This window comes from Nelumbo nucifera, chromosome 4 (genome assembly GCF_055504915.1).
Source record: "Nelumbo nucifera cultivar China Antique chromosome 4, China Antique-T2T, whole genome shotgun sequence".
NCBI lineage: Eukaryota > Viridiplantae > Streptophyta > Magnoliopsida > Proteales > Nelumbonaceae > Nelumbo > Nelumbo nucifera.
This window is the reverse complement of record NC_142652.1, coordinates 57594265-57738443: the sequence shown is the minus strand read 5'-3', so window position 1 is coordinate 57738443 and position 144179 is coordinate 57594265. Positions and strand designations below refer to the sequence as shown.

The 144179-nt window shown below is 40.5% G+C and overlaps 2 protein-coding genes across 44 annotated transcripts; both read right to left on the bottom strand.

The window, feature by feature from the left end:
• Positions 1-36111: 36111 nt before the first annotated feature.
• Positions 36112-86568, bottom strand: RHL1 (root hair initiation protein root hairless 1 (RHL1)). Of its 5 annotated transcripts, none has more exons than XM_088903619.1 (12): positions 86136-86568; positions 85926-86036; positions 60804-60896; positions 60492-60712; positions 44994-45112; positions 44683-44867; positions 39840-39879; positions 39702-39757; positions 39473-39515; positions 37762-37818; positions 37613-37654; positions 36112-36379 (listed from the first exon to the last, which is right to left on the bottom strand). In XM_088903619.1, the coding sequence occupies exons 1-11, from the start codon at positions 86451-86453 to the stop codon at positions 37650-37652; spliced, it is 1248 nt and encodes a 415-aa protein (XP_088759745.1). In that variant the 5' UTR covers positions 86454-86568; the 3' UTR covers positions 36112-36379; positions 37613-37649. The 5 variants fall into 5 exon arrangements, with proteins under 5 accessions (XP_088759745.1, XP_088759742.1, XP_088759743.1 ...); XM_088903616.1 differs by having other exon boundaries at positions 37784-37818; positions 39473-39521; positions 85926-86030; positions 86136-86564; XM_088903617.1 differs by having other exon boundaries at positions 37784-37818; positions 86136-86562.
• Positions 86569-92908: 6340 nt separating this feature from the next.
• Positions 92909-139014, bottom strand: LST8-1 (Transducin/WD40 repeat-like superfamily protein). 39 transcript variants are annotated; one of them, XR_016085296.1, is made up of 15 exons: positions 138727-139014; positions 138272-138438; positions 138072-138134; positions 137774-137901; positions 135413-135514; positions 135208-135320; positions 134858-134927; positions 125822-125899; positions 101610-101726; positions 101428-101522; positions 100939-101018; positions 100757-100816; positions 95357-95488; positions 93900-93965; positions 93657-93728 (listed from the first exon to the last, which is right to left on the bottom strand). XR_016085296.1 is itself a non-coding variant. In XM_010249231.3 (15 exons), the coding sequence occupies exons 4-14, from the start codon at positions 137879-137881 to the stop codon at positions 93928-93930; spliced, it is 966 nt and encodes a 321-aa protein (XP_010247533.1). In that variant the 5' UTR covers positions 137882-137901; positions 138072-138134; positions 138272-138441; positions 138727-138990; the 3' UTR covers positions 93657-93728; positions 93900-93927. The 39 variants fall into 39 exon arrangements, 37 of the variants coding, with proteins under 37 accessions (XP_088758935.1, XP_088758925.1, XP_088758930.1 ...); XR_016085295.1 differs by having other exon boundaries at positions 138272-138441; positions 138727-138990; XM_010249231.3 differs by having other exon boundaries at positions 95384-95488; positions 138272-138441; positions 138727-138990.
• Between the last annotated feature and the right edge of the window lie 5165 nt (positions 139015-144179).

Here is a 144179-nt window from a genome sequence, read left to right as displayed (position 1 = left end):
CAGGGAAGAACTCTGTAGATTGCTATGTTGTGTTATTGAGGAATTCACCCCCTTTATTTATAGCCATCTTAGGATCAGCCTCCTAACCTAATCAAGAGAGAGTTCCTTAATCCAAATCTAATATTTGGATCTGGACTCTTGAATGGGTAAGACTTATCTTATCCTTTAGGTAATCCTAATCAGATTAAAAATCCTATCTTGCCTCCTTTTAATTAACTAACTCAAGCCCAATTCGAATTGGGCTTTACGTCCATTAAGTTTATGTGCTCACTTAACCTCTTAACTTGCGGCCCAGTTGGATCTCTTTGTATGGCGTGGGACACAAACATTGATCTACACATCAACCACATGGGTTCAGCCCAGCCTTTGTTACAAGGCCTGGTCGAATTCATTGTAGGAGGCAGTGAACCCCTGAGTCCATCACTACGGGCTCTTAATGGGCCCAACATTTACACTAAATGGTTTTTGGTTCTAGCCACCTTATGAAAACCCAAGGACCCTTAGTGGTCTTACACTTAACCTCTCAGCCCATAATGATCAAACACTGCCCAATAAGAGATGACCTCTCCCTTGGCAGTAAGGAACAGTGCTGCACTCTCTACTCACATTAAGTTTATGTGCTCACTTAACCTCTTAACCTGCGGCCCAGTTGGATCTCTTTGTATGGCGTGGGACACAAACATTGATCTACACATCAACCACATGGGTTCAGCCCAGCCTTTGTTACAAGGCCTGGTCGAATTCATTGTAGGAGGCAGTGAATCCCTGAGTCCATCACTACGGGCTCTTAATGGGCCCAACATTTACACTAAATGGTTCTTGGTTCTAGCCACCTTATGAAAACCCAAGGACCCTCAGTGGTCTTACACTTAACCTCTCAGCCCATAATGATCAAACACTGCCCAATAAGAGATGACCTCTCCCTTGGCTGTAAGGAACAGTGCTGCACTCTCTACTCACATGGATCTCGGGAGTTAAAAACCTTTTACAAATGTTTTGAAACCATAATATATATATATATATATATATATATATATATATATGTATATATCTATATAAATATATTTTGCAAAACAAATTTCAACGGTTGAAATCAACTGCCGGCAGTTTAGGTTTCCATTAGAGAGAGTGCATCCCCGATCATTCACTTTGTCCCACAAAGGGGCTGATCCTGTCACTATGATCACCCACTCAGATGAATTCTCGGAGTGTCCCAACATACCCAGGTTTTGACCCCCTCTAAGGATCTCACTAATTAGCACATCAAAGACAGCCCAATCCAACACCTAGTGTAGTATCATAATCGAGTCTAGGGGTTAGGTGTAACATTCTAGTTTTTCCCATCTATCTCCAAGGTCCAAGGCAATACTAAAATTTTGGTTCGATTCAGTGTCAGCCTTGACAGGATAAATCTCCCCAGATCTATCCAATGGCTATGAAGATTCCAAACTAACACGAGTCTCATAAGTGTCCAGTTTAAGGGTATTACACAGAAATGCACCAAAATGAGATGAATCAGTTATGTACTTTATTGATTTACAATAAATGTCAAAAGATACATCAATCTGATTAGAGCTAAAGACATAACTGTCTAACAGCTCCCACTTGCACTTAGGTCCAATCGGGTACAAGCCGGAGTCTCATACTTTCCACGTGTTTCTTAAACACTTTCTGTGTTAGTGGCTTAGTCAATAGGTCTACCACATTCTCTACTGATGCTACCTTTTAACATCAATTTCCCGTAGATCTAGTGTTGTCACACAACAGTGGAGTGGGTGATGTGCTGAATTCCAAATTCTAGAATGAACACCTTCTTTCATCAGGTAGCCTCACTTACGGTAATGCAATCGGCTTGGGTTATGGACTATTTAGTACTACTCAGGACCCTCATCTCAAAGATGTAACCAGATATATTCTTTCTATCATTTGGATCTTACTGGAAGTCAGTATCAGTATACCTGATGATCTGTAGTGAACTACCATCGGATATCAGACAAAACCCCTTTTGTCCACCGAAGGCATTTCAGTGTGTTTTTCACAGCTGTCTAGTGTTCCTATCCTGGGTTAGATTGGTATCTATTTACCACACTCACTACCTGAGCATTGTCCGGATGAGTGCACAGCATGGCATACAACTGAGGCATAGGGAATCTCTTTCATGCCCTCAATCTCTTCGGGAGTCTTGGGAGACATAGCCTTGAAGAGAGTGAGTTGAAAGGGACATTTCCTTTCTTAGAGTTCTCCATACAGTATCTTTTGACAATCTTGTCAATGTAAGCAGACTGGGATAATCATATTATCCTCTTCGATCTATCTCTATAGAGTTGAAGACCCAATATGTAGGAGGCTTCTCCAAGATCTTTCATGGAGTATTGACGTGAAAGCCACACTTTCACCGTAGTTAACATTCCTACATCATTCTCAATGAGTAGAATGTCATCTACATACAGAACCAAGAACGTAACATTATCTTGCATTGTCTTCTTGTAAACATAGGGCTCATCCAGATTTTGCTCAAAATCAAACTATTTGACGGTAGAGTCAAACCGGATGTTCTAACTCCTGCAAGTTTGCTTAAGTCCATATATGGATCAGTTGAGTTTACATACCATGTGTTTCTGACCTGCAGCTATGAAACCTTGCGGTTGTTGCATATAGATATCTTCAGTAAGATCTCCATTTAGGAACGCGGTTTTGACATCCATTTGCTAAATCTCGTAGTCATGGTACGCTGCTATAGCTAGCAGGATACTAATGGATTTAAGCATGGCAATGGGCGAAAAGGTTTCCTCATAATCTATTCCCTCTTTTTGAGTGTAACCTTTCGCCACAAGACGAGCCTTGTAGGTCTCAACGTTACCATCGGGGCCCTTCTTCCTCTTATAAATCCATTTGCAACCAATTGCTTTTACCCCAAGGGGTGAATCTACCAGAGTCCAGACACCATTGGTCTCCATTGAGTCCATCTCAACTCTCATGGCATCTACCCACTTCAAGGAATCTATCTCCAACATAGCTTCTGAATAAGTCATGGGATCCTCCTCACTGGTTGTGGCTTTCACCAAGTAACTTTCTTGGTCATAGCCATAACCAATTGGAGGCCTGGAAACCCGGGTAGACCTTCTAGGTTGGTTATTTTCTAGAGCTGGTGGGACATAGACTACCCCTAGGCTCTCCTCATCAAGAACAACTTCCTGATGATGATTATCCAAGATGTAATCTTCCTCTAGGAAGTGGGCATTTCGACTGCAAAACACATTTTGCTCTTTTGGATCATAGAACAAGTAACCTATAAAGCCTTTGGGGTAACCTACAAATAAGCAACGGCTGCTCTTGGATTCCAATTTGTTAGTACTAGTTCTTTTAACATGTGCTGGACAACCCCAAATCTTCAAGTGTCTCACACTTGGTTTCTTAGCAGTCCATAGCAAATATGGAGTCTTAGGAATAGATTTGGTTGGAACTCGGCTCAACACGTAAATCGTAGTCTCTAATGTGAAACCCCAAAATGATGTAGGTAACTCTGAGTAGACGAGAAGTGATCGGACCATATCTAATAAAGTCCGGTTTCTCCTCTCTGACACACCGTTTAATTGTGGTGCAGTAGAAGGAGCTAGTTGTGATACAATTCCATTTTCTTTTATGTAGTCCCTGAATTCGTCAGAGGATACTTGTTGCCTCGATCTGATCGAAGGGTCTTAACTTCTCTCCCTAATTGTTTCTCGACTTCTTGTCCGAACTCTTTGAACTTTTCAAAGGATTCACTAGGTACATGTAACCATACCGAGAATAGTCATCAGTAAAGGTTATGAAATAATTCGTCAGAGAGATACTTGTTGCCTCGATCTGATCGAAGGGTCTTAACTTCTCTCCCTAATTGTTTCTCGACTTCTTGTCCGAACTCTTTAAACTTTTCAAAGGATTCACTAGGTACATGTAACCATACCGAGAATAGTCATCAGTAAAGGTTATGAAATAAACGTGCTGGTTACGTGTCCTAACAATCAGGGAACCACATACATCAATATGTATTAGGTCAAGTGTGCCTGTAGATCTTTCAGGATTTCTCGTAAATGGCCGCTTCGTCATCTAACCCTGAAGGCAAGATTCACAAGTTGGAAGATCTTCTACAGTTAGAAAATTCAAAGGACCATCCTTTACCAATACGATCTATGTTGATGTGGCCAAGTCGGTAATGCCACAGGCACGTGAGATTAACTATATCACGAGTTCTCTTCTTGAGGATTATTTCCGACATAGTTTCGGTAATGTTTGTTTCCAGAAAAGGATGGAGAACATAGAGACCGTTCTCAAGTTCTCCGTACGCGAGGAATTTGTTATTCCGTTTAATAGTAATCACATTACTAAATAAGATAGAATAACCATCCATGCACAATTTTGAGACAGAAATCAAATTTCTTTTTAAATTAGGTATGAAAAGATAATCTTTAAGTACAATTGTTCCTTCTCTGAAAACTAGTTCTATAGTTCCTACAGCTGTAGTTGTAGGAAGGTAGGGAAAATTTTCAAAAATTTCTCTCTCTCCCATATGGGAATCGCATTCCCTATTTTAGAAAACTACATTTTCAATGATCAATCTTGAACCAAAACCGGACCAGGTCTGAAACCAAAAGGGAGGAGAGGAATATACATGATACGAAGTAGTAGTAACTCCCAATGAAGGTGTTCATGCTCAAGGAGAAAACCAAAACCCACTTCCACCGAAGATGACACAATGTGTAGTGAAGCAGGATCAGCAGGACGGTTCTTCAGCAAGAACCGAATTCTTTAGCAAGAATGGAGTAGAGGGCTGATGAGCACGACTTCAGGTTGCTTCTTCTACCAAAAAGCAATATCAAGAACAACTCTTGATCACTCCCACAAGTGGAGATTGAACTGGGTAGGGCGGCAAGAACAGGGAATAACTCTGCAGATTATTGTGTTGTGTTGTTGAGGAATTTGCCCCCTTTATTTATGGTCGTCTCAGGATCAGCCTCCTAATCTAATTATGAGAGACTTTCTTAATCCAAATCTAATATTTGGATATGGACTCTTGAATGGATAAGACTTATCTTATCCTTCAGCTAATCCTAATCAGATTATAAATCACATCTTGCCTCCTTTTAATTAACTAACTTAAGCCCAGTTCGAATTGGGCTTTAGGCCCATTAAGTTTATGTGCTCACTTAACCTCTTAACCTGCTGCCCAGTTGGCTCTCTTTGTATGGCATGTGACCCAAACATTGATCTACACATCAGCCACATGAGTTCAGCCCAGCCTTTGTTACAAGGCCTGGTTGAATTCACTGTAGGAGATGTTAGACAGTTATGCCCTTAGCTCCAATCAAATTGATGTATCTTTTGACATTTATTGTAAATGAATAAAGTACATAATTGATTGAAGTCATTGAGGTGTGTTTCTGTGTAATACCCTTAAACTGGACACTTATGAGACTCGTGTTAGTTTAGAATTTTCACAGCCGTTGGATAGATCTGGGGAGATTTATCCTGCCAAGGCTGACACTGATGTACCACTAAGTTGGTTAGGGTGGCTTGTCTCAACTGCCAGGGTAAGACCTGAGGTACATTTAGTGTGGGTTTTCTTGAAATCCAGAGCCGGACCAAAATTCTAGTATTGCCCTAGACCATGGAGATAGATGGGCAAAACTGGAATGTTACACCTGACCCCTAGACTCAGTTATGGTACTGCACTAAGTGTCGGATCGGGCTGTATTTGATATGCCAATCATTGAGATCCTTAGAGGGGGTCAAAACTTGGGTATGTTGGGACAGTCCGAGAATTCATCTGAGTGGGTGATCATAGTGACAGGATCAACCCCTTTGTCGGACAAAGTGAATGATCGGGGATGCACTCTCTCTGATGAAAACTTAAATTGCTAGCAATTGATTTGAACCGTTGAAATTTGTTTTTGCAAAATATATTTATATAGAGATATATGAAGGAATGGAAGATCCAACATATGGATGACCGAATCTTACAGGAAGGTTGGGCGAAATTTCAGAAATTTCTTTACTCTCATCCGGGAATCCTATTCCAAATTTAGAAAACTGCATTTTCAAGCTTCGTTCTTGAAACCAAACCGGACCAAATCTGAAACCAAAATGAGGGACAGATATACCTGATATGGAATCCACGCAAGAATGCTCCTCCCAACATAGGTGTTCACGTCCAAAGAGTAACAAATCCTCCCTCCATTGAAGATGACAGAGCTTAAGGTGAGGTAGGATCAGCAGGTACTTCGTCACCAAGTGATTCTTCGGCAAGAATCGAATAGGATAGTGAGAACAGCTTCTAGATTGTTTCTTCTGGCAAGAAACAATATCAAGATCCAAACTTGATCCAATCTAAGAACTAGAGATCAAACAGTAGCAGCTAGATTGTTTCTTTCAGCTCCTAGAAGCTTGCTTAAGTCCATATATGGATCGATTAAGTTTACATACCATGTGTTCCTGACCTGCAACTATAAAACCTTGTGGTTGCTGCATTTAGATATCTTTAGTAAGATGTCCATTCAAGAACGTGGTTTTGACATCCATTTGCCAAATCTCGTAGTCATGGTATGCTACTACAGCTAGCAGGATCCTAATGGATTTAAGTATGGCCATGGGCGAAAAGGTTTCCTCATAATCGATTCCCTCTTTCTGAGTGTATCCTTTTGCCACAAGACGAGCCTTGTAGGTCTCAACCTTACCATCAGGGCCCTTCTTCCTCTTATAGATCCATTTGCAACCAATTGCTTTTACCCCAGGGGGCGGATCTACCAGAGTCCAGACACCATTGGTCTCCATTGAGTCCATCTCAGCTCTCATGGCATCTACCCACTTCAAGGAATCCATGTCCAACATAGCTTTCGTATAAGTCACGAGATCCTCCTTAGTGGTCGTGGCTTCCACTAAGTAACTTTATTGGTCATAGCCATAAGAAACTGGAGGCCTGGATGCTCGGGTAGATCTCCTAGGTTGGTTATTAACTGGAGCTTGTGGGACATCTCCCACTACTCTTGAGCTCTCCTCATCAAGAACAACTTCTTGACGATGATTGTTCAGGATGTAATCTTCCTCCAAGAAATGGGCATTTCGACCACAGAACACCTTTTGTTCTCTTGGGTCATAGAATAAATACCCTACAGAGCCTTTTGGGTAACCCACAAATAGGCAATGGCTGGTCTTAGATTCCCATTTGTCAGCACTTGTTCTTTTAACATGTGTCGAACAACCCCAAATCTTCAAGTGCCTTACACTTGGTTTCTTACTGGTCCAAATCTCATAGGGAGTCTTCGGAACGGACTTGGTTGGAACCCGGTTCAACATGCATATCTCAGCCTCTAATGCATAACCCCAAAAGGATATGGGTAATTCCGAGTGTACGGGAAGTGATCGAACCATATCCAATAAAGTCTGGTTCCTCCTTTTAGACACACCGTTTAATTGTGGTGTAGCAAGAGGAGCTAGTTGTGATACTATCCCATTTTCCTTTAAGTAGTCCCTGAATTCATCAGAGAGATATTCGTCTCTTCGATCTGATCGAAGGGCATTAATGTGTCTCCCCAATTGTTTCTCGACCTCTTGCTTGAACTCTTTGAACTTTTCGAAGGATTCAGACTTGTGTCTCATTAGGTACACGTAACCATACTGAGAGTGATCATTGGTAAATGTTATGAAATAAACATGTTGGTTACGTGTCTTAACAGTCATGGGACCACATACATCAGTTTGTATAAGGTCAAGTGTGCCTGTTGATCTTTTAGGCTTATCGTTAAATAGCCGTTTTGTCATCTTACCCTGAAGGCAAGGTTCACAAGTTGGAAGATCTTCTAGAGTTAGAAAATCCAAAGGACCATCATTTACCAACCTTGTGATACGATCTATGTTAATGTGGCCAAGTCAGTAATGCCACAGGCACGTGGGATTAATTGTATCATAGGTTCTTTTCTTGGGGTTATTATCCAACGTAGTTTTGATTATATTTGTTTCTAGAGATGGATGGAGAACATAGAGACCATTCTTAAGTTCTCCATATGCGATGAATTTGTTATTTCTTTTGATAGTAATCATATTACTAAAGAGAACAAAATATCCATCCACACACAGTTTTGAAACAAAAATCAAATTTCTTCTCAAACTGGGTACATAAAGACAATGTTTTAATGTAATTGTTCCTTCTCTGAAATACAATTCTATAGTTCCTATGGTTGTAGCTGCAACGCTTGTAGAAGTTTACAAGTAAAGAATCACTTCACTGTCACTCAGTCTTCTACTTGTCCTAAACCCCTGCAATGTGTTACATGCATGAGTAGAAGCCCTAGAGTCAATACACCAGGAAGCAGAAGTCACCAACATATTGGTTTCTATGAAAAATGATTCGAAATTACCTTGTTTCTTGGTCTCCAGGTACTAAGGATAGTTCCTCTTCCAATGGCCAGCCTATTTGCAGAAGTGACAAGCATCTGATGCCTTGTCCTTCATTTGCTTTTTAGGCTTGCTAGTTTTGTTCTTTGCCTTCCTCTTCTTCTTGTTTGATTTGCCACTTTCAACAAGCATGGCAATCAGCTCATCCTTCTTTATCAGTTCCTCGGCCCTCTGCAACATATTGCTGAGTTCTTGGAGGCTAACATTTAGCTTGTTCATATTGTAATTCATGATGAACTGATTGAAAGAATGAGGCAAAGAGTTCAGGATGGCATCAACTTTGGTGACATGATCTAGCCTAGATCCAAGAGCCTCCAGTTCATTGATGTATAATGGTCATGAACTAGCTGGTTCTTGGACATTTGTGCGGACATAAACTATTTTAGGACCTTCTGACGAGTAGAACGATTCTGCTCCTCATACATTGTCCTTAGACTATCCAAGATATTTCTCGACACTTCGATCTGATCGAACTATCGTTGTATCTGATTGTCTTAGGAGGTTATGATATAGCACTGGGCAAGAGAGTTTTTCTCCTCCCATTCTTGATATTCCCTCCTACGGGCCTCAGAAGCCCTATCACTCAAATGATCCAGAGTAGGGTTTTTAGCAACCTTGTCCAATTTCTCAGATGTCAAGACCAGCATAAGGTCATGATACCAGCCAGCATAATTTGGGCCCTTAAGCATATTGTCGTCCAACAGTTTGGCGAATTGTCCATTTGCCATTTCTGATAAAAGAAAAGCAAATATTAATCCACAACCTGATTTGATTCATGTTATCTACATAGATATGGTTTTTAATCTATGTTCCATTTCCATTTATTCATCTCTGAGTTTTCCCTCCTATCTCAGTGACGGAGACTGCAAACTATGTCTCCGAAAATGAGGGAAACCACATAGGGTGCATGGAGACAACTGTTTCAGCTGCATAATCCCACCACCTTTCTATGAAGGATCATATCCACTCATCTTATGAGTTTTTTCCTCTGGCCTCTATTAGACAAGGTTCATTGCCATTTTAGGTTAAACATTTCTGTCTAGTGAGTGCTTACCCATCATATTCATGAACGCCAAGGTACCACCGTGAGAGAGTCTTCCATTTTAGGATAGGCTCCTCCCACATCGATCTATGACGCATCTATCATCTTATGAAACAATCCAACAGATCCAAAAGCAGATGGATAGCCCCTTTTTTTATGGTGCATCTCCTCATTACTGAAGGACACATCTTCAAGCTAATGATGGAAGGCCTTTAAAGAGTTCATCATATGAATCTCCCTATCACATGCACTTATATTTCAGTGGAGGGAACGAAATATTACACTCTAGTTTTATTTAGGTCAAACCAAAGTGGCTCCCACTGACTTTCTCAATGCCAGATTTATATGGGCCTTCAACGGCTAGGGTTCCGCACGGTTCCCCTTGGGGAGGAAGCTGATGTGGGGCCCATCAAATAGGGAGATAATCCAATGATCTTATGGACACCATGGCAATGATGTCCATTTAGCCATGGTGTGCGAATGAGCCACTATCGAATTAATCATGCACCAAGTACTTATGGCCCATGTACGTAGCATATCACATGCATGAAACAAATTGATCCAATCAGTATCAGCCCAATAGAGCCCATAATGTTATCATATAACATTATCTAGGTACATGGGTTGTACTGCAAAAAGTAGTTCGGCCCATGTAGCTAAATCAGGGCTGATTCAGTTTTATCATATTAAAACTAGGTTTTTACAAAGGTGGGCCGAATTAAAACTTGAAGTGGGCCATCAACCCTCTGGCCTAAATCGAATTAAGGTTAGAAAAAACCAACCCCATTGAACCAACAATTTGGTCCAACCAGTTTGGACCAAATCTGGTATAAATCGGCCCAAGTTTTGGTGTCCAGTTCAAGATTTAATTCAAGAATAATGATCTGAAAATAAATTAATTCAAGATAATCAAATTATCAAGAAAAAGAAATCAGAGGGTTGCACTGTGATTTTCTTGGACATCCTGCAAACCTACAAAGAACAATTAATCACAGATTGCAGAATTGATATTTGCAAAATCGCAGATCGCAAAACTTCTTTCTGCGAAATCTTCTTCTCTTCTGTTGCGCACTCCAGGAATCTCCAGAAAAAAATAAAAAAGAAAAACCTAATTTTTTCCATTATTACATCACATCGAATTCCTATACAATTTGTCAAAAAAAAATTATTTACACACCAAATTGAATAGAAAAGAAATAGCAGGGTGCGCCAATCTTGGCACCAAAAAGTTTCGATCTCCATCACATGCGCAGCCCAAAAATTCAAGAAACATTCACAAAACAATTCTATAAATATGACAGAATAATAAAAATTTATTTTCCAAATCATCCGCCCCATAATCTGGGAACCAACTCCTAGAAAAAATGCTAATTGCGCAAATCAGGTAGAACGCCTTCTGCCCATTTGCGCAAATTCAGACCTGATCTAATTTGGTTCAAGACTTGAACCTGGCTCTAATACCACTGAAGGGATGGGAGATCCATCATATGAATGGCCGAACCCTACAGGAAGGTTGGGTAAATTTTCAAAAATTTCTTTACTCCCATCTGGGAATCTTATTCCTAATTTAAAAAACTGCATTTTCAAGGTTCGTTCTTGTAACCAAACCGGACCAAATCTAAAACCAAAATTAGGGAGGGATATACCTAATACGGAATCCACGCAAAAAGCTCCTCCCAACGTAGGTGTTCACGCCCAAAGAGTGTATCAAATCCTCCTACCACTGAATATGACACAGCTTAGGATGAGGCAAAATCAACAGGTAGTTCTTCACCAAGAACTTGTGATTCTTCAACAAGAATCGAATGGGGTAGTGAACACGGCTTTAAAATTGTTTCTTCTAGCAAGAAAAATATCAATATCAAATCTTGATCAAATCCAAGAATTGGAGATTGAACAAGGTAGGGAGGCAAGAGCAGGAAGAAAAAGAACTGAAGGCAAGATCAGTCTAACTGAGTTGCCTTTTCTCTGAATTATGTGCCTTTTTCAGGTCCGCCCTGCTCTCTATTTATAGCCTTAAAGAGACAACCTCCTAATCAAATTAGGAGTTTCCTGCTCCAAATCTTTATTTGGATCTAAACTCTTTAAGTGAATATGAGTTATCCGCTTATCCTTATCTATTGATCCAAACTCAGATTCGCCCCTATTTAATTATTCCAATTAACCTTGTTCGAAATGGGCTTTTAGGCCCATTAAGCTTTCAGGCTCACTTCCTTTTAATGGTGGTTAGCTTGGCACTCTTTGTATGGCGTGGGACCCTAACATTGATCTACACATCAATCACATGGGTTCAGCCTAGCCTCTGTTACAAAGCCTGGCCGAATTCACAGCTGAATACATTGAACCCCTGAGTCCATCACTATGGGCTCTTAATGGGCCCAACATTTACACTAAATGGTCATTGCGTCTAGCCATCTTATGAAGGGCCAAGGACTGTAGGAAAATGCAAGATTAGCCCATCAAGTATAACCCTCAATGATCTTACACATAATCTCTCACCCTACCAGCTGAGACGAGCCACCCCAACCAACTTGGCAGTACACCAGTGTCAGCCTTGGCAAGATAAATCTCCCCAGATCTATCCAACGACTGTGAAGATTCTAAACTAACACGAGTCTCATATGTGTCCAGTTTAAAGTTATTACACAGAAACACACTACAATAACATGAATCAAATATGTATTTTATTCATTTACAATAAATGTCATAATGTACATCATGCTGATTGGAGCTAAGGGCATACACTATCTAATAGGAGACTGCGATGTATGTCTATGGAAATGTGGAAAATCACATATAGTGCATGGAGCCAACTATTTCAGCTGTATAACCCCACCACCTTCTATGAAGGATCATTTCCACTCATCTTATGAGCTTTCCCTTTGAACTCAGTCAGGCAACGTTCATTGCCGTTTTAGGTTAAACCTTTCTGTCCAGTAAGTGCTAACCCATCATATTCGTGAAGGCCAAGGTACTGTGAGAGAGTCTTCCATTTTAAGATAAGCCCCTCCCACATCGGTCTATGACGCCCCTATCATCTTATGAAACAATCAGACAAACCCAACAACAAATTGATAGCCTAATTTTGTGGCACATCTCCTCATTACTAATGGACCCATCTTCATGCTAAAGATGAAAGGCCTTTAGAGAGTTCATCATATGAATCTCCCTATCACATGCACTTATATTTTGCTGGGGGTTACAAATTGTTACGCACTTGTTCTGATTTAGGTCAAACCAAAGTGGCTTCCACTGACTTTCTCAAAGTCAAATTCAAATGGTTCCTCTTGGGGAGGAAGCTAATGTGGGACCCATCAAGAAGGGAGATCATCCAATGATCTTATGAGTACCATGGCAATGATGGGCATTCAGCCATGGTGTGCGAAAGAGCCACTATCGAATTAACATGGGCCAAGTGCTTACGGCCCATGTGCGTAGCACATCATACATCTATACATCACATGCATGAAACAAATTGATCCAATCAATTAAAACATCTGTAGAACCCTAAATTAATTAGGTTAAATCAGTATCAGCCCATTAAAACCCATAACATTATCATATAACATTATCTAGGAATACGGGCTGAATTGCAATTCAGCCCATATACCATTTATGCTGAATTAGGGCTGATGCAATTTTAACCAATCAAAACTGGATTTTACAGGGTGGGCCGAATTGTATCTTATAATGGACCATCAAATCCTTGGACCAAATCAGAATTTGGGGCAAAGAATAGACCCCTGTTGAACCACAAGTTTGGACCAATCTTGGGTCAAACCGGCCTAGGGTTTGGTGTCCATTGCAAGACCCAATTCAAGATTATGATATGAAATTAATTATAGCCGAAAAAGACAATCAAGATCAGAAAGAAAATAAGCCAGAGGGTTGTAGTGTGATGTTCTTGGACAATCTGCAAACCTGCAAAAGAAAGATTAATCACAGGTTGCAAATTTAATTTCTGCAAATCATAGATTGCAGATCTTGTATCTACGGTATGTCTTCTTCTCCTCCATGCGAACCAACACTTCTTCCAATGTAAAAAAATAGAAAACCCTAATTTTCTATTAATTACATCAGATCAAATCCTATAAATTTTGATTAAATATATATATATATATTTATATTTATAGACCAAAATAATAGAATAGAAAACTGTTGGGTGCGCAATTCTTGGCACCATTAAAGATTTCGATCTCCATCACACATACATGTTAGGCAGTTTTTGTATGCCCTTAGCTTCAATCAGAATGATGTACATTATGAGTTTATTGTAAATGAATAAAAGTACATGTTTGATTCATGTTCCTTTAGTATGTTTCTGTGTAATACCCTTAAACTGGACACTTAGTGAGACCCGTGCTAGTTTAGATTGTTCACAGCCAGTGGGTCGGTCTGGGGAGACCTATCCTAATAAGGCTGACATTGATGTGCCACCAAGTCAGTTGGGGTGGCTTGTCTCAACCGCCAGGGTGAGACCCAAGGCACATGTAGTGTAGGATTAATTGAATCTTTGAACCGGACCAGATACCTAGTATTGCCCTGGACCTTGGAGATTAATGGGCAAAACTGGAAAGTTACACCCGACCCCTAGACTCGATTATGATACTGCACTAGGTGTCGGATTGGGCTGTCTTTGAGGTACCAATCAGTGAGATCCTTAGCGGGGGTCAAAACCTGGGTATGTTGGGACAGTCTGAGAATTCATCTGAGTGGGTGATCATAGTGACAGGATCAGCCCCTTTGTCGGACAAAGGTAATGATCGGGGATGCACTCTCTCTGATGGAAACCAAGACTACTGGCAGCCGATTTCAATCGTTGAGATTTGTTTTGCAAAACATATTTTATACAAGATATAAAAGTATATAAATATTATGGTTTCTAAAATGTTTGCAAAGGTTTTAATTCCCGAGATCCATATAAGCAGAGAATGCAACACTGTTCCTTGCAGCCGAGGGAGAGGTCCTCTCTCGTCGGGCAGTGTTTTGATCATTATGGGCTGAGAGGTTAAGTGTAAGACCATTGAGGATAATACCTGATGGGCTAATCTTGCATCTGCCCACAGTCCCTGGGTGTTACAAGGTGGCTTGGCCCAAGGACCACTTAGGGTAAGTGTTGGGCCCATAAAACCCATGTGATGGGTTTTAGGGGGTGCAATGTCCATAACAGTGTATTCGGCCAGGCCATGTAACAAAGGTTGGGCTGAATCCATGTGGTTGATGTGTAGATCAATGCTTGGGTCCCACGCCATACAAGGAAGCCCAACTGGGCAGTAGTTAGGAAGGCTAAGTGAGCACATAACCTTAAATGGGCCTGAAGCCCATTTCGAACTGTGCTAATTTAATTAGTTAAATATGGGGCAAATTCTGGAATAGATTAGCAGATAGGATAGGGTCTTAACCCTATCCACTCAGAGAGTCCAGATCTGAATGTGAATGTGATTCAGATCTGGAAACCTCCTAATAAGATTAGGAGAAGGCTGATCTAATCTGCTGATAAGATAAGGGTTTATCCTTATCACCTAAAGGGATGTCTGATCCAAATATGATTTGGATCAGCAACTCCTAATGGGATTGGGAGCTGATCCTTTAAGGTTACAAAAGAAGGAAGGGGCGGCAGTCTTTAGAAGATATACATTCACATCCTCTCTAAAGCTGAAATCACAGAAGGAAGAATTAAGCAACCCTGCGAAATTCTTTATTGCCGCCTCCTTCCTGTTGCCGCCTACCCTGCCAGTTCGTTCTCCAGTTCACTGGGAGAAATCAAGATTCGATCTTAACATCAGTTCCTTGTGAAGGGACTGATAGGAAGCTGCGCTCACGTGCCATCTTGCTATTTCTTGCAAAGGACTAGGTTCTTGGAGATAACACTACTGATTCTGCTCCATCCTACACTGTGCCATCTTCAGTGGGAGCAGTCTTTGGATCCTTTCTTGGGTGTGAACACCTTCATTGGGAGATATTATTTCTCCGTATCAGGTATAATCCTCTCCTACTGCTTTTGTTCAGATCTGGTTCAGTTTATGGTTCAAGATTGATCCTTGAAAATATGATTTTCTAAATAGGGAATGCGATTCCCAGTTGAAGGGAGAGAAATTTTTTTTGAAATTTGCCCACCTTATTCTGCAAGATTTGGGCGTCCATACGATGGATCTCTCATCCCTTCAGTGGTATCAGAGCACAGGTTCAAATCATGAACCAATTTATTTCAGATCTGAACCTGCGCAAATGGGTAGAAGGCGTTCTACCCGATTTGCGCAGATAAGGGTTTTGGGAAATTGTTCTCAAAATTATGGGCAAATAATCTGAAATTATTTTTTTATATAAATCTGATTATTATTTAGAATTGTTCTTTATGATTTTCTTGATTTATGGGTTGTTCGTACAAAAGGAGATCGAAATCTTGATTTGCGTAGGGAACCTGCGATTTTGCAGTTTCATGATTATTCTATTACATTTGGTCTGTAAAATAATTTTTTTTTATTTTTTAGACTGAATGTATAGGCATTCGATCTGATGTAATAATTAATAGAAATTAGGTTTTCTATTTATTTTATTATTTTGGATCGAAGATGGCGGCGCAGAGAAGGAGATTTCGCAAATGGGAGAATCGCTATTTGCGATTTGCTGTTTGTGAAACTGCAACCTGTGATCTAACCTCTGTTTTGCAGGATGGACTGTGCGAACAACCCTGTTTGACTGATTCTTGTTTTTCTTTTATCAGTATTTAATTTCAGATTATTTTCTTGAATTAAAGATTTAATTAAAGATCAAACCCTACACCCATTCGAACCAAGATTGGTTCAAATTGTTTGGACCGAATCTAGGGTTCGATCAAGGCTGAATGTCAGCCCTAATTTTTTCCCAAAATGGGCTTGAGGATTGATAATTAATTGAATACTTAATTCGGCCCAACCTGTAAAGGCCCAGTTTTAAATTGTTAAAACTGCTAAAAGCCCACTTCGTAGATAAAGCTATATGGGCCGAACTGATCAACCCTAATTCAACCCATATACCTAGATAATATTAATGGTTAAAATTATGGATTAAAAATGGGCTTCAAATGGGCTTTACAGATATTTAATTGATTGGATCAATTTATCCTTGCATGTGATGTATGGATGTGTGATGTGCTACGTACATGGGCCATAAGTACTTGGCCTATGCTGAATCGACAGTGGCTCTTGCGCACACCATGGTTGAATGCACATCATTACCATGGTGTCCCTTTTGGTCATTGGATGACCTCCCTCAGTGGTGGGCCCCACCCCTCATGGAGAGGTTACGTGCGGAACCCTAGCTGATTTGGGCCCACCGAAATCTGGCTTTATGAAAGCTAGTGGGAGCCACTTTTGTTTAACCTAGATCAATCTAGGGCGTAATTATTGTTCCCTCCAACTAATATGAGTGCATGTGATAGGGAGATTCATATGATGAACTCTCTAAAGGCCTTCCATCATTAGCATGAGGATGGGTCCTTCAGTAATAAGGAAACGCACCAGAAAATGGGCTATCCATTTGCTGTTGGGCTTGTTTGAGTGTTTCATAAGATGATAGGGGCGTCATAGACCGATGTTGGAGGGCTTCACCAGAAAATGGGTAAGAACTCACTGGACAGAGCTAAAAGATTGTTTCTTCAACCAATAAACAATATCAAGATCAAATCTTGATCACTCCAAGATGTGGGGATCGAACAAGGTAGGGCGGCAAGAGCAAAGGGAGAGAACTGGAGCAGATTGCAGATGAATTGTGTAACATTTTAATAGTTCACCCTCCTCTTTATATATAATCTTTAAAGAGTTAATTCCCTAATCTGATTAGGAGTTTATTCAACTAAATCTTTATTTGGATCTGAACTCATTAAGTGATAAGAATAATCCCTTATCTTATTTGTAGATCAAGATCAGCTACTCCTAATCTAATTAGAAGTTTCCTTATCTAAATCTCTATTTGGATCTGGACTCTTTTAGTGGATAAGAGTTAATCTCCTATCCTATTATGCTGATCCATACCCAGATTCGTCCCCTTTTACTTAATCATATTAAGCCTAGTTCGAATTGGGATTTAGGCCCATTAAGCATTCAGGCTCATTTCCCTTTAAGTGCTAGCCAGTTTGGTTCTCTTTGTATGGCTTGTATGGCGTGGGGCCCTATCATTGATCTCCACATCAACCACATGGGTTCAGCCTAGCCTCTGTTACAAGGCCTAGCTGAATTCACTGCTGAATACAGTGAACCCCTGAGTCCATCAGTATGCGCTCTTAATGGGCCCAACATTTACACTAAATAATCCTTGGGTCCGGCAATCTTATGAAGGCCCAAAGACTTTGGGCAGATGTGAGATTAGCCCATCAGGTTTATTATCCCTAAATGGTTTTACGCTTAACCTCTCAGCCCATAATGATCAAACACTGTCCGACAAGAGAGGACCTCTCCCTCGGCTGCAAGAAACAGTTCTACACTCTCTACTCACATGGATCCCGAGAATTAAAGGCTTTTGCAAACGTTTTGTGAAACCATTATATATACGTATATCTCTATATAAATATATTTTGCAAAACAAATTTCAATAAGTTTCAAATCAACTACCGGCAGTTTAGGTTTCCATCAGAGAGAGTGCATTCCCCAATCATTCACTTTGTCCGACAAAGGGGTTGATCCTGTCACTATGATCACCCACTCAAGTGAATTCTTGGACTGTCCCAACATACCCAGGTTTTGACCCCGCTAAGGATCTCACTGATTGGCATATCAAAGATAGCCCAATCCGACACCTAATGCAATACCATAATCGAATCTAGGGGTCAGGTGTAACATTCTAGTTTTGCCCATCTGTCTCCAAGGTCCAGGGTAATATTGGAATTTGGTCTGGTTCGGGGTTTCAAGAAAACCCACACTGCATTTGCCTCAGGTCTCACCCTGGTAGCTGAGATAAGCCACCCCAACCCACTTGGCAGAACATCAGTGTCAGCCTTGGCAATATAAACATCCCCAAGTCTATCCAATGGCTATGAAGATTCTAAACTAACACAAGTCTCATTAGTGTTCAGTTTATGGGTATTACACAGAAACATACCACAATAACATGAATCAATTATAAACCTTTATTCATTTACAATAAATGTCAATAAGTACATCAATCTAATTGGAGCTAATGGCATACACTATCTAACAAGCACGAACTCTGGAGTACTCCGAGGCCGGACCGCGCGCCTCCCGTCTAGCAGGGGAGAGGCGCGGCGTCGGTCCTCGACCCTTGAGTGGGTGCTACGACTGTTGAAGTGCCCGTCTTCGTCCCTGGGGTTTTCCCTTCTACGGTAGTGGTGCTGTTCAAAGGGTTGGCGGCTATCTTCGGATCGCGTTAGCTCTTCCTCCCTTTTGCTGGGAGGCTTTGCACTCCTCCGAGGCAGGCTGGCGGAGTGACTGTTTCCGAATTCTGAGGGCTTGGCCCGCCGAGGGTCAGTAGGGCTGAGGGCTTGTGGTTCTGTGGACTTGCGTTGGCTCTGAAGTCCCAACCCCTCTGCGGGGCAGTCCCCTCGAGGTTGGCCTCCTGCCTGGGGGCAGACTTACTCAACGCGTTGAGTGAGGTAGTCCAGACGATCGAGGACCGCTTGGAACTGCTCTTTGGTGACCAGGTTTGGAGCGTTCCTGGCTCTTCGTACCATGTAGATCGGCACTTAGGAGTGTTTCAAGATTTAAGTTGAATGGGAGAGTGTCTTAGTGACGTTTCCCACAGACGGCACCAATTGTTGTCGCTCAGATTGGCCAAGGGCAACACAGTAATTTCACTCCTAAAATCTGGTACACGGTCAAAGGCTTCAAGGCTCCGAGGTGCTTCCAGAGGGAGCCAAAGCTAAAGGCTGGTTGAAGATTGCAGGGGTGTGTCTAGGCTGAGGACTGGATGCCGAGGCAAAGTACCTCCTCGAGGACTAAAGAGACCGAGGACTAGTGGCCGAGGTGGATGATCTCGGAAGAGTTGGTGTAGAAGTTGGGATGCTCGCCTGGACGAAAGAGGGGTCCGAAGGGGCCCGAAGAGTTCACTCTGCAAGGAAGGAAGTATTAGAGGCCTCAGGTGAAGACCCGAGGTGCAGACTCAGACGATCAAGTTAGTATCCGCACAAGGCAAGTAGAAGGTTCGGTGTAGAGGCACCCAGACGATGTCACTAGTAAGCACGAAGTCCTCGGTAGAAAGAATACCAAGAGTCTCAAAGGTTCTAGAGAGATTTATCTTGTGGGAGGTGCCTTGTATTTATAGCCAGAGCTGCCCGGGAGTAGTTAGGCTCGAATAGCCCAGATGCGAGCCGTACGAGGGCTACGCACAAGGATCTGGCGGAGCCACGTGGCACCCTATGACTGGGCCTGCCTGGTGTTAGACAGTTTTGTATACCCTTAGCTTCAATCAGAATGATGTTCTTTATGAGTTTATTGTAAATGAATAAAGATACATATTTGATTCATGTCCCCTTGGTATGTTTCTGTGTTATACCCTTAAACTGGACACTTAATGAGACTTGTGTTAGTTTAGAATGTTCACAGCCAGTGGGTCGGTCTGGGGAGACCTATCCCGACAAGGCTGACATTGTAGTGCCACCAAGTCGGTTGGGGTGGCCTGTCTTAGCTGCCAGGGTGAGACCCTAGGCACATACAGTGTAGGATTAATTGAATCTTTGAACTAGACCAGATTTCCAGTATTGCCTTGGACCTTGGAGATTGATGGGCAAAACTGGAAAGTTACACCCGACCCCTAGACTTGATTATGATACTGCACTAGGTGTCGGATTGGGCTATCTTTGATGTACCAATCAGTGAGATCCTTAGCGGGGGTCAAAACCTGGGTATGTTGGGACAGTCCGAGAATTCATCTGAGTGGGTGATCATAGTGACAGGATCAGCCCCTTTGTCGGACAAAGGTAATGATCGGGGATGCACTCTCACTGATGGAAACCAAGACTGCCGGCAGCCGATTTCAACCGTTGAGATTTGTTTTGCAAAATATATTTTATATAAGATATAAAAGTATATATATGGTTTCTAAAATGTTTGCAAGAAGGTTTTAATTCCCGGGATCCATATGAGTGGAGAGTGCAACACTGTTCCTTGCAGCCGAGGGAGAGGTCCTCTCTTGTCGGGCAGTGTATGATCATTATGGGCTGAGAGGTTAAGTGTAAGACCATTGAGGATAATACCTGATGGGCTAATCTTGCATCTGCCCACAGTCCCTGGGTGTTACAAGGTGGTTTGGCCCAGGGACCTCTTAGGGTAAGTGTTGTGCCCGTAGAGCCCATTTGATGGGTTTCAGGGGGTGCACTGTCTTTAACAGTGTATTCGGCCAGGCCTTGTAAAAAAGGCTGGGCCGAACCCATGTGGCTGATGTGTAGATCAATGCTTGGGTCCCACGCAATACAAGGAAGCCCAACTGGGCAACAATTAAGAGGGTTAAGTGAGCACATGAGCTTAATGGGCCTAAAGCCCATTTCGAACTGGGCTGTTTATTTAGTTAATAAAGGGGCGAAATCTGAAGTGGATCAGCTAATAGGATTGGGCTTAGATCCTATCTACTTAGAGAGTCCAAGATCTAAATAAGATTTAGATCTAGAAACCTCCTAATCAGATTAGGAGATGGCTGATCTGATCTCCAGATAAGATAAGGATTATCCCTTATCACTTAAAGGGACTCCTAACCCAAATGTGATTTGGATTAGCAACTCCTAATCTGATTAGGAGCTGATCCATTTAAGATTATAAAAGAAGAAGGGGGCGGCAGCCTTTAGACACACAACACACAGATCATCAGGTTTTCTTTAATGCTGAAATCAAGAAGAGAGAATTATGCTCCCTGCAAATACTCTCTTGCCGCCTCCCTGTTCTTGCCGCCCTGTTTGCCAGTTCGATCTCCACTTGTGGGAGAAGTCAAGATTGGATCTTGACATCAGTCATTTGAGAAAGGATTGAAAGGAAGCTGTGCTCACGTACCATCTTGCTGATTCTTGCGAAGGACAGAGTTCTTGGAGAAGAACACTGCTAATTCTGCTCCACCTGCACTGCGCCATCTTCAGTGGGAGCAGTCTTTGGATCCTTCCTTGGGCGTGAATACCTTCGTTGGGAGATATTACTTCTCCGTATCAGGTATAATCCTTCCCACTCCTTTTTGGTTCAGATCTGGTTCAGTTTATGGTTCAGAATTGATCCTTGAAAATATGATTTTCTAAATGGGGAATACGATTCCCAGTTGAAGGGAGAGAAAAATTTTTGAAATTCGCCCCTTATTCCATAATCTTTTGGGCGTCCATAGGATGGATCTCTCATCCCTTCAGTGGTATCAGAGCCATGGTTCAAATCTTGAACTAGTTTGTTTCAGATCTGAACCTACGAAAATGGGCAGAAGGTGTTCTACCCAATTTGCGCAGATATGGGTTTTGGGAAATTTTGTTCCCAAAATTAATGGGTGAATAATCTGAAATTAATTTTATATAAATCTGATTATTATTTAGAATTGTTCTTTATGATTTTCTTGATTTATGGGCTGTTCGTACAAGAGGAGATCAAAATCTTGGTTTGCGCAGGGAACCTGCAAGATTTGCAGTTTCTTGATTTATTTATTACATTTGGTCTGTAAATAATTTTTTTATTTTCTAGACTCAATGTATAGGTATTCGATTTGATGTAATTATTAATAGAAATAGGATTTCTATTTATTTTAATTATGGATCGAAGATGGCGGCGCAGAAAGGGAGATTTCGCAGAGAAGAAGATTTCGCAGATGGGAGAATCGCCATCTGCGATTTGCAGTTTGTGAAACTGCATTCTGTGATCTAACCTCTGTTTTGCATGATGGATTGTGCGAACAGCCCTGATTTATTGATTGTTGTTTTTCTTTTATCAGTAATTAATTTCAGATTATTTTTTTGAATTAAAGATTTAATTAAAGATCAAACCCTAGACCCATTCGAACCAAGATTGGTTCAAACTGTTTGGACCGAATCTAGGGTTTAATCAAGGCTGAAAGTCAGCCCTAATTTCCCACTAATGGGCCTAAGGATTGATATTTAATTAAATGGTTAATTCGGCCCAACCTGTAAAGGCCCAGTTTTAAACAGTTAAAACTGCTAAAAGCCCACCTAACCCTTACAAGCTATATGGGTTGAACCATTCGGCCCATATACCTAGATAATATTAATGGTTAATATTATGGATTTAAAATGGGCTTCAAATGGGCTTTACAGATAATTAATTGATTGGATCAATTTATCCCTGCATTTGATGTATGGATGTGTGATGTGCTACGTACAAGGGCCATAAGTACTTGGCCCATGCTCAATCGACAGTGGCTCTTTCGCACACCATGGCTGAATGCACATCATTGCCATGGTGTCCCTTTTGGTCATTGGATGACCTCCCTCAGTGGTGGGCCCCACACCTCATCATGAGGTCTCGTGAGGAACCCTAGCCGATTTAGGCCCACCAAAATCTGGCTTTATGAAAGTCAGTGGGAGCCACTTTGGTTTGACCTAAAGATAGAACTAGGGCGTAATTATCTGTTCCCTCCAGATAATATGAGTGCATGTGATAGGGAGATTCATATGATGAACTCTCTAAAGGCCTTCCGTCATTAGCACGAGGATGGGTCCTTCAGTAATGAGGAAACGCACCAGAAAATGGGCTATCCATTTGCTGTTGGGCTTGTCTAAGTGTTTCATAAGATGATAGGGGCGTCATAGACCGATGTGGGAGGGGCTTCACCAGAAAATGGGAACTCTCTCACGGTACCTTGGCGTTCACGATTATGATGGGTAAACACTCACTGGACAGAAAGGTTTACCTGAAAACAGCTCTGAACCTTGTCTGACAGAGGCCAAAGGGAAAACTCATATGATGAGTGGATATGATCCTTCACAGAAAGGTGGTGGGGTTATGCAGCTGAAACAGTTGGCTTCATGCACCCTATGTGATTTCCCACATTTCCAGAGACAACCCGTGGTCTCCGTCACTGAGAAATGAGGGAAATCTCAGAGACAAATAAATGGAAATGGATCGTAGATTAAAATTTATATCTATGAAATGAACATGAATCAAATTAGGTCGTGGACTGATGTTTGCTCTTTTATCAGAAAATGGCAAACGGATCCTTTGCAAAGCTACTTGATGACAACAAGTTGAAGGGCCCAAACTATGCTGACTGGAATAGAAACCTTATGCTGGTCCTTGCTTCTGAAAAACTTGACAAAGTGGCAAAGAATCCTGCCCCGGAGCGTCCGGGAGATAGGGCTTCTGAGGCCCGAAGGAGAGACTACCAAGAATGGGAGGAAAAAAACTCCCTTGCCCGATGTTACATCATTGCCTCCTTGGACAATCCGAGACAGAGGCAGTTCGATCAGATCGAACTTGCCAAAGACATATTGGACAGTCTCAGGACAATGTATGAAGAGCAGAATCGTTCTACTCGACTAAAGGTCTTGAAAAAGTTCATGACCACTCAAATGTCCAAGGGTCAACAAGTTCACGACCATTGTCTTCGGATGATGGGATACATCAATGAACTAGAGGCTCTTGGATCTGGGCTGGACCTTGCAACCTAGATAGATGCTATCCTTAACTCTTTGCCTCCTTCCTTTAATCCGTTCATCATGAACTATAACATGAACAAGCTGAATGTCAGCTTACAAGAGCTCAGCAATATGTTGCAAAGAGCTAAAGAACTGATTAAAAAGGATGAGTCTGTAGCCATGCTTGTTGAAACTGGCAAGACAGGCAAGAGAAAAAGGAAGGCAAAAAAGCCTCAGAAGAAAGCCACTAAAAGCAAGAAGCAGAAGAAAGACAAAGCATCGGATGCCTGTCACTTCTGCAAGAAGACCGGCCACTGGAAAAGGAATTGTCCTGCCTACCTGGAATCCAAGAAAGGTAACTTCGAAACTTGTGTTATAGAAACCAATTTGTTGGTACCTTCTGCCTCATGGTGTATTGACTCCGGGGCTTCAACTCATGCGTGTAACTCACTGCAGGGGTTCAAGGTAAGCAGAAGGCTGAGTGAAGGAGAAGTCACACTCTACTTGGGGATTACTGCAACTGTTGCAGCGGTGGCCATAGGAACCGTGGAATTATATTTTAGAGAATGAATAATTATACTGAAAGATTGTCTTTATGTACAAAATTTAAGAAGAAATTTGATTTCTGTCTCAAAACTGTGTGCAGATGGTTATTCTGTCTTCTTTACTAATACGATTACTATTAAAAGAAACAACAGATTCATCGCATACGGGGAACTGGAGAACGGTCTCTATGTTCTACATCCTTCTCTAGAAATTAACATAACCAAAACTACGCCGGCTGAAATCCCCAAGAAGAGAGCCCGTGATACAGTTAATCCCACGTGTCTGTGGCATTACCGACTTGGCCACATCGGTGTTGACCGAATCACAAGGTTGGTAAAGGATGGTCCTTTGGATTTTCTAGCTGTAGAAGATCTTCCCACCTGTGAGCCTTGCTTACAAGGCAAGATGACGAAATGGCCATTTAACGGGAAGCCTGAAAGATGTACAGGCACACTTGACCTAATACATACTGATGTATGTGGTCCCCTGAGTGTTAGGACACGAAATCAACACGTGTATTTCATCACCTTCACAGATGATTTTTCACGATATGGTTACGTGTACCTAATGAGACACAAGTCTGAATCCTTTGAAAAGTTCAAAGAGTTTAGACAAGAGGTCGAGAAACAGTTAGGGAGATAAATTAAAGCCCTTCGATCAGATCGAGGTGGCGAATATCACTCTAACGAATTTAGGGACTACTTAAAGGACAATGGGATAGTATCACAATTAGCTCCTCCTGCTACACCACAACTTAACGGTGTTTCAGAGAGGAGGAATAGGACCTTATTAGATATGGTCCGGTCGCTTCTCATACACTCAGAGTTACCCACATCCTTTTGGGGTTACGCATTAGAGACTGCGATTTACGTGCTGAATCGGGTTCCAACCAAATCGGTTCCGAATACTCCATATGAACTTTGGACCGGAAAGAAACCAAGTGTCAGACACTTGAAGATTTGGGGTTGTCCAGCACACATTAAAAGAACGAGTGCAGACAAGTTGGAATCTAAGACCAGCCGTTGCCTATTTGTAGGCTACCCAAAAGGCTCTGTAGGTTACCTTTTCTATGACCCAAGTGAGCAGAAAGTGTTCTGCAGTCGAAATGCACAATTCTTGGAAACCGACTATATCCTGGACACCCATCATCAGGAAGTTGTTCTTGATGAGGAGAACTCAGGAGCAGTGGGAGATGTCCCACAAGTTCCAGGTAGTGACCAACTTCGAAGATCCACTCGGGCATCCAGACCACCAGTCCGTTATGGTTATGATCAGGATAGTTACCTGGTGGAGGCCATGAGAGCAGAGATGGACTCAATGGAGGCCAATGGAGTCTGGACTCTAGTAGATCCACCTTCCGGGGTAAAAGCAATCGGTTGCAAATGGATTTACAAGAGGAAGAAGGGCCCCGATGGTAAAGTTGAGACCTTCAAGGCTCGTCTGGTGGTGAAAGGGTACACTCAGAAAGAGGGCATCGATTATGAGAAAACCTTTTCGCCTGTGGCCATGCTTAAATCCATTAGGATCCTGCTAGCTGTAGCAGCATACCATGATTATGAGATTTGGCAGATGGATGTCAAAACTGCATTCTTGAATGGAGATCTTACTGAAGATATCTATATGCAGCAGCCGCAAGGCTTCATTACTGCAGGTCAGGAAAACATGGTATGTAAACTTAAGAGATCCATTTATGGACTTAAGCAAGCTTCTAAAAGTTGGAACATCCGTTTTGACTCTGTTGTCAAATCGTTTGACTTCGAGCAGAATCCGGATGAACCCTGTGTCTACAGGAAGTTCAGTGGAGATAAGGTTACCTTCTTGGTTCTATATGTAGATGACATTCTACTCATTGGGAATGATGTAGGAATGCTAACTACGGTGAAAGTATGGCTTTCACAGCAATTCTCTATGAAAGATCTCGGAGAAGCCTCCTATATACTGGGTCTTCGACTCTATAGAGATAGATCGAAGCGGATAATAGGATTATCCCAATCTGCTTACATTGATAAAATAGTCAAGAGATACAGCATGGAAAACTCCAAGAAAGGAAATTTTCCATTCAGGCACGAAGTCGCTCTCTCCAAGAAGATGTCTCCCAAGACTTCTGAGGAGATTGATGGCATAAAAGACGTTCCTTATGCCTCAGCCGTAGGGAGCATCATGTATGCCATGCTGTGCACTCGTCCTGACATAGCTCAGGCAGTGAGTGTAGTAAGCAGATTTCAGGCCAACCCAGGGCAGGAGCATTGGACTGCTGTGAAAAACATACTTAAGTACCTTCGAAGGACAAAAGAGTTTTGTCTGGTGTTCGACGGTAGCTCACTACAGATCCAAGGGTTTATAGATGTTGATTTCCAGTCAGACCCAGATGATAGAAAGTCTACATCTGGATATGTTTTCACGATAGGATCGTGTGTTGTTTGCTGGAAAAGCAGTAAACAGGGGTCCACTGCAGACTCCACGACCGAGACCGAATACATTGCCGCAAGTGAGGCTGCCAAAGAAGCTGTGTGGATGAAGAAGTTCGTTCACGAGTTAGGAGTTGTTCCGTCCAGCACATCACCCATCCCATTGTTGTGTGACAACAATGGAGACATTGCTCAGGCTAAGGAGCCATGAGCCCACTCGAAGTCCCAGCACATCGAGAGGAAGTACCACGTACTGCGGGAGATTGTTGGTAGAGGGGACGTCCTGATTCAGAAGGTAGCGTCAGCGGAAAATGTAGCAGACCCATTGACAAAGCCACTATCACAGAAAGTGTTTGAAAAACACATGGAAAACATGGGACTCCGGCTAGTACCTGATTGGACCTAAGTGCAAGTGGGAGCTGTTAAACAGTTTTGTATGCCCTTAGCTTCAATCAGAATGATGTTCTTTATGAGTTTATTGTAAATGAATAAAGATACATATTTGATTCATGTCCCCTTGGTATGTTTCTATGTTATACCCTTAAACTGGACACTTAATGAGACTCGTGTTAGTTTAGAATGTTCACAGCCAGTGGGTCGGTCTGGGGAGACCTATCCTGACAAGGCTGACACTGTAGTGCCACCAAGTCGGTTGGGGTGGCCTGTCTCAGCTGCCAGGGTGAGACTCTAAGCACATACAGTGTAGGATTATTTGAATCTTTGAACTGGACCAGATTTCCATTATTGCCTTGGACCTTGGAGATTGATGGGCAAAACTGGAAAGTTACACCCGACCCCTAGACTCGATTATGATACTGCACTAGGTGTCGGATTGGGCTATTTTTGATGTACCAATCAGTGAGATCCTTAGCAAGGTTCAAAACCTGGGTATGTTGGGACAGTCCGAGAATTCATCTGAGTGGGTGATCATAGTGACAGGATCAGCCCCTTTGTCGGACAAAGGTAATGATCGGGGATGCACTCTCACTGATGGAAACCAAGACTGCCGGTAACCGATTTCAACCGTTGAGATTTGTTTTGCAAAATATATTTTATATAAGAAATAAAAGTATATATATGGTTTCTAAAATGTTTGCAAGAAGGTTTTAATTCCCGGGATCCATATGAGTGGAGAGTGCAACACTATTCCTTGCAGCCGAGGGAGATGTCCTCTCTTGTCGGGCAGTGTATGATCATTATGGGCTGAGAGGTTAAGTGTAAGACCATTGAGGATAATACCTAATGGGCTAATCTTGCATCTGCCCACAGTCCCTGGGTGTTACAAGGTGGCTTGGCCCAGGGACCTCTTAGGGTAAGTGTTGGGCCCGTAGATCCCATTTGATGGGTTTCAGGGGGTGCACTGTCTTTAACAGTGTATTCGGCCAGGCCTTGTAACAAAGGCTGGGCCGAACCCATGTGGCTGATGTGTAGATCAATGCTTGGGTCCCACGCCATACAAGGAAGCCCAACTGGGCAGCAGTTAAGAGGGTTAAGTGAGCACATGAGCTTAATGGGCCTAAAGCCCATTTCGAACTGGGCTGTTTATTTAGTTAATAAAGGGGCGAAATCTAAAGTGGATCAGCTAATAGGATTGGGCTTAAACCCTATCCACTTAGAGAGTTCAAGATCTAAATCTTATTTAGATCTAGAAACCTCGTAATCAGATTAGGAGATGGCTGATCTGATCTCCAGATAAGATAAGGATTATCCCTTATCACTTAAAGGGACTCCTAACCCAAATGTGATTTGGATTAGCAACTCATAATCTGATTAGGAGCTGATCCCTTTAAGATTATAAAAGAAGAAGGGGGCGGCAGCCTTTAGACACACAACACACAGATCATTAGGTTTTCTTTAGTGCTGAAATCAAGAAGAGAGAATTCTGCTCCCTGCAAATACTCTCTTGCCGCCTCCCTGTTCTTGCCGCCCTGTTTGCCAGTTCGATCTCCACTTGTGGGAGAAGTCAAGATTGGATCTTGACATCAGTCCTTTGAGAAATGATTGAAAGGAAGCTGTGCTCACGTACCATCTTGCTGATTCTTGCGAATGACAGAGTTTTTGGAGAAGAACACTACTGATTCTGCTCCACCTGCACTGCGTCATCTTCAGTGGGAGCAGTCTTTGGATCCTTCCTTGGGCGTGAACACCTTCATTGGGAGATATTACTTCTCCGTATCAGGTATAATCCTTCCCGCTCCTTTTTGGTTCAGATCTGGTTCAGTTTATGGTTCAGAATTGATCTTTGAAAATATGATTTTCTAAATGGGGAATACGATTCCCAATTGAAGGGAGAGAAAAATTTTTGAAATTCGCCCCTTATTCCGCAATCTTTTGGGCGTCCATAGGATGGATCTCTCATCCCTTCACCTGGTCCACACAGAACGATTTCGCGCGCTGCACAATGGGCCTCTACTGACGCCCACTAGCTGACAAGTGTCGGCCCCATACTGGCCAGCCGAATGCGCCTACATCACCAAGAGTCTTTTTTTTTGGCGCCATTGAAAGTCATATTTACTGCCTTTGTAGGAGAGATATTTATAATTTGCACAATTGTATACTATGTTATTATTGATCTTTCCTCGGTTTGTTATTGAACATATTATTGTTTGGACAAGTTATAGTTGAGCGGTTGAGCCTGTTATTTGGACAGGTTGTGTTACTAATACAAAAAGCCCTAAAAACATGGATTTGGGCCCAAAGGATATAAAAATGACAAGAGCTGAAGAAAATAACAACTTACCCAGAAAAATGGGTGTTGTAAAAGAACATAGAAAAATAAAGAATAAATTAAATTAAATAGTAAATTAAGTAAAAAAACATTAATAAATACACTTACCTAAATAAATATTTTCAAAAAAAAAAGAATAGGAAATGAGAATTTCCCTCAAAATCTGCACCGAAAAGGTGAGTGTTGAAAGTGCTTTCTCTCACCCAGGCTCATTGTCTTATTTGAAATGTATTTGATAAATATGCCTTTTTAGTTGAGTTATTTGTAGAAGTTCTAGAACTTTCTTGTTGATAAAAGGCCTTATTTTATTATTCCCATGTGATTATCTTGTCTTTCGAGTTACTTTATTATTTTCGACAAAGGGCTTGCATGTCTGGGATCATATGCCCAGATCAGTCTGGTCACATTACATTTGAAGATTAGCTAAAGAGGGTTATGGGTCACATGAATTACACGGTAGAGGGACTCTCCTTTCACACACCCAAATGGGCCCAAAACATGTCACTTTGTGTTTTATTAGTTTTCTGAAAATGCTTGGTTCCGGGCATATGTTTCCTATGGGGCCTCTGTTGATCGAAAATTTAGGAATGTTTGCTTCAGTGACCTCTTTGACCAATCTAGTGGTTGGAGTTCTGATAAAATGTCCAAGTTATGGGAGAAAGTTGGGTTCATGCAGTCAGTGAGATGTATATTTTTAGGAACCCTCAAGATAAGCGTTTTATTTGGAATCGATCAAAAAATTGGTATCTGTCTCGCAAGAGACCAAATTAACCCCCCACAAGATTGCCCCCCACAACGTCACACAACACATTCCTACCTAGATAGAGTCTAAGAGTTTGAGTTTGAGTTTGAATAGGTTTGATCTATTTTATTCTATAAGTATGATGTAGTTATCATGTTCAATCAATGCATTCTTTCTAGCCTTCTTTGAAATCTAACAGGGTATCAAAGCCAAAAGGTCTGAACCTAGAGGCCTCCCACCGTGTTTCTAGTGTTTCCGATGGGTGGCCGGAATCTTAGCCACCCATCAAGTCCGCTATCTCTGTTTACATACTAGATTCCCATTTAGTCACGTATTTCTCTTCACTAGTTTAGCCACCCGCCAGGGCTACTCTCTCTGTTTACTTGTTATGTTTGCCATTTAGTCTTTTTTTTTTTTTTTAGTTTCCTTTGTTCTTAATATTGTTGCTATCTTTATTCTTCTAGTTCTATTTTTAGTTTTACTTTTAGTTTCTCCCATCTTTCTATTTATTGACTTCTAGAGACAAGCTCACCTATCAGATTCAAATCCCTATTTCAACATAACTTTGGATCCTATTGGTTCGGACACTTTCTGCATTCGAGATTACCTTCATTGACTCCTTGCTACTGGACATCTTGCTACACAACTTACCTTCTTTACCTCTCTCTTCTCTCTCTTCTACTTGTCTCCCTCTCTATTTCTATTTGTATATGGCCATTGTTGGCCCATTTTAGATAGGCTCCAAAAGCCAACCCAATGAGGCATCTTAATTGACCCAATGAAAGTCTATTAGTGGCCTATTTTGGCCTAACTTCAATATGGTTTGTGTTGGCCCAATGAGGTCTTTGAAGAAGCAACAGGTTCTTGTCATTATGATATGTGATTGTTATAGCCATGGTTCAAAGTGTCGATATGCCCCTGTGTATCGGCAGGGACGTATCGGTACTAAAAAATACCTGTTCAATGGGTTTTTTTTTAGTTTTTTTTTCAAAATTTGATTTTTTAAAGATGTTTTTTAATGGTTTTTTACCAAAATAAACGAGGGTCTCAAAACACCTATAAATAGGTGTATTGAGACTAAAAGATACAATATGATATGCACGATACGGGGCGTATCGTATCGATACTTTGAACCTTGGTCATAGCCAGTCATCCATTACTTGCCACACCATCTTCACAGCTGGACCACTTGCCACATTGTCATCACCGTAACTTCAAGTTTTGGATATATGCACATCATCACCTCCTCACCACATCATATCATAGTTGGGAGATGTGAACGCATCATCATCATTGCAGCAAGGTTGAAGTAATGCCATATTTTAAACATCTTTTGAATCACATCAGGACTTGAAGGGTTGGAAGCTATCATCATCAATTTACAATTGTTTTGGTCAAACACATGATGATCATTGATCCGCATGTGTTTGAGGGGGCATATTAAGGATATGGATTGAGTTTGTTATATTATGATAGAGTTTGAGATGGATTGAGATAGACTACATAAAGTCCTAGATAGAGTCTAAGAGTTTGTGTATAAATATGTTTGACTTATTTTAGTCTTAAATATGATGTAATTACCATATTCAATCAATGCATTCTTTCTAGCCTTCTTTGAAATCTAACATAGTAACAATTAGACTTCACATCTTTTTTCAAGTATCCCATTGCTAAAGCAATCTGATCTCTTCTCCTTGGGGCATTTGGACTGAGGTTCTTTCTCGAGGGGATTCTTTTAGTTTGATTTTGGAGATACTAAATTTATTTAATTCTAGTCATGATAAAATAAATTGTATGGCTTGTATGGCTATTGCATGTTATTATATTTGGATGGCTAGGAATAATGTTATCTTTTAAGAGCAACAATTTTGTTTGGATTGACTCATTATAACCATAAGATCTACATTTTTGGATTTTCAAATAACTTCTTTTGCATGTTCAAGTGGTTTGAATTGTCAATAGATCACTCCTTATAAACCAATAAATTACTAAGGGATCTTATGGTTTCGTCTATTATGATACTAATGGTTTTGTTTAAAATTAATATCAGTCAATCCTCATACTTCGAATAAAGGTATAACAGAGGGGGACAAATGACAGAGCGTTGGAAGTAACTATGAGTGTGAATCAGGCCTAGGAAGTCCAAACTCTTATCGATCCTACTTCAAACTTAGTTTGTTGACAACACAATTCTTTTCTGTGGTGGGGATGAGGTGAGTTGGTAAAGGGATGCGAGATCCATCATATGGATGGCCGAACCCTGTAGGAAGGTTGAGCGAAATTTCAAAAGTTTCTTTACCCCCATCCGGGAATCCTATTCCCAATTTAGAAAATTGCATTTTCAAGGTTCGTTCTTGTAATCAAATCAGACCAAATCTGAAACCAATATTAGGAAGGGATATACTTGATATGGAATCCACGGAAAAAGCTCCTCCCAACGTAGGTGTTCACGCCCAAAGAGTGTACTAAATCCTCCCTCAACTGAAAATGACACAACTTAGGATGAGGCAAGATATGCGGGTAATTCTTCACCAATAACTTGTGATTCTTCAGAAAGAATCAAATGGAGAAATGAGCACAGCTTCAAAATTGTTTCTTCTAGCAAGAAACAATATCAAGATCAAATGTTGATCAGATCCAAGAATTAAAGATCGAACAGGATAGGGTGGCAAGAGTAGAGAGAAAAAGAACTGAAGGCAAAATCGATCAAATTTAGTTGTCTTCTAAAATGTCTGTGTATCTTTTTCAGGTTTGCCCTGCTCTCTATTTATAGCCTTATCTTATATGCAATTCAAGATCAGCTCATTCCTAATCAAATTAGGAGTTCCCTTAATGAAATCTTTATTTGGATCTGGACTCTTAAAGTGGATAAGAACTATCCTCTTATCCTTATCTATTAATCCAAACATAGATCTGCCCATATTTAATTAATCTAATTAACATAATTTGAAATGGGCTTTAAGCCCATTAAGTTTTCAAGCCCACTTCCTTTTAATGTTGGCTAGCTTAGCTCTGTTTGTATGGCGTGGACCCTACCATTGATCTACACATCAGACACATGGGTTCAGCCTAGCCTCTATTACAAGGCCTAGCCGAATTCATTGCTGAATACAGTGAACCCCCTGAATCCATCACTATGGGCTCTTAATGGACCCAACATTTACACTAAACAGTCATTGGTTCCAACTATCTTATGAAAATCCAAGGACTATGGGCGTATGTAAAATTAGTCCATCAGGTATTACCCTCAATGGTCTTACACTTAACCTCTCAGCCTTTAATGATCAAATACTACCCGACAAGAGATGATTTCTTCCTTGACTGCAAGGTACAGTGCTGCACTCTATGCTCACATGGATTCCGGAAATTAAAACATTTTGTAAACATTTTGAAACCATAATATATATAAGTATATCTCTATATAAATATATTTTGCAAAACCAAATTTCAAACACATTTGAAATCCACTACTGGTAGTTTAGGTTTCCATCAGAGAGAGTGCATTTTTCAGATCATTCAATTTGTCCGACAAATGGGTTGATCTTGTCACTATGATCAACCACTCAGATGAATTCTCGGATTGTCCCAACATACCCAAGTTTTGACCCCCTCTAAGGATCTCACTGATTGACACATCAAAAGCAGCCCAATCCGACACATAGTGCAGTATCATAATCGAGTCTAGAGGTCAAGTGTAACATTCCAGTTTTGCCCATCTGTCTTCTAGGCCAGGGCAATACTGGAATTTTGGTCTGGTTCAGGGTTTCAAAAAAACACACACTACATGTACCTCAGGTCTCACCTTGGTAGTTGAGACAAGTCACCCCAACCAACTTGGCGACACATCAGTGTCAACCTTGGCAAGATAGATTTCCCCAGATCTATCCAACGATTGTAAAGATTCTAAACTAACACAAATCTCATATGTGTCCAGTTAAAGGGTATTACACAGAAACACACCACCATAATATAAATCAAATATGTACTTTATTCATTTACAATAAATGTCATAATGTACATCATGCTGATCGGAGCTAAGGGCATACACTGTCTAACAGTTGGGTGAATAATCTGAAGCAAGTGATCAATGTTTTCGAACAGGTAACTAATCTTAAAGTGAATCTAGACAAGAGTTGTGTGATTGACATTAATTTGAATGAAAGTGAGGTGGAGAATAGAGCCCGAATTTTGGGGTGTGAGATTGTCCAATGGCCATTGACCTATTTGGGGCTGCCACTAGGGGATAACCCTAGTAAAAAGAGTTTCTATAACCTAGTGATTGAGAGATTCAATAAGAGGTTAGCATCTTGGAAGAAAAATTACCTATCCATGGGAGATAGAATAACTCTAATTAAGTCCACATTGGCAAATATGTCTGTGTACTTTTTTCGGTATTTAAAATGCCCAAAGGAGTATGTAAAATTTTGGAGAAATTAATGATACATTTCTTATGGGAACCAAGAGAAGAGAAAAAGGATCATAGGGTCAAGTGGGTATGATGAGAGATTTCATATGTGAATTGAATTATTAAGTGTTGATGTGATTATAATTTTAATAAACATTATTTAGATGTTCACATATGTTGAGTATGATGCAATTCCTCATAAATTCTATTAAAATATATTTATTTAATGTATATATCTTATTAAAGCCTTATAATTAATGTTATTGATGTATTTTTATGTTATATAGAAGTTTTTATAGTGTTCCTATGCGTATCTTAATTTTTCTCCGGCGCGTACGCGTATCCAAAGCGTATATCGGTACGGATTTTAAAATAACCTTCCCGATACGCTAAACGTATACGATACTTTAAACCTTAGGCATAGATTAATTTAAATATGAATAAAAAAGTTAACTATAGATTAATTTAATTATGACTATAGCCTAATTTTATATATTTTCTAATATTTAATTATTTTAAATATTTAAGTGATATTTACAAAAACTTTAAACATTTAATCATTAATAAAGTAAAATATATAAAATAGAACACTAACAAATAATATGGAAAAAATTATTTTATTAAGTAGCAATAATTTATTATTTTTGTTAACAATATAATTAATCCAAATTACTTAATTACTTAATTAGTAAAACATTTTCTTAACAAATTATTAAAATAAATATTTAATTATTTTAAGAACACTGATTCCTTTCCTAAGTTATAAGTTTTAGTTATTTCACTTTTCTTGATAAATCCCATGCATCGCACAGGTCCCTACTAGTATAAACACATTTACTGGATAAAAAGGTCTAGATCCAGCAAGGCAATAAGGCCTAGAAACCAAGAAGTTTTTAGATCAAAACTCGGATTTTGTTAGATATTAACTCCTCTACGGTGTTCATTACTCCTAAATTTTGTGGTTATTTTTTTCAAATTTTGCAAAAAAAAATAAAAAAATATCATATGGAAAACTACTTGCTCACAACCAATTCAGTATCCTTTTTTATGCATTGCAAACTTTTTTTTTTTGGTAGACATTGCAGGGGCCACTTCTAGTATAAAAACAAAGAACTATTTGTGCATCCAAAATTACTAATTTCAAACATATACATCAGTTAGCATGCAGTAGTTTTATACCATAATCAGTATTTTTAAAGCTGATGCATTGCTTTTCCTGCCCATTGACCAAAATATGAAGGAATGGCGCATGCTGATAAGCAATAAAATTGTGTAAAATGGTTAATCTGCATATTCAATTGGACTAAAAGCCTCAGTATACATCAGTCAACTGTTGAGTGAATAGATTTATACATGTTCTTTTCTTTTTTGCATAGAATATTATCATCTTCACTACATGAAGCCACTACCTCACTGTATATTTCCACAAATAAAAACTCCTTGCTTCATGTTTATTGAAAACCAAAGTCAATTGTTCATTTCCTCACAGATGTTGAATTGTTAAGCTTCCCAGTCATCATCACTTCCATTAGTACCCTGAAAGAAGTGAATGATCATGAAAGTCTACACATTTCATGAATCATGAAATGCATTGACAGAATTGAGCAATTCTAACAGGGGACATTTGGTGTATCACTCAAGTTCTATCATCTATGCTCTGAAGACTTGGTAGGACCTATGGAAAGATGGCAAATGAAAAACATTGACATGAATCATGACTGTATGGTGTGCAAGTTGGATGAAGACCAGCATTACTGCATGTTTTTCAGTGGGTTTCAGATCCCAGCATGGTTTGAGATCAAAGGCAACCTCTGTTTTTTTTTTTCATCTTTTGTACCAAAAGAAAAGGTAGCTTTTGTTTTTATTACACCCAGTATTTTTAAAGGTCTCAGGCATTTTTTCTATCACAACTCACAAGTGAGGCTAATTTTGTGAGGTACACCTGGCCGGAACCTAAAAGTAGGTCCAAGTGTCGCAGAAATGCATATATTGGGATGAATGACTGGAAAAACTCCACCATGGTTCATGATCGAAGGTAACTTTTGTTTTCTTTTTCATCTTTTCTACCAAAAATTAAAAAGGTAACTTTTGTTTTTATTATACCCAGTATTTTAAAAGGTCCACGTCAGGCATGTTTTGTCTCATAAGTGAGGCTTATTTTAGGTCACCTGGCCTGAACCTAGGAGTAGGTCCAAGTGTAGCAGAAATGTGCACACTAGGATGGATGAGTGGAAAAACTAGAATACTAAATAGGGTCAGAATTGATGTCGTTCAAAGGAACCTAGGTAGTTTGAATAAGTGATAAAATGAGAGAAAGTAGAAGAAAATGGTTTGATTACATGCATAGAAGACCATTAAAAGCACACCTAAGAAGTGATCTATTGCAAGTTGAAGGGGCTAGAAGGGCTAGGGGTAGACCAAAAAGGACATGGGTCGTAGTAAGAAATGTTTTAAGTGCTCATAATTTAACAATGAATATGGCATTAAAAAGAATGGAATGGCGAAACAGGATCCATGTAGCTAACCCCATATAGTCGGGATAAGGCTTCAATGATGATGATGAATGACATGTGTGAACCAAAGTGCACCTCGCCTTGATTGTTAATATGCTTGATGAATTAACTTTGAATTTGATGTTATATAACACATATGATAGAACCAAAGTGCACCTCGCCTTCTTGTTTTCAATTCGTTGGCAATGCCATATAACACATGATAGAAAAACAATCTTATTAAATTAAGCTTCATGAAGCTAGCAGGAAACCAGACCTGTGATTCACTCGAGAACTCTTCTATATCATCATCTTCAACCTACAAAGTTTGAAGATGGCATTAGTTTATCACCAAGTACCAAAGCAATTAATTATCAAAAATAAAAAGAAATTCCCATATACAGGAAAACAGTAAAAGCAATTTACACTTGTTCACAAATGCCAATACCTGAACCTTCTTTTGCATTGTTATCTTTCTTGTTCCTGCACTTTCATATAAGTCACACAGATTGAGTTAATATGCCAATGGTTCAGCATGCATAGGTAGTACATGCATAAGTTTACATGCCTCGTTTATAAATTAAAATCTCTAACAAGAAAGAGCTTGATTTGACAATAACTATAAGGATGAATATTATTTAAAAAAAGTTAAAAAATTTGATTTCAATGGAAATGTCAACCACATAAAAATATGAAATATGTCAGAAATATCAGAAATTTCATGCAGATTTGTTGCAAAATATTAATCTACAAAAAACCATTTTTAACATTTTTTGGAATTATAAAATGACACAATCTTTTAAATAATTATATTTGTTATAAAGTGATAAAAATGGTACTTTTTAAATGATTATTTCAAGCAAGCCTCTTCCTCCACTTTGGATAAAGTTAATATACACAATAATTGTTATATAGCACTCAGTGTTGATATTCTTAGTTATAAATATAACTTATTATATTTTATTTAACATGGAAGTTATGATTCCAGTCCCATAATTTAACAATGGATCAATGCATTTGGCACTGAACAGAATGGAAAGGCAGAAAAAGATTCATGTAGCCAACACAATATAGTTGAGACAAGGCTTAGATAATGATTGATGACATAGTTGTCAAGGTGACGCCTAGGCAACAAGGCACCCTTGGAGGCTCACCTTGCCTAATCGCCAAGTAGTTTTGTACATCGTGTGATAAAATACTTCTATATTCTTAATTTTGAGGTTATAATTATAAAATGGACAGTACTAAACTAAAATATTCATTTTGTGTGTTTATATACTATTTTTTTTTATGAATGTGTTTATATACTAATTTCCTTTTATTATTTTCTTATTTGGTAGGGTTTAATCAACAGAAACATTGCTAAATGCTATATTTTCTTCTTCTTCTTTTCCTATAACAAAATAGGGGTTCAGCCCCCATATTTTTTGAATTTTCTTTTCTTTATTCTTTTTCTTATGAATATGTTGATTTTCTATACTTAAACATGAAGTTTATACTTTTCTTATGAAAACTATGGATAATTAATTATTAAGAAAATATGGTTATGGAACCGAGGGAAGTACCCTAGGATATATGTTTTTTGCTTAAAAAAAATCCATTGCCTAGGCAACTAGGCAACAAGGTGCTCCCCAATTGCCTAGCCTCGCCATGGCGCCTTGAAAACTATGATCGACAATGATATCAGAAAGACTTATAAGCAATCAACTGGATTAGTAGTGGTAACGAATCAGGTGGGTATTCATTAAAATTCACCTTGGGGGAGGGGGGGTTTGATCCTTTCGCAATAGCTTATTATGTTAATGCATTGACTATATTTCATCAAGTTATGTAGAAAAACATTTTATAAAGAAAAATAACAAGGAAAACTTCATCTACCATGACAAACTTAAAAACTAATGGATTTAAATATAAGAGTCAAATTAAAACAAATTATTCGGATGATCTATCTACATGTAACTACTGAAGCTCAAACAAAACCATTTTACTGCCCTTTTTTACCAGGAAGCCAAATCCAAATCATATGGGGCATGTTGACACCAATCCATGCATTACATGGATTGCTTCTAGTACCTATATTAATTAGCTGTTTATAGGTAATTAAAGCAAATCTTATAATACTAAATTAAACACTGACCGGGCTTTCTTTCATTGACTATTCTCGCTTTCTTTCTTGGTCCCTGATCCTGCAGGAGAAACACTTAAAGAAGTGCCAGCACACACACACACACACACACACACAAATAACAGATAAAGAGGAAAAAGGATCTTCTCTCATATTAAACTCATCTTCATCAGTCATCACTAACAGACCAGAAGATAAGTTGTACAAGATATATATTGTATGGACTAAGTCAGCATCTTACCTTAACTTGACCAGTCTGTTGTTCTGAATCAGCATGCCTCAACTTGTGATGAGAAACTGGAAGGCATCAGTAGTTCAGGTCATTCAGATTACATTGATCATTTAAAGCTAAAAGAAATAAGTCAGGAGAAGTATAGACCTTGTGATTTTAAGGATTTACTTGAATTTCTTGAGGATTTCTGAAAACAAAACAACTTTTCATAAGTCACACTTAAAACTAAAGATAATATTTTACTTATAACTTTAGTTGTCATCCATTTATTTACAAATTTCACAAAATGCTTAGGTACCCAACAGCTCCACTATAAGAATTGTTACACCATATGGATTTAAAAGTAGACCAATTATATATTTCAAAAAATGCTAAGGTATCAAACTGCTCCACTATAAGGCCCTTTTCCCATCAACTAAACTAATAAAGTATCGGTAGCCACCCTCAGATGTTAATAGTAGTAGGCCCCCACACATTGGAATGCACAATATGAAATGGAAAACTGGATCTTCTATTACATGAAGGAAAAGATGTTCTGCATTGCTTCCTTAACTGGCAAGTTTGACATTGAAAGTTACACATTCAACATGACTTAAATAACGAAGGAAACAAATATTAATAACTTGAAGGACACATGACCTAGATGGTTGTTATGCCATAAAAACACCTGACTCTTATTTGAATAACTTGACTGACCACTTAACTCTAACGCTGATGCCACAAAACCAGTCATATTATCAAGAATATAGAGACTATCTACCATGCTTCCTCTATCGATTCAAGGAATGGGTAATACTGCTAATGGAAAGAAAATTGAAAAGAAGTTTCAGAATGTGCAACACATTAGCAAGGGCAAGGCCATGAGGAAGGAGTATTGATCCGTGACCTACAATGGAAGAGAACAATCCATTTGAAGCCTCACTTTATTTCTTCCAAACAGAGGACTAATAGGACTGAAAAAGATTGGACTTACCAATCATGAGGGGGGAATCAGTGGATACATGGCAGAGGCACCACTACCTAATGTAGACGCAAATGAAGTAGAGGGAATACTAATAGCTGCACTATCCATCTAGCACAAAGCCCTGCCATAAGACTCCAAATGATCATGGAAGGAGTTATTGATATCCTCCTTGAGGTCAAAACCAGCAATGATGCTCCTGAGTAATACTAGTAGGCACATTATTACCTTGAGAATCCCAAGCTAATACATTAGCTGCACTGTACTTCTTTTGTCCCTGCATCAGCATCTTGTTCTGTTCCTGGCTTTTTGGTGCCCACTTCGTCATTCCAACAAGGTCCCAACAAGTATCAAGAGTCTGCCTAAGGTGTAGGCAATGTGTATGTTAATTTATCATCATACTTCTTGTTATCCCCTTCATCACATTGTAACCACCTTTTGCAGCTAAAGCAATTTGTTGCTCCCCCTCAGCTATAACCATCACACTCTGCCTACTCTCCTCAAACTGAACCAAGGCATACACCTCTAGTACTAAAAAGGTAGCTCACTACTCCCCAAAAATTCAACTCTAAGGGGTTCATACACAGGATTCAGTCCCAACAAGAATGCAACAACTAACTTCTTATATGCCTTAGCATCTTTGTCATTTTTCCATTCAATGGCCTGATAATGGTCCAACTCCTTCCATACAAAAGTAAGAGCTGAATAGTAGGTTGCTAGACTGCGGTCCCCTTGTTTACAGGTTGAGGACTCCACCTATAATTGATAAATTTTGGCATAATGACTCTTCTCAAAGTAGGTTGATTTTGCCTACTCACATATCTCATTAGTCATATCTGCCTACATGAAATTTTTTCACTTCATATTCCATAGCTACAAGTAGCCAAGACATCACCATATTGTTCTCCTAGTCCCATCTTCATGTTCATCAATCCCACTTTTAGGTTCTTTCACCTTCCCATTAATATATCCAGACTTTGCTCTTGTTGTAACATAGAGCTTGATGTCCTTAGACCATTCCAAATTATTCAACTCATTCAAGGGTGTGATTGGCATAGGGAAAACCATACTTTCAGCCCCAACACCAACTGTTCCTTGTGACAAAGTAACTCCGGAAGTGGTACATTCATCAGTTGCCACTAGGACAGCTTTTACAAGCACCAAGGAGTAAAGCTGAGGCAAAGAAAACTAATCGCACACCTCTCCCAGTACTCACGTCAAGATAGGACACCAAGATGTAGCTGAACTGCTGGAGGAACACAAAATCTTTGCTCAAACACCCACTAAGCAACCTCCACTGATAAAACAGTCAATACACTTCATGGGATAACAGGGAACAGTACATCCCTACTAGGAGTTGCACAACTCCTTTACAGCACTTGCCACCAGAATATTCTCCTTGGTGTTATGGCTAAGAGAGAAAGCAAAGGAAGGGAGAATCTGTAGGTCTAACCAGTTTGATCAAGTTGTCTCCTCTATATAGTCCAAAAAACACAAAAAAACAAAAGAACCAGTGGAGAATTGAAAAGAGAGTGAGAACAGAATGAATCAAGATCCAAAAAAAGGTTGGACTGGTGGCACCCTTTTCTTTGTTTATAATAGAGAGGCAAAATAAAAGATGAAATTACAGCAATAACCCTGGCGACTCAATAGAAAACTAACAATAAAAAACAGTTGACTCTACCACTAATAAAAAACAATATAAAACTAACAATATACTAACAAGAAGTATTATTCTACCATAACATATGGACTCAAACAGTTGACTCTACACAGGTGTCTATTACCCTAGAGAGATCGCTACACTTCATGGTCACAGTAATAAAAACAATAAATAAAAATAAAGGGGTGTTGTCAGACATGGGCCCCATCCCTAGAGGATAATACATTATAAGTGGATCTTAATACATACAACTAGTACAATGCCACTCTAAGCGAAAATGAAAAGAAATACAATAACAATATATAATAGTGTAGTAGATCATATAGTATTTTGTTAGGACAAAAACCTATCTACTATCCCTTTGCTCATAGTCCTCAAGCTGATGTGGTGACAATATCAATTTGTCTGCAAGTCATGGTGATTGCAAGTCATATCTTTAGTAAAAATATCAACTAATTGAAGATCAGAAGCTATGTGAGAGATAATAGTTATGCTGGAAAGATACTGACCATGAATGAAGTGACAGTCAACCTTGATATGTTACATGTTCATGGAAGATGGGATTCGAGGCAATATGAATAACATTCATATCATCAGAAAAGATAGGTGTGGGGGTTTAAAGACAATAGATGGGATGCTGTGAGCTAGGATAAATAAAAAGTATTCATGGGCTTCCGGGCAATGGACAAGATGCTAGAATTATATGGCTAGGACAACAAGAGCCTCACCATGGAAAGCAATCCAAGCTACTCTACCTTCTTTCTTTCCTTTGATCAGGTATGATTTGCATTCAGGTAATCTCATTAAATTCTGGGAGCAAGTTTGGGTTGGGGATTTTCCTTTGGAGGAGCAATTTCCCTCCTTGTATGCTACGTCTAATTTCAAGAATGAACCTATTTCTTCCTTTCTGGTATCTTCCAATTCTAATTCTGGCATTAGTTAGAATTTGGGTTTGGGATGGGCCATTAGGAACACAGAATTAGATAGCACTTTGACTCCATTGGGCATCCTAAAAGGGGATTTCCTAGATTCTACAAAGCCTAATAGCCAGATTCGAACACCTTCCTCCTCTGGGTTGTTCACATGTGCTTCCATCTTTAGTGCTTTAACTCAACCAACTCTTAATCTTGGATTGTCTTTCACTGTAAAAGAAATTTGGTGTAGGCCTACTCCACCAAGGGTTGGGTGTTTCTGTTGGGAAGTATTCCTAGAAAGAATTAACACTAGTGATTTGCTCCAAAGAAAAAGACCCAAAAGCTGTATATCTCCTCGTTAGTGTGTTCTTTGTAAGGATGAAGGTGAAATTGGTTACCACTTATTAATCTCCTGCCATTTTGCTAAAAGTATTTGGATATGGTTTATTTCTTTGTTTGGATGCAGGTGGATCCCCCCCCCACTTAATATGCAAAGCTTATTTGCTTCTACAACTTTTAGTTGGCCAAAGAAAAAGGGCAGGGTGATATGGAGGTGCGTAAAGGGCTGCTGTATGCTGGGCAATATGGGAAGAAATGAACTCAAGGATCTTCTCAGATAAGGAGAGAAGCCAGGAAACTTTACTGGAAGTAAATCAAATAAGGGTGACACATTGTCTGAAGACTTTGAACTTGTTTGAAGAATTTACAATGGATGAGTTACAGAGGAAATGGATTGAGACATCAACTTCTGCAACAGCAAAGGAGGATGCATGTCCTATTTGGTCTCCTTCTCCTAGTGGCTTTTTTCAAACCGATTTTTGATGGTAGCAGTGCTGGAAATCCTGAGCCTTCAGGCATTGGGGGAGATTTCAGGAATGAGGAAGGAAATGTAATTGCGCTTTTTTCAGGACCAATTGAAACAAGTGACTCTCTTCGGGTAGAGATACTAGTGGCTTTGGAAGGAGCACAAAGAGCTAAAGAATTGGGCATCAGAAGTTGATTATAGAAGGAGATTCTAAGGTGGTAGTGGGACTGGTTGAAGGAAGAAATGAATGGACTGTAGAAATACAGCAATGAAAAGAAGTTCAAGTGGCTAACAAAGGATATTGATGTAAATTCTCATGGATTAAAAGATTTGCTAATTCTTTTGTGGATGGATTAGCTAAACAAGGGGTTAATAGGGTTTCTCTTCTCTGGGATCAATTGTAATTGTAATTGTTTTTCCCACCTGTTGGGTGGACTTCTTGGTTGGGAGATTTAAGAAAGATTATCTCCCTTTTCATGTACTGAATCCTTAATTCTGTTAATGAAAAGCTATTTGTTATTGATGAAAAAATACCATAAAAAAAAAACAACTTTCAATATAAGGAATATCTTTTGTTAAGAACCATTGAATCCATGCTACAATACATTCAGAGTTCTACTAATTTGAGAAGTGCTCTAAAGCCTTACCTTTCCCTCCATTTTCTCAAACAAGGTGGATATAGTAGTTTGAAGTAATGGACCAGATTTACTAAGAGTATGTTCTTTGGACTTCTTAACTGACAAGGAATGCTCTTGAATTTTGTCTGAGAAATTTGTCTTTGTTGTCACATTCTCATCAGTGGTGTGGACCACCAAGCTAGAATCTTCAGCCTGTGCTATCATTTAAGGGAACCAACAAACTCTTGCAAAGGCTATTTTGTTGAATGTGCATCAATGCTGAAAAAGGAATTTTGGTTTAACACAAAAATATACAAAATAATCATGTATAATGTGGATATTTCTAAATGAGCGCCTCTTAACTGCATCATTATGCTCCCCACTAACTTTCATTTCCTTCACTTCGGATTCATCAGAATCAGTACCAGCAGAACCATCTCCAGAAGAAGTTTCTGCAAAACTGCATCAGCAGAAAAAGAAAAAATGAAACCAACTAGATACTTTAATGTTTGAAGTACAAAAAGAGAACTAATAAATTTCAATAAATGGAACTTATAATTTTTTTGGCAACTGCTGACCAGGGAAAGGGGTCAGTGCTTGGTGCAATAGTAAAAACCCAGGTTGACAAGAATGATGATGTGGATTCAAATTGGAAAGTAACCACTTCATGCAAAAAAAAGTGTCAGAGGTTAGGTCAAATACTCCCAAGACCCAGATAGCTAGGACCAGAATTGAGTATGGCCCTTTAGCTGCTGACCAGAGAACATGAAGGAGGATTCAGGAGGCACAGGAAAAAAAGGGAGAAATAGTACCTACGATTAACATGGTTTGGAAGTGCAACACTGCCACTTCCATGAAGAAGTAATTTACTAATTTTATTAATAGAATGTACAACAAGTGCTGTAGATAAACTTGGCTATCCAGCCAGAGCATCTCACTCTCTTCATCATTCATTGCAGAGCAACCTGCTGATGTCATAATGTTGTATTGTTGTCAGATGATGTAAGCAGGTCATACAGACCATAGGAGCCTCAAAGTCTGAAATCCATACCATTGCACAATGTATGGTTTTAGAAGAATTTTGAAGCAAGAAACAAATGCAGTTTCACTCCACTTTCGAATTTTCAAAAATTCCTCGTGTGAAAATTTGAGAAAATACAGATCTTCCAAATTTGTTTCATGTAATCCATCAAGCCATTCTTTTGCAAGTTTGACCACTCATATTTGATCCATATGAATGTACCAGAAGTGTCAACATTATTTTTTGAGTCATTTTAGTAGTCGCTCAAGATTGAACAGACACTCAAAAGGAGAAGAAAAAAATAAGAAAAGAAGAGGGAGAAAAGAGAGAGAGAGAGAGAGAGAGAGAGAGATTTTGATAAAAGAGAGTTGGGTTGATGTGTTTAAACAGCCGCCCCCTCTTAAATTTATATACTAGTATCATACTTGTAAAAGGACTGAATTGCTTACATGGTAAGATAAGATAACAAGATAAGATAAGATAAAGCTGAAAAAAGACTAATCCTAATCTTATCCTAATCTTATAAAAGACTAGTCCTAATCTTATCATAAAGAACTAATCCTAATCATAACTTATTGCTGACATACAAACAGTGGGGACCACCTTAGTGGGGTCCACACTAGTGTTCTCTACACTCCCCCTCAAGTTGGGAATAGATGTTTGTCATTCCCAACTTGCACAAATCTGCTTCTAACTTCTTCCTTGAAACCGCCTTGGTGAGAAGGTCTGCCAGCTGCATGTCGAAGGTGATGTATGGAAGACATACTTCTTGAGATGTAACCCTTTCTCTGATAAAATGTCGATCCACTTCAATATGCTTAGTTTTGTCATGTTGTACCGGATTATGGGCTATATTGATGGCAGCTTGATTATCACAGTACAACATCAAGGGTTTCTCATAAACAATACCTAACTCCTCAAATAATGATCTCAACCATAGGATCTCAGCTACACCATTTGCCATGGACCTATATTCAGCTTCAGCACTGGAACGAGAAACAACATTTTGTTTCTTACTCTTCCAAGAGACAAGGTTACCTCCTATAAAAGCACAATATCCAGAGGTAGATCTTCGATCATCAACACACCCAGCCCAATCAGCATCTATGGAAACTTCTATCTTCATGTGAACATTATTCTTGAATAAAATGCCTCTACCTGGGCACCTCTTCAAATATGATAGTATCCTCTCAACTGCAAGGAGGTGAGTAGTCCTAGGAGAGTGCATATACTGACTAACCACAAATATAGAGAAGTTTTCCAACTAATCGTTGGAACATAGCTTTATCTTCAAGGGTTTCTCCACCCTCTACACTGATCTTGTGATTTTGTTTAATGGGTGTGTCAGCAGGCTTAACACCCAACTTTCCTGTTTCTTCCAACAAGTCAAGAACATATTTTCTTTGAGAAACAAAAATCCCATGCTTGGATCTGGCTACCTCAATGCCCAAGAAGTATCGTAGTTCTCCCATATCTTTTACATCAAACTCTTGCTGAAGAAGTTGCTTAAGGGACTCAATCCCAGTATTATCATTTCTTGTTACTACAATATCATCCACATATACAACAAGCAAGGTTAAGGAAGAATCCACTCTCTTAATAAACAAGGTGTGGTCTGACTAGGCCTATACATATCCGAACCTTTCAAGGACTTGTCTAAATCTATCAAACCAAGCTCTAGGGGATTGTTTTAGTCCATACAAGGCTTTATTCAACCGACAAACCTTCTTTCCTGTCTCTGTACCATAAAATCCAAGAGGCAACTGCATGTAAACCTCTTCTTGCAAGTCTCCATTGAGGAAGGCATTTTTAACATCCATCTAATACAACGGCCAAGAGTAACTGGCTGCAAGAGATAATAAGACTCTGATTGTGGTCATCTTTGCTACTGGTGCAAAAGTTTCCAAGTAGTCAATACCATATGTCTGAGTAAATCCTTTTGCAACTAACCGGGCCTTATACCTTTCAATAGAACCATCGGCATTATGTTTCACAGTGAATACCCATCTACATCCAACCAGTTTCTTACCTTTAGGCTGATCAACTATCTCCCAAGTATTGTTTCTAATGAGGGCATCCATTTCTGCTTTTATTGCATCTTTCCATTCTAGTACTTCCAATGCTTCCTGTATTGTTTTGGGAATGGGAACATCGGCAATGGATGCGAGAAAAGACTTATAGGAGGGAGACAAATGATCGTAGGACAAGAATTGAGAAATGCTGTGAGCTGTGGATGTGGTGCAACGACGCTTGCCCTTACGAACAGCTATGGGAAGATCAAGATCATCTAATGAAGGTGAACTTTGCAAGTTCACAACTCTCACATTTCAAACTAGACATCTGGATAGATTCAAATAAACTAGGAAACAAACTCTTCAAAGCCCGAAGAGATAAATGACCCATCCTATTATGCCAAAGCATAGCCTGATCAACTGACTGAGAAACACAAGACCTCTTAGTCTCACTATCTTCCCAATGAGGACTCCCTCCAAGCAGATAGACTCCATTTGCCTCACGGCCAGTCCCAATCACCTTCCTTGTCTCCAGATCCTGAAAAACACATCAATCCGGAAAAAAGGTTACTGAACAATTCTGGTTTTTTGTAATGCTACTAACTGAAAGCAAGTTAGTACTAAGCTTAGGAACATGCAAAACCGAAGATAAGGAAATAGCATTAGATGTCTCCCTTGCTAGAAATAGGAACGAGGGAGCCATCAGCAATGGATACTTTGTCTCTGCCTGAAGATAAGTGATAGGTAGTAAATAGTGACGGCAAACCAGTCATATGGTCAGATGCTCCAGAATTTATTATCCATGAATGATCTGTATTACCTGTGACTGAGGCATGGTGAGCTGAGACCCGATTACCTGAATGAGCAAAAGCTGAGGTAGGGGGTGCTAATGGTGTTTGAGGAGGTGGAGCTGAATTACCAACTTCATTTTCCAACTGAACTAGAGCAGCTCGGACAGCAGCTAGAGTATCTAGAGGATTGCCTCTTGTGCCAGATGAGGTTGTACTATCAGTGTTAACAGCCATATTTGCATTCCCCTTTTTGTTTCTGAGTTTTGCTGGAACTAAATGTGGATGTAACTTCCAATAGGTCTCTTTAGTATGTTTAGGTTTCTTGCAATGCTCACATACTAGGTCCTTCTTAGCTTCCTTCTTCATGTCTCTTTTCTTATCACTCCCAAATTTGGGCTTAACTACTGCCAGAGCTGATTCAAAAGGCTGTTGTTGTAGCATAACTTTTCTCCTAGTCTCTTCGTTGTGCACTAATGAATAGGCCTGGGACAAAGTTACACTGTCTCCTGTCAATAGTTGCTACCTCACAATATCATATTCCGAATTTAGACCAGCCAGGAACTCAAACACTCTATTAGTTTCAATCTACTTTCTGTAAATCTGTGCATCCTTCTGACTTTCCCATTCAATTGATTCAAGGTGGTCAATTTCATGCCACAGGGATTTCAAGATTGAAAAATAAACAAAAACTTGTTTCTCACCTTGCTTGAGATTTTTAACCTCACATTTCAGCTCATAAGCCCTAGCAACATTAAGGGGCTGAGAGTAGGTTTCTTTCACAACATTCCATATTTCTTTGGCTGTTTTTGCCCATAAGTAATTTCAGCTGATGTGTGGCTGCATGGAATTGTACAGCCATGTCATCACCAAATAATTTTCCTGAATCCACTTAGCATAAGTGGGATCCTCCTTATTTGGTTCCTTCACATCTCCCAACAAATAGTTCAGTTTTCCTCTTCCCCCAATGGCCATCATGGCTGATCGGGTCCACTCTAAGTAGTTTGAACCATCAAACTTTACAGTTGTAATTTGGAAGGTGTTTTCAGTCATGCCACCTGAACCAGTCCCAAAACCACCCTCCCCTTGGTGCTTGAACTCCATTCTTGGTTAGAGGTTAAGCAAAAAACACCTTCTATTTACTGTAACAATAATCCTACTAGGTCTGGAAAAAAAAAAAAAAAAAAAACTAACGACAGTAGGTCTAGAAGCAGAAATCAGATTCAAAGAAAGAAAAAAAATTTCCAATTCACTGTATCACTGTATCACTGTATCAATCAGCCTACTAAATCTGAGAACTAAGAGCAGTTGGCCTGGGTACAGAACTCCAAAAACAAAGATCAGAGAACAGTCCTGGATTTCAAGGTTCTCTTAAAACCCTAGAAGAGAAAAAGAAAAAATATTCTATATAGCCGTACCACACAAATTAAGCTATCCTTGCTGCTGCCCTCAAGAAGGAATAAGACCTTACCCAGGAATTTCTGAGAAAAAAAAAAACTGATCTTGATTCAAAAAATACTTGCTGAAATTCTGATCGCCAACTTTAGTTTGCTCAAAACTGATCTTGATTCTGATCAATCCGAGAAACTTCTGAAACAGAACTGATCTCGGAGAAAAATCTTCTTGATCGCCAACTTCAATCTTGATGAGAGAACCAAAAAATCTGATTGGCACCTCCAATCTTGACCAAAGACCTAACCTTGATCAATTAATTCTTCTCTGATTCTTCCTGATTACAAGGAGCACTTTCCAATCCTTGGACAGTTGTTGAAGACTTCTGTTAATCTCCAAGAATCAGTCGAATGAAAAAAAAAAAAAAAAAAAAAAACTCAGACCTAAATAATTCTCATGTGGTCGGCTGAATTAATTCCACATGAGAAACCCTAGATCGAATGCTCTAATACCAAGTAGTTGCTCAAGATTGAACAGACACTCAAAAGGAGAAGAAAAAAATAAGAAAAGAAGAGGGAGAAAAGAGAGAGAGTGAGAGAGAGAGAGATTTTGATAAAAGAGAGTTGGGTTGATGTGTTTAAACAGCCGCCCCCCTCTTAAATTTATATACATAGTATCATACTTGTAAAAGGACTGAATTGCTTACATGGTAAGATAAGATAAGATAACAAGATAAGATAAAGCTGAAAAAAGACTAATCCTAATCTTATCCTAATCTTATAAAAGACTAGTCATAATCTTATCATAAAGAACTAATCCTAATCATAACTTATTGCTGACATACGAACAGTGGGGAACACCTTAGTGGGGTCCACATTAGTGTTCTCTACAATTTTGAATGTTGGCACTATAGTCTCTACTCCAATATTAGTGCCTCTCAGAACATATCATTTTTAGCTATGATTGGGATTATGTCTTGGATATGACTTTGAGGATACCTTTTCAGACAAAGGGTCTTCCATTGGCAGCACCAGAGGAGAAAAAGTTGCAACGATTCAGATACAGAAGATACCTTTTCAGATGAAGGGTCTTCCATTGACAGCACCGGAGGAGAAAAAATTGTGACTATGGTAGAGATTCACGATATAGATACGGGTTTATTGTTTGGGCAAGAAGAGAGTGAAGCTATTCCAACCCCTACCCCTGCTGTTTCCGACAAGAAAGAGAATGGGGATACAATAGTGTTAAGGATGGTTTCAGAGGAGGACCGCTCTGCTCTGGATGAAGAGGTGACCGGACCCATGCTACAGCAGTGTTCAGGATTTGGTGAAGAGATAGCTGTTGTCAACCAGAGGCCAAATGCAGATCATCTATTAGGGACTGAACAAGAGAGGTCTGGAAGTGAGCAAAGGTTGTTTAAGGACATGTCAACTTCCCCTATCAGCGCATGAGATGATCTGGAAGGCTGCACCCCTCACCCTAAATTGGTTGTGAATTCAAAGACTGTTCTATTGGCAGATCCACGTCTCTCCCCCTCAATTTCAGGTATGCCAGTTGTAAGTACGGTGGTAAGGCAGTGTTGATGGTCTCCTTGAAAGACGAAGATGGAGTAGGGCTTGGGTCAAGGTTGCGAGTCAAAGTTATGGGTATGCCAAGGTCCCCAAGGAGATCTAGGAAGTCTCGGATAATGATGACGGTCATGTCTGGGGGTTGTGCTCTGTCCCTTTTTATAGGGAGGATCCCAAAGTTATTGGGAGAAGGATCATAAAGAAGACCTTTCCTATTAGGAAAGGGAACTTTTTGTCTTTATGTCGGTAATCGAAGGACCGCCACGTGTCCAGCGAGATCCTCTAGAAATAAAGTTTCCTTTCTTCTGAGGATTCTCACATGGTACATATTGGCTACATCCCCTTGGGGGTTCTCTTGCGGCCACGTGTCCGGGATGAGATCTTGGCTCAGATGACGTGTTTGAGTCTCTCATCGGTCACCCTCAAGATGCCTCATCACAGTTTGTTGTGACGTGGATTACCCGCAAGCGAGTATTGTTGGTTTTGGACTTCCTCTACCGCTTGTCATGGAATGAATTGTCATTCTTATGCTCATCGCAGGATACTGCTGTCGTGTTGGGCTAATTGTGAGCATGTGATGTCATATTGCGTCCATTAGTAGTCTACAATGACGTTCATTGCTCATCACAAATCTCCAAAGCTTCTCTACGTTCATCACAAGTCCCAGAAGGCATTTTATGCCCATCACATGCCTTGGGTAGCTTTCTGTGCTCATCAAGTGCATGAACCTTCCGTTGCTTTGACAAAATGTTTCTGTACCATTGTAGGGGTGTTTCGGTTGGGATTTCTCCACATGGCTTTCCTTTGACGTCCTCATCATAATCCCAATGATGGTAGACTACATGTACTTACACTAGTCATTTCAATTTGTGGTACTAATCCTTCTTCTCTGCCTGAAACAGGTGCTCCAAGGTTGAACCACTCCATTAAGATTAGAGCCCCTGGTACTGAATGTGGTGAAAGTGGTTGTTTTAAGAAGGTAGTGGAGATTGAGGGGGTGAGAGTAGAGGAATAGTAAAAGGAAAAAGGAGAAAAGATTTGGGAGCTAATCAGTTCTTTATTTGAGGATTTAAAAGCCAAAGAAATGGCAAGCTTCCAAGAAAATGGGGAGGGGCAAGGAACTATTCTGTTGCTGAATTCATTGAGAAACTAGGCTGCAAAATAAAAGACCCAAATGACTTGAAAGCCTTTCTAGGAGGTAAAGAAGGTGGGGGAAAAGATAGAAAGAGAAAGTTAAGTGAAGTGGAAAGACAAAAAAGGATATTGAGGGGAAGGAAGGAAAAAGAAGCTCTAGGTAAGGTTAATAAAGAAAGGGGCATTTGAAACAGGTTGTGATGCGAATTCTAAATTTGGAATGTAAGAGAATTGGGAAGAGATAGGAAGAGAGCAGTGTGATTAAGGAGGTGCTAAGGAAAGAAAAAACGGATATAGTTATAATTTAAGAATCCAAGGTGGAAGATTTCGATAGAAGGTGGACCAGGAGCATATGGAAGGCTAGAGGAATAAGTTGGGCCTCAGCCCCCTCTTGGGGTGCCTCGGGGGGTATTTTAACTTTGTGGAATAATGAAACTCTGGAAGGGGTTGAAGAGTTGGTGGGCAAGTTAACAATATCAATCAAGTTTAAACAGGTGGAGGACGGATTTGAATGGGTTTTGACCAATGTGTATGGACCCAATGATCATAGGGAGAGAAATGAGTTATGGAAAGAATTGAGTGACATTAGAGGACTTTTGAAGGAACCATGGTGCATTGGGGGTGACTTTAATGCTATAAGATTTACTGAAGAGTCCAACAATCCAAGACAGAGGATTAGTACCAAAATGAAAAAAAAAAAAAAAAAAATCAATGAATTCATTAATTCCCATGAACTCAAGGATTTACCTCTCCATCATAAATTCACTTAGTCAAATCTCCAACCCAACCCCAGCTGCTCCAGACTGGATAGATTTCTTTTCTATTAGGAATGGCAACGGGGTGGGTTCGGGGCGGGGATCATATTCACCGTCCCCAACCCCAATTCTGAAATAAACCCCCATTCCCGTCCCCAATCCCCGTTGGGGATAAAATTTGTCCTCCATCCTCGATCCCCGATGGGGATGGGTTCCCTGTGGGGACCCGAATCCCCGAAATGTATTCAGATAACAATATTTTTTTTAAATAAATTTACTTAAAAAATTTAAATTATAAATAATGTTTTAAAAATGTTTTGATATATATAATAGAATATAATATAAATAATATAATAGTATATTTAATATAAGTAACATTTAATATATATAATTGGGGATGAGGCAAGGCGGGGACCTCAATCCCCATCCTCGACCCCGACCCCGACCAAGGATTCCTATTAATCCCTGTCCCCGTCCCCGTCCCCGCCCTGCCAAAACAATCCCCACCCCGACCCCATCGAGTCGGGGAAGTTGGGTCCTCGTCGGGGATGGGGAAAACTGCCATCCCTATTTTCTATGTGGATTTGGAGGAGCATTGGAACAATGTCGTATCGAGGGCTTTACCTAGGGTAACATATGATCACTGGCCTATTACTCTTTATTAAGAAGAGATTCAGGGTGGAGGTCCCGCCCCTTTTAGGTTTGAAAATATGTGGTTGAGCCATCCAAGGATAGTCCACAAGGTGAAGGAATGGTAGATTTCAAAGAGCCTTGATTGTTGGAAAAAGGGGTATCTTTCTTTGGGAGGTAGAATCACCCTAATCTGGTCGACCCTAACTAATTTGCCAATCTATTACTTTTCAATCTTCAAGGCACTAGTCAGTGTGCAATGTGCAAGAAGATCGAGAAGTTGATGAGAGATTTTTTATGGGATCTGGAGGAAGGTAAAAGGGATCATAGAGTTAGGTGGGATGTGGTGAGTAAGTCTAAGGAGGAAGGTGGGCTAAGCTTAGGGTGTTTACAAAGAAGAAACTAGCTTTGTTAGGGAAGTGGCTTTGGAGACTACCTGAAGAGAGAAATAAGCTTTGGACAAGAGTGGTTTTAAGTATACATGGGCTCTCAGCTGATGGATGGGATAGTGGACCACAAAATAGGGAAACTCATGCATCTCCTTGGAAGGCTATTAATGGTATCTTACCTTCCTTCCTTCCCTTGGTTAAGTATGATCTGTGTAGTGAACACCGTATAAAATTCTGGGAACATGTGTGGCTGGGTTCCTCCCCGCTAAAAGACCAACTCCCATCTCTTTTTGCTCTCAGCCGCTTCAAGAACAAGCTAGTTTCTAATTTCCTTGTTCCTTCTAGTTCTGCTAATGGTATTGGTTGGGATCTGGGATTCCATAGGGGTTTAAGGGATTCAGAAACTCCTTGTGTCTCTAATCTGTTACAACTTCTAAAAGATGTTTTTCTGGACCCTTCCAAACCTGATGGCCGAATTTGGACTTGCTCCCCCTCTGGTGCAAGCCTATTCCACCCAAGGTTAGTGTTTATTGTTGGGAAGTTGTTCATGGAAAGATTAATACCTGTGATTTACTTCAAAAAAAGAGACCATAGTGGCGTTTGTCCCCTCATAGATGTTTCTTGTGTAAGGCCAATGGTAAGAACTGTCATCGCTTGCTAATTTCTTGCTCCTTTACCACTTGTATTTGGGAATGGTGTTTCTCTTTATTTGGGTGCAGGTGGACTCCTCCAAATAACGTTCAAAGCTTATTTGCCTCAACATTCTTTGAATGGCCAAACAAAAGAGGTAGGATTATGTGGAAATGTATAAGGGCGGCACTTGTTTGGACTATTTGAGAAGAGAGGAATGCAAGATTGTTTCAAAATAAGGAAAGCTTCAAGGAGGTTATATTTGAAACTATCTTGATTAGAACAGCAGTTTGGTTAAAATCCATGGACAAATTCTCTAATGTGTCTATAGACGATCTTCTTAGGAGCTGGAAGGCAGTGACTGAATCACCACCCAATAGATCAGTAATTAATCCACTATGGTGCCCGCCAGATAGGGGATTCACAAAACTCAACTTTGATGGGAGCTGTACGGGTAATCCTGGACCATCAGGAATAGGAGGTGTATTCAGAGATGAGAAAGGTATTGTTATAGCACTTAACTCAGGAACAGTAGGGGAAGGAGATTCCCTCAGAGCAGAGGTGCTGGCTGCAATGGAAGGAATACAAAGAGCAGCTTTGTTGAACATCAGAAAATTAGTAATTGAGGGAGATTCTAAACTGGTGGTGAGCTGGTTGCGGTGCAATGATCAAAGGATGTGGATTTTTAACTCTCCAAAGAAGAAATTCAAATGGTTAAGAAAAGATATGGAAGTAAAGGTTCAATGGGTTAAGCGGTCTGCTAACTCTATGGCAGATAGTTTAGCCAAGCAAAGAGTGGAGAGGGAGAATATGTTCTGGGCAATGTTGTAATACTTATAGGTTGTCGGGGAGAGACAAATCTGTTTGCCTCACAATGTCTGTCTGTATATTGTACATCACGTATCTATCTTTTAAATCTTTAATATAAATCTTGTTATTGATCAAAAAAAAATGTTAAGAGACCATACCATATTCTTGCTATGGATGGCACAAATATTTCTTGTTATTTGTTGATGACTTTTCCAGATTCTCTAGGTTGTATATTATTGTTCTCATGACGAGTTACCTTATATGCATTTCCCCTCTTGCTTCTTAGACAAGCAAGCAATTAGATTAGCATGAAGCTTCCAACAAGTTTCCCTGATATGTTTGGCCGTTTTACAATAATAACATACCAACCCCTACTTGTCCTCCTTTTCACTATCAATCTATCACCACTACTCCACCTGTCTCCTACTGATATGGGCTTAGCTATCACTAATGATGTAGAATCAATACAATGAAGGCTTCAGAATCACATCTCTCCTACTTTCCTCTCCATGGACCGATGAATAGGCTTGTTAGAGTGTAATTCTCTCATGTGTAACTATATTCTGCCTCACTATGCCATACTCAAGGTTGAGACTAGCTAGAAACTCACAAAACCCTATTTCACTCAACCATCTTTTGATGTGTAGCTGCATCTTTAAGACTTTCCCCTGCAGTCTGTACTGCCTCAAGATGATCTATCTCCTAGCAAAGTGTCTTAAGCATACTACCAAAGTATTCCCCCTCTACTTAAAACTGTTAATTTCACCAAAGTAACCAATATGCTATAAGCCTATAACAACATCTAAAGCCTAAGAACAAGTATCTGCTAGGTCATCCCAAATTTCCTTGGCTGTTCTCATCCACAAATGTTTTCTGCTAATGTGGAAGCATAGATCCACACAACCAAGACATAACCATGAAATTCTCCTAGATCCATTTGGCATGTACAAGGCCTGTAGGATCTAATTCCTTCAAAGCACCTATAATATACCCCAGTTTTGCTTTCATATAAGATTGAGTAAACATTGTGGGGAGGGTTAAGGGAGCTTGTCCCTCCCCTTTTCTCTTGTACCTTCTTTAATCAAATTTACTAAAATGATTCTGTTATTGATCAACTTATATCTTTACCCTCTACTTGCACACATGCATAGCACATGCCCTTACACTAGTTTGGCATGCCCTCCTATGTACATGCATACAAACAGTGATTATTCCAAATAATTCATACCATCTAGCTTTACAATGGTTTATATTAGGATTCTCCCAACACCACTTATAGTCATCCCTACCTCCATTCCAAACTTGTAATCCATCCCTATAGGATCCACAATCCCACAAACGATCAACCTTGTCCTCCTAGAAACACATAAACAATGTCACTTTGCTAAATATACTATGGTCTCAACCACATCAATCCTAGGGTAGAAATCACCATAGCTGCCTCCAAGAAAAGGGAGAGAATGGGGCACTGAGTCCAGAGTCCCCAGATCCCTTCTTAAGAATAGCCTAGTGTTTTAAAAGCACAAGGGGCAAAGAAGGCGCAGGGGTCAATTTGCGCCTGAGGCGCAAAGCGAGGCGTGTGCCTTTTTGAAGCAAGGCGCAAAAATACAAAAAAAAAAAAAGCTAAAAAATCAAAAAATATTGATCATAATATTAATAAAAAATATAAACTTAAATTTTAAAATAAATGTTTTAAAAAACCTATTATCTAAAATTAAAATACATAAACATAAGATGTAAAGCATATTCAAATGAAAATTTAAAAATAAAATCAAACATTTTCAAACATGTAAAACCTCTAATCTCTTTTTTCACTCAATTGCATTACTTCAAGTAGCTAATGTAATGTAAAACATATTACATTCCTGATTCTACAAGCCGCCTTTGTGCCACGCCCCTCGAGGCAAGCCCAAACAAGTCCACGTTAGGTCTTAAATTCTTAGTTTTATAGTTTTAATTGCTTTTTAAGAAGACATTTTATTAGGATGAATGAATGAGCAACATTACCAAATTGGGGGTTCTCAGAGATTCGATGAGCAAGCAGATTGGAGCAGACTTGTTTGGGCTTTCCTCGAGGGGCGTGGCACGGGAGGTCCGGGGGCGGAACCCCCAGCCTAGCCGCTACATTCAAAAAAGCAAAAAAACGTCAAATTTTCAAAAGGCACACGCCTGGGCTAAGGTACAAGGCGCACGAGGCGCATGCCTAGGCACACCAGGCGTACGCCTTTTGAAAGGGCACGCCTAGGACCTAGGCGAGGCGCATACCCTGAAATGCGCCTTGCTTGTGTGCCTAGGCACGCCTTTTAAATCACTGTAATAACCACCCACTTAAACAAACTATAGGCAATCATCTAAAACCCAAACACCACCACAAAAGGTGACATTTCAATCTCCATAAGGTTATTCCAGGTTTTATCTTGTTCATGACTTTTAGGAAACTCCAAGAATCTTTCTTGTATAATAATTATTCAATAGAGACTCCAAAAAACTTCTAGAACAAGGTGAGCTAATCTAGATTGACCAATTGATAACCATGCATTTTGATGCCTTAAGGGCATCAATTCAGGGGTATTTTCGGCCTTAGAATAGTCAAGATGTGCCATTTTCCCAGTTAAATGCAATGTTGTGGCCTCTAAGGGTCTCTGCAAATTTTGGGGAAAACTGGAAAGTTTTCATGGCTGAAATGCAGATTTTGATAAGCTGGTGTGAAGTCCAGCTGAGAGAGGAGGTGTTTTTGTGAAAAACTGAAAGCAGGAGGGAACCTCCTACCTACTAAACCCAGTTTGGCACCCCTCCTACTTTATTAGCATGCTCCCCACACCTTAGCAAACCCTAGGGCGCCTTTTAACCCATTCTTTTCACTCTAAACAAACCCTAGCCACCCCTAACTGCTAAACCCTCACCTTCCATCCCTTTTAATCTCCACCATCCATTCTAGGGCACTCTCTTTTTAGCATTCTAACCCTATGAACCACCTAACTTCTAATCTTCACCATTCAGCCTTTAGCTATTAAATCTCAGCCTTACATAATATTGGTTGCCTTCTCCTTTTCTTCTCAGCCTTAAGATCACCCTAGAACCATCCTAACCCTTCATTCTAAACCCTAGGGCACCCATATTTTAACTAAAACCCAGCTGCCGCCCCCCTCTTTCTCTCTATTCCCAGTTGTGTCCACCCTTCTCTATAAAAAGGACCCCAGGGGCCCTGTAGAAGGGGTTGGTCAATTCACCCAGTTACAAGGCTAAGGTTTCTTGAGGAGTTCAAGGGTTGTAAAAGGGGAGGACGCCGAGATCTTGTCAGGAGGGGTTCCTGCAAGCTGTTCAACCATTCTGCAACTACCGCCATGGGATCTGATCAACCATTCTTTTCTTTTCTTTATTTTCTTTTCTGTTATGTTTATTTCTGCAATCTTTTAGATTTAATTCTTTTTTCGTTTCTCTGTTTTGCAGATCTGAATTCGTTTGGTTCAAGGCTAAGGTGTCTCAAGGGGTTCGAGGGTTGTAGAAAGGACAGACGCCCGGTTCTTGTCAGAAGGGGTTTCTGCAAGCTGTCTGGCCGATCTGCAGCTACCGCCACCGGATCCGGATTCTGGATCGTTTTTTTTTATTTATTTCTTTTATTACCTTTGTTGATTCCCATACTTTATTAAATTTTTATTTTTATTTATTGTCTTGTTTAAAGTCGAAACATTTAATTTCAGCAATAATAGATTCTATTTTCTTATTTTCTGCAATTCTCGATTGTATTCTCTTGTCCGGATCTAAGTATATATTAATTTTTCACTTGCTTCCCTATGGATACGACCTGTTCTCACCCATTTACTACATTAGTAGTTGTTTGAGAAACGATAAAAATTATAAATGTTTAAACTGGTGTTCCGAGGTGTTTAAGGACGCGCTTCCGGACACACCACCAGTCTCTCTTCAAATCTCTATGCAATTTTTTGGTCTTGCAGCTGCATGGGCTTCATCGTAGAACTACCCTGTATGCTCTAATACTTGTAAAAAACCAATAGGTAATAAAAGAATGGTAAAATCTGAAGAATAGTAAAAAAGAAGCATGGCGAAGAAGAAAGGAAGAATACAGAAATTTAGAAGAAGCAAAAATTCTAGCTGTTGCCCCTATATTAAAAGATGCAGGTACAATGACCATAATACCCCTAGCCACCCAAATCAAAGAATAAACACTAATGGCACTATGATAGCAATATGAAAACCAAAAAAACTATGAGACTGTAATAATAACAATTAAAAATAAGAGAATAAATAACAAAAATAATCTAAATTGATCTTTCAACAATTTATAATACCACTTTCTCCCTCTTTAATGCCTAGTATATGATAGAGGTTGTCATATGCCTTACATTTAGATTAATGCACTTTCTTTTTAACTTTCTTTCTTGTCCAATCCTAGATAGAAAAAAGACATAAATCTCTTGTTGTGGACACAGGAGGAAGTCTAGGGATGATTGGTGACCCGTTGGAAGTGGAGCTGTGGGTGATCTTTAAATCTCTGTTTTTTGCTTTGGAGCAGGGATGGAAATAAATTATAATAGTTTCTGATTCTAAGGTTGTTGTTGATCTGTTCGGGGAGAGACTTTGATAGTTTTTGGATTTGTCAGGATAAAGTTGATGTTGAACTATTAGGGAGTTCCTCCAGTTGCTATCTAAAATTAACAAGTATGTCAGATGAAATAAGTAGGCTAATACTTGAACGTTTTCCCAGCTGTTCTTGCTGAATGCCGAACTGGTGTCATGTCCATCATATCTTTCAGATCATCAGCAAGCAAATGATCAGAACCCTCAGATGCATCATCTTCTGGCACGTCTCTAGGGGAGTGGCATTCATAGTCCTTTTCAAGTTTGTTAACACCTGGTTTTTCTTCAGATATGACACCTGCACCACCTTTAAAATCATGGTCTCCTTGTCCCTGAAACCAATTAGTTGTCCAAGAAAGATATCAGAATTTGAACAACAGTCTTTCAATGGAAAGTTAATAAAGTGAATTTAGGAAAGTTAACCTCATTCTGGTTCAATTCCTTAGGAAATTCAAGCCGGGCCTCCCCTGGATTCTCATCTTTTTTTCCAATCCACCATGCATCAGAAAAAACAATCTAGAAAAGCAAGAAGTCAGTCTAAATAAAGAAATAAATAATGAATTTCCTAGGAGGTTATAGGGAAAGGAAAAGACAAAATGTCCACTTAAAAAATTATACTAATATAGAAATATATACCAATAGTATTGTTGCATCATTGGGCATATATTACTATTAAGTATAATGACTGGGTCGGAATTAGAGGTAGAAAAGTTAATGGACTCCAAAAGTCTGAAACCCAATCCAACATCAAACCCAATTATTTCAGATTCAGAACATAGAACCTGCATCCAATTAATAATAGGACCAGATGTAGATTTGACCCCATATAATAAAGAAGATTTGAGCCCAATACAAACATAACAATTACATTACAGCTTTGCCTAATAAAATAGGTCCCTAGTAACCCCTAGTTTTGCCAATGAATCTGCCACCCCATTAAACTCTCCTATTTCATTTTACTTATAATTGTGCTCAAAACAACTGATTTCTAACCACCTCTTGTTTAGCTAGTGAGTGCATCATCCATACAATTGGGTGACCTTTGTATTGATTGTATTTTCGATTCAATATTTCTGGTCAGACATCTAAACTTTGATTAATCCATTCAAATTAATATCTCTTGCCCACTATCATATAATATAAATGATATATATTTAATGTTTGACACTCAGAAGTCTGGCTTAGCAGGACTCATATTTCAGGCCTGGGCTATGGCCCTAGCAGGACTCATAGGTACTAAACTAGCACAGCCTAGCCAAAACTCTCAAGTAGGGGTGCAAATGGATTGGATCAGGATCTGATCCTATTTTTTGTCGGATTCGGGTCAACCTCTGTCAGATTTCCAGGTCAGATTAGACCGGATTCGGATCCCCTCCCTATCTGTTCCGATCCGACCTATATATATACTTATAAAAAGACATGCCTATATTAATATATTCATTTATAAATATGTTTATATTGCATTTTTTGTAAATACTTATATTTTTGTTTTCTTTATATAAATATTTACATTTTTTCTTTTAATAATTTATTATTATTAATTTTCTTCATAATTTGAATCAGATCGGATCATATTCGGATATCCGCCATCCTTAACAGATTCAGATTCAAATAACCACTTGTGAGATCCAATCAGATCTTGGATATGTGTTATCATATCAGATTCGGATATACCCTGATTCAAATCCAATCTGATCCGTTTGCATCCCTACTCTCAAGCCTTTCTTCTCTTTCTCTTCTTATCTATAATTTCTATTATCTTCTTTTTTCTGTTTCTTCTAGTTTCTCTTATTCTAATTATTGCAGCAGGTAACTGGTCACATGTTGGTAACAGAGGAATCCTGCTCGCTGATCCCAGAAGGCCAGAGCCATGAAGCAACTGCTGATGCCAGAAGGGTACTGAGTGGAAATCTTTTCCAAACAAGGAAAAACTAGATTCTAATACAGAATGGGTTCTAGCTTATTTTAAGAGCAGTCCGGATGTAGCTCAGCAACAATAGATAACTTTTTTAAGAAAGTTTTATCACAAAATAAGAAAAACATCCAGTTTCTATGATTTGAATGCTGCATAACGGGGAGTAGCCCATCCTACATACCCATACCCCCCACCCAACCCTGGTAACAGTGAGATTTGATCCCATGTCTCTGCTACAACCAACCAGAGACCTTACCAACTGATGTTTCTCTTAGCCATATTTTCTTCTTCCTACTTGGTGTGTTTTTTGGAGCTGTTTAGTTACCATAAAAATGACAGTACCATATATATTTGGTAGTCAATTATGTTCACTGAAGCTCTCAACTACCAGGCATGGTTAATCTCTTGTAACTGTGTTTGAGGTCCTTAGATCCTCTCTGAACATTATTGACTATTGAATGTGCTAATTATTTTTGCACATGCCTGTTTTTCCCATTATCTATTTGTTTTTGTGCTGCTGATTTAGGTCTATGTTACCCAACTCAATTCAACTAAGAATTGTCCAACTATATGGTGCCACCTAAATGAACCCCCTGCTGCACCACCCACTCTGTTTAGTGCCACTTAGGATATCTTTGTTAAAAACAGCTAAATCCACTGGCATAAGCACAGGAGTAATGGGTAACCTTGATGATAATCTAAATCTCCAGATCACCATGGTAAAATTGGAAGCAACTTTGGATAAATGGATGCATTCAAACTGTTAATTACTTTGTCTTGGCAAATGGGGAGGTCAGGGATTTCTTTCCAACTAAAAGAGGGTTGAGGCAAGGAGATCCCGTCCCCATTGGGAGGAGCATTGGGGAGGGTTAGTATCTAGAACTCTACCTAGGGTAACTTCAGATCATTGTCCAGTTTCCATTTGCAAGGAGTTAAGGGAGGGAAGCCCTTCCCTTTTTAGGTTTGAGAATATGTGGCTATACCATCTGAGATTTGTAGAAAAGGATCAAGGAGTGGTGGGAGGAGAGCAACCCAAGTGTCAATTGAAAAGGAATGAGTTTCCTTTGGAAATTTCAATACCTGAAATCCAAGATTAAGGTTTGGAATGATGAGCATTTCGGGAGGATTGAAGAGAGGAAACAAACTTTGATTAATCAAATAGAGGATCTAGATAAGGAGGAACAGGGAACTTTTGGGGAAGGGGACAAAGGAAGTAAGGTGGAATCTGAGAAAGCAACTAGAGGATCTACTTTTTAAAGAGGAAATCAGTTGGTGATAAAAGTCTAGGCACAAATGGATTAAGGAGGGAGACAGGAATACTAAATTCTTTCATGCTCTAGTTAATGGCAGGAAAAGGAAAACTCAAATCTCAAGGTTAGTGGTGGAATGGTGTGACTAACACAACCAAATGAGATTGTCGGGGCTTTCAAATAACACTTTAGGTCCATTTTTAGGGGACCCCTAAACGATAGAGTGTGGCTTGAGGGTCTTGAGTGGCCGAGTTTGTCAAATGACCTAAAGGAGTGGTTGGAGAGGAGTTTTGAGCAAGAGGAGGTTAGGGAGGCTATCTTTTCCATTGACAAATGACAAATGTAAAGCACCTGGACCGGATGGTTCACCATGGCTTTCTATCAAGCAATGTTTTAAAAGTGACAGGTTCCAAATGCGCCTGAGGCGCAAGGCGATTTTTAAAAAAGGTGCACAAAATTAAAAAAAAAAAACTAAAAATAGAAAAAAAAAACATGTAGAAATTCTAAGAAATCAGGAAATTTTCAAAAAACAAAGTCAATTACTTAATTATTAGCTCAATTGGTTAGAAGTTAGATTATTAGATATTACTCATTAGAGGTAATGTAATCAGCTTATCAGCAATCTAAAGTCGATCAGGAAAATATGCAATCATCAATGATCAATCTTGAATCTACAGAAATAAAAATTAGAGAGAAACTGATAAAGTATGAAATCAGCAATGATTCAATATGAAAATTAAGAAATCAACATTAAATATAAAAGAATTACAGAATATGCAAACAGCATTAAATATAAAAGAATTAAAGAATATGCAATCAGCAATGATCCAATTGGTTAATCAGGAAAATATGCAATAAGTACAGAATTAAGAAATCAGCATTAAATAATTAAAGGAGACTAGACTACAAAAAAAAATAATAATAATAACAGAACAGTTTAACACATTCAAATTCAATGATTCAATATAAAAATATAAAATATAAATATAAAAGAATTAAAGAATATGACATATGAACACAACCTATACAACATTAAATAATCAGCATTAACGAAGTCAACACTTAAAAGACATCAGCATTAACGAAGTCAACACTTAAAAGACACTTACCTCTTGGTATCGGTATCCGCTCCATGGCTCACCCCATCACACTCACACATAACAAAATCAATATAAAAATTAATCATTTATTGTAATAAGCAAGTAAGGAATCAGATTTGAAAAATATTTCAAAAAACAAACTCGGGAGGGCCAACCTGTAGAACCTCGTCAATACCAGTCCAAGGGACCTCGGCGTGAGGAGCGACCTCCCCTGAAAGACTTACCGATCTAACTGAGGTCCAGGTGGCGACCTACGAGACGTGCACACCGACCTTCTCTGCGTGCGTCTTATCACTCCCGGGTCCTCCGGAAGTCAGCTCCCGCACCAATCGTTCCAGAGGCCGGATAAGGCACGGAAGCCTAGTCCGCATGTGAAACTACCTCCAAGGACTTCGGACCGGTAAGTCACATCCTCCCAGGGGTCTCGGACGCGGTGCGTGAAGCTCACGCCAACCGACGCCTATGTAAAGGTGCCCCCATTTTCTAAGAAAGGGACACACGATTTAGCTCTCACAGTTCACTAGCTAGTTCTCTCGCTTTCAGCTCTCTCAAAGCTCTTCACTAACTTAAGCATCAAAGTGCCCACCCCGGTTAAAGCAACCCAAACACTCTGATCATCACTTTCTTGCAGCTCGACCAGGTGACCCACTTAGTCCGACGTTCGAGCTGTCTGCCAATAGGGAGCACCAAATCGCGCACCATCAATTGACACCGTCTATGGAAAGACGCTACACAGAAGCTAAGTTCTCACCCATTCTCTGAGCCTCAAGTAACGGCATCCTCAACTAGTAACAACAGCAACAGGATCAAAGGAACCCCCGTAGGGAGGCAGAATCAGAACAACCAACCCAGACGAGCCTCATCAGCCCTGATCGCGAGGTCGCCTCTACAAGTCCGCCCATGAGAGGTGGAGAATAATAGACGAGGAGGTCGGGAAGCTCCTCGCGGAAAACTTCATGAGGGAGGTCGAATATCCAAGCTGGATTGCCAACTCAGTTCTCATGAAGAAGGCCAACGGGAAGTGGCGCATGTGCATCGACTATACCGACCTCTATAGAGCCTGCCCAAAGGATAGCTTCCCACTCCCTAGGATAGACCGATGCAACCTCGGGGTTTTAGTTATTGACCTTCATGGATGCATACTCCGGTTATAACCAGATCCAGATGGGTCCTACCGACCAAGAGAAAACGGCCTTCGTGATTGAGACCGGCCTTTATTGTTACAAGGTCATGCCTTTCGGCCTAAAGAACGTTGTGGCGACCTATCAATGCCTTGTGAATAAAATTTTCGCCCCTTTGATTGGCAACAAAGTAGAGGTGTGCGTAGATGACATGGTCGCAAAGAGCAGTCCCATGAAACTCTAATTGCCAACCTGATTGATGTCTACAACGTACTTAGAAAATTTAATCTAAAGCTCAATCCAAATAATTGTGTCTTCGGCGTCACGTTGGGAAAGTTCCTCAAGTACATAGTGAACCAACGAGGCATCGAAGCCAATCCAGATAAAATTCAGGCCATCTTAGATATGCGACCTCCTAGAACAATAAACGAAGTATAAAGGCTAACAGGTCGGATAGCCACCTGAACCAGTTTATGTCTAATTCGGCTGGGCGGTGCCTTCCGTTCTTTAAAGCCATCAAGAAGAACCAAGAGTTTGAATGGACCGAAGATTGTTAGCTCGCGTTTCACAAGCTGAAAAGGTACCTAAGTTTGCCACCCTTGCAAACCAGGTTGGAACCTGGAGACGAGCTAAAACTCTACCTCTCTGCGAGTGACGAGGTAGTCAACTCAGTCTTAATTAATGAGGTGTACAGAGTGCAACAACCTATCTACTATGTAAGTAAGCACACCGCCGAGACCAGATATCCCAACATAGAAAAGCTGGCCTTCGCCTTGGTATTGGCAGCCCGGAAGCTACACCCTTACTTTCAGGCCCAAACCGCTGTAGTCTTAACCGATCGACCTCTGAGGCAAGTTCTTCAAAAGCCCGAGGTCTCGGGAAGGCTAATGAAATGAGCAATCAAGCTCAATGAGTACGACTGTTAGACAGTGTATGCCCTTAGCTCCAATCAGAATGATGTACCTTATGACATTTATTGCAAATGAATAAAGTAAATATTTGATTCATGTTATTGTGGTGTGTTTCTGTGTAATACCCGTAAACTGGACACATATGAGACTCGTGTTAGTTTAGAATCTTCACAGCCGTTGAATAGATCTGGAGAGATTTATCCTACCAAGGCTGACACTGATGTGCCGCCAAGTTGGTTGGGGTGGCTTGTCTCAACTGCCAGGGTGAGACCTAAGGTACATGCAGTGTGGGTTTTCTTGAAACCCTGAACCAAACCAGAATTCTAGTATTGCCCTAGACCTTGGAGATTGATGGGCAAAACTGGAATGTTACACCTGACCCCAGACTTGATTATGATACTGCACTAGGTGTCGGATTGGGCTGTCTTTGATATGCCAATCAGTGAGATCCTTAGAGGGGGTCAAAACCTGGGTATGTTGGGACAGTCCGAGAATTCATCTGAGTAGAGAGTGCAGCACTGTTCCTTGAAGCTGAGGGAGAGGTCATCTCTTGTCGGGCAGTGTTTGATCATTATGAGCTGAGAGGTTAAGTGTAAGACCATTGAGGGTAATACCTGATGGGCTAACCTTGCATCTGCCCACAGTCCCTAGGTTTTTATAAGGTGGCTTGGCCCAGGGACCACTTAGTGTAAGTGTTGGGCCCATTAAGAGCCCATGGTGATGGGCTCAGGGGTTCACTGTCCATTACAGTGAATTCGGCCAGACCTTGTAACAGAGGCTAAGCTGAACCCATGTGGCTGATGTGTAGATCAATGTTTGGGTCCCACGCCATACAAGGAAACCCAATTGGACAGCAGTTTGGAAGGTTAGTGAGCACATGGACCTAATGGGCCTAAAGCTCAATTCGAACTAGTTTAATTAGATTAATTAAAGAGGGGCGGTTCTGGGATTTGGATCAGCAGATAGGATAGGGAGTTATCCCTATCCACTCAGAGAGTCCAGATCCAAATAGAGATTTGGATCAAGAAGCTCCTAATAAGACTAGGAGGGCTGATCTAATCTGCAAATAAGATAAGGGCTTATCCTTATCTCTTAAAGAGAGTCCAGATTCAAATAATGATTTGAATTAGGAAACTCCTAATGGGATTAGGAGCTGATCTCTTTAAGGCTATAAAAGGAGGAGGGCGAACCTCCAGACATAACAACTCAATCAGATCTCAGATCACAGAAAGAGAAAAGACAACAACAGTAAGACTGCGCCATATTCTGCTCTTGCGCCCTCCTGCTGCTGCCGCCATTGCCAGTTCGTTCTCCACTGTAGGAGCGATCAAGAAGGGTTCTTGATATCAGTTTTTGGTGAAAAACTGATCTGAAGTCGTGCTCACTCACCCTCCATCGAATTCTTGCTGAAGGATTCGGTTCTTGTTGAAGAACCACCTGCTGATTCTGCTCCACCCTACGTTGTGTCATCTTCAGTGGGAGCAGTCTTTGGTGATTTCCTTGGGCGTGAACACCTTCGTTGGGAGTTACTGTTACTCCGTATTAGGTATATCCCTCTCCTACCTTTTGGTTTCAGATATGGTCCGATTTAGGTTCAAGATTGATCCTTGAAAATGCATATTTTCTAAAACAGGGAATGTGATTCCCACATGGGAGAGAGAAATTTTTGAAATTTCGCCCTACCTACCTGCAGGGTTCGGCTATCCATATGATGGATCTCTCATCCCTTCAACGACATCCGGTTTGAACTGCGCCCAGCGATCAAGGCACAAGTCTTGGCTGACTTCATCGCTGAGTGCACGTTCAGCACGCCAACCCCTGAAGTTGCCGAGCCCGACCACCTTAGAGGCATCAACCAGTGCGGCACCCGACCCGGCTTGGGATGAGGAGCCCTAGATCCTCCATGTGGACGGCTCGTCCAACCAGCGCGAAAGCGGAGTTGGACCGATCCTCTATGAACCTAGCTAAGTGAAACTAGAGTACGCTCTCTGATTCGCGTTCCGAGCCTCGAACAACGAAGCCGAGTACGAGGCGCTTATAGCCGGCTGTCCCTGGCAAAGGAGGTCGGCACAAAACACCTCGTCGTTTGCAGCAACTCGCAGTTGATCGTCAACCAAGTGAATGGGCAGTATGAGAACCAAGTGCCCACCATGTTGGCCTACCTGGCCAAGGTTAGAGAGCTCCTGCCCAACTTCCACTCTTGGTACATTCAACATATCCTGAGGTCCGAGAACACCAAGGCCAATGGCTCTCGAAGTTGGTTGGTGCAACACACATCACGAAGAGAATTCTCTACATCGAGGACCTGCCACGACCAAGCATCAAAAGAGTGGCAAAAGAGGTCACTCCCATCATGGCCGCAGAGCCGAGCTAGATAGATCCGCCCGTCGACTATCTGGCCACAGGACCCTCCCTAAAGATCGCAATGCAACTCGAAGGGTAGAGCAACAGTCAACTCGCTATGTAATCCTAGGCAAGCAACCGTATCACAGGTCGTTCACGCTCCCCTACTTGCGCTACTTGTGCCTAACTGAAACAAGTCAAGTGTTACGCGAGATCCACGGAGGTCTCTATGGAGGACACCTGGGGGAAGAACACTAGCCCAAAAAGCGTTACGACAAGGATATTACTAGCCGACGATGAAGGCAAATGCCACCCAAGTTGTGTAGAAATGTGATAGGTGTCAACGGCGCCAACATACCCTGGCAGCCCGCTGCCGACCTGAGGTACCTAACCAACCCGTGGTTGTTTGCGCAATGGGGGATTAACCCGTGGTTCTTGGTCATTATGGTAGACTACTTCACCAAGTGGGTAGAGGTCGAGCCACTAGTCTCTGTCATAGCTCGGAACATGCAAAACTTCTTCTGGAGAAATATCATCTATCGTTTCGGACTACCGCATCTGTTGATCTCAAACAACGGAAAGCAATTCGAAGACATCAAGTTCCGGAATTGGTGCGCCGAGATGGGGATTCAGCAAAATTTCACCTAAGTAGCTCACCCTCAAGCCAACGGGCAGGCCAAAGTGACCAATAGAGTCATCTTGCGAGGCCTCAAAGCTCGACTCTCTCAAGCTAAGGGTCTATGGGTGGATGAGCTACCTAGTGTTCAGTGGGCCTACCGAACTACGAACAAGACAACAACTGGTGAGACTCCCTTCAACTTGAGGTATGGGACAGAGGCCGTCATCCCAACCGAGATCGAAGTGCCAACCTTACTATCTAAGATGTACGACAAAGAGGCCAACGAGGACAAGTTGCGGACTAACCTCGACCTAGTGGAGGAAGTTCACGACTTGGCCTACATCGGACCGCAACATACCAGTAGCGGATAGATCGGTACTATAATGCCCGATTTAAGAGACGCCAATTTCAAGTTGGCAACCTGGTACTCAGGAAAGTTATAGTACCTGAGCCCGGCGAGGGAAAGTTGGGTCCGAACTGGGCAGGCAGGTACGAGCTCGAAACCATAGAGGGGAGGCAGGTACCCCATGCATGGAACATCGACAATTGTGAAGATACTATATCTAAGGCTCAAGTGCAGCCTCGACCTACGAAAAACGCAAACCCCATTTCGACAACCAAGATAAAGTCAATCTACGCTATAAGCGCCTGGGCTAGAAAAATTAAAAAGGGGAAGCTAAACCAATTTCAACTTTAAGGCGCCCTCAAGCCAACCTCGAGACACGTCAACCGATCTATGCAGGTCGGCCCCCATCTAACTAGCTCGATAGCATTTTGACTTTGTTGCTACCCTAATTGGCCGGTCTGCTTTTTAGCACCGCAACCTAAGTGTACTTAGGTTCAAAGGAAGACCAGTTCGCTTTCAACACCTCGACAAACATGCAAACTTGACCGATTTCTTCACAGTCGTCCTCCACACTTCTTCACAATCGTCCTCCACCTCAGTTTCAGGCTCCGCATCGACCTTGTTGGCTACTCCTTCGAGGACCGGCCATAGTTTTCAAGGCATCTAGGCGATTCTGGGCAACGTTGGGGCGCCTAGTCACCTAGGCGATAAAAATTTTATAATATGAAAAACTGACTCTTGGCTAGTTTCCTAGTTTTATATACCATATGTTAATTGAAAAATATCAATTCTCTTTATTAAGAACATTAAATTTCCTCTAAAAATGTGGCAAATCATCACATCTAAAAGATATAAATCTTTTACATATATTAATTTCATTATTTTCAAAAATAATACTACTATAAGTATTTAATAGAACAGATTCATATTAATTAGCAGCTAAAGAAGGTTATTAACTTTATATGATAAATATTCAAGATGGAAAGTAAAATAGAAAAAAAAAACAAGGATTGAGTTTTTGTTTTATTTAATTAGAGAGAGAATAGAAAAAAAAAAGAACTTTATTATTCTATTGTTACTTTCCCCTTTCTTTTCTTATCTTTCTTTCTTTCTTTCTTTCTTTCTTTTTCTCTTCTCAAAACCCTTTGGTCTTTTAAATTTCAATAGTAAAACATTAGAACAAAATATAATTGATATATATAGCATATAATAAAATGTACTTACAAATACATTAATAAGATACAGCAATATAAATGATATTATAAAAGGCGCCCGCCTTGTCATTTTTGTCGCCTAGGCGGGCACTTAATCGCCTAGGCGGGCGCCTAGTTGCTAAAAGTCAAGGCGTTTGGACGAGGTGCCCAGCCAAGGGCATCTAGTCGCCTAGACGCTATGGTACCGGTTTGAGGGACATTGCGTTGAAGTCTATGAAAGTGGAGCGACTTGAGGAAGCAGTCGCACAATTTGAAGCCCCTCTTGAGGATGGCAAGACGAACTCTGCTCCTGAGGTGTTCGACCGAATTGTAGAACTCCTTGACAGTTACATCCATGGTACAATAGATGTCCTCAGAGTGCCTGCTCCGCCTCTCCTCGAAAAGATGAGTTCACTCTTGTGCCCTGATAATCAAGATAGTGAAGTCTTCTGTAATGCTGCATTCAACCCTTAAACTCTTTTGACTTGGGGAGCAAATTGGACCGATGCCTACGAAGTACGAACTGATCGTACTAGTCATTTCGGGCCAAGGACCCACAACGAGATACTCCCTTCGCGGAACCAATCTCGTCTCAGGAGTGGGGGGCAATTGATGAAGGGTGATTTGGCCCTCCAATGACATCGCAATACGTGGCACGACAGGACCGCCGCATGACACCTCAGCGCTACACAAACAGCTACGGATCTCACTAAGTTAACGAAGCGCACCCCAGAACCAGTCCAAGCACCTCATATACAGCTCGGGCACCTCGGGAGAACGGCTAGGAACACCTCGTCCAAGGCCGCCCTGTGGTACCTCGTCAATACCGGTCCAAGGGACCTCAACGTGAGGAGCGACCTCCCCCAAAGGACTTACCGATCTGACTAAGGTCTAGGTGGTGACCTATGAGACATGCTCGCCGACCTCCTCTCATGCGTCTTATCACTCTCGGGTCCTTGGGAAGTCAACTCTTGCACCAGTCATTCTAGAGGCAACTAGATAAGGCATGGAATCCTAGTCCGCGTGCGAAACTACCTCCGAGGACTTTGGACCGGTAAGTCTCATCCTCCCGGGGGTCTTGAACGCGGTGCATGAAGCTCATGCCAACTAGGCACCTCACCTTGTGGTTGTAAATCAAGGCGTTCAGATGAGGTGCCTAGTTGCTTAGGCAATATCTTGGCAACTATGTTTGAACAAAAGCCCCTTCAAGCTAGGCATTGAGTGAAGGGAGAGTCTTCTTGAGACACAATGATTCAATCATTTTGTAGAGGCTCCCTACCAAGTTAATCAGCTTAAAATCATTAGGGTTAAAGCTTCATCTTTTTTTAGTTATCATAGGAACAAATGTTGCATTCATCCCAATATTGATTCTACCTCTGTGATGAAATTGTTAGACAGTTTTGTATGCCCTTAACTTCTATCAGAATGATGTACATTATGAGTTTATTGTAAATGAATAAAAGTACATATTTGATTCATGTTCCCTTGGTATGTTTCTGTGTAATACCCTTAAACTGGACACATAATGAGACTCGTGTTAGTTTAGAATGTTCACAGCCAGTGGGTCGGTCTAGGGAGACCTATCCTGAAAAGGCAGACACTGATGTGCCACCAAGTCGGTTGGGGTGGCCTGTCTCAGTTGCCAGGGTGAGACCCTAGGCACATGCAGTGTAGGATCAATTGAATCTTTGAACCTGTAGTTTTTCAAGACTGCTATTCAGTCATGATCACTAAGAGATTTTAGGTTCGATGAGAAGAGAAAGTGAAGAAGATGTAGAAGAAAGAGTGATGGAAGAGCAATAGAACACAGATTTTGAGGAGAAGAACAGAATGTCAATTATTCTGCCGCCGCCATTTTAAGTTAATATATATAGGTTATGCTAGTTACATGAAAGGACATATCTGCCCTTGGTGTTTACATCATAACTGCTAACAAATAACAACCAATATGAAACTGAAACTAGAAATAACAGAACAACAAAATAACCACAGTGACTAGATACATTCTACCCTACGGACAGAGTGGTACCACAGCTGTGGGGCCCACATCAATGTTCTCTACACTCCCCCTCAAGTTAGGAGTATATGTTCATCATTCCCAACTTGGATAGATCCGCCTCTAGCTTCTTTCTTGATACGGCTTTAGTAAGAATGTCGGCTAGTTGCATACTGGATGTGATGTAAGGGAGGCATACTTCTTGAGATGAAACCCTCTCTCGCACAAAATGGCGGTCAACTTCAATGTGTTTGGTTCTATCATGCTGTACTGGATTATGTGCTATATTAATGGCAGCTTGATTATCACAGTACAGCACCAGGGGCTTCTCATACTCAATACCCAACTCCTCAAGTAGAGATCTTAGCCATAGGATTTCAGCCACTCCATTGGCCATGGACCTATATTCTGCTTCAGCACTTGACCGGGAGACCACACTTTGTTTCTTACTTCTCCAGGAGACAAGGTTTCCTCTCACAAGGGCACAATATCCCGAGGTAGACCTTCTGTCATCAACACTCCCAGCCCAATCTGCATCAGTATAAACCTCCACCTTCATGTGATTGTTGTTCTTGAAAAGTATACCCCTACCTGGGCATCTCTTCAAGTAGGCTAAGATTCTTTCTGCCGCAAGAAGATGTGTGGTTCTAGGAGAATGCATGTACTGGCTGACAACACTAACAGCATAAGTAATATCTGGCCGAGTGAGGCAGAGATATAGGAGCTTTCCTACCAGTTGCTGGAACACAACTTTGTCTTCAAACTCCCCACTCTCGGCACTAATCCTGTGATTCTATTCAATTGGTGTATCTGCAGGCTTGACACCTAACTTTCCAGTTTCTGCCAACAGGTCTAGAACATATTTCCTCTGAGATATAAAGATCCCCTGTTTGGATCTAGCAACCTCAATACCCAAAAAATACCGGAATACACCAAGGTCCTTCACCTCAAATTCTTGGTGAAGAAGCTGTTTAAGAGACTCAATCTCATGACTATCATTCCCTGTGACCACAATATCATCAACATATACTGCCAACAGTGACAAAGAGGACTCCACCCTCTTGATGAATAGGGTATGATCTGACTGAGCCTATACATATCCAAACTTCACAAGTGCTAGTCTGAATCTATCGAACCAAGCCCTAGGTGACTGTTTCAAACCATACAAAGCCTTGTTGAGCCGGCAGACCTTCTTACCTACTTCTGCATCATAGAAGCCAGGAGGCAAACGCATGTAAACTTCTTCCTGCAGATCTCCATTCAGAAAGGCATTTTTCACGTCCATTTGGTATAAAGGCCAAGTGTGACTTGCTGCAAGGGACAAGAGAACTCGAATAGTAGTCATCTTGGCTACCGGTGCAAATGTCTCCAAGTAATCTATGCCATAAGTCTGTGTAAACCCTCTTGCAACTAACCGAGCTTTATACCTCTCAATAGATCCATCTGCAGTATGCTTCACCGTAAATACCCATCTGCACCCAACTGGTTTCTTTCCTTTTGGCAAATCAACTACCTCCCAGGTGTTGTTCTTCAACAGAGCATCCATCTCAACTTGCATTGCATCTTTCCATTCAGGGACGGATAGGGCTTCTTGCACTGTTCTTGGAATAGGGACATTGGAAATGGAGCTAAGGTAGGACCTGTAGGTAGGAGATAGGCGATCATAGGATAAAAAATGGGAAATACAGTGGGTTGTGAATGTGGTACAATGTCGTTTCCCTTTACGGACTGCAATTGGAAGGTCAAGATCATCTGTAGGGGAAGTCTCTGTGGGCTCTGGGACTGAAGTATCTGGACCTGGAGCTGCAGATGAGATTGGAGCTGGTCTGGACTGCTGATGATCAGGATCAACCTGCCTGCACTGCCTGTGATAAACCCTCGACTCCTGATCCCTCTGACCAACCTCACCATTGCAACTTTCCCTCAACTCCTGATCCCTCTGACCACCCTCACCATTGCAGTTCTCATCACCCAATGGAATAGGTAAAGGAACTGCCCCACTCTCACTGCACTCCCCCTAAAGACAAGAACTCAAACCCCCACTCTCACTACTCTCCCCCTGAGGGGCAACCCGAGGATAATAGGGTGTCCCCTCAAAGAAAGTGACATCCATGGAGACAAACGTCCTCCCGGAGACAGGATCATAACAGCAATAACCCTTTTGAGTTTGTGCATAACCAAGGAAGATGCATTTGGAGGCTTTGGGTTCGAACTTGGAGGGATGGGGTCCGAGAAGCTGAACAAAGCAAGTGCAACCGAATGTCTTAAGGGGAATAGAAAACAAGTCCTCACGTGGGTGTAGAAGCGAAAAAGGAGATCGCATATCAAGGACCCTGGAAGGGACCCGATTAATAAGGTATACCGCCGTGAGGATAGCGTCCCCCCAGAAGCGAATAGGGACATTGGAAGTAAACATGAGGCTTCTAGCCACTTCAAAATGTGCCTATTCTTCCTCTCGGCAACTCCATTCTGCTGAGGTGTATGAGGGCAAGAGCTCTGGTGGATAACCCCATGATGAAGAAGATAAGATGTCAATGATTTATCAGATCGGAGAACTTTGATCTTGGCATCAAATTGGGTTAGGATCATTTGGTGAAAATTTTGGGTCAGGGAAGGTACCTCATCTCGTGAACGCATGAGATAAACCCAAGAAAAACGGGTATAGTCATCAACAAATAACAAAAAATATCTGTACCCACCCATGGAAGGGATATGATAAGGCCCCCAAACGTCAATATGCACAATATCAAAATAATTATCACTCCTTTTATTACTCAATAAATAAGGCTTTCTACAATGCTTAGCAAACTCACGACTTTCACACTGTAGCTGAGACAACTCAATAGATTCAAATAAAGTAGGAAACAGACTCTGTAAAGATCAAAAAGACAAATGACCTAATCGGTTATGCCAAAGCATAATCGGACTCACACTCTTAGAAACAAAAGACAACTTCTCTACTGACTCTCCCTGACGAAACCGCTCCCCGAGCAGATAGATCCCATTCGTCTCACGGCCAGTCCCAATCACCTTCTGCGTCTCCAAGTCCTGAAAAACACATCGGTCAGGGAAGAAGGTTACTGAGCAGTTCATATACTTGGTAATACTACTGACAGAAAGAAGGTTAGTATCAAGCTTAGGAACATGCAAAACAGATGATAGGGAGATAGTATCTGAAAGCTTGATGTCACCCTTCCCAAAAATATGAACCATGGAGCCATCAGCAATAGATACCTTATCCCTACCAGAAGACAAATGGTAAGTAGTAAACAGTGAAGGCAAGCTAGTCATGTGATCAGATGCACCTGAGTCTATTACCCAACAAGGTTCAGTAGTACCTGGAGCTGAGGCATGATAGGCTGAAGCTCGAGTACCTGAATGGGCGAAGGCAGATGTGACAGGGGCTGATGGAGGCTGCGGTGGCTGAGCTGAATTTCCAACCTCCTTTTCTAGCTGTATTAGGGCAGCCCGAACTGCAGCTAAGGTCTCCAAAGATGTTCCTTTTGTGCCAAATGAGGATGCTGAATCAGTGTTCATGGCTACATGAGCAGTGCCCTTCTTGTTTCTTAACTTCGTAGGAACCAAGTGGGGATGCAGTTTCCAACATGTCTCTTTTGTATGTTTGGGTTTCTTACAATGTTCACATACTACATCCTTCTTGTCTTCCTTCCTCCTGTCCTTCTCTGAATCACCCCCTGATTTGGGTGTAGCCGCTACAAAGGCTGATATGGGTTGCATCATAACCTTCCTTCTGGTTTCTTCACTATGTACAAATGAGAAAGCCTGAGAAAGAATCACATTGTCTCTAGTCAAAATTTGTTGCCTCACAATATCATATTCTGAGTTCAGTCCCGCCAGGAACTCAAACACTCTGTTTGTCTCGATGTGCTTTCTATGGGTCTGAGCATCTTTGGGACTCTCCCACTCAAGAGTCTCTAAGTGATCAATCTCATGCCACAGGGACTTCAAGGTAGAGAAGTAGACCGATACCGGTCTCTCTTCTTGTTTAAGGGTGTTCACTTCACATTTCAATTCATATGCTCTGGCAACATTAAGGGGTTGGGAGTAAGTTTCTTTCATAACATCCCATATCTCCTTAACTGTTTTTGCCCACAAATAATTCCGGCTAATATGAGGCTGCATAGAATTACACAGCCATGTCATAACCAAGTAGTTTTCTTGCATCCACTTGGTATATGTCGGGTCTCCCTTGGAAGGTTCTTTCATATCTCCCAAGAGGTACCCTAATTTTCCTCTTCCACCAATAGCCATCATGGCTGATTGGGCCCATTCCAAATAGTTTGATCCATCAAACTTTACGGTCGTAATCTGACCACCCATCTCAGAAATACCACCATAACTGATGTTCCCAAGACTGCCTTCTGCCTGAATTTTAGACTCCATTTCTGTCAAGTCTCAAAACAGTACTTGAATCACCAATCACAATCAAAACAGTATAGGCCTGATCTGTATTCTCAGTGTATGTGCACAAAACCGAAGTAATTCTGATCTGAAACCAACTAGCCAACACAGCAGTAGCTGTCCATAGATCTCTAACCCCCTTAGAACTCTGAGAACAGCTTTAAAACAAAACTGATATGCTAGGGAAAGTTAGGGTTTTAATCAGTCCTGAAAGGAAGCAATTCAGTCGCACAGTCCAAACTATATAGATGAGCTTTCAGTAGGGTTTTAATCAGTCTTGAGAGGAAGCAATTCAGTCGCACAGTCCAAACTGTATAGATGAGCTTGCAGTAGGTTAATAAGAAACCCTAGAATCTGATCGGATCTACCAATCAACTTAAAAGTAGCTCTAGGTAGATCACAGAGTTCAGTCAACCACTAGGGCTTGCCGCAGATCACTTTCAAACCATAGAGTAGAGAGGAACACAGTTCGGTCCAGGGTTTGATGTAAAACCCTAGGAAATCGAAGAGAGAAAGAGCTAGAATGGTTCGGCCTTCCCCTCCAGATAGGTCCAACCTATCTTCTCTAAAAGAACTTCTATTAAAAAGTAACAACTTACAAGGAAAAAATAGTTCGCTGCCTTCTAGGGTTACCTGAACCCTAGTCTTCTCTAATCTTTCCTGACCACCAACACTCTGCAACCCTAGCAAGTTTCCAACAGCTGCTAGTACCTCTGGCGATCTCCAAGAATCAGTCTGCGAACTCCTCCTTTTCAGCTTTCAGTCCTAGGAGATTCTCATGTGGTCGGCTGGTATTAGACTCACATGAAAAACCCTAACTTGGCTCTGATACCATGTAGTTTTTCAAGACTGCTATTCAGTCTTGATCACTAAGAGATTTTAGGTTCGATGAGAAGAGAAAGTGAAGAAGATGTAGAAGAAAGAGTGATGGAAGAGCAATAGAACACAGATTTTGAGGAGAACAGGAACCTTATGTTGGTCTTAACCTCTGAGAAATTGGACAAAGTAGCCAAGAGTCCTGCCCCGGATCGTCCGGGAGATAGGGCTTCTGAGGCCCGAAGGAGAGAATACCAAGAATGGGAGGAGAAAAACTCCCTTGCCCGCTACTATATCATTGCCTCCTTAGACAATCCGATTCAGAGGCAGTTCGATCAGATCGAACTTGCTAAGGACGTATTGGACAGTTTTAGGACAATGTACGAAGAGCAGAATCGTTCTACTCGGTAGAAGGTCTTGAAACAGTTCATGACCGTGCAAATGACCAAGGGCCAACAAGTTCACGACCATTGTCTCCGGATGATGGACTATATCAACGAACTAGAGGCTCTTGGATCCGGGCGGGATCTGGTAACTCAGATTGATGCTATTCTCAACTCTCTACCTCCATCCTTTAATCCATTCATCATGAACTACAACATGAACAAGCTAAACATCAGCTTGCAGGAACTCAACAATATGTTGCAGAGGGCCGAAGAATTGATTAGAAAGGATGAGCCCATTGCCATGCTTGTTGAAACTAGCAAATCAGGCAAGAAAAGGAAGGCAAAGAGAAAACCCCAAAAGAAGGCTGCCAAACCCAAGAAACAGAGGAAGGACAAGGCATCAGATGCCTGTCATTTTTGCAAGAAGACCGGCCACTGGAAAAGGAATTGTCCTGCCTACCTGGAATCCAAGAAAGGTAACTTCGAAACTTGTGTTATAGAAACCAATTTGTTGGTAGCGTCTGCGTCTTGGTGTATTGACTCCGGGGCTTCAACTCATGCGTGTAACTCACTGCAGGGGTTCAAGTTAAGCAGAAGGCTGAGTGAAGGAGAAGTAACACTCTACTTGGGGACTACTGCAACTGTTGCAGCCGTGGCCATAGGAACCGTGGAATTATGTTTTAGAGAATGAATAATTGTACTGAAAGATTGTCTTTATGTACAAAATTTAAGAAGAAATTTGATTTCTGTCTCAAAACTGTGTGCAGATGGTTATTCTGTCTTCTTTAGTAATAAGATTACTATTAAAAGAAATAACAGATTCATCGCATACGGGGAACTGGAGAACGGTCTCTATGTTCTACATCCTTCTCAAGAAACTAACATAACCGAAACTACGTCGGCTGAAATCCCCTAAAAGAGAGCCCGTGATACAGTTAATCCCACGTGTCTGTGGCATTACCAACTTGGCCACATCGGTGTTGACCGAATCACAAGGTTGGTAAAGGATGGTCCCTTGGATTTTCTAACTGTAGAAGATCTTCCCACCTGTGAGCCTTGCCTACAAGGCAAGATGACGAAACGGCCATTTAACGGTAAGCCTGAAAGATGTACAGGCACACTTGACCTAATACATACTGATGTATGTGGTCCCCTGAGTGTTAGGACACGAAATCAACACGTGTATTTCATCACCTTCACAGATGATTTTTCACGATATGGTTACATGTACCTAATGAGACACAAGTCCGAATCCTTTGAAAAGTTCAAAGAGTTTAGACAAGAGGTCGAGAAACAGTTAGGGAGAGAAATTAAAGCCCTTCGATCAGATCGAGGTGGCGAGTATCTCTCTGACGAATTCAGGGACTACTTAAGGCAAAATGGGATAGTATCACAATTGGCTCCTCCTGCTACACCACAACTTAACGGTGTTTCAGAGAGGAGGAATAGGACCCGGTCGCTTCTCATACACTCAGAGTTACCCACATCCTTTTGGGGTTACGCATTAGAGACTGCGATTTATGTGCTGAATAGAGTTCCAACCAAATCCGTTCCGAATACTCCATATGAACTTTGGACCGGAAAGAAACCAAGTGTCAGACACTTGAAGATTTGGGGTTGTCCAGTACACGTTAAAAGAACAAGTGCAGACAAGTTGGAATCCAAGACCAGCCGTTACCTATTTGTAGGCTACCCAAAAGGCTCTATAGGTTATCTATTCAATGACCCAGGTGAGTAGAAAGTGTTCTGCAGTCGAAATGCACAATTCTTGGAAACCGATTACATCTTGGACACCCATCGTCAGGAAGTTGTTCTTGATGAGGAGAGCTCAGGAGCAGTGGGAGATGTCCCACAAGTTCCAGGTAGTGACCAACTTAGAAGATCCACTCGGGTATCCAAGCCACCAGTCCGTTATGGTTATGACCAGGATAGTTACCTGGTGGAAACCTTGACTAGTGAAGAGGATCCCGTGACTTATGCGGAAGCTATGTTGGACATAGATTCCCAGAAGTGGGTGGAGGCCATGAGAGCAGAGATGGATTCAATGGAGACCAATGGAGTCTGGACTCTAGTAGATCCGCCCTCCGGGGTAAAAGCAATCGGTTGCAAATGGATTTACAAGAGGAAGAAGGGCCCCAATGGTAAGGTTGAGACCTTCAAGGCTCGTTTGGTGGCGAAAGGGTACACTCAGAAAGAGGGCATCGATTATGAAGAAACCTTTTCGCCTGTGGCCATGCTTAAATCCATCAGGATCCTGCTACCTGTAGCAGCATACCATGATTATGAGATTTGGCAGATGGATGTCAAAACTGCATTCCTGAATGGAGATCTTACTGAAGATATCTATATGCAACAGCCGCAGGGCTTCATTGCTGCAGGTCAGGAAAACATGGTATGTAAACTTAACAGATCCATTTATGGACTTAAGCAAGCTTCTAGAAGTTGGAACATCCGTTTTAACTCTGCTGTCAAATCATTTGACTTCGAGCAGAATCCGGATGAACCCTGTGTCTACAGGAAGTACAGTGGGGATAAGGTTACCTACTTGGTTCTGTATGTAGATGACATTCTACTCATTGGGAATGATGTAAGAATATTAACTACGGTGAAAGTATGGCTTTCACAGCAATTCTCCATGAAAGATCTTGGAGAAGTCTCCTATATACTGGGTCTTCGACTCTATAGAGATAGATCGAAGCGGATAATAGGATTATCCCAATCTGCTTACATTGATAAAATAGTCAAGAGATACAGCATGGAAAACTCCAAGAAAGGAAATTTTCCATTCAGGCACGGAGTCGCTCTCTCCAAGAAGATGTCTCCCAAGACTTCTGAGGAGATTGATGGCATGAAAGACGTTCCTTATGCCTCAGCCGTAGGGAGCATCATGTATGCCATGCTGTGCACTCGTCCTGACATAGCTCAGGCAGTGAGTGTAGTAAGCAGATTTCAGGCCAACCCAGGGCAGGAGCATTGGACTGTTGTGAAAAACATACTTAAGTACCTTCGAAGGACAAAAGAGTTTGTCTAGTATTCGACGGTAGCTCACTACGGATCCAAGGGTATACAGATGCCGATTTCCAGTCAGACCCAGATGATAGAAAGTCTACGTCTGGATATGTTTTCACGATAGGATCGTGTGTTGTTTGCTGGAAAAGCAGCAAACAGGGGTCCACTGCAGACTCCACGACCGAGGCCGAGTACATTGCCGCAAGTGAGGCTGCCAAAGAAGCCGTGTGGATGAAGTTCGTTCACGAGTTGGGAGTAGTTCCGTCCAGCACATCACCCATCCCATTGTTGTGTGACAACAATGGAGCCATTGCTCAGGCTAAGGAGCCACGAGCCCACTCGAAGTCGAAACACATCGAGAGGAAGTACCACGTACTGCGGGAGATTGTTGGTAGAGGGGACGTCCTAATTCAGAAAGTAGCGTCAGCGGAAAATGTAGCAGACCCATTGACAAAGCCACTATCACAGAAAGTGTTTGAGAAACACGTGGAAAGCATGGGACTCCGGCTAGTACTTGATTGGACCTAAGTGCAAGTGGGAGTTGTTAGACAGTTTTGTATGCCCTTAGCTTCAATCAGAATGATGTACTTTATGAGTTTATTGTAAATGAATAAAGGTGCATATTTGATTCATGTTCCCTTGGTATGTTTCTGTGTAATACCCTTAAACTAGACACTTAATGAGACTTGTGTTAGTTTAGAATGTTCATAGCCAGTGGGTCGGTCTGGGGAGACCTATCTTGACAAGGCTGACACTGTGGTGCCACCAAGTCGGTTGGGGTGGCCTGTCTCAACTGCCAGGGTGAGACCCTAGGCACATACAGTGTAGGATTAATTGAATCTTTGAACTGGACCAGATTTCCAGTATTGCCCTGGACCTTGGAGATTGATGGGCAAAACTGGAAAGTTACACGCAACCCAGTGGGTCGGTCTGGGGAGACCTATCCTGACAAGGCTGACACTGTGGTGCCACCAACTCGGTTGGGGTGGCCTGTCTCAGCTGCCAGGGTGAGACCCTAGGCACATACAGTGTATGATTAATTGAATCTTTGAACTGGACCAGATTTCCAGTATTGTCCTGGACCTTGGAGATTGATGGGCAAAACTGGAAAGTTACACGCGACCCCTAGACTCGATTATGATACTACACTAGGTGTCGGATTGGGCTATCTTTGATGTACCAATCAGTGAGATCCTTAGCGAGGGTCAAAACCTGGGTATGTTGGGACAGTCCGAGAATTCATCTGAGTGGGTGATCATAGTGATAGGATCAGCCCCTTTGTCGGACAAAGGTAATGATCGGGGATGCACTCTCACTGATGGAAACCAAGACTGCCGGCAGCCGATTTCAACCGTTGAAATTTGTTTTGCAAAATATATTTTATATAAGATATAAAAGTATATATATTATGGTTTCTAAAATGTTTGCAAGAAGGTTTTAATTCCCGGGATCCATATGCGTGGAGAGTGCAACACTGTTCCTTGCAGCCGAGGGAGAGGTCCTCTCTTGTCGGGCAGTGTATGATCATTATGGGCTGAGAGGTTAAGTGTAAGACCATTGAGGATAATACCTGATGGACTAATCTTGCATCTGCCCACAGTCCCTGGGTGTTACAAGGTGGCTTGGCCCAGGGACCTCTTAGGGTAAGTGTTGGGCCCGTAGAGCCCATTTGATGGGTTTCAGGGGGTGCACTGTCTTTAACAGTGTATTCGGCCAAGCCTTGTAACAAAGGCTGGGCCGAACCCATGTGGCTAATGTGTAGATCAATGCTTGGGTCCCACGCCATACAAGGAAGCCCAACTAGGCAACAGTTAGGAAGGTTAAGTGAGCACATAAGCTTAATGGGCCTAAAGCCCACTTCGAACTAAGCTGTTTATTTAGTTAAGAAAGGGGCGAATTTTGAAGTGGATCAGCTAATAGGATTGGGCTTAGACCCTATCCACTTTGAGAGTCCAAGATCTAAATGAGATTTAGATCTGGAAACCTCCTAATTAGATTAGGAGATGGCTGATCTGAACTGCAGATAAGATAAAGGATTATCCCTTATCACTTAAAAGGACTTCTAACCCAAATATGATTTGGATTAGCAACTCCTAATCTGATTAGGAGCTGATCCCTTTAAGATTACAAAAGAAGAAAGGGGCGGCAGCTTTTAGATATACACAGACAACAGATTTTCTCTAGTACCAAAATCAAGAAGAGAATTCTGCTCCCTGCGAATACCCTTTTGCCGCCTCCCTGTTCTTGCTGCCCTTTTGCCAGTTCGATCTCCAGTTGTGGGAGAAGTCAAGATTGGAATTTGACATCAATTCTTTGGGAAATGATTGAAAGGAAGTTGTGCTCACGTACCATCTTGCTTATCCTTGCGAAGGACAGAGTTCTTGGAGAAGAACACTGCTGATTCTGCTCCACCTGCACTGCGCCATTTTCAGTGGGAGCAGTCTTTGGATCCTTCCTTGGGCGTGAACACTTTCGTTGGGAGATACTACTTCTCCGTATCAGGTATGATTCTCTCCTGTTCATTTTGGTTCAGATCTGACTCAGTTTAAGGTTCAAGAATGATCCTTGAAAATATGATTTTCTAAATAGGGAATATGATTCCCAGTTGAAGGGAGAGAAAAAATTTTTGAAATTCGCCCCTTATTCCGCAATCTTTGGGCGTCCATGGGATGGATCTCTCATCCCTTCAGAAAACACATCATCAAGTCCTCTAGTCTTCAGAGTTGAAATCACTGAAGAAAGATTTATGCAATCTCTGCGAAATTCTTTCTTGCCGCCTCCTTCCTGCCGCCACCAGACCTCTAGTTTGATCTCCAACTTTGTAGGAAAAATCAAGATTCGATCTTGATAGCAGCCCTTTGTGAAATGACTGATTGGAAATAGTGCTCACATGCCATCCAGCTATTCTTATGAAGAATTAGGTTCTTGGAGAACGCTGCTGATTCTGCTCCATCCTGCACTGCGTCATCTTCAGTGGGAGCAGTCTTTGGATCCTTCCTTGGGCGTGAACACCTCCATTGAGAGATAATATTTCTCTGTATCAGGTATACCTCTCTCCTACTATTTTTGGTTCAGATCTGGTTCAGTTTATGGTTCAAGATTGATTTTTGAAAATATGATTTTTTAAATAGGGAATGCGATTCCCAGTTGAAAGGGAGAGAAAAACTTTTGAAATTCGCCCACCTTATTCCGCAAGATTTGGGCGTCCATACGATGGATCTCTCATCCCTTCAGAAATTCCTCAAGCACTTCAATTAGATCACCATTTAGGAGCTCTCAATAGCCATGGATAATGCAAGAAAAATATTCAGGAATTGGGAGGAAAGAGGGAAAAAGACATTTGGAGTTTACAAATTTGGAGTAGGTTTGCAGGTTATTGGGGGGTTGGAGGTTCTATTTAGGATCAAAGTGGTGGGAAAGTTTTTGAAGCTGTCTTCAAGAGGGTTGGTTTTAGGAGGTTTGGAATTGGATCAGTCCTCAAAAACCTAGAATCACTTGGATGCCTTGACAACTATGTAATTCTCAATGGTGAAAATATTTTCCTTGTCTTGCCAATTACCCAATTCTAGGGTTATAATAGGTTTTTTGAGTCATATACTTGGAGTGATTTCTACCAGTGTTACTAATCCATTTAGATAACACTTAATCCATGGGAATTTTCAGTTGGCCGTTTGAGGACCAATACATTCTTCATACTGAATTATGATTCATTTTGTGGGCAGTATGGACTGAAAGGAACAGCTTGACTTTTGATCACAAAGCTTCTACTGAAGCTGAGGTCATTAACAAGACTATTGAGCTGCTTAGGAGCTGGTTGTCTATACATACAGGTTTCAAAGAAGATACATCTGACTGTAATTTTTTGAAGGTGGCCTTTTTTTGAGGTCCTTTTGCTTATGTGTTGTACAGTTTCTCTTTGTACAAAGGACCGTTGATTAATATAATTATACTTTACCCTTTCTCAAAAAAAAAAAAAAAAGATTCATTTACTGTGGAGAGGTTTAAGAATCAAACATAATCCTAACAATGAATTAGACTCGGTTACAGTAAGAAGATTATGTTATGTAAATCATTCGACAGCAAAATGAATGAAGGAATAAACAAAAAGAGTAACTAACCATGTTATCAAAATAATCCTCGCAAATGACATTCTTCCCTCCTTTCGAGAACTGTAAGGTCAAATATCTGTTCTTCGGGTAAACAATCGTACCAAACAACTTCATCTGGCCCTAAAACTCACAAGGTCAACATATAAAACCGAAATCTACCCTTCAGAAACCCCAGAATTCAGAAGTAAAAGTAGTGTTTCAGGAGAAGTAATATCAAACCTGAGGAAAATCGAGGTAGAGTATTGGATTCTTAGTTCCCAAATCCTTCAGCTCGCCAATTCTTCCGCCTGTAATGGGAGCGAGAAGGCCAGGGAAAGAGAAAAGGAATCTGTTCTTCCTCTGAGATTTCTTCAGTATGTCTTTGCCATGGTGCTTGAGAACAGTCTTCGAGGGGCTGAGAGAAGAAATGGCTCTAGAAGGAGTCTGGGAGAGCAACTTTTCAGATAATGCAAGCTTTTTAAGTCTTTTCCGTTCTTGGGTTTCTGGATTTTGCTCAGCTTTTTCTCCATTTTCGACCTTCTTCGATACTTTGGCCATGGCCTCTCTCTGTCTTTCTCCCTCTTGCTTACTGTTTTAAAGATGAAACAGCGGAGTCCGGATCTGCTCCTCACACCAACCTGACATCATGCTCCTTAGAGATGTTCACAATAAACGGTGAGATGTGGCTGTGACGTTGGAGTGAGGAGCGATCTCGAAGGAGCAGATTCCAATTCGAAATAGCGACAGTATTCAGGTTGAAAACTCGGCAAGGGAGTGAAAGGAAGTGAGAGGAAAGGAGTCAATAATCAGCGTTTGGCAGATGGAAGCTTAATGGGAACGATACCAGATCTGCTCCTCACAGTGGGCATCTCACACCGACCTCACATGTACATCCTACCATGCATTGGTAACATTTTTCGTACTTATAAGTTATTATTCACGGGAGATGTTCCCAATGCACTGTGGATGTGCCTGTGAGGCGCCCCTGTCTGAGGTGCAGATCCTGTTCCAATGGGAACACCGATCATCGAGGCCAGCTTTATGTCTCAATCGCACAAAAATCTTGATATTCTCTATGCACGGTGGGATGTTCTGTGAGGTCGGTGTGAGGAGCAAATCCCGATTCCCTCACAATATGATTGGGAACATCTCCCTATAACTTATTAGAATTGGGATTTGTTCCTCACAAAGCACTCCTCTCAAGCTCTCATCAACCTCACTGCCACATTCCATCATATATTGAGAACATTTCCCTGAATAATAATATACAAACATGGGAATGTTCCCAATGTGCGGTTAATACATGTTATGAGGTCCGTGTAAGGAGCTTCTATGAGAAGCAAATCTGAAAGCAATTTACCACTTCATCCAGGGTAGAAAATAATATGCTTCAAATCAATGATAATCCTAAGTTGGAATTGACGAGGGGCTGCTTGCTTCAAGGCAATTCAAGGTCCTAAGGATTCGGTTCAACCATTTAGTCCTAATTTTATATTTATTAGTGAAACCAAAATCCCCAATGACAGTTAATCAATTAGCTAATCATCTTAGGTATTTTGATTCCTCCTGAAAGTCATGCTAGAGGACTAGCAATTTTTTTGTAAATTTGGCATACAAGTTTCTTTGTATATGGTACTTAGTACGAGGTATGAGATTAATGGCTTATTGGCTTTTTGTATGGACCATCAACTAAAGCTCATCGAAATCAATTTTGGGCTAATTTAAAAACTTGGTTGGAGGAAATCAATTTACCTTTTTGTTTTAATAGGTGATTTTAATGAAGTAGTTTCAGTTGAAACCATGGATCCAAACACTTCTTCTTTCTCGTCCAACACCACTTCTCGGTAGTATTGCAATCTGTTTTTTATTTGAATCCCTTGGAAATAGGTATTATATGGGGTGGATAATCTTGGTCCAATAAAAGAACTTTTGGACCTTGCTTGCGTAGAACTTTAGATAAGGTTTTAGTTTCTCTTGATTGGATAGCTCATTTTTCCCAATGCATCTCTCTTTCTAGGAACTTGTTGGGGCTCGGATCACCACCCTTTTGTTTTTATATAAGTCTCAAGAGGCATCAATATCCCAAACCTTTTAGGTTTTACGAAATGTGGTTGTCCAATAGTTCTTGCAAGGAAGTTATTGCTAATGGTTGGAGCCTTCAGATTATTGGGTATACAGCTTATAGATTAACTATAAAAATTGACCGTGTAAAATCCTATCTAATTAAATGGAGGAAATCTAATTTTATAGATCCAAATGAGAAGTTAAGGAGTCTAGAGAGACAAATTGTTATTGTAGAACAATCTTATCCCAGGGATAATAACAGGAATAATGATCTTTACAAGCAATTTAAAGAACTTTCCACCTAGGTTGAAAGTTTTTGGAGACAAAAATCAAGACAATTATGGTTATGCTTAGAAGATAAAAATACCAATTATTTTCACAAAAGCACCTGGTTTAGGCAAAAAGGGAATTCTATAGAAGGTGTAAAAAATGATCAAGGGGATTGGGTGTTGTTAGACCATAAAGGTATAGAAAATGTTCTCATCTCATATTTCTCCAAGTTGTTTACCTCTCAAGGTTCAAGGGCTTAAATTTGTTATCTGATCTTATAAATCCTATTGTTAGGAAAGATGACAATCTTTTTTATCAGCTATTCCTTCTAAGGAAGAGGTTAAAAATGCTATTTTTAGCATAGAAAGTCTCAAATCACCTAGACCATAATATGCCAGCCTTAATCTATAAGGAATGTTGGGACATGATAGGCCAGGAAAGTGTTCTGTTTGTTCAAGAATTTTTTAAAAACAAACATCTTCTCCAAAGATTAAATCATATTTTCATTTGCCTTCTGCCCAAGAAAGTAGATTGTATAAAATTCTTGCAAAAATTTTGGCCAATAGGCTTTGTACAGTCCTAAATAAATGTATTTCTCTAACCCAAGGTGCTTTTATGCCCAGACAGTAGATGTTGGATAATTCTATTATCATCCATGAATTGTTTCACTTTCTTAAACATCATAAAAGGGGCACAGGTTTGAATGTCTAAAGCCTACAATAAGCTTGAATAGTCTTTTTGGCTAAAAATGTTGCAAGTTCTGGTCTTTTTTGAGGAGTTCTGTCAACTTATTCAAGAATGTATTTCCTCTATTTCTTTATTGGTTTTAATCAATGGTACTTTTGAAAGTCACTTCAGACTGAGGCAAGAAAATCCCTTGTCGCCCTATCTGTTTATTATAGCAATAGAAGGTTTTTCTCGTCTTTTGTTAAAAGCTGAGCAAGAGGGAAGTTTGCAAGGTATCCAACTTTCTAATACTTCTATTTCTATCTCATTTATTCTTTGCTAATTACATCATGTTATTCCTTAGGGCTCATAGAGAAGATCTTGATAATTTAGAAAACATTTTGTGTCAGTTTCATAATTGTTTTGGTCAACTAGCTAACATTAATAAGTCAGGTATCTTTTTCAGCAAAAATATTCACCCAAGACAAAAAAAAAAAAAAGATGTTGAATCCCCAAACTAGATATTTAGGTCTTTCTCTATTTTGGTTCAGGAATAAACATTCCAACCTTTCTTATGTCATGGATAATATTAAATCCAAATTAAATAGATGGAAAGCTTTTGCAATCAGTCAACCTGGGAAACGTGTCCTCATTCAATCAGTTCTTCAAGCAATACCTTTTCATTCTATGAGTGTTATTCAATTCCTAAAAAAAATAGTCCAAGATATTGAAAAAAACATAAAAAGTTTCTGGTGGGGAAAATCAGAATTCAATAAGAATCCTTTTCATTGGTTTGCTTGGCATAAAATTACTCAGCCAAAAATTAATGGGGCTTTAGGTTTTAAGGATTTGAAATAAGTTAATTTAGTTATTTTGAAAAAGCTTGGAGATTTATTAATGAAAAACATAAATTATGGGCTCAATCTGGAAATTGAAGTATCTGAAAAATAAAAATGTTTTTCCTTCTTCTATCACTAATTCCAGCTTTTTTTTTTTGTTTTTTTCTGGAAATCCATAGCCCCCAAAATTCGTTATTTGAGGTTGGAGTGTGGGCTTTTGGTTTCTACGAATACATCGATGCCTGATCAAGCCCCTTGGATTAAATCCAATGCTGGTTTTAGAATGATTGGACAACAGGTGCTCTTTTGCATTTAAGGACAAGCCTATTTCAAATTTAATTTCTTCTGATTCTTTGAATGAGACTTTACTTAACCTCTTTCCAAATCATGAAGAAAATTAAAAATTTCTGTAATAGTCCCTTTTTCCTGAATATAACACTTTAAATTGGATATGGCCATCTGGGCCATCTGGCTTCCACATTTTTCAAGAAAATTTTCAGCTAAAGCAGCTTATGAGACCAAGGTTCAAAATATCGTTACGTATTAGTCAGCCAATATGTATCGTATCATGGCCTTCCCAATACGCCCTACTGGAGGTATTTTGGGCCAGACCATGGTTCGGAGGGTAGCCGGGCCTTAAACCGACCCCTCTGAACCAGATTTAAAAAAAATAAAAAAACACAAAAAAAGCACCGATGTATCAGCCTGTATTGATACTCTGAACCTTCTCATATTGCAATGACCTTTACAGCTCTACTTAATCATATTCCCACTGATCAGAAAAAATGCATCCGTTGGATTTGAAGCTTCCTATACTCCCTAGGTACCAACTTTTCCTATGGAGATTGGATCATAACTATTTGCCTGTTAAGGAGCTTTTATTTTTGGCGCCCCAAGATCGCCAATGTGTATTGTGTAATCAATTTTCAGAATCTGTAAATCATCCGTTTCTGGAATGTGACTTTGCTCAAGCAATTTTATTTGCTACCCCATGCAATATTAATCTACAAAAGATTTTTCATAGATCATGGATGTCATGTATATATGGGTTGATTGCTTAAAAAACAATCTCTAAGGTTTTGAGTTGGTATGCTAATGCTTTTTATTATATTTGGTTTGCTAGGAGCCTAGAAATGAAAAATGTTTTAAGGATTGGCAGTATTTACCTCAGTAGTGAATTTTGATGTGTATTAATAATATTTTCAATAAGGTGTTTCATCCTTTGTTGGATACAAATCACTCACATCATTTGCCAGAAAAAAATTTCAATTAAGAATTGATACTTCCATGGATCTCATTATTTTTACAGATGTCGGGAGTTGTCAAAATCATTCCTTCTGTTTTGGTGTAATCTATTTACCAATTAATTTAAATTGCTTTGGTACTTATGGAGGGAGGGTCAGCAGTTTAACATCTGTGGACGAGGTTGAATTGTTTGCTATTTCGCGGGCGACTCAACAAGCTACTAATTGGACTCCTAATATTTTGATATGTTCAGTCTCTCTGGAAATGATTCAAGCGTTACAGAATAAATCATCTGTCTTGGTCATGCCAATGGCTTTTGTTAAAGACCAAGCAGTTTCTTTTGCATTTTCGGTCTACTTTTAGGAAGTTTAATGTATCAGCTATGCTCAGCTTGCGAAAAAAAAAAAATAAATAAGTCCTCAAGATCACTTGTTTTTTGATACTTATCCTCCTGGAATACCGGATGTAAATACCTTTGTGGGTATTTCTTTATTATAATATAGTTTAATAGTTGTTGTCTTTCAAAAAATAGGTCAATGTACCAATCAATTTATTCGCATGGACTGCCCCTACCCAATGTTTTTATTTGTATCTCCAGTTAACCTAATGCTAGGTACCACATCATACTAATTCAACCTGATACTACCAAATTAACGACAGGGAGAGTTCTTTTTTTGGATTTGGCAAAGAGAAAAGTTGGTCAATGGGATTTTGGTTCCCATTGATCAAGGATCTCATGTTTTTTTTTCAGCTTTATGTGGGACCAGAGAAAGTTTATTTTCCTGGATATTAGTTACCCAGAAAAATGATACACATCTCTAGGTGGGTGAATAACTTTCCCACATAGAGGAAAAATTGTCAACACTTGAATGGGACAAAACTGCCCCTTTTAATAATGGATTTCTATGGCTAAAATAGTCATTGCCTTATTTACCTGAGAAATAAAAGAATATGGGTAAATTCACTTACCTGGGTAAGTGTTTCCAGGAAGTAATTGCATTTATCCAGATAAGTAATTTACCAAAAAGCGAACGAGGCCTCAATGTAAACTACCCCAATCCCACCCTTTTCTGCCAAACTCAACGAACACCCCCTTCCAAGTTCCACCCTCCTTCGGTCCTTTCCCAAAGGAATTGCAGGTTCACTCACTTCACCACCCCTGCCTTATCAGCCGAAGGTGAGTTCGGTTCCCTCGTTCTTCCTTGGAACGTTAAGGCTATGTTTGGTTTGAAAGAAAATGTAGGGAAAGGAAGGGAAAGATATGAAAACCTATACAAGATTTGTAAAGGTTTCTCTACCTTTCCTTTCCTTTCCCTACTTTTTCCTTCAAGCCAAACACAACCTAAGAGATAGAATAGGTAATATTAATCCCATACCATATCTCCTTTGGAAAGATTGTAGTGTCTTTTACTGTTAATTTGCTATCATAACATATGATTGGTTTTAGCAAATTATTTAGTTCATTAATAACTAGTGAATATTCAAAAAAAAGAAAAAAAAACAAGTGAATATTGCAATATCGACTTATTAAACAGAATTACGATAAACATGTATAAATGATGATGGTAAAGAATAGAGCTTTTTCAAGCTAGAAGTAATAGAAGTCCGTAACTAGATCACGCTAACATTCAAGAAAATTTTGGAAGGTCTGCAAAAAGGCCACTAAATAATTATCATATGAAAATGCTATTAAGTCGATGACGGAGGGATTTTGGAAACATCAAAACTCAAAACAGAAAGTGAAAGGACAATATAAGGATTACTACCTTGTTTAATGACATGAATCATGTACTTGATGAGTATAGTGGTGATTATTATGACGTCAATAGTGATTGAAAATTTGAAGTCAACAAAGGCTAGCGACTACGTGTGTATGAATACTAATTGGTCTACTTATAGCCGCCAACTTTTAATTTGTAATACACCGTGGAGATGAAATGTTAAACTTATCATTAAAGTATTATGCTACTATTACACAATAATCATCATTTCATATTTAAAAAGGTAGAAATATTCAAAGAAAAGGCATGCATTCATCATTTGGAGGTTTCCTTACTGCACGAGTGGCTGACAGTTTGGACACTTTTTCAGAAATTGAAAAATCGGAGTATTAAAAACCGGAATTGTTCTGGTTCCCCGGAACCAGTCTGACTGTCCTGTCCAGTCCGGTCCAAATATTGTTTTAAACCACTTGATTCATGGTGGGGCGATCATGGGCCATGCCCGAACCGAGCCATACCTATATATATATATTTGCAAGCTGGGACAAGCAGGGTAAGAACAAATAGCCCTAATCCACAGACAGCAACTGGATGACTTTGACCTCCCATCCTATGTTGGTAATACTTATAATGGTAATGGATCAACTCCAATATTGCTAAGGTTACCCTAATCCAACCATATTGATATTATTCTTGTTTTCTTTCGATACTCTTATGGTAGAGAACTCTGGTTTGTGTCAATATTTGCTCTAGACATCGAATGGCTAGCTCAGAAAATGTATTGAGCAAGACCACCTGATCCACGAGCAGCAGGTTTAGATATCTGACTTCCCATCCTATGATGGGATAAATTAGAGATCATAATGGACCGGAGTTCAGTATGGGTAAATATTACTCCGACCCCACCATTTTTTATGTTATCTCAAGTTCTCAACCCGAATCTGCCCTGAAATATAAAAAAGAAGCAAAACCATTCTAGCTTGACATTGCAAAAATTGTTGTCAGTCCACTCCCATGTAAGGTGAGATCTGGAGGAACAAAACAATAAGGAATAAGACAATGGAAAAAAAGAGTAAACTTGAAAGAAAAGTAAACAAAAGAAGACCAATAACAGATGATACTTAGTCAAGGGGAGTTGAGTCAGAGTTTAAAGAATTGGTATTTTAATGAGTATCGGAAAGACAATTTAAGATACATGCCAGGAAATGCATGGATGTCATGGAATGATTAGGATGCACCAGATCCACTAAAGAAACTCGTATATCCTACAAATGGCATCAATAAACCCTAGGTTCAAATGACAATAAATAAGGTATAAGCACGTAAGAAACACATCTATGTAAACTGTGAACTACCATGTAATACTTACTAAAGGTTGGGAAATGGTAGAAGAATTAAAATATTCATGTATACCTCAGAAAATCAATATAAATCTCATTAATACTTATAAATAAATGATAAATTGATTTTTCTTTCTTTTTCAATTTGATATAAATTAATTTTTCATTAAGGTGCTTTAAAATTTAAAACCCATTTGTTCTTAACATGTAATATGTTCTAACAGTGAAAACTCTAGTTTGTTCACATGACCTGGGTTAATAGAGTACAAATACACTAGATAGAAAGTTGGGAAGTTTAACATAAACAGGGTCACTGGGCTATGTTAGTAGGAATAAACTAAGAGTGATAATTAGAGTTAATCGTAGGGTGAGTCTGGCTGCCATGGCTGCATATATGTATAGTGAAGCTATCAATGTGGAGCCGTCAAGGCCATGCAGAGTGGGGATCCCCTTTTTTTGACAACATAATCTAAGTGCACACAACAAATACTTGGATAGGATGCTTCTTACCAGTTCTGCATCAATTTAGTTCTCAATAAGCTGGTTCATCTTCTGGAACAGGTTCTGATTTATAGGAGAAAAACAACCTAAAATTTGTTGGGACTTTGGAGAGAGTACTATGTGGTTTTTTCCTACCCTGATGCTCTTGGCATTAAAGGTTCACAACTCTGCTTATAATATCTTCATAGGGTTCTACTCTTAGTCTTATGGTGAAAATACAGGAGCTATGGGTAGGGTAGGGTACAAAGTCTAGGAACATGATATATATGGGTCAGGATTTTGTTTGAGTTGTTTGAGAATGAATTTCGTGGGTTTATGGGTAGGGTACAAAGTCTAGGAACGACTTTATACCTGTTGCTATATTAAAAAAAAAAAAAAACTACTAATGTTAATTTGCTCAGATGCCAAGTCCGTAAGGTTATAGGCTGCTACTCTTAGTTTAGTTTTATGGTGAAAATAGAGGAACTGAATTTGTATATTGTGCATCCTTGTTTTGTTTCTGGAAAATGATATATATGGGTCTGGGTTTTGTTTTCGTTGTTTGAGAATGAAATTCCTGGGTTTATGGGTTGGGCACAAAGTCTAGGAATGATTTTATACCTGTTGCGATATTAAAAACAAAAAAAACTTGTTAATGTTAATTTGCTCAGATGCCCAGTCTATAAGGTTATTCTTTGATAAGAAAAACCAAGCCAATGAAACTCATATCATATATGGGCGGTTCCAACCTTTAAGCTCTATAAAAACATAGTTAACAACATTCCCCCGTCTTTCAAAATATATATATGATTTAAAACAAAAGTTGCAGTTATTACAAGTTCAAGGTTGGGAAGGTTCTGCACCATCATGAAGGGCACAACAAACAGTAGCTTTATGATGCCCTTGATATGTCCTTATGGCTTCTCCATTTGCCATTGCCCAAAGTTTAGCTGTTGAATCAGAAGAAGCTGCAAAAGCAACAAAGTAAAATTAACTAAGAACATGGATGCTGGTGATCACAGTACCATGGATGTCAAGAAAACCAATTACTAATCCCAAGTGGCCCATTCAGAAAATAAAGATGGTTTGTTCTTATGGTTGGGTTAGGAATTGGACTAATATCCATCTTGAAGCTAGCCCAAATAGTTTATGGGATCAATGCTGTGAGTATTTCCTTTTTCCTTTGTTTTTTGTTTTGGGGGGCAGGGAGGTTGGGGGAGAGGGGGCTTTGGGGTAGAAGAAATTGCTCAAATTTGGAATAATTGGCAAGGCAAGCCAAGATTGCAACTAATAGAAAGGTATTTGTACCCATACCTTTTATTTCTGTATTACCCCTAGCTCATTAGATGTTTTTATTTTCATTCCTTGTTTACATATTTCCCCAAATTATTCAGTTCATCTTCAAATCTTATAATGGCTACTCTAATGGGATGTAAGTGAAATCTCATCTTTATTACGGCATGTGTTTTATACATTTGAACATTACTCTAATTTGATATTGGTATCTTTCTCTAACAATGCAAGAGATTGAAGCTTGTTAAAGTCTATTTAGTAAGGGTTTTTTTGGTCTTTATATTTCTTCTTATGTAAATAAGGTCACATCTGTAATTTTACACGAGTTCAATCATGACAGAAGATTGGGTCAACAGGTTAGAGATATACAATTCTGTCTCCTGTTCGAACCCTACTTTTCCCTCCATTCTTCTTCTCCTTCTCCTCTTCTTTCTGTTATTTCTCTTCTTTTCCTATTTATTTCTTCTCATTTATCAAAGTTTACAAGGCAAACCACATAATATCAGAGCATGGCTAGTCGACTGGTTCATCCCAGACACTTTGTTCCATTGGTTCCAGCTGAGAACTCTCTCCACATACTAAATGAAGGGAAAATGACTGTAAAGGAATGGTCATCCTTGAGGAATAGAAGCTTTAATGCCTAAGTCGTAATAGTTTGTGTTGTCTTCGTGGTTTTCCAGATGCCCTCTAGTTGACAGTCTAAAAAGGGGTCAATTGTTCTATAGTGGGATGCTATAGTGAATGGTTGGTGTTTAATGGTGCTTAGTGGATGCATGTAGTGTAGTTCTTCAATTGTGTGAAAGTTATGGTGACATGTGGTTCAGGTAAGTGGTGAACTAGGTTTTTGACCTTTCTTCCTTGGTTGGAAACTGAAATAGGAGCTTCCAGTTGGTGTAGTTTAGCGAAACAAGTTCATCCATATTGTTTTTTAACCTAGTGAACAAAAAATTGTCTTGTGGCTGCTTCTGGGAGTGGTTCCAAATTGGCTGTAGTTGTACAAACCAATCTCATGAATGTCCAGCTAACCACAGTTAAGCTCAATGGCACCAATTATGTGACATGGGCTAAGTCAGTTGAAGTATCCCTATTTGGGAGAAGAAAACTAAAGTATATATCACATATCAAAAGATAAGTCATAAACAAGATCAGATGGGTATGACAAATGGGTACAGGAAAATGCCTAGATTATGACCTCTCTATGAAATAGTATAGAGAATCATATTAGAGTCAATCTTATGTTTCTGGATACTATCAACGAGATTAGGGAGCATGCTAGACAGTTGTACTCAGGTCGAGGTAATGCTACCAAAATTTATCAATTGTATCCAGACTATTTTTCTCTTCAGCAAGATGATATAAGTGTGGAGGAAAACTATGCAGACCTGAAATGTCTGAGGAATGAACTAAATGTGTATTAGTCACTCACCACTGATTTGAAGGTACAACAGTCAGAAAGGGAACATTTAGATGTGGCAAGGTTCCTATCTGGGTTAAGAACAGAGTTTGAATGAGTTCATGCCCATATTTTGGGTAGCAGTGATCTGCCATCCCTTTCAGAAGTGTTTCTTTGTATTAGAAGGTCTTCCAGTCCTCGTATTGAAAGTACTCTTGTATCGAAGAGGTCTGCATTAGTAGTTGTTAGACTCGTATAAGGGTAGTTTGGTAATTTGACTTTTTAATTAAAGATGAGTTGTCTATTTTGTCTGGGTTTAGGTTGTGTGTCCCATAATGAGGGACATAGTTGTCTTTTGTATTCTAATGCAAAGATTATAAATATAAGATGGATCATTTGTCTTTCTCTCCTCTCTTCTTTCTCTCGTTCTTACTTCAGACCTAGGACTTTTTAATTAAAGATGAGTTGTCTATTTTGTCTGGGTTTAGGTTGTGTGTCCCATAATGAGGGACATAGTTGTCTTTTGTATTCTAATGCAAAGATTATAAATATAAGATGGGTCATTTGTCTTTCTCTCCTCTCTTCTTTCTCTCGTTCTTACTTCAGACCTAGGACTGAACTAGTGTTTATCGAACCATTCACATGGATTGCGGGGTTCCATGGAGCTTGGCTACATCCTTGACAAAACCTCAGCCACCATGGCTGCTGTATAGGGGTGAGGCAGTGCAGAGAAGTGCCCATATTTAGTTAGGCGATCGACCACAACCATGATAACCGTCTTACCTGCCGAACGGGGAAGTCCCATAAGTCATGGAAATATCCTCCCACACCTGGCTCAGAATTTTGAGGGGTTGAAGCAGGCCCGCTGGGGACTGTGATAAATATTTCTGTTGTTGACACACGCTGCACTCAGCCACATACTATTGCACATCTCTTCGCATGCCTGCCCAATAGTAGTGACTCCCAAGTCTCTTGAGAGTCCGTAGGATCCCGGAATGCCCCCACAAAGCTGAATCGTGGAACAATTTTAAAAGCTCCTGTTTGTACACTGAAGTAGGTGCTATCATGAAGTGGCCTTTGTAGAAGAGGTCTGGGCCCACTAAGGAGAACACAGGTCCCATTCCTTGTCCATTCTGAATCTGCTCCTTGATGGTTTGCAATTGTGGGTCTAAATGGGCCTCCTGACGGATTGATTCAAACAGGGGGTAAGTGGGCTGAGAGCACGTGATCTAGGTCAGTTCTTCCACCCTAGAAAGAGCATCAGCTGCCTTATTAGTGGGGCCGGGCTTGTATTCAATGCTATAGTCATACCCCATCAGTTTAGTCATCCATTTCTGCTGCTCCGGAGTGTGGATTCTCTGCTCCAACAGCTTTTTTAAGCTTCTTTGGTCGGTTCTGATTACAAAGGGGCGGCCCACCAGGTAGGCCCTTCATTTTTGAACAGTTAATACTATGGCCATTACCTCCTTAACATAGGTAGACTGATTACGGCCAGTAGTGGAGAGTGCTCTGCTGTAATAGGCAATAGGCTGCCCTTTTTGCATAAGAACAGCCCCAACACCAATACTGGAGGCATCACATTCGAGAACAGAAGGCTGTGAAAAATCTGGAAGGGTTAGGACTGGGGGTGTGGAGATGGTAGTCTTGAGTTGTTCGAAGGCCTGTTGAGCAGCGTCGGCCCAAGAGAAAGAGTCATTTTTTAAGAGCTAGGTCAAAGGTGCGGCTATCAGCCCATAGCCCTTGATGAAATGCCTGTAATACCTGGTAAGCCCTAGAAATCCCCGTAAAGCCTTCACATTAGTGGGCCTGGGCCAGTTTTTAACAGAAGCTACCTTTTCTGGGTCTGCCATAACCTTCCCTGCTGAGACTATGTGTCCAAGATAGTGAATTTGGGTCTGGCCAAATGAACATTTGGACCGTTTGGCAAATAACTGATTGCTCCCGAGAGTGCTCAAGGTGATTTGCAAATGTTCCATACGAGAATTCCAATCCAGACTGTATACGAGGATGTCATCAAAGAAAACCAATATGAAGCACCTCAAATAAGGTCTGAATATAGTATTCATAATAGATTGGAAGGTGGATGGTGCATTGGTCAGTCCAAAGGGCATCACCAAGAACTCAAAATGCCCATCATGGGTTCTAAAAGCTGTTTTGGGGATGTCCTCGGGGTACATTCTGATTTGATGATACCCCGAACATAGGTCCAGTTTGGAAAACACCTTAGCAGAACCCAATTCATCCAATAACTCATTGATGATGGGGATTGGAAACCGGTCCTTAACAGTAATTTTGTTTAGGGCCCGATAATACTGGGGATGAAAAAGGACTGGTGCTAGTTTGTATATACCCCTTGTCCAACAATTCCTGAACTGCCTGTTCAACTTCGAGCTTCTTATAATAAGGGTATCTATAAGGGTGGACATTGGTGGGCTGTGAGCCAGGCAAGAGGGGTATTCTGTGATCTTGGTCTAGATGGGGGTAAACCAGTGGGTTCAGAGAACACATCTTCAAAAGTGGTCAAAAGGGTCTGTAGGGCCGCCTGTTGCTCTTCATTTGCGCCGAGGGTATCTGGATAACTTGACCTAACAAGTAATATCTCCTTTACTGTTGGGGTGTTGAGCCAATTTATGAAAAATCCATAATTGTGCATTGGGAAGGTGTTAAGGTATCTAAAAGGTGTTCTAGGTTGTGGTAATAAGAAAGGAGGAGAGTTACCCTGGAAAGGTACACAAATGCTGATTGGGCAGGTTCATCAATGGATAAGAGATCTACCATAGGTTATTGTACCTTCCTATGTGGAAACCCTATCACATGGAGCAATGCTGGAGCAAGGTACAGAGCAATGGCACATACAATCTATGAATTAACCTGGTTGAAACATCTCCTATAGGAGAAAGGCATCTCAGTGAGCAAACCTATTAAGCTATTTTTTGATAACCAAGCCACCACTCACATTGCTTCCAATCTAGTCTTCCATGAGAGAAACAAGCATATAGATTTGTGAGGGAGAAAGTAACATGTGGTGACATTATTACACCATATGTGAAGTCTGAAGACCAATTAGCTGATCTATTCATCAAGAGTTTGAGTCAAATTAGGATGGATTATATTTGTAACAAGCAGGAGCTTTATGATATATATGCTCCAACTTGAGGGAGAGCGTAAAAGTATATTTTGTAATGGGCTTTTTGGTCTTTATTCTATCTTTATTTTTCTTCTTATGTAAACATGGGCATATATGTCATTTCACATGACATGAGTTTAAATCACAACACAAGCTTGGGTTGACAGGTTAGATAGATATGATTCTCTCTATCCTGTTTGAACCCTACTTTCCCCCATACTTCTCTTTCATCCTCTTCTCTTCTTTATGTTATTTCTCTTCTTTTCCTATTTATTTCTTCTCATTTATCAGAGTTTACAAAACAAACTACAAAGCTGCATAGTGCAAGGGAAAATATGTAAATTAGGAAACAAAGGATTAATCATAATATATCAAGATACAGGGAATATTAATATAACAATCCAATAAGACTGCATAAGCTACCTGTGATTAAATAGGCACCATCAACAGAAAAGACACAGTCCCATACCCAGCGCTGATGTCCTGAGGACATAATAGAAGATATTAATTACTAAGAAGAACTCAACAAGGAATATTATATTCTCACTGACTGAAGGCACAAGCAAGAAAATGAGCAATTGGAAGGAAAAAGATCATAGAATTACCTATTAAAGTTTTCTCTAAAGTGAAACCATCAACATTCCATATCTTGACAGTATGGTCTGATGATGCAGTAGCTAGATATCTATGGGAAGCAACCAAAAAAAATAATTAATATAAACTCCATTTCAACAAAGTAGAGGAGCGGGAATAAAAGTAAAGTGAATAGGATCATCTTGTACAAAAGTTTCTAGACTTGATAATATTATGTTTGAAGTGGATGGTGAAATTTTTTTTTTGTGAAGTTAAAAAGGTAGTTACACAAATAATGCCTAAATCAGATGCCTAAAAGTTTCTGATTAAACTGATGCATGGTACAACCATAGTTTTGGTAGAACGCATTCAATGACTGTTCCTGATTCTTGAAAAACAGGTGGGCAGTTATGTAGACCCCAGAACTGTACGTGGGTCCTAAGTCACTAGACCCAAGATGCTCCCTTACATAAATATCTTTGATCTAAAAGCAAGAAATGAGAGAAGAATTCATATCAAACCTGTGTGGTTCACAGAACTCTGGTGATAGCAGACACTTAAGAATGTATCCATTGTGTGCTTGTAGTTTATGAAGTGGCTCGAAGTTGGTCATGGTCTGACACATAACAGTGATTGGGCTTCAATTGAGATGGTCAAGACTGGAGTTGCATCAAGATAGTATCAAGAATTGACTTGGAAATACCTGATTCCCACGCAACAAGCGCCACACATAGCATGTTCCATGGTTATTTGCAGCAACAACCAAACTCCCATCCCACATTACTGTTAAAGACCTTACAGCGGTATCAACCTCTGGTACCTGAATTTACAACTTATTAATAAATATCCTAAAACAGGAATATCATCCATGCTTGAGAAATAAATAACACCCTTGTCCAACAGTATGCAACAAATATCTATAATTCCTACATTTTCCAAGAATTAGAGAAAGCAATGAAAAAGAACATCAGCTTCCCATAACAAGTTAGCTTACTGAAGCTCTAACAAATTTGATGGGTTTCTGTAGGGTATATAAATACCAAGAAAAATTACACAGAAACTAGTATAGGAAAACGGGATCCACTTTTGACCCAGTCATTCAGCCTATATAACTGCAGATAGATGGAAAATGACAAAACTTAGTATTAAGAGTTTTTCTTTCTTCTCGGACATGTAGCTTGGGTGCCTTTTGAGGGGCATTCTTGTAATTCTAACCAAAATTATAAAGGAGTGAACTGGGTGGAATGTGATTCAAGAAAAACAACCCTATTCTCCAATTTTCTTTTTCTTCTCCTCTTCTCCTCTTCTTTTCACTTGCTTCTTCATTCCAATATATTTTTCTGTTGATTGGAAGTTTCTACTAGGTATCCAAGCATCAGAGAAGATCCAAGGAGTTTCTGATCTGGTCTGACAGGGGGAGACTGCTTACATCAGCAGGCTGTACAGATGATGTCAACAGGTCATATGGACAATAAGGGCTCATGACTGTAACCACACAGGTTAGTTACCCTGATTTTAGATTAATTTTGATACAAGAAGCTGGCTGATAAGGTAATGTTTCAGTATTTTTAACTATCTTTTGGATAAGAATACTGAATATTACATTTTCTGGTTTTCTGATTGGTCTAATTGATGGAGGTCATGTTTGCCCATGCAACCTACTGTGTTTAACCTCTGGAATATTTGTTGAAATGCTGGAAGTGGTTCCACATTTTTCTCTGTCCACTTAAATATTCTGGATTTTTTTTCTGATTCTGTTTTGCCACCAGCTGCCAGCTGCCAGCCAAGGTTTTCCCTTGCTTGTTTGACTGTTTGTGTTGGAACCAAGGTAATATAAGGTTACCGTATGGGCAGTGTTTGGAGGAACATCCATTTAGGAGTTGGGAAGAAGTGTTTGTTGTGAACCGTGGATGATAGGGCTTTCCATGGAAGTAAAAGGCTATCCTAGTGGTCATGGAGGAGCTGGTGAGAACTTAAAAAAGTCAAATAACAACAGCTAAATTGGACAGGCTAATTTTCTCGAATGGTCATAGCCTGCTATGTTATATATTGGTGGTAGGGGCAAATTAGGATTTTTCATGGGAAGAGAAATGAAGCCACAAATGGATGACCCTGCTTACGGTTGTTGTAAACAAGAAAATTTAATTATTACATCACAGGTTGTCTATTCTATGCAGCCTCATATTGTCAGAAATTGTGTCCATAACTAAAGAAATATGGGATGGGAATAATGCTACCTATTCTAAGGATAAGAATTGTTGAGACTAGTAATTTGATACAGGGAGAGAAGTTTGATGCTATTAATTTCTTGCTTACAGGTGATTTGGGAAGAAGTGGATCTTGAAGTTTTTGAATGGAAGGACCCACTAGATGCAGAGCAGTTTAGAAAGGTGGTTGAGAAGACAAGGGATTTTAAATTTTTGGCAGGTATAAACACAAAATTTTGATTTTACAAGACAGCATGTATTAAGTTCTGACATTCTGTCACGAGCAGCTGCAAAGGCTCTCATAACAGGACACTTGATCAAGGATGCCTGACTGAGATTACCATGGAGTTCCCTACAGAGAGAAAGGGTCCTTCCCCAATCACTATCTTATTAAGGGTGGATTTGGGTAAGAGGGAGGAGGCTGAGAAAGATCTGGGAGCAGATGAAGCGGTTACCTTAAAAAAATCTCGTGGAGTTAATGGAGTGCGATACTCTCATACAGTTCATGCCACCAAAGTTTTCTCTTATCTGAAACTTGGGTTGGTGGGGGCTGGCCCCATGAAAAACTTCAAGAGGGTGTATAAGAGAAGAGGAAGTAAGATTATTACATTTACAACCAAAGCATCTGTTAAGGAGGATTCTTGGGTTGTCTCAAACACGGGTATTCAGGAGGAGACTTCCCTTCATGAAGAAATTAGGGAGAGCGAATCTGCTCTGATTGAAAAGAGTTCCTGATAAGAGTTCTATACAAAAGGTGGAGAAATCTGGAAGTACTCCTTTGAGAAAGCTGCCGAAAGAAATGTAGAGCTCGGTAAAAGCCTTGGCTTGTTCTTCTCAGGTGGTGAGAAGTGTTCCAGGAAAACCTTTGAAGACTTTGAAGAAAGGTGCAACTGGTGGTAGGGAGAAGTGGGATGAAGATACAGATGGGCGGGAGGAAGTGTTTGAAGGGGAAGACTAGGGTTCTTTTTTGCTTTCGATTCTGGAGGACATTGTGAGCTGGCTGAGGATCTAGTCCTAGAGATGCTTTTGTTCTTTTCTTAGACTGCTGTAGTTTGTGTTGGTCATGTATTAGGCTGTGCCTCGGTTTTTTTTCTCCTTTCTCTCAGGTGATACCTTATCACCTCCCTCTTGTATTCTCTTTTTTTAAATGGAATTTATTTTTACTTTTCAAAAAAAATATATCTTTATTCAATAAGTGGGCATGTCTCTTACTGGGCTTGGCTCAACGTGGAGTGCCAAGAGCTCCCTCCCCCTTAAGATTGGTCATGTTCTTCTGAGAGAACTCAGGAAATTGATTTTGCGTAAACTCCAACTCTTCGCAAGTTGCTTCAACTGGTGATTGGCCTCTCCAATGAACCAACATCTCCTTCCTGCTATTCTTGGTTTGCTGTTCCAGTGCTGCTTGTGGTAGTAACTGGGGTTCCTCTTGAATCTCCAGATAGGTGGGTAGTGTTTGTTGGCTAAACAGGAGTGTTTGGGCCCAGAAATAGCTTAAGAAGAGAAACATAGAATACAGGGTGGGCCTCTGCAGTGTCAGGCAACTCCAGTTTATACGCAACTTGGCCTTCCATTGCAACACCCTGAAAGGCCCAAAATACTTGGCTCCAAACTTTTGGTTCCTCCATGCTGCAACTGAGGTCTGTCTATAGTGCTGAACCTTTAAATAGACCATCTTACCAACTTGGAATTCCAATTCCACGTGGTTAGCATCATAATTTTTTTTTTCATTCTATGCTGGGCTTCCATTAACTGGTGCCTCAACTCTTGTATAATCTGGTCACAAGCAAGGAGTGATTGTTCCCACTGCTTCTGTCTTGGCAGTTCCAAGAATATAAGGAATTAAAGTGGGTGGCTCTCATCTGTACACCGCCCCAAATGGTGTCTTTTAGATAGAGGTGTGTCAGCTGGTGGTGTAGTAGAATTAGCCCACAAAACAACAAAGGTACATTTCTAACATCTTGGCCTCTGTTTGTCCATTTTATGTTTATGGTTGACAGAACTAAAGTTGAAGTTAGTTCCATGTAACTTGAAGAGGTCCCTGCAGAACATGCTAGGTGGGACCCCGATTGCAGACAATGGAGTTTGGCATACCATGCAGTTTGAATATATGATCAAAAGAATACTTGGGCCACTGTATGGGCTGTATATTGGTGGGCCAGAGCTATGAAATGGGTGTATTTACTCAAACAGTTTGGTAAAGTGTTCAAAACTCCTCATTGAAGAACAAACCTCATGACACTCACTAGTATTTCCCACCTTCTAGGAAGGCCCTCGAGTCTCAACCAATGAGCTGCTCAACCCACAAGCACCTCCAACTGAGGTAACAACCCCTAACTTCCCCAAAGGAGGCTTGGAACCGTGAAATCGTGAACAACACTTCCAATTTCAATCAAAACTTCTGGGATAGAAGGAATCCCTGCCTTTGCTGCAAGAACAACCCCTTTGACTTCTCTGCCAACATCGTTTCAAGAACAGTTGGCCAAACTTTGATCTTTCGCCACCATATACTTGTGTGGGGCCTTATCTTTAGACTCACCTCCATTTGGATTTCTTTTGATCAACAACTCACAAGCTTTCTATTGCATCTCATAATCACCCAATCCTCCCACTCTATCTTCTTCTCACTATATCCACAATTTCCACTGTATAATCCTCCTGCTCTATTTTCTTCTCAAGACTCAAAAAATCATTGACCATCCCCACTCCTCCAGCCAAGAAAGTGTTAAAACAAGAATCACAATTCAAAATAAGATCCAGCCCACACCCCCCCACCATTTAAAGGTCAAGTTGGACCAAAACAACCAAGGGTCGATTTGGTTCCCTAGAATAGGTGCCTAGAATTGGAATCAGAATGGCACATTCCGATCCCCCAAACCCTAGTACTAATAAAATAATAAAATATTATTAAACTAACAATAAGACAATAATAACAAAAAAATACTATATTAATAATAATATACTAAAATATTAATAAACTATTAACAAAGTATTAGTAAAATAGTAATCAAATAATAGTACTATAAAAAATATTAATAAAATTAATAATAAAAGACAAAAATACTATTTGTTAAATAATAATCATAATAATTAAGTACAAATAAAAGATTAATAATAGTATATAATTAAAGTAATAAAATAAATAATAATAATATATTAATAAAATATTCATAAATTAATGATAAGTACTAAGATATTAATTATTAGATACTAATAAAATAATAATTATATATTCATAAAATATTAATAAGGTAATAATAAGATGAACCAAAACAACAACAATTGGAATCCAATTCTGATTCCCAACTGAACAAAACAGGCGTTAGAAATAGGTGATTCCAATTCAGAATCCTGGGGATTCCAATTTTGATTTCGATTCCAATCCTGTCCACGTTAAGTTTTTTATGACCTTGGACCAGATCAGCAGCCAACTCATACCTTTTTCTCTTCTCCTTATTAGCTTCCACCCACCCCACGTGTGATGTGACCCTATGGAAGTTCCACTTCCAGTTTTATGTCGAGGGTCAGGGTCTCTAGGGTCATATTGATAACTCTTCACCCAAACCCAATAAACTTGATAGTAAGGAGGTTAAACGATGGAAAATTGATGATGTCAAAATTGTTTCCTAGATTCTTGGATTGATGGAGACTGACATAGCTATTCCAATTAGGGGCCTAAAAACAACAACGGAGATGTTCAAGTACATGGAGAAAGTTTATTATGCAAGTTTTGTGTATATGTAGACAGTATGAACTGATTCATATGGGTGAATCCTTGAGAGTATGTTGTGTCAAGGCAATGAAAGGTCATTTTGATAGAAGAATGATTATGTACTTCTTGACTAGAAATAGCACTCCATGCCTAGATGTGATTTTGGGAGAACTGTTAAGGGAGGAAACAAGACTTGTAACTCAATCAGCTATCAACAGGAAGCAGGATATGAAGGCAGTAGCAGTTTTTCTGGCAAATAGGTCCCAGCCTAAAAAGGATTTATCCAAGGTGCAATGCTATATGTGTAAGGAGTATGGTCATGTAGCTTCTCATTGCAAAAGGAAAAGTACATGTACCTACTGCAAGCAAAAGGGACACAATATCTGAGTATCCTGCACGTCCACCTAAAGGAAGTACTTCTAGTTATACAAAGGGACAACACAAGGCTTTTCAGACTAGTGTTGAGAATATAACTGGTCTTGGTACAATTCCCTCTTCTTCAGTTAGGCTTACAACGAAGGGTGAATCTTCCGGTATTCTTACTGAGGAGAAGGTGCGACAATTAGTCTCTACTGCTACCTCCTCTACGTTTTCAGCCATTGGCCTATCTGGTAAGTCTTATTTTTATTGTTCTTTGTCCAATCATTTTTCTATTATTGATTCAGGTGCCTCTAATCACATGACAGGGGCATATTCTGGTTAGCATCTTAAACCCCAATTCCTTGATAAATACATCATTATAGCCAATGATGAAAAGTTAAAAATCATTGGTTGTAGTGATTTGTCTTTACATAACTTCTGCTTCCTCTCAGTTTCACCTTCCTAAGACACTTCTTGTTCCTAAATTTACTACTAATTTAATTTCGGTTGAACTTGTTGAGGATAGTAACATTATATCTTTTTCTCGTGATGGATGTCTTATTCAGGATCAACACACTGAAACAATGAAGGGGAAGGAGCATAGACTTGGACAGTTGTTCGCCTTAGAGTTCAAGAAGACACTTGCATCATCTAACTCATCTTGCCTACTCTCTATTATACCTAGCTCAGAACTTATTTGCAGAAATAATGAGCGGCATTTATGGCATAGACATCTTGGCCACCCTTTTGCTAATATACTTAAATTTTTATTTTGTTTTGGATGTTTGTCTTATAAAGCTACTTCTTTTGCTCATGTTTTTTTTTTTTTTTATCAATAACAATGAACTTTTATTAATAAAGATTGAGATAACCAGAGTTACAATAGGAGGGAGCTAAAGAATCTTAGCTCCCAACTACCCAAGGTACATTCTGACCATGAAGCAATTACAATTACAATTACAATTACAATTACAAAGCAGCCCAGAACATAGTATTTCTGTTTACCCTTTGTTTAGCTAGACCATCTGCCATTGCATTTGCAATTCTTTTGTTCATGTTAACAAATCATGCATTGCTGGTGGTTTAAGTTATATTTTGTTGTTTCTTACTTCTACTACACATTATGATGTTCCTTTCAAGTTGATTCATAGTGATGTCTAGTCATCTCTTGTAACTTCACACTTGGGTTATAAATATATTCTGATTTTTGTTGATGATTGTACCCACTATACTTGGATATACTTCCTTAGACAGAAATTAGAAGTTTTCTCTATATTTAAACTTTTTCTAGCTAGGGTGAAAAACCAATTTGACACAATTGTGGGTATATTCTGTTCAAATTCAGGGGGGAATACATTGATGGAGACTTCCGATTCTTTTTGAGGACATAGGGTATACATCCACAAAAATCTTGCTTTGCACTCCACAACAGAGCAGAATGCAAGAACATGCATATATTGAGTGTTATGAGGACCTTGTTGCAGGTCCATTCTCCCACTTCCTTTTGGGTGGAGGCAGCCAGTACAACTGTTCATCTTATTAATTTGATTCCCTCCACAGTTCTTGATAATACTTCTCCATTCTAAAGTTTGTTTCATGACTACCAGACTTCTCTTCTCTTAATGTTTTTGGGTGTGTATGTATTGTCCAGCTTCCTCCCCATGAACATGAATGGACTAAGCTCAATCCTTAGTCTTCCATGTGTGCCTTTGTGGAATATAGCTCCTACCACAAAGAATTTCTTTGCTATGATCCTAAAACTCGTTGAATTAGGATATCTAGAATTGTTGTATTTCTTGAAAATATTTTTTGTCATATTGCAAATGTCCTGCTCCTTTCTTGGTTTTGTGCCCTTTGATACTGCAGGTTCTTTGGACTCCTCATCAGGTCTTGCTCCATCTCTCATTCAATATGTTAGAAGGCGGATATCTGCTCAAGAACCTACAGCCCCAACTCCAACACTACCGGTTCAAGGTTCCTCCTCCTCTAACACTATAAGTTCTCTTCCTACCTCTTCTTCTGATGCCTTACCCTCTTCTCTTTCTACTTGTGTTTCTAAGCCTCCTACCACTATGGTTTCTCTCCACTCCATAGCTCATTTTCTGCTATTTTGTCATCTATAGAGATTCCTAATACTTACCAGCAAGCTATGGCTGTTCCACATTGGAAAGAAGCTATGGACACTGAAATTCAGGCCCTCCTAGAACATGATACTTGGTATTTGGTTCCTACTACTCCTAGTGCTTCTATCATTGGCAATAGATGGGTCTACTTTGTAAAATTGAATTATGATGGCAGCCTTGATAGGTACAAGGCTCATTGGGTGGCACAAAGATATAAGCAAGAGTATGTCATTGATTATGAGGAGACATTTGCTCCTGTTGCCAAGATGACAACAGGTCACATTGTGCTTGCCATCCGCTGACAAACAATGGGACATCCCAGGATCATGATCCTACCATGGTCTATCATCTGAACTCTGAAGAGATCTCTGCATGGACTCAAACAAGCTCCCAAAGCTTTGTTCGAGAGATCTCGTTCTGCAATTACAAATGTCAGCTTTATTTAGAGTCCTTCAGATTATTCACTCTTTTTCCCACTCAGCCATACTCATTTGCTTTTGTACGTGGATGGCATCGTTATTACCAGAGATGATCTTGAGCATAGTTTTCAAGGCGCCAAGGTGAGGCAAGGAGACAGTGGGGCGCCTAGCCGCCTAGTCGCCTAGGCGATGGATTTTTTTAAGTAAAAACATGTATCCTAAGGTAGTTCCCTAGGTTCCATAATCATATTTCTGTTATGGGCCCAGGCGTAGGATCTCGTGACGGGTTGGTCCATGGGGAGAACCTCTTGCTTCCCCTTGTGCCTTCCCTTGCGTGCAGACCCTATTGTGGAAAACCGAATGGGTGATTTGTCCAAGAGACCACCCGAACTCTCCTCACTCTTTTCTTGACTGGAAACTGAAAACTTTATTCCCAAATCACAGCTCCTTAAATAGGAGATTACAAGAGGAGACTCCTTACTCCATTCGACTAAGCTAGGACTATCCAACTTTAAATCAAACTCCTACTTCTAACAGACTTCTAACAGAACTCAGTTCTTATCTCTAATAGATAAGAACAGAACTAGATAAGTAAGAACAGAACTCCTACTTCTAACAGAACTCAGTTCCTATCTCTAATAGATAAGTAAGAACAGAACTGGAATAAGTAAACTATTGGCGAGCTGACAAGAAGAGCTGACGTGGCAAGATAAGCTGCTGTGTGGGCCCCCCTCACTGCTGCTGCCGGCGGCGGTAATTCTTCCCACGAATGCATCCACAACATTACTCCCCTCTTGAACTACGAGCTTGTCCTCAAGCTTGAATTCAGGATGGGTGTCGGGAAACACCGTCAAAGGAATCCCGGATAGGTGGAATGACTTTGCCCTCCTGGATCGGGTTCCAATGAAGGGGGTTCATCCTCATCTTCCTCTTGTTTCACCAGGAGGCAGAAAAGTCTCTTGCACTTGTGCCCTATTGAGTAGAGTTCATCGCAATTAAAACATTGCCCCCTCGCCCTGCGTTCTGCCATCTCAGCCCTGGACAAGTGCTTAATGGAGGGTGTACCGACGCTGCTCCCCACACTGGATGCTGATCTGGAATTGGTGCTCGTCTAACAGACTTCTAACAGAACTCAGTTCTTATCTCTAATAGATAAGAACATAACTAGATAAGTAAGAACAGAACTCCTACTTCTAATAGACTTCTAACAGAACTCAGTTCCTATCTCTAATAGATAAGTAAGAACAGAACTGGAATAAGTAAACTATTGGTGAGCTGGCAAGAAGAGCTGACGTGGCAAGATAAGCTGCTGTGTGGGCCCCCCTCACTGCTGCTGCCGGCGGCGGTAATTCTTCCCATGAATGCATCCACAACAATTTCCTTAATAAATATCCATAATTTTCATAAGAAAAGTATAAACTTCATGTTAAAGTATAGAAAATCAACATATTCCAACATATTCATGAGAAGAAAAAGAAGAAAGAAAAGAAAATTCGAAAAATATAGGGGCTGAACCCCTATTTCTGTTATAGGAAAAGAAGAAATTAGTATATAGAAACACAAAATTAGTAAAGAAAAAGAAGAAGATGTGTTGATAGGACAACATTTTATGTTCTTTCATACATATTGGTTCAGGTTTTGAAGTCTTTCAGGGTTCAATACAGCATTTAGCAATGTTTGTGTTGATTAAACCCTAACAAATAAGAAAATAACAAAAAGAAATTAGTATATAAACACACAAAATGAATATTTTAGTTTAAAAATGTCTATTTTATAATTATAACCTCAAAAAATTAAGAATATAAAAGTTTGTTATAACACGCTATAGAAAACTGCTTGGCGATTAGGTGAGGTGGGACTCCAAGGGTGCCTTGTCGCCTAGCCGTCGCCTTGACAACTATGGCCTTGAGGGTATTACCCATTTGAAGGGTCTTCTCAATAAGACCTTCAAGATGAAGGATCTTGGTCTTCTTACCTATTTCTTGGGCTTGGAGGTAACTCGTTCTTCTCAGGGCTATTTTGTTAACCAACAGAAGTATGCTATGGATTTAGTCACATTGGCTCATCTTACAGATGATAAGCAGGCTGACACACCTCTTGAGATCAATCTGAAGCTCTATAAAGATGATGGTGAACCTCTTACAGATGCTACATTATATTGGCAGCTTGTGGGTAGTCTTATTTATCTTACCATGACTCGTCCTAATATCTATTATGTTGTCCAAGTGGTTAGCCAATTTGTCTCATCTCCTTGACAACCACATGTCTATTATCCTTCAGATTATTAGATACCTTCATAGTACTTTGTCTCATGGCCTATTTTTCTCGTCATCATCTTCTCCGAACTTTGCTTATGCTGATACTAACTAGGCTGGGTGCCTAGACACACAAAGGTCTATGACAAGATGGTGGGTTTTCTTGGGTGATTTTCTTATTTTCTAGAAGTGCAAGAAGCAACCAACAGCATCTAAATCCTCCACAGAAGCAGAGTATCGCACTATGTCATCTATTTTTAGTGAGGTTGTATGGTTTAAAGCTCTTCTTCAGGACGTACATATTCCAACCTCTCATCCGGTTCCTATCCATGCGGATAATGTTAGTGCAATCAAGATTGCCTCAAATCCTGTGTTACATGAACGTACAAAGCACATTAAAGTTGATTGTCATTTTATTCAAGATTAGTTTCTTGCAGACCAAATTTCCCCTCATATCTCTTCTAGACTTCAACTTGTAGACATCTTCACCAAAGCTATGACTTGTCCTCAACAAATTTATAGCTGACACATTGATGCTTCTTTCTTGGCATGAATTTGAGGGGGATGTAGAGAGAAGGGCAGATCCCTTGTTTTTCTTATTTAGGAGTATCTTTTTATTGTGTATCCTATGTACCATATCACTTATATTTCTATTGTTAGTTCTTTTATTCTTTCTTGAACTAGAGAAGGGCATAGTGATCCTTTCTCACATTTTGTATTTCATTAGTATATAGAATATCTTGTTTGGTCATGCAAGACACACGACACACCCCACAAAACTGTTCTCTCCTCTCTTGTACGAACCTTAGTTATCACTTTTCTCCTCTAGTGCCTTTTCCTGTGCCTCGTTCTTCAAGGCTTTAATTCAACCCTTTGATAGTTTGGGGCATCCTTTTCCTGTGAAGAAGGTTTGGAGCAAACCTATCCCTCCAAGAATTGGAGGTTTCTGTAGGGAACTCTTCCTGGAAAGAATAAATACTTGTGATCTACTCCAAAGGAAAAGACTTAATTGGTGCTTACCCCACACTGGTGTGTTCTTTACAAGGCTAATGGAGAAACTTGCTTTCACTTATTAATCTCCTACCCCTTTGTTACAATGTTTGGGTGTAGGCGGACTCCCCTGCCTAATGTGCAAAGCTTGTTTGCCTCTACTTTCTTTAGGTGGCCAAAGAAAAGGAGAAGAGTGTTGTGGAAGATTGGAAGTGCTTAAGGGCTGCCTTGAGGTGGGAAGAAAGGAATTTATGAATTTTTTTCAGATAAGTAAAGAAATAGAGAGGCATAAATAGAGATCATCATGGTTAGAATGGTTCATTGGGGGAAGTCTTGGGAAATTTTTGCTGATTTTTCAACAGGTGACCTTATGAAAAACTGGAAAGAAGTGGCTGGTTCAGACTGTCACAAGATCATTGCAAGCCCCCTTCGGTCTCCACCAATGAATGACTACATCAAGCTAAACTTTGATGGGAATAGTGCAGGTAACCTAAGTCCTTCTGGTATTGGAGGTGTTTTTTGAAATGGTGAAGGAAGAATTGTTCACTTATTCTCAGGTCCAACCGGTGTAGGTGACTCTTTAAGGGCTGAGATTCTGGCTGTTATGGAGGGAGTGCAAAAGGCAAAGAATATGAACTTAATTAAGCTGATTATATAAGGTGATTCAAAGTTGGTATGGAATGGTTGCAAAAGGAAGAAAATGGCCTTTGGACTTTCAATAATGAGAGGAAGAAATTCAAGTGGGTGATACAAAATATGGATGAGACTTAGTTGGGTTAAAAGAACTGTTAATGCTTTGTTGATGTTCTAGCAAAGCAAGAGGTGGGAAGAAGTCAATTTATTGGGCTCAATTGTAAGTTTTATTCCTCTTTAATCTTTAATGTAATTTACTGGCATTGATAAAAAAAAAAAAAAAAGATTGAGCAGACCCCTACAAATTCTGTAACTTTCTATTAAAGCCTCAATGGTAGAAGTGAGTGGCCAAACGCTTGTAAGTACAAAGTATGTTGGAGTACCCACTTGTAGAAGTCCCATGAAAGAGCTGTATAAGATCTGTTTGATGTAATGAGTTTGGCGCAATTGCTATCCGACCATGATAGTATGTGTGAGCTTGAGAGCTGTACTCGAAGTAGAGGAGAGGAGAAGAACACCACTGATATGCTGTGAATGTCGAACTGTACTGGCCAGTCGACCATGCTATTATTTATATTTGAATGTACTACAATGATACAAGTAATTACTGGAATGCCCCTAATTAGTGATGGGACACCCAGTTAACTTAAAACATTAAACAAGCTTAGGCCCATTAACACAAGCCCAGTTACAGGATAACTTAAACTTAAGTATGGGCTAATAAGAACTCTTATCAGCCGAACACTCATACAAAGAGACTTCATTCTAACATTCTAACACTCCCCCTCAAGCTAAGCATAGATATCAATCATGTTTAGCTTGCCAAGTATGTCCCTGAACTTTGTTGCTGCCAGCCCTTTAGTCAATACATCTGCAATTTGCATCTCTGATGGAGTATTAGGCACACAGAGTTCTCCTGAGACAATTCTCTCTCTGACAAAGTGTCGATCAATTTCAATATGTTGTCTTGTCATGCTGCACGGGATTGTTGGCAATGTTGATAGTAGCTTTATTATCACAATACAACCTGAGAGGACCCTCAGCCTTAATATCGAGCTCATTAAGAAGAGTTCTGAGCCAATAAGAGTTCAACAACCCCGTGTGCCATAGCTCGGTATTCTGCTTCTGCACTTGATCTAGCCACAACATTCTGCTTCTTACTGCGCCATGTAACCAGGTTTCCTCCCAAGAATGTACAGTAACCTGAGGTTGATTTTCTGTCTCCAACAGACCCAGCCCAATCTGCATTAGTGTAGGCTTCAATTTCAAGTATGTTGTTTTTCCTGAATAGAATTCCTTTCCCTGGGCAAGTCTTCAAATACCTGAGAATTCTTTCCACTGCTCCCATATGAGGGATCTTTGGTGAGTGCATGAATTGACTGACAACATGCACTGCATAGGCAATGTCTGGCCGAGTAAGGGATAAGTATATCAGCTTTCCTACCAATTTTTGGTACCTCTCTTTATCACAGTATTCCTCACCCATTGATTCTTGTAATCCATGGTTCGGTTCTATTGGAGTGTCTGCTGGCCTGCACCCCATCATGCCTGTTTCCTCTAGGAGATCTAGCACATATTTCCGCTAACATATGTAGATTCCTTCTCTTGATCTAGCAATTTCAATCCCAAGAAAATATCTCAGATTTCCCAGGTCTTTGATCTCAAATTCTGAAGCTAAGAACTCCTTTAGCCTCTTCATCTCTTCCACGTCATTTCCGGTAATCACCATATCATCCACATAAACAATGAGTGTCGTAAGTTTGTCATCCTGTCTCCTTGTAAACAATGTATGATCTGCACTGCTCTGAGTGTACCCCACTTTCTTCATGGCCATACAAAGTCTCTCGAACCATGCCCGGGGAGACTGCTTCAAACCATATAATGCTTTCCTTAATTTACACACCTTTCCAACATCATAGCCTGGTGGAGGTTCCATGAATACCTCTTCATGAAGATCACCATTTAGGAAGGCATTCTTCACATCCAGCTGATGAAGTTCCCAAGAGAAATTTGTTGCTAGTGACAATTGAACCCGGATTGTGTTGAGCTTTGCTACTGGGGCAAAGGTTTCTTTGTAGTCAATTCCTTCCTTTTGTGTAAATCCCTTTGCCACAAGTCTGGCCTTGTACCTCTCGATTGACCCATCTTCCCTGTGCTTTACTGTGAATACCCACTTGCACCCAACAATGCCTTTCCCCTCTGGCAAGTCTGCCAATTCCCACGTTCTTGCTTTCATTAGGGCTTTCATCTCTTCATTCATGGCTTCTTTCCACCTTGGATCAGATGCCACCTCTGAGTACCTGGAAGGGACACATACAGAGGAAAGAGCAGGCACAAAGGAGTGATAGGCAGGAGATAAGTGTGAGTAAGAAACAAAATCAGCTATGGGATGCCGGGTGGTACAAGAACAAACAGGCTTACGGAGAGCAATAGGAAGATCCAAACCCGAAGTGAGTGAGTCAGAATTACCTTGGATTGCAGAGACAGATTGATCTGAGTTCAACTGGTTGCAATCATGAGGTTGAGGGCCCTTCTTCCTCCTACTGTATGTAAGTATCTCTTTCTCTTGCCTACTAGAACCTTCAGAAGCATCTGCTGTATCAAGAGAAGTAACTGGCACAGTGGGAGCCTCACTAGGTTGACCCGGAATGTCACAGCTAGGAGTAGTGGAAGGTGATGAAAGGGGAACAAAAAAGAAGGGAGAATGACAATCCTCTTCCAACCCACTAGTCTCCCCCTGAAGAGGATTCTGAGAAGACTGGAAATAGGGTTGAGACTCAAAAAAGACTACATCTCTGGTGACATACTTTTTCTTGGAGATAGGATCACAACACTTGTACCCCTTTTGTGTAGGAGAGTACCCCAAAAATATTCCCTTCGTAGCCCTGGGATCCAGCTTGGTTTTCTTTGGATCCTTCACATGTATGAAGCATGTACAACCAAAAACCCGTGGGGGAAGAGGAAATTCTGGAAGAGTGGGACACAAAACAGAGAAAGGAGTCTTCATACCCAACACCTTAGATGGCATCCGATTTATCAGGTATGATGCAGTGAGTATAGCTTGAGACCAATATTGCTTGGGCACTTTGTGTTGGAATAGTAGGGCTCGAGTTGTCTCCAATAGGTGCCTGTTCTTGCGCTCAGCAACCCCATTTTGCTGAGGGGTGTTAGCACAGGATGATTGGTGTAACATGCCTGCATTTTCCATGAATGAGTTCAGGGATCTTTCAAAGTATTCAGTCGCATTGTCTGACAGGAATTGCTTAATCTTCTTATCAAATTGTGTTTCAATCATCTTGCAAAAAACCATAGTAATCCGTGGTACTTCATCACGTCCTTTTAACAGATAAATCCAAGTGCACCGAGAATAATGGTCAATAAAACTGATAAAGTAACGGAAGCCATCAATGAAAACAATAGGTGAAGGTCCCCAAACATCAGAATGAACCAAATCAAAAGGAGCTCGAATTTCATTACTAGAAATTGGATACACTGTTCTACATTGTTTTGACATTTGACACACATCACAAATTAAACTTTGACTTGGAATTCCCTTAAACAATTCAGGAAACAACATTGCTAAAGAAGAGAAAGACACATGACCTAGCCTAGCATGCCACAGGTGCAGCCTAGCTATTGACTCCACACCCAATTGTAGGGTTGAGTCGATTTCTGCATCAAAATAGTAGAGGCCCCCATACTCATGACCACTCGCAATCGTTCTCCTCATCAATCTGTCCTGGAAGACACAATGAGAAGGAAAAAAAGTTATACTGCAGTTCAAATTTTTTGTAAGCTTTGAAACAGACAAAAGATTTGAGGTAAGACTAGGAACATGTAGGACTGATTTAAGAGAGAGATCCTTGCTTAGGTCAACCACCCCCTTTCCAGAGATGGTGGAGAGAGATTCATCAGCCACTCTCATCTTATCCTGGCCAGACAACAAATGATATGAATGGAACTAGGTGCACTAAATGCAGAGACTGTACCTGATTTGGCAAGAGAGGTGGAAGCTAAAGAATTGTTCTTCAGACGGGCTAATGCCCAGCTGAGAACCTCTACCTCACTAGCTGTGAAGCCCAAAGTACTTGGTCTAGAGGAGTCGGCAGCCTGCCCTGTGGAGGAAGAGGACACTGTCAGAGTACTCTGTAAGTTGTCACTACTGTTGTTGGTGGCAAGATTCCCACTTGCTGTGTGACCCTTATGTTGCCTTTTGTCCTTTCTCAAAGCAGCTGGCTTCAGATGAGGATACAAGACCCAACATTTCTCCTTTGTGTGTTTCTCACCACCACAATGGGTACACTTGAGGGACTTCTTGTTTGGATATCTATTTCCCTTAGTGGAGACTAGGGCTGAATGTTCTCCAGATAGTCCAGTTGACTGTCTGGGAATCAACTTGCATCTCCCTTCTCCTAACTTCTTCATTCCTCACTAGGTAATAGACATGGTGAAGCTCCGGTAATTCATCTCTCCCTAGAATTTGTGACCTTATACCCTCATATACTGGGTCTAGGCCAGCCAGAAACTTGAAGGCTCTGCTCTCTTCGATTTGCTTATCATGTCTCTCCTTGTCCCTGGCATTTTCCCAATCCAATATCAAGTGATGATCAAGCTCTTCCCAAAGGCCTTCCAAGGTTGCAAAATATGTTGCCACGGACATGTCTCCTTGCCTTAGAGCTGCAATATCTTGGTTCAATCTGTAGATTCTAGCATTGTTCTTTTTCTGGCCGTAGGTCTTGGATACTTTATCCCAAATCTTCGTGGCTGTGGGGAAATGATGAACAGTTCTAGCCACCCGAGGAGTCATGGAGGCCAGCAACCAAGACATGACCGTGGCATTCTCCTTGCGCCACACGACATGCTCAAGACTGCCAACTTCAGGTTCTTTCTTGTCTCCATCCAGATAGCCGGTGAGATCACGAGAAGTAATGAACAGCCTTGCTGAAACGGACCACTCTCTGAAGTTATATTCATCCAGCAACATGTTTGTAATCTGTAAACTGTGCAGATTAGGGTTTTCCAGGTTAGAGAACCTTGCGGCAGGTCTGTTATCTCTAGAGGAAACTTCTCCGGATAGTGAGGACATGCTGACTTCAGTCTTAGAGTAGTTCAGGTACAGTGCTGGACAATCTGGAGCAGGCAGCTCCCTAAGTAATCTTCACTTGAGCTGAAGCAGTTAGGGTACAGCAGTGGTGAGAGGTTCCAGACTGATAACCAACCTGAACTTGGAGCTGTTTACCACTGTGCTGTGCTGGTTTTGCTGGGGCTTCGAAGCTGCAGTTGTGGAGAAGCTCTCCCCATTTCGGCTAGGGCTAGGACTGCTGAAATCAGTCCTCAACTAGGTCTGTCCTATACAGACCTCTCTTAGTAGCCAAATAGCTACTATTTGCTGAAAAAAGAACCTAGTAGGACATCCACTTCTGGGCCTTACCTCCCTTGAGCCCTACAACCAAGGGAAACCCTAGGTCCGAATTTGCTTTGTTCTCTTACAACCCTAGTTTTTTTCAGCAACCCAGAAAAGAAGAAGGAAGAAGATGGAAAGAACAGCAAGAGAAGAGAGAGTAGAAGCTAGTGCGCCTGCTGAAACCAAAGAGAAGCTAGTGCTCTGATACCATGTGAGCTTGAGAGCTGTACTCGAAGTAGAGGAGGAGAAGAACACCACTGATATGCTGTGAATGTCGAACTGTACTGGCCAGTCGACCATGCTATTATTTATATTTGAATGTAGTACAATGATACAAGTAATTACTGGAATGCCCCTGATTAGTGATGGGACACCCAATTAACTTAAAACATTAAACAGGCTTAGGCCCATTAACACAGGCCCAGTTACAGGATAACTTAAACTTGAGTATGGGCTAATAAGAACTCTTATCAGCTGAACACTCATACAAAGAGACTTCATTCTAACATTCTAACAGTATGGGTTTGGATCCTGCAACTTATACCCACTGCTGAAGGATCTCGCTGTAACTGAGCTCTAGTACGAGCCAAAGTGGGATCTAACTGGGGCGCTTACTTGAATTGACCACCCAATGGAAAAATGGGGCCTGGGCTTGTATTCTATCTAGTAATCAAAGCCCAAGAGCTTATAGATCCATTTCTGCTAATTTGAGTTGAGCACTCGCTGGTCTAACAAGTGTTTAAGGCTCTTTTGGACAGTCCTAATGGTGCACTGTCGGTCCAAAAGATAGGGCATCCACTTGCTGACTACCATTACTAAGGCCATTAGATCCTTCAGATAGATTGATTTGGACTGGGCGGCTGGGCATGAGGAGATAGTGACTTGCTGAAGTAGGCTATAGGATGCCCTTGTTGCATTAGGACTGTTTCCACCCCCACCCCTGAGACATCACACTTAATCTCAAAGGGGGGAGAAAAAACTAGAAGAGTTGACAGTGAGGTTACTGCTTGCTTGAGACCACCAAAGGCCCATTTGGCTTCAGGCATCCATGTGAACCAATCCTTTTTAAACAGCTTAAGTTAAGAGGGCTTCTAGGGATCCATATCCTCTAACAAACATCCTATAGTACCCTATTAAACCCAAAATACATCTCAACCTGTTATGTAGTGGGCTTGGGCAAGATAACATGCAACTGATTTTATCTGGGTCAACCATTACTTCTCCTATCAAAGTATGGCCCAAGCAGTGGAGCTGATCCTGGCCAAGTATACATGTTGGGCTTGTCATACAGCTTGTGGGCCCGTAAAACACCCAAGGTCACCTTTAAATGCTCTAAATGGGATGTCCAATCAGTGTTGTAGACAAGAATGTCATCAAAGAAACAAAATGAATTGCCCGAGAAATGGCCTGGATATATTATTCATCAAAGATTGCACTAGAGAGCCCAAAAGGCATTACCAAGAATTCCTAATAGCCCCATGTGTTAAAAAATCCATCTTGTGGACGTCTTCAGGATGCACTTGGATCTCATGGTAACCAGAGCGCATGTCTAGTTTAGAGAACACTGTTGCAGCCCATAGCTCATCCATGTTTTCGTCTATGACTGGAATGGGGAACAGGTCTTCAATGGTAATGTGGTTGAGGGCTCAGTAGTCCACATGGAACAGCAAAGTCCCATCCTTCTTCACAAGTAGGACTGGTGAAGAATATGGACTACTGCTGGGTTGGATCATCTTTTTCTCCATTAATTCCTGTACATTTTTTTCAATTTCGGCTTTTTGGAAATGAGGGTACTGGTAAGGCCTCACATTAGTTGGTGATGCTCAAGGTTGTATAGGAAATAGGAATATGATGGTCTTGTGCCCGGGTTGGGGCAGTAGCTTAGGCTCCTCAAAGACATCTTTGAACTGCTGAAGGAGTTGGTCCAGGCCTAGGTTGTTTTTTGGTTGCTGCAAATTGGGTTGGGCTGGTCATGATGAGGACCAGATGCACAAAAGCTGGTTATTGAGCCCATTGACAATACTTGAGGTCAGCCCCCTGGTTCCCAGGCTGGACAACACCAGGTTAATTCCTTGCAACATATGGTCGACCCCATTCAATTAAAATTCCATGGTGAGTTTACTCCAGCCACACATCACAGGTCTGACTGTAGCAACCACTGAACCCCCAAAACTATGTCAGCACCACTTAACTCCAGAGATATAGGTCTCCTATCAACCATTCCCCTTGGACCTTCAATGTCACCTCCTTACATAGGCCATCACAAGTCAGCTTGTAGCCATTAGCTTCTTGGACCTTCAATTTGTTTTGCCAGGCCTATTTCATCAAGTTGAGTGGACATACCTTCCTTGGTTAGGCCCATTTCCTAAAGAACTCATCCCTAGGCCTTGTAATGGTGGCCCGGCATGAACTTCTTACAACTGTAACACAGGCCATTCTCACATTGGGCCTGCATCTCTCCCAGGACATCCATTTGAAGGGCATGCTACTTGGGTCTGTCAGCCCACTATTCTTCGGCACCATAGGTTCAGCTCAAATCAGCGAGATCTTCAAAATATGTCTGATATTCCAGTTCACCCGCTTGAGCCAGTCTAACTTCTTGAATTCGAACTAAAGTTGCTGCCATAGACACCATAATCAGACACCAAGCTCTCACCTCCGGCCAGATGTCCTCTCTAAGATCCCCAATACAGCTGCCAACCAAATCCTTCTCTGTCTAGTCAGTTACTCTGGCCAATAACAATTCAAACTCTACCACATACTTGTGAACAATGGTTGTCAGCCTCAACTTTGACAAGCTTCATCGTGGGGTAGCATACATGGAGCTCTTCCATGAAGTCGGCCCAATTGATGTGGGGGTGTTAGTTCCTATATCATTGGAACCACAATATCACCTCTCCTTCAAGATAGATGGAGGCGATGAAGAATCCCTAGCACACCGTTGTCTCATGGAATTCAAAACACCTCTCTGCTTTGAAGATCCAAACCATCAAATCCTCAATGGAAAAACTTGGAAAGTGAAGTTGCATTTTTGCTTCTACCACTAGAGCCTTCACTGTCCTGATCTCTACCCTCATCAGTGTTAGCCCTGGTATGCCGAGACATAATCACCAATCTCCTCAGATCTCCTTTGAATTTGTGTAAGCTGACCTCAATCCTATCTACCCTGTCCTCCATTTGAAACAGATTTGGTGTTGGGCATGGATCAACACTGATATCAATTGTTGAATTTCTACTCAACACAAGAGTTGGCTTCAAGGGAGACTCAATCTCCTAGTGGAATGAGAGAAGAGAGGGGAAGCTGGGGGTAAATACTCTACGTATTCCATTGTTCACCCACTACTTCTAGGCTTTACATGTGAAGTCATGTGTAGTTAGTTATTCTCAAATCTGTTCTCCATCAATTGCCTGGTATTGCTTCCTGTGGTAAACATACTGAATGAGTGATTTTGATGGATTAGCATTGTGAGATGGACCTGGGTAAACCATAGGCTGGTTTGGGCTTGAGTCTAGAGCATACATAGCAGGTGGATTGGGTTGGGTCCTATCAAGAACATTGAGGATTGATGACAGTTTTACTTATAGAAGAATCAGTTACTTCCTTGCAATTTCTAAGGATGTCATCCAATGAGATATTTGAGAAGATTTCAAGGACTCAAGCCAATGAGCAACTCTAATCATAATACTATCAATATAGTTTCTTTGCTTCTTTTTCCTTCAAGAAGATTCGTGAATTTCTTTCTTCCCAAATTACCCAGCTTATTGCAGCCCTTGTACATCTCCATATCATCCTTCCCCTTTTCTTTGGCTATAGGTTAAACGTAAGTCCAGAAATTTTGCCTTCAATCAGGGTAGTTGTATCTCTTCTCTCCACAACATTAGCTACCGGAGACCACTTGGAAACAAGGAAAGAGGTTTTGTCCATCAAGATCACCTTTTCGCTATGCTAATAGCCAGAAGCGTCACTGGCAGGGCTTTGTATCCCGACAAGGATTTAGTGGAGATTCCTAGTGCACTTGAAGTGACTCTTTAATTTGTTCTTACAACATTTTCCAATCTCAAATCCGCTGCTTGGATATCACAACCAATATGTTCTCCACTCTATACCATTCCCCATTATCACCATTGAAGGAATCAGTTTGTTCATTGAGATGGACAATAAAAAGTTCGCTTCTATCTTCCTTTCTTTTGCCTCGACTTCTAGCTCCTGTTGAAGCACTAGTGGTTTCTCTAGCTCCCCAACCTTGCGATTCACCTTCACTACCAATCGTTGGATTGCAGAGGCTTGATCATCCTTCTGACCTTCTTCCTTCAGATTAGTGTTTTAAAAAGCACTGGAGACATCCAGGCAAGGTGCTGAGATAACGCCTGGAAGTGCAGCCAAGAAGCATACAAACCCCTTGAGGCATACGCCTCCAGCATAGATGCATACACCTCTATTGTGCTTTATACAAGAGTCTTATGTCGCTTATGCTTTTGTATTTAAGCCACTTTTTATAATAAAATGCAATAGAAAAAAAGTGGGGTAACCATTTTATCATGTTCTCTTTTATATATTAACATAGTCCAAAGGATGAAAACCCTCCAAATTTGTTTATCTTAATATGATCAAAATTCCAGATTTTCCCAAAAAAACCTAATCACAGCACACTACAATGAACCCAACCACATAAGACTGTAACAAAAACATATAAAACATCTACACAACACCTATGCCTCAAGTTCAGGAGGCTTACACATCTTGCACTCCAAATAAACTACACATCACACCACCAAGTAGTGGAACGCCTCATGTCACGCATCCACATTTTAAAATACTGCTTCAGATATGAATACCCTCTGTTTCCTTTTCTCACCAAACCATTCCAACACAGCTATAAATCTCCCTTTTCAGTTTCTTCTCCTTTCTACCTTGTAACTTCTTTTCTAGCACTGACTTCTATTTGAAGATTGCCCCATCCAAGAATTCTTTGAAATTTGAACCACACGACCTTATCAATGTCCAACAATACCGTCGCCTGCCCCACCTTAAACTCTTCCAATTAAAATGTTTCAGCCGCGATTACACAAGCTCCCCTCAATTTTGTTGACACCGATGACCAGTTCTCCATCTTCTTTACTACTAAACCTTCTAAAATGCACAATAAGTCTCTCCTTGGAAAAACTTTTAGGGGCTATTTGATAAAAGTTATTTATCCTTATTTCATGTTCTAGGGTTTCAAGACAAGGAATATAATTGGTGGAGGGCAAGATGTCACACATGCTTTAATACTTCGAATATTTATTCCAAAACCTTATTGGAGTGATGCATTTCTTACTTCATGTTATCTCATAAACCACATGTCCTTTTCATGCTTAATGGAAACTCACCTTTTCCTATTTTATTCCCCTCCCCATTACCTTTCCCTCTTCCACTTAGTGTTTTTAAATGTATCTGCTCTTTGCAAAAGCTAGGTCATAGTCTTAATAAGTTCAATTTTCATGCTAATAAATGCATCTTCCAAAGCTGGGTCCTAATCTTGAAAAGCGTTATAGTCTAGAGTTACAGAAGTCCTTTACATATCCTAATCACCTTTTCTGAGTCCACTCCATTCTTCTCTAGTGCTGATTTGATCCAAAAACATACCCTTGGCTCATTACTTACTCTAATGGAGTCCACAATTGTTTCCATGATACATGTTCCTACACCGATCAAGAGAACACTAGTTGAATGTAGATTCATCACATAAAAACTCACCAATTGTTGATCCCTAACCTAAAATAGAATGAAGTTGCAACCAAAATCACAAAACCAAGCCTGTTATATACAAAGACAAAAAATTCAGGTGCATGGCACTGCCTCCGAACCCCACGCATGGGCTTACTTAGAATTGACTCTAGGAGCCTTAAAGAGATATTAGGAATGGAAGACGTCTAACATCACACTAAAAACTTGAAGTAATGCAACTAAGAAGATTAAATGGTCGACGGTGAGAAAGCAACTTGGGAATACAGTAATGTGTTAAAGAAGATCAAATGGCTAACTAAGAATATGGAAATAAAAGTTCAATGGGTGCAAAGATCAGAAAATGGGTTGGCTGATAACTTTAGCAAAACAGGGGGTTAACAGGGATTCTTTGTATTGGGCTCAACTATAACCACTGAATGTATACTTGAGGGAGGTAGTACCCGCTACCTATCCAACAAAATGCTTGTAATGCTGCACAATATTATTTGATTCTTAATAAAATTTTCTTCACGGTTATCTATCAAAAAAAACAAAAAGTAATGCAATTCAACTAAAAGATAATTAAAATGTTGAGAGTTCCACATGCTTGAATTGTTGAGTGCTTGAATAACCATGGTATGATCTACATTTGTTTTCTTTCACTTTGAATTTATTCTATAAGTCATGCTTAGGTATTTTGATTTGAGCTAATAAGCTTTCTAAAATATTTGATTTCCTTCAAAATTCAGGTTTCCATTTTTTTTTACTTGTAAATCATTGCAATAGCAAGTCTTGTATGATTGCAACCAAATAAACAAGAAAAGGAGAGACATATCAAATAGAGAAGAAAAGAAGAACAAAACTAGATAATAGATTTCTCTAACATCAATGCCAGTTTCTCTAAAAGAGATCAAGGCTCACAAACAGTTCCCAAATATGCAAGCAACAAAAGAGAACCACATATATGCCTTGGAATTCAAGGCCCTATTCCCAAAAAATTAACAGCAGCAAACCACAAACGTACACAGGTTAACATTCCTTCCTAGGAATAAAGTGACTATGAGTATAAAACTGAAACTACACAGTCCAGAATAAACTAAATACTTACCAACTCACAGCTGCATGAATTCGCTGTCAAATCCCAAACACGTATATTTCCATTTTGGTCCCCAGATATTAGCTCCGTCTATACAAAATGCACAACTAGGTTAGATATAGCTAATTTTATTTTTTTATGATAAAATAAAATTTTATTAAAAGAAAAAAGAGATACATCAAACAAGGAGAGTGATAAGATATCACCACACAACAGCCACAAGAAAAGGCCACTTAACATCAAGTCCAAATTACATACTTGCAAGCCAGACCTCCCAGGACTCTTGCACTACATAAAGGATTTTCTTCTTTTCCAACCAGGATAAGGACAGCCTTGAAACATAACCTTGAAGGCAAAATAAACAAACCCACACACTAATCCCAAGACTTCTGCTGCAACTCTTAAATTCCCCCCCCCCCCCTCAACAGCGGCCACTTTGCCCCACCCCCCCATCATTCTTTGGCCAAAATTCCTTCCTCTCCCCCTTCACCTTCCTCCCAAGCCTTCCCCCCTTCCCCAAGAACTCTCGATTTGTTAGACTCTTCCCTTCTTTTCTTTTTTTTTGAATTGTTCATTTGCTCTTCTCACCACCACACCCCACCCCCCACCCCAAAAAAAAAAAAGAATAATCCGAGAGACTTCCCAATTTCCACCTGTCTATCCACTAGTCAATCAATACCCACTCTCCCCTTCTGAGTTTTACCTTCCTTAGAAGACTTTTAAACTACACTCCCCCCTCTCTCCTTTCCTCTTCTTCATCGAACTGAGATTTTGCGACTACCATATTTCCCAACACTCCTGATCTATCACCCTTCCCCCCTCCCTCCACTGCTGAATCTAACTTCAAAGAGGTTATCTCTATCTTTCAACAAGGTTTGACTCTAGCCTTGATTTTCGATCCCTTTTGTAAATTCTCTTGAATCTGCAGCAAGGGTCGTCCCCAACTAGCCCTTCCTTGAGCCTATGAAAGACTGATCACATGAACCAGCTGCATGTTTCCCAACCCTTTTGATTTTCTCAACTCCCCTGTTTTAAGTGTGTTATTAACAAGATTTTCTGAGACTCCTTCAACCCTTCTACCTAAATCCACTACCGAGTTTCCTACTAAAACCGGTTTTCTCAAAACTTCCTCCTCACAAACCTGATCCAATTCCACTTCACTCGTTTCTCCCCGAAAACCAGGTCCAACTCCCTATTATCAGTCCCTCTTGAACTTACCTTACTCTTCGATGCACCCTCTAGAGCACTTACTCCATCCCCTTCAACTTCGACTGGTTCAGTGGAACTATCGTCGAGACCCTAGAACTCTCCTCTACCACAGCCCTACTTTGCGCAACATCATTATTTGATTCCAGCAAAAGCACTTGAAATTCATCCGGGGTTGTATCTAGGTCTATTTCAACCTTCGAACTTCTTAGACAACTTGATGAGCTCAGCTCTTCAGTGCGAACAAACCTTGTGGTCACCCAGTCCCAAACCTCATTCTTCCTCTTTCCTAAATTATTGGGAGGTTTTGAGACGTGATTTTCTAAATCCTACTACCTTTTCCGCCTTCAACCAATTAGATGCACTAACCTTCCCCAACCTCCTATACAACCCAACCCCTGCTAATCTTCTTGAGCAACAGACAAATTTTGGGTTTCATTTTCTCGGCGATCCACCATGTTTTTCTTCTCTTGGAATCCACCACAGATCCAACTATGAAAGTTTTTTTCCTTTCCCGCACTCATCTGTCAAGCTTCAACTAAGGACGATGACGATGATGGACCAGAAATACCATCCTCCATCATCCCCCCAACTTGACTCAAGTGAATACAAAATCATGCACCCTCTCTTTTAAGGGCCTTAATGTCAGCCCACCTTCCAACACCTGTTTTCCACGTATCTCTTTTGAAAAACTCGACCCAACTCCCAATTTAAACCCAACCTCCTTCAATTGACTAGCCTTTAGGTCCACCCAATTCAACTCTCCCTTCTGGTTAACCCCAATGGTTCCTTAACTTAATCGCTGACCTGAATTTAAATTCTCTTTTTTCTGTGCATGTATGTCTTCTTTAAAACTATTAATTAACACCTAGGCATATGAAGAGTCCCCTATCACTACTACTTTTTTGTCTTTAGTAGAGAACTCTTCACACTGTCGTTTGGCTTTCTCCACAATCCACCTCAGATGTTCCAATTTGGTGAAACTTCCATTCCCTAATGCCCCAATGAACCACGAATTGCCACATAAGAACTCCCACTCCACCTGTTCATCTTCCTCCCTCCTACCTTCCTTCCATAGAAAGGCTTCAATGGAGGTTGTCATCCACATAGAGTAGGATGAGCAATCTATCACAAACTCCACCTTTCTGGGTATTTCTTCCGGTTTCACACTGTTTTAATATGTTAAATGTATTGCTGCAAGGGTATTTTAGTCTTTTCATTTTTTGTAAGCTGTCGCCCTAAGTATATATACTTAGGCGCCACCAGCTATAAAACTTTAGAAAGAACTTTTCTCTTCTTCTTCATTCTCTATTCTTCTCTCTTCCTCTCTCTTCTCCGACTTTATTTTCTTTATTTCTTTGCTGGACTACATGGTATCAAAGCATTGATTTGGATTTAAGCTTCTTCAGATCAAGTTTTTTCAACTGGAACTTACCCTTTTTTATTGGAAGAGGAGGCAAAACTCCACTGGACTGAACTAGACACTTGTACTATCCTTTTTTTTTCTTTTCTCTCTTGTTCGTTGTACCAAGAAGAGATTTTGTGTTGTTTGTGGTGACAATCGAATGTAGTGAATAGCACTCTTTGGGGCGTGCCCTTCTTTTGTGGTCACATTAACCCTTGTGAGTCTTATGAGTCAGTCTATTAGTTAGTCTATTAAGAGTTAAGTTTGGTTATGGCATAATCGTCTTGGTCATTTGTCCTTTGAGTCCTTGACAGTTATGCTTCCTGAACTATTTTAAGTCTATATCTATTTCTGGTTTGCAATGTCAAACATGTCAATTAAGCAAACATTGTAGAACAAGTTTTCCTTCAAGTAATAAAAGTTCCAGTTTGCCTTTCCATGTTGTGTATTCTGATGTTTGGGGCTTAGCCAGCATACCCACTAAGGGTGGATACAAGTATCTTATCATCTTCATTGATGACTATTCCAGATATACTTGGATATATCCTATCCATTCCAAGGAAGAGGTACCCGGAATTGTGAAAGAATTTCATTGCATGGTTTTTACTCAATTTCATGTTGAGATACAAACTTTCCAATCAAATGATGCAAAAGAATACTTTCATCACGATCTAGCTGAATTTTTTGCATCTCACGGATCTCTCCATCAAAGCTCTTGTGCCAAGATACCACAACAAAATGGTGTTGTAGGAAGGAAGAACCGACATCTTCTTGAAGTTGCCCGTTGTATGATGTTACACATGAATGTTCCCAAGTGGTTCTAGTTTATGCTGTGATCAATCACATGCCATCTCGTCTCTTACAATACAAGGTCCCACATCAACTCTTATTTCCAAAGTCCCCTCTGTTTTCTATTCCTTTGCATGTGTTTTGGCTACAAATGCTTTGTTCATGATTTGTCTCCAAATCAGGGTAAGTTGGACCCCAAGTCTATCTTGTGTATTTTTTTGGGTTACCCATCCTCCCAGAAGGGCTATAAATGTTTTAATCCTGCCTAATGCAAGTATTTTGTATCGATGGATGTATCCTTTTTAAAGTCTGATCCTTACTTTCCTACCTCTCCTCAAGGGGAGAATAGTGTGAAAGAGGAGAGGCAGGTTTTGCAAGTCCCACTTTTATTCCTAACTCTACTCAATTCCGTGTTTTCCTAAGGCACCATAATGGACAACTGAGTTCAAAGGGTGTGGAGCAGCCTGAAACTATGTATCCAGTATCATCTCACTCTTTGGAAGTGAATCCTTCTCAACCAGGTACTCTTGTTCCTCTTGATATTACTGAGCCTATTGTTATTGATGATTCTATCGGTGACCTTGATATTCCAATTGCTCATAGAAAGGGTGCTAGGTCATGCACTACTAAGCACCTTATTGTGCATTTCTTGTCTTATGAAAACATCTCACCCTCATTTCATGTTTTTCTGACTGCCATTGATTGTGTCTCCATTCCCAAAAGTGTTGTAGAAGCTTTGTTTATACCTGAATGGACAAATGCAATGAAGGAAGATGGTGGATCTTCCTGAAGGCAAAGAGCTAGTGGAGTGTAAGTAGGTGTTCACATGAAACACAAGGCAGATGGAATAGTTGAGAGATATAAGGCCAAGTTAGTTGCAAAAGGTAACACACAGGTGGTGACATTAGATGAGTGATGAATTTAAAATGGACTATGAAAACTTTTGAGCAAATGTCCAATCCAAAGATTAATCTTGACAATAGCTGCATTGCGGGTGTAAATATGGAGGAGAGGGAGATTGAAGAGAGCAGTTTTGTTGGGTTGTTCGGTCTCACATTTGCCAATGAATTAATTGGGATTACCTTTGGGGGGGATCTGAGAGGAAGCAACTTTTGGAGCCCTGTAACTGAAAGATTTACGAAGAGGATGGCTTCTTGGAAGAAGCATCATTTGTCTTTGGGGGACAGGATGACTTCAATCAAATCCGCATTAGCAAAAACCTACCAATTTATTTTCTCTCTGTGTTTCGGATTCCAGTGGGGGTAAGTAGAAAGATTGAGAAGCTCATGAGGGATTTCTTGTGGGAACCAAGGGAGGAGAAGGACCATAGAGTTAAATGGGAATTAGTGTGTAGAAGAATGTTTGAGGTTTAGGTCTTGGAAATATTCAGGAAAGAAACACAACTCTATTAGGGAAGTGGCCATGGAGATTGCCTATAGAAAGGGATAAGTTGTAGGCAAAAGTAATTGTTAGTATTCATGGGCTTGTGGCAAATGAGTGGGACTCTAGAATTCTGGCCGGAGCTGCCCCTTGGAAGTCCATTCATGCCAGCCTTTCTTCTTGCCATTCATCAGGTATAATCTGTACTCTGGAAACCTAGTCAAATTCTGGGAGCATGTCTAGTTGGGTAACTCATCTTTGATGGAACAGTTCCCTTCCCTTTTTGCCCTCTCTACCCAGAAGGAAGAGCCTATTTCATCATTCTTGGTTCCCTCTAACTCTAGTGTTGATTTGGGTTGGGATTTGAGTTTTAGAAGAGGCTTCAAGGGTCTGAAATTTGTTGTGTATCTAATTTGCTTCAATCTCTTGAAAAAGTAGTGTTGATTTGTGATAGCCGAATCTGGACCCCCTCTCCCTCTAGTTCCTTTACCTATGCTTCCTTCTTTTCGAATTTGATTCAGTCAAGTGATAGTTTGGGAGTGCCTTTTTCTTGTTAAAGAGGTTTGGACCACTCCTATTCTGCCTAGGATTAGTAGTTTTTACTAGGAAGTTTATCTGGAAAGAATTAACACAAGTGACTTGTTGCAAAGAAAAGACATGTCTGGTGTCTTTCTCCCTATTGGTGCCCTCTCTGCAAGGCTGATGGTGAGTCCTACTATCACTTATTAATATCCTGCCTTTTCGCTTGTTCGATTTGGGAATGGTTTTTCTATTTGTTTGGGTGCAGATGGAACTCCTTGCCTTCTGTCCAAAGCCTTTTCTTCTCTACTTTTGTTAGATGGTCAAAGAAGAGGGGTAGAATTCTTTGGAGATGTACAAGGGCAACAATCTGCTGAACTCTCTGGGAAGAAGGAACCAAAGAATATTTGTGGAAAAACAAAAGAGTAGGGAGGCGACAATAGAAGCCATATCCATCAAAGTGATTTATTGGGTGAAGACATTGAAGCTGTTTGAGGGCATCCCAGTAGGTGAGCTAATGAGGAAATAGAAGGAAATTGCTGATACTGTTCCTACTAAGGTGCAGTATGGTCAACTCTAGTCCCCAACCTCAAGTGGGTTCATAAAATTGAATTTTGATGGCAGTAGTGAAGGCAACCCGAGACCATCTGGTATTGGAGGTGTAAGTATGGTGGTGGAGCTAGGTAGAATGGTCTCCTTGAAGGACGAAGAACTACCAGGATTAGGGTTGCAAAGGGAGATAATGAGTACGCTTTGGCTGCTCGGGTGTCTTAACGAAGTGGGGTAGCAATGAAAGTAACGAGTGTCATGGTTGTACTTTATTCCTCCTTTTTATAAGGAGGATCCTGAGACCCTAAGGAGAAGGATCCAAAAGGGACTTGATTCCCATTAGGAATGGGAATCCTGTCTTTATGTCGGTTATCAAGGGAGCACTACTAAGGTTTTGCCACGTGTCTAACAAGATCTTCTGAGGAAAAAGTTTCCTTCGTCTGAGGATTCTCTTTTAGCATATGTATGCTACTTCCCGTCGTAGGTTCCTTGAGGTCACGTGTCATGGGCAAGGCCCAAATTTGACTGCTACGTCTGGCTGTTCGCTTTATCGTCTTCGAGACACTTCGTCATAGCTGTTGCGAGTATTAGGCAACATTATGTTCTCACCACATGTTCAAGGTAGCTCTTGAAGCTCATCGCAAGCTCGGGACAGATCTTTGAGTTCATCGCAAGTTTTGGGTGGTCCTCCATGTTGCTACGAGTGTATGTGTGGTTTTGTTTCGATTCCTTAATCATGAACGTGGCAATGGGGAACCACATGTACTTACAAGAGGAGTGTTCAGAAATGAGGAAGGAAAAATTATTGCTCTATTTTCTAGTCCAATAGGGGTGGGTAAATGATCTAAGAGCTGAAATCCTAGCTGTCATGGAAGGAATTCAGAAAGCAAAGGACTGAGTTTAAGCATACCCTCGATTGAGGACGACTTGAAGTTGGTGATTAGTTGGTTGCAAAAGCAAGGGGATGAGCGATGGTGGGAATATATCCATGACAAGAGAAGAATTAGAAGGCTGCTACAAGGAATGGAGATTACTTTTCAATGGGTGAAAAGAGATTCTAATTCCTTTGCTGATTTTTTGGAAAAACGAGGGGTGGGAAGAAATCATTTATTTTGGGCTTGTTTGTAATCTTTTTATTTTTTTGGGAGAGAGAGAATTTATCTCTCCTTTTTCTGCTGTGTACCTTCCAGTAGTGCTTAATGAATGAAATTCTTCTGTTATTGATTAGAAAAAGGTTACACAGGTGTATGGGGTTGACTATGCAGAAACCTTTGCCCCAATTGCTAAAATGAACACTATCCGGATCATGTTATCCTTGGCTGCTAACTTTGACTGGGGGCTCCATTAGTTCGGCATTAAAAATACTTTCCTGAACGGACATCTAGAAGAAGTATATATGATTCAGCCCCTCGGATTCATACATGGGTGTGAAGGGAATGTCTGCAAATTAAAAAAATCCCTATATGAGTGGATTAAGGAAAGTGATGGAAACATTAAATATTTCCTCTTCATTAGCCTCCCCTGACTCTCCTTCTCTACTTTCAAGTTCTGTACTTCTTCCTCTTGTAAATTCTAACCCCATCTCCCATCTTACGTCCTTCCTCCCCTCTTCCCCCTCCCTTAGTCTCTACTCTCTAGATCATCTTCCCCTCCTTTCTCCTCTATTAGAAATTTATTCATTTGTCATTCTCCCTTCCCCACTGGCTCTTCTACATCTCTCATTTCTTTTTCCTCTATCACCCCTGTCACCCCATCCTTTTGACTGCTTTCCCCATCCCCCTCTTCTTCAGCTCTATTTTCAACCCTTCTCAGTAAGACCTCACTTGTCTCTCTACTAATCTCTTTTTCTTCTGCCACCATTTTTCCCCCTTATCATCTCCCTCAGAACTTTCCAAAACTTCTCCCTCACCATCAGTGATGCCCAATATGTCTTCATCATCCTCCTCTATTTTTTGCATATAATCGACTTTATAATTCACCTGAGTCTCCCCCTTCTCTTCAGCACTCCTTTTTTCTCCCCTGTCCTCCTATTGTATTGTCGTTGGATCCTTCTTTTTGGGGAAGAAAACTGCCCTCCTCCAAACAAAACCTTCAGCATCACAAGTGCCTCTTCTGTGACCACCTTCTCTGTCGAGACCTCTACAACCTCTGGGACCCCTGATCTATAAACAGGGCTCCTAGTTTCTTCTGTTATTTCTTTCCTCAAACTCAAACTTCTCGGCTCAAGAATTCCATGTTCTTCTAACTGCTCAATCCCATAAGGCTTTTGGACTGACAACACAACTGGCCACCTATGTTGAATGGCATAGTTACCAGAAGATAGAGAAAAGGAAAATATACAAACAATCATTTAACCCAAATAGGGGGAATCACCAACTCCAATCTCTCCTCCTCCCTCTTTCCCTCCACCAACTCCAATCTCTACCTCCACCACCAGGAATCACCAGAACTACATTTGCCCTTGTTCATCTAAGGAGGGTACATAGAACAGCCCATCACAAGCTCCAGCCACTCGCTTTCTTCCCCCAACCAATTCACTCCATCACCATTCTTCGGACCTTTGGAAATTTGATTGTTACCTTTGCTTTGTCCATGGTCTTACAGGGAGTATCCAAATATTTGATTTCTTCTTATATCATTTTCTCCAGTCAGTTTTTCTTCCTTCTTTTCTTCATTGATTTAGCTCAAGTAACTCTTCTCTTTCAGTAATAAACTCCTTTTTAGTAATTAGCAGTGTTGCATGGACATAGACATGTGAGTCCAAATTTGCCCCTGTGCTCAAAAACATGGACATGCAGACACATCTATGGAAAAGTATATACTATTAAAATAATTTATAATTTTGAATTCTAATGTTATATACATGTAAAAAATGTTGCCTTTACCAAGTAACATTTGAGATGGCACTCATCTTGTATATTAGTTGTTCATTTATGTCAAATAAGCTAGGAGGTAAAAAGCAAATGTTACAAGGAAGTGTCCTCAAGAATCCATGAAGTATCAAACTCTGACTCACATTTGGCAAGGACACAACATCTACTTGGTGCAACACAGGTCATTACCCTCATTGTCACGCTTCTCAGCCTGAGATTCTTGTCTTGTTACTTATCAATTAAAAAAAAAATACAGGAGGGGGGTTCATTACTCAGTATAGGATATATCTGCAGTTGTAAATTTGTAATGAAAATGTAATAATTCACCTGATTTGGATGTAGGACAACAGTGTTAACAGCTGCACGACTTTCATATTCCCTTTGACAACCAGGAGCCCTGAAATTGATTTAAAATGAGAAAAGAACTAGAGGAAAATACAAAAAAAAAAAAACGAGCCAAAAGAAAGTCTAAAGGAAGAACCATGCGATTGGATTATAAGGTCAAAAAAAATTAATCATTTTCCAGGAAAGAAAAGCATACATGGATATAATATATAATCATAATCAACAAATAACATACAAAACTCAAAATACCGGGAAAAACAACTCAGAAGAAAAGACTTTTCCATTAAAAATATGTATGTATATGCCCGTGTATAACAAGCCACCCACTTTACCTCAAATCCCAAATCTTTACAGTCCCATCTTCAGAACCAGAATACATCCATTTTCCATCACATTGGAACCCCACTGCCATAACATTATTAGTATGTGAGTCATAGCTCATCACCTGCCAAAAGAACAGAAATAATTTTGTTATTCAGACCCAGGGATTAAAAAATTACAACCCATAAAGAAGAGATGACAATAGAAAAAACCAACCGGTTGAGGGCTGTTTGAATTGACTTCAAATAATCGAATGTGAGGGTTTCCAGCAGCAGCCAGATATTGCTTATTTGGGGTTATTTCGAGACGATTAACTTGCTGCACCATATTAGTGAATTTGACATCACAAATCAAGGGGAATAACAAGAAAAAAAGAGGAGAAATTTACCTAAATGTTGTATTGTCTGGGAAAAAAGGAATGTGTTACGTCTTTACTATAATCATCCCCCTAGTTTCCTACCTTACTAGTCATACATTTCATTTAGGCTGTATTTAGATCAGAAAAGAAATGGAAAAGCTGGATGGAGGACCCCCACAATTTGCTATTTTCCATGTTCTGCTGTTCAGCTTCAAACTGGCACAGAAAGAATCCAGAGAGCAGCAAATTATTTGCTCCCTTTTTCCTTTTTTTTTTCTTTTAGATTGCAGAGATTTCATTAAAAAATAAAGAGGTACATGAGAAGATGTACATGAGAAGATTGGTGTGTTCTTTGCAAAGTGGTGGGGGAGACTAGTTTCCACTTACTGGTGTCTTGCCAATTTGCAAAGTCTATTCGGGATTGGGCCTTTTCTCTTTTTGGGTGTAAATGGGACCCTCCATCAGACATGCAATATCTTTTCTCCCCTTCTTTTTTCAGGTGGCGTATGAAAAGGGGAAGGACTATGTGGAGGGGATTGAGGGCTGCCGTATGTTGGTCATTATGAGAAGAAAGAAATTCCAGGATCTTCTCAAAAGTGGAGAGAGGGGCTGAAGAACTGAGGGCTATAATCCATATTAGGGCTGTCCAATGGCTGAAATCTTTAGAGCTATTTACAGATTACACAGTGGATGGCATGTTAAGGAAGTGGGGTGAGATTGCAAACTGTACACATGCCAGATTAGTAATGAGTGTTCCCTGGACCCCACCACCTACTGGATTCATAAAATTAAACTTTGATGGGAGTAGTAGGGGGAATCCCAGACAGTTAGGGATTGGGGGTGTATTTAGGGATGAGAATGGGGTCATTTCTGCCTTGTTCTCAGGCCCAATTGGAGTGGGTGACTCCCTTAGAGCTGAGATCTATGCAGTTATGGAAGGAATCCAAAAGGCTAAGGAGATGAATATCAGAAAGCTGATAATTGAAGGGGACTCGGAGGTGGCGATAGGGTGGCTGAATAAAGATAGCAGTGGCTTATGGAATTATAACAATGAGAGGAGAAGATTTAAGTGACTGGTGCGGGAGATGGAAGTGAAGATGATTTGGGTTAAAAAATCAGCTAATTCTTTAGCTGATGGATTAGCTAAACAAGGGGTAGAAAGGGATTCAATGTTTTGGGCTAAATTGTAATTTTGTTGTTTCTTCCTTTCCTTTTCTTTTTTATTGAAGGCTTAAGTTGTATTTGGAAGATAAGAATGTTTGTCTTCCTCTTTGTAATTATTTAATGATGATTTAATGAATTTGTTATTGATAAAAAAAAAAAAAAAGATGTGCATCAGGGGAAAAGGAGAAACACAGGGTTACAAAGGAAGATATCTATCACTATACAAACAATCCCTGTGAACTCCAGATTTTGCAAAACCATCAGCAATCGAATTCAGCTCCCTAGGAACCCAAATAAGGCTAGCATTCATGTTGTCAGTTAGATAATGAGCCAGCCTCCAATGTCCTCCCATTCGCCTCTCTTCCATTGTTTATGTGATTTTGGAACCTTTAAGGGCTAGTTATTTCGGAACCATTTCATTGAAGTTTCTATCTGCATTTCCACTTCCGCTCTCCAATACAAGCACAACCTTGGTCATGTCCTACATATAATCCTTACCGGTTACATGCAAAATTTTCCATTGTCCTTAATATTCCTATCCTGCTAATGTACCTTGGATGCCACACAAACTTGGATTCAAGCTGATAGAAGAAGAAAATAAAAAGAAAAGAAAGATAATAGTGGGTCTAGGGCAACAAAATGGATGGTTAGGAGTTGTTGTATCATTTTTTTTTTATTTTATTATTATTACTACTCTATTGATTCTAATGAAATAACTGGATTTTGAGTTAAACAAGGCATCATTCAGTTGGAATTGAGATCACCGCTCAAAACTCCAACTAATCAATTTCTTATCCATTATAGAAAATTATACTATAAAGTACAGAATGATACACAGGACCTTCAACTCAACTTGTCAAGTGTTAACAATCCTACAAAGAGATTCTAGCAGCATTCAAAGCCAGCCACCACAGCACAAAGACTTGCTCTAAAATCAGTATTCTCTAGTAGCGGTATAAAAAATAAAAAAAAAAAAAGAAATAATAATAATAATAATAATAATAATAACAATAATAATAATAATAATAATAAACAGTTAAGTCATTACAACTCACAGAATCTGGGTATTGGAGAGTCCGATAGCACCGTCCACTCTTTGCCTCCCAAAACCGAATTGTGTGATCATACCCAGCTGTTGCAAGGATCACTGAAGGTTGGCTCATCTTGATTGAATTCCACCTAACTAATCAATTCAAGGGAGCAAATAATAACGAAACCCATCTAATAAAATTACAAAAAAAAAAAAAAAATAGCAGAAACAATTGTTCCTGAATGGATCAATTATTACCTCTTAATTGAAACAAAACAAAAAAGTAGAAACAAATTTTCCTGATAAAACGGGTCAACGATTACCTCCTAATTGAACAGACTGTTATTCCATGACAATCATTCACTTACTATCTTCCGACCCTGCAACTGAAGGTCGTCTATGTCAGGCGAAAAACAGACAATTGCAGATTCATCGTTGACACCAAGAAAAAGTAGCCAACATAAACTAAGGCTAAGAAATGTTTTCATCTCTACGATCATAAAGCTGAAACATGCGAACTCACAACGAGACACCTTTTCCTAAGGAAGGTGGAACCACTCCTTTCAGAACAATTAGAAGAGGCCATGTGATAAGAAGAGTCCATCTAAGCCTCCCCTTCCTAAAAATATTTTCAGTTCCATAATCATGTTCTTCTTCTCCCCTCGGACGGCAGATCAAGCGGCGTCAAATCTTCTTCTCCACAGACGTTAAACAAACAAACCAAACGACATCAATTCAAAAGGTTTCTTGAATTTGTAAATTTGATGACTAAAATCTTCTTTGTCAAATAACAAAGAATCATTAAAATCAACAGAAAACGGGGAAAAAAAGGAACAATGAAAAAACCTAGACACAGTAGAACCTATAGGTAGAATGAGAAGTGAGTTATGATCTATGGAACTGTAACTCGGCGACCATCAAAGTGAAATAGAAAAAAAAGAAAAAAGTAAAAATATCCGAGAAGGAACTAAATCTTACCACAGTGTTTTGAAGTTTGGATTCTAACCTCGAACCCCTTGTTGCAGGCGTTCCAGGTAAACACCTGCCATGACAGAGAACATCTGGAAGATTAGGCAAATCGTAAAAAGCTACAGGTTGTTGCCTGCAATTCTCTCCTCCGGTGAACGTCGCCTGAGAAGATGGAACCCCAAAACCCTTTGGTGGGAAACCCAAACCCTCCAGAAACGCTGGATTTTGTTTTGTTTCTCACTGTTACGTGGAATCTTAATCTGACGTGTATTCGATTTCTCACTGTCAGTCTGGTCTGAATGAAAAGGTAGAAAGGGAAAGATAGAAAACCACAGTCATACGGGGTGTTTGGCATCGAGCATTTTACAAGCATTCCATTTCTGCTGATGTGTCATGTATATTACATCAGCAAATAAACGGAATTGGTAAGAAAATTGCATTTGACAATCTGTTTCTTAAAAAAATGTTTTTGTACTGTTTAACTTTGGAATTACTAAAATGAAGGTTTCTTTAAACATCAATTTGACATTTCTAGAATCTGTTATCTTGAATCGCTTAATATGATACGGTACATTGAAATTTGAAAAAACCGATTACTTTTTTAAAATGTTATAAACTGTTATTATAAATATATTATAATATTAAGTTAATCATTTTAAATGCCTGATCAACCTCCATCCCAATTTTTTTGTGTTTTTCAAAAAAAAAGTAAAACGAAACACTTGTGAATTGGGGGCCCACTTATCAAATAGAACGCTTATGAAATGCACCGATGCCAAACACCCACTTGGTTTTTAACTTGTTGACATGTGTGTATATATTTTTTCTCTTAACCAACTTTAATTTGTTAAGAAAAATCTATTTCTATTTCTGTAATAATTAACAAAAAAATGAGTACTACCCAAAGTAAATTAGGTGTTGATGCTCTAGTAGTGTAAAAACCGAGGTTATAGTTAGATAGTTCTTGCCAACTGGGCGGTGTCGAGGTGGAAGGACAAAGCTGTGCAATGAGATCTATGAACAAGAAAATGTCAGAGGCCTGAGGAATTATCCCTAGGTAGATACTCCAATGCTCAAGTCAATAGAAGGCAGTAGAGGATCGGGCCGAGCAGTTGGAGAACAGTGTCGGTCCGAGCAGTATAACGGTATGAGAACTAGAAGTTGGATTCTTACCTTGAGTGGGGAATACCTTTTATAGCCAAAGGTCCATGTCCTGGTCGGATTAGGCTTTCGGGGTTGTCAGGATGGGGTTAACCGCCGAGGTCTTTGGGATGAGACCTAATCCCCAACGGGGTTGTCCCCATTCACTCTCCTGTCTTGGTCGTGCTTATCTGCATGACGTGGAGTCGACGTGGCTAGGGGGATAAGGTGGGAACCACAGAGGTAGTCGTGGATCCAGAGGAGGGTTATCAATCCGCTATTCTTCCTTCTCCGCAAATGGATGTACCGGGGAGCAACGGTTCAGCCCTCCACGTGCCGCAGTGGACCATCCGCTCTGAGGACAAGCTTGAGACAGAGGGGGTACCCGAGCAACTGCTTCGCGGGATAATGACGATGCCCATTCGGCGGGAGGCTGCGCAAATGACGAGTGGTACCTTGGAGTGCTCGCTCATCCGCCACGTCATTGTGGTAAGTCCATGCTCATTCTCTGTTTCTTGTTTGGCTGGGGTTTTCTATGTTGACGTATTTTCTTTTGTAGAGTGCTTGCTCGGCGGTTGTAGTGGTCGACTGCCTCTGGAAACTATGACAACTCTATGACGAGGAGCATACCGAGCTTGTGGGCCTAAGAGCCTAATTGGCTAAGTTCGAGGCAGCGGGTGAGCGGACTGCCGCGATGGAGGCGAAGATTGTTGAGTTGAACCGCAGAACTGACGAGTAGTCCAACACCATTCGTAACCTCAAGAAGCGCATCACTAACCTAAAAGCAGAGCGAGAGCAGCTGAAGAAGGAGGCCGAAGACAGGAAGGCTTAGGCACTTGATCAATTCAAAATCTCAGAGGAGTATCAACACGCGATGGGCGACTTTTCTAAGAGCTCCTTCGAGGCTAGGTTCAATCATTTCAGGTGGAGGGCATTGTGCCATTACCCTGACAACGTCGTGGATGCGCGACCTGGGGCCCCTATGACACTACTTCTCTGCCCGCCGAGGATGACATTGTCGCGACTGTGCATGAAGAGAATGTTGGGGGCGAAGATAATGAAGAGGCCGCGGATCCTCCTGAAGATTGAATTGTTGCTCGTCGTTGTCATTGTTGTCTATCTAAGTTTCTTGTCTTGTTTAGTTGATGCCCCTTTCCTTCTCTTTTTTTTTTGTTGAAATAAACAACTTGGTATGCTGAGCTTTAGAACTTGTACAAATTTTCTATAAATTAATGAAGAGATGTTTTCAGGCTCTAAGATTGTGTACTTGTGTTGCTTCCCTTCACTTTTCCTTTGTCGTAGGCCTTGGTCTTCTTACGACCCAGGTTATGTGTGGCCGAGATCTTTAGTCCTTGGTTTTTGGCCAAGGTGTTATCCGAGCTCTCATCTCTTTGAGGGATGCTTAGTTGTTGGTCTCGGGAGCTTTCGACTCTTCGTGGGCTAGCAGTCCTCTAGATAGCTCTATCTGACACTTCGTCAGTGACGTACGGAGTGCGGTGACCGCCCTCTGGCCTTGGAAGGTGGGAGCGATCTTCTTCATTTTAGGCTTTGGCCATCAATTAGTCGAGTCAACTGGTTGGCTATACGTTGCCAAGCAAGCTACTAGCTATGCGTTATGGGCTCAGGCCGTTATTGATTAGCCGAGTCGGTGCGCGGAAATTCCAATTAACTTGGTTAGATGCTGTGTGTTGTGCGGTGTGTGTTGTGCATTGGACTGTTCACTTGGTAGAGTAAACAACATCTTTATTAATGTAGAACTATTGATAGTATATTCGGAGGTTGTTGGTTTTCCAGCTCCTTTGTATAGGTCTGTTGTCGAGGTCTTTTAGCCTATAGGTGCCAGGTCCGACCACTCTGGTGACTCAATATGGTCCCTCCCAGTTTGGTTTGAGCTTCCCTTCTCCCGGTGCGTGTACTATGACCTACGAAAGAACTAGGTCACCAGTCTTGAACTCTCTCCTTCGGACTTTGGAATCGTAGTACTTTGCCTTTCTTTGTTGCTGCACGGCCATCCTACGATGTGCTCGGCCTCGTGCTTATTCTACCAAGTTGAGCTCTGCACGGAGGCCTTCATTGTTCTGCTCCTCATCGTAAAATTCAATCCAAAGAGTTAGTTATCCTATCTCCATAGGGATCATGGCCTCAACCCCGTAGATTAGGTTGAAAGGTGTCTCTGTGGTGGTTGTTCGCGGTGTGGTTCTGTATGCCTAGACAATGCTCGACAACTCCTCGACCCACCTTTCCTTAGCCTGGTCAAGCCTAGTCTTTAGGTCATGCAATAGGGTTCGATTAGTCACTTTGGTTTGCCCATTGCTCTGGGGTCGGTGGATGGCTATAGTTTGATGGTCGATTTTAAGGTCGGTGTAGAGCGCTTCGAACTTCTTGTCAGTGAACTACTTACCATTGTTGGTGATGAGAATCCGGGGGATACCGAAGTGGCAGACAACACTTTGTCAAAAAAAGATCCGGGCATTATGAGCGGTGATGCGTGCTAGGGCCTCGACTTCCACCCACTTACTTAAATTGTCTATGATAACTAGAAGGAACCTTTTTTGCCCGACCGTGGTAGGGAAAGGCCCAAGGATGTCCATTCCCCACTGCGCGAAGGGCCATGGGCTGATGATCGACTTCAGGGAAACCACTGGCTAGTGATAAAGGTTAGAGTGCCTTTGATGTCGGTCGCATTTTTTGACGAGTTGGACGACATCCTGCTTCATGGTTGGCGAGTAGTATCCTTGACAAAATGCCTTGTGATCTAGGGTTCGGGCGCTGGGGTGATCCCCACAGATTCCTTCGTGTACCTCTCTAAGGACATAGTTGGACTCGAAAGGGGAGAAGCATTTCAAGTAGGGGAGAGTGTGGGACTGGCGATAGAGCTTTCCTTGGATGAGGCAATACTGGGCGGCTCTATGTGCGAGCTTCTTTGCTTCTATGTGGTCTTCGAGCAACTTGCCGTCTTGTAGGTACTATGCTATGGGATCCACCCAAGACGAGCCTTGCTGCATGGGAAGGACAAGGAGCACCATCGAAGCAATGCTAGGTCGGGCCAGGACATCGACGAGTGTTAGACAGTGTATGCCCTTAGCTCCAATTAGATTGACGTACGTTATTGACATTTATTGTAAATGAATAAAGTACATAGTTGATTCATGTTATTATGGTGCATTTTTGTGTAATACCCTTAAACTGGACATTAATGAGACTTGTGTTAGTTTGGAATCTTCATAGCCGTTGGATAGACTTGGGGAGGTTTATCCTGCCAAGGCTAACACTAATGTGCTGCCATGTTGGTTGGGGTGGTTTGTCTCAGTTGCCAGTGTGAGACCTGAAGCACATGTAGTGTGGGCTTGTTTGAAACTCTAAACCAAACCATTTTCCAGTTATGCCCTAGACCTTGGAGACATATGGGAAAAACTGGAAAGTTGCACCTAACCCCTAGACTCGATTATGGTACTGCACTAGGTGTTGGATTGGGGTGTTGATATGCTAATCAGTGAGATCCTTATTGGGGGTCAAAACTTGGGTATGTTGGGGCAGTCTGAGAATTCACTTGAGTGGGTGATCATGGTGACAGAATCAACCCCTTGTCAGACAAAGTGAATGATCGGGGAATGCACTATCTCTGATGGAAAACCTAAACTGTTAGTAGTTGATTCTAAACTTGTTGAGATTTGTTTTTGCAAAATATATTATATAGAGATATACATATATATTATGGTTTCACAAAATGTTTGCAAAGAGATTTTAATTCCCAGGATCCATGTGAGCAGAGAGTGCAACACTGTACTTTGCAGCCGAGGGAGAGGTCCTCTCTTGTCAGACAGTGTTTGATCATTATGGGCTGAGAGGTTAAGTATAAGACCATTTAGGGTTTATATTTGATGGGCTAACTTACATAAGTCCGTAGTCCTTAGGCCTTCATAAGGTGGTTGGAACCAAGGACTATTTAGTGTAAATGTTGGGCCTGCTAAGAGCCTATACTGATGGGCTCAGGGGCCCATTGTCTTCAGCAATGAATTTGGTTACAATTTACGCAATTTTTGTATGAATTTTATGCCGGTTTGATTGAATTTCACCCTATCTTAGTTTGATTTCGAGAAAGAATTAAAGGAAAACCAACTCAAGAAAAAGAAAGCATAAAACAAGGAAAGAGAGCCAAAATTTAATCAATTTAGCTCAGCCCAGCCAAGAGAGCAATGGAGGAGCAATCGTCCCATGTAGCCCATGCTACACTCTTTGGGGGAACCCAAAGAGAGAGCCTAGCAAGCAAGCTAAATTCGGCCCAGCAAAGAGGAGCCCATTTCAACCCAAAAGCAGCCTAG

What these genes read in the sequence shown, in the direction of transcription:
- LST8-1 (XM_088902799.1), bottom strand. Translation starts at nt 137,881, where the DNA reads ATGAGCCAACCTTCAGTGATCCTTGCAACAGCTGGGTATGATCACACA. An exon ending in GTAAAGATTTGGGATTTGAG is followed by an intron (nt 134,928 to 135,207) that starts GTAAAGTGGGTG and finishes AATCAATTTCAG; the next exon opens with GGCTCCTGGTTGTCAAAGGG. An exon ending in TTTAGAGAAAACTTTAATAG is followed by an intron (nt 100,817 to 100,938) that starts GTAATTCTATGA and finishes TTATGTCCTCAG; the next exon opens with GACATCAGCGCTGGGTATGG.
- RHL1 (XM_088903615.1), bottom strand. Translation starts at nt 86,453, where the DNA reads ATGGCCAAAGTATCGAAGAAGGTCGAAAATGGAGAAAAAGCTGAGCAA. An exon ending in TAAGAGGCGCTCATTTAGAA is followed by an intron (nt 44,868 to 44,993) that starts ATATCCACATTA and finishes AAATGATAGCAC; the next exon opens with AGGCTGAAGATTCTAGCTTG. An exon ending in TTGAGAAAATGGAGGGAAAG is followed by an intron (nt 39,880 to 44,682) that starts GTAAGGCTTTAG and finishes TTTTGTTTTCAG; the next exon opens with AAATCCTCAAGAAATTCAAG.